General features: G+C 40.5%; 3 protein-coding genes across 7 annotated transcripts; all 3 read right to left on the bottom strand.

The window, feature by feature from the left end:
- Positions 1-67,630: 67,630 nt before the first annotated feature.
- Positions 67,631-93,793, bottom strand: ubap2a (ubiquitin associated protein 2a). Of its 4 annotated transcripts, XM_083771531.1 has the most exons (28): positions 93,703-93,793; positions 90,160-90,299; positions 89,631-89,708; positions 89,255-89,365; positions 86,784-86,946; positions 86,588-86,671; positions 86,421-86,484; positions 85,849-85,902; positions 85,208-85,308; positions 83,691-83,749; positions 82,859-82,929; positions 81,840-82,014; positions 81,438-81,696; positions 80,773-81,113; positions 79,843-80,060; positions 79,285-79,537; positions 78,970-79,009; positions 78,604-78,769; positions 77,781-77,832; positions 76,464-76,845; positions 75,638-75,729; positions 74,414-74,464; positions 74,224-74,314; positions 73,477-73,908; positions 72,451-72,555; positions 71,158-71,225; positions 69,937-70,128; positions 67,631-68,474 (listed from the first exon to the last, which is right to left on the bottom strand). In XM_083771531.1, exons 2-28 carry the CDS (start codon positions 90,253-90,255, stop codon positions 68,364-68,366), a joined length of 3,909 nt encoding a protein of 1,302 aa, XP_083627657.1. In that variant the 5' UTR covers positions 90,256-90,299; positions 93,703-93,793; the 3' UTR covers positions 67,631-68,363. The 4 variants fall into 4 exon arrangements, with proteins under 4 accessions (XP_083627657.1, XP_083627658.1, XP_083627659.1 ...); XM_083771532.1 differs by lacking the exon at positions 85,849-85,902; XM_083771533.1 differs by lacking the exon at positions 85,849-85,902 and having other exon boundaries at positions 78,604-78,766.
- A 1,311-nt stretch (positions 93,794-95,104) lies between these two features.
- On the bottom strand, positions 95,105-108,308 carry dcaf12 (DDB1 and CUL4 associated factor 12). 2 transcript variants are annotated; one of them, XM_083771501.1, is made up of 9 exons: positions 107,726-108,308; positions 101,842-102,132; positions 100,549-100,824; positions 100,092-100,152; positions 99,413-99,606; positions 99,024-99,089; positions 98,718-98,895; positions 97,372-97,550; positions 95,105-97,131 (listed from the first exon to the last, which is right to left on the bottom strand). In XM_083771501.1, exons 1-9 carry the CDS (start codon positions 107,792-107,794, stop codon positions 96,973-96,975), a joined length of 1,473 nt encoding a protein of 490 aa, XP_083627627.1. In that variant the 5' UTR covers positions 107,795-108,308; the 3' UTR covers positions 95,105-96,972. The 2 variants fall into 2 exon arrangements, with proteins under 2 accessions (XP_083627627.1, XP_083627628.1); XM_083771502.1 differs by having other exon boundaries at positions 98,733-98,895.
- A 2,183-nt stretch (positions 108,309-110,491) lies between these two features.
- ubap1 (ubiquitin associated protein 1) lies at positions 110,492-124,156 on the bottom strand. Its single transcript, XM_083772135.1, has 7 exons — positions 124,001-124,156; positions 119,192-119,240; positions 118,894-119,018; positions 117,305-118,114; positions 115,981-116,133; positions 114,619-114,720; positions 110,492-113,502 (listed from the first exon to the last, which is right to left on the bottom strand). Exons 2-7 carry the CDS (start codon positions 119,229-119,231, stop codon positions 113,362-113,364), a joined length of 1,371 nt encoding a protein of 456 aa, XP_083628261.1. The 5' UTR covers positions 119,232-119,240; positions 124,001-124,156; the 3' UTR covers positions 110,492-113,361.
- Between the last annotated feature and the right edge of the window lie 20,023 nt (positions 124,157-144,179).

Below are 144,179 nucleotides of genomic sequence, written 5' to 3'. Positions count from 1 at the left end.
TTAAAAAAATCAAAGCAAATACCGGTGATTCGAAAATGTTATTTTTGTGCTTTTGTGTTTCTCTTCTTTATATATTACTACTATTACTGTTGAAATGTTAAATTTACATTTCAATGAAAGGACCTGTAAATGAACACAAAAACTAAGGCACTGGTGTCGTACTTCTGGTTTACCGGAACAGGGTTCAACTCCCTGCGGTGCCCTGCTCAATGTGTTGTATTTACATGGTTCATTGGTCCATGGTCTCAGAGGTCATTGTTGAGGATTTAAAAAAAGGTGAAAATCGCGGAAAAGCGAAAGGCTATAGTCCATGGTCACGGACCTCATACTGGTCAAGGTCGGGTGAAGGTAATTTATACTGGTCAAGGTCATTTATACTTGTCAAGGTCATTAGTCCATGGTCTCGGAGGGCATACAATAGTATGTTGTTTTTTACTATTTATACTGGTGAAGGTAATTTATACTGGTCAAGGTCATTTATACTTGTCAAGGTAATTTATACTGGTCGAGGTCATTTATACTTGTCAAGGTCCTTTATACTGGTCAATGTATTTTACTTGTCTTATGAAGGTCATTTATACTGCTCAAGGTCATTGATATTGTTCAAGGTCATTGAGAGGCGCGCTATAGTGCACGATTCTTCATCATTGTTGAGGATTTGAAAAAAGGTGAAAATCAAGGAAAAGCAAAAGGCTATAGTCCATGGTCACAGTAAGCTGAATAATAAAAAGTGTGAATGGAGTTTCTAGGTGAAAGTGATTTTTGACGTGCCAATGTCTGCCATTGAGCCCCATTGTAAATTTGAAAGCACTATATTTCTAAAACTATGAAACATTTCAAAGATTCCTTTTCAGGCAAACATGTCCACCGTAAGATGAACCTAAGTAGGCTAGAATGGGGTTGCTAGGTGTAAGTATGTAGGACTAGTAACATGCCAAATTCTGTGCTATTGCCATAGAGAATGCATTGGGCGTTTAAGTTAAATAACTCATAAACTACAAAACATAAAAATAAAAAAAAGTTCCAGCATGTGTCTCCACAGTAAGCTGAATAATAAAAAGTGTGAATGGAGTTTCTAGGTGAAAGTGACTTTTGACGTGCCTATAGAGCTGTCATAGAGCCCCATGTTAAATTTCTCAAATTTGACAGCACTATATTTCTAAAACTATGAAACATTTCAAAGATTCCTTTTCAGGCAAACATGTCCACCGTAAGATGAACCTAAGTAGGCTAGAATGGGGTTGCTAGGTGTAAGTATGTAGGACTAGTAACATGCCAAATTCTGTGCTATTGCCATAGAGAATGCATTGGGCGTTTAAGTTAAATAACTCATAAACTACAAAACATAAAAATAAAAAAAAGTTCCAGCATGTGTCTCCACAGTAAGCTGAATAATAAAAAGTGTGAATGGAGTTTCTAGGTGAAAGTGACTTTTGACGTGCCTATAGAGCTGCCATTGAGCCCCATGTTAAATGTCTCAAATTTGAAAGCACTATATTTCTAAAACTATGAAACATTTCAAAGATTCCTTTTCAGGCAAACATGTCCACCGTAAGATGAACCTAAGTAGGCTAGAATGGGGTTGCTAGGTGTAAGTATGTAGGACTAGTAGCATGCAAAAGTTTGTGCTATTGCCATAGAGAATGCATTGGGCGTTTAAGTTAAATAACTCATAAACTACAAAACATAAAAATAAAAAAAAGTTCCAGCATGTGTCTCCACAGTAAGCTGAATAATAAAAAGTGTGAATGGAGTTTCTAGGTGAAAGTGACTTTTGACGTGCCTATAGAGCTGTCATAGAGCCCCATGTTAAATTTCTCAAATTTGACAGCACTATATTTCTAAAACTATGAAACATTTCAAAGATTCCTTTTCAGGCAAACATGTCCACCGTAAGATGAACCTAAGTAGGCTAGAATGGGGTTGCTAGGTGTAAGTATGTAGGACTAGTAACATGCCAAATTCTGTGCTATTGCCATAGAGAATGCATTGGGCGTTTAAGTTAAATAACTCATAAACTACAAAACATAAAAATAAAAAAAAGTTCCAGCATGTGTCTCCACAGTAAGCTGAATAATAAAAAGTGTGAATGGAGTTTCTAGGTGAAAGTGACTTTTGACGTGGCTATAGAGCTGCCATTGAGCCCCATGTTAAATGTCTCAAATTTGAAAGCACTATATTTCTAAAACTATGAAACATTTCAAAGATTCCTTTTCAGGCAAACATGTCCACCGTAAGATGAACCTAAGTAGGCTAGAATGGGGTTGCTAGGTGTAAGTATGTAGGACTAGTAGCATGCAAAAGTTTGTGCTATTGCCATAGAGAATGCATTGGGCGTTTAAGTTAAATAACTCATAAACTACAAAACATAAAAAAAAAAAAAGTTCCAGCATGTGTCTCCACAGTAAGCTGAATAATAAAAAGTGTGAATGGAGTTTCTAGGTGAAAGTGACTTTTGACGTGCCTATAGAGCTGCCATTGAGCCCCATGTTAAATGTCTCAAATTTGAAAGCACTATATTTCTAAAACTATGAAACATTTCAAAGATTCCTTTTCAGGCAAACATGTCCACCGTAAGATGAACCTAAGTAGGCTAGAATGGGGTTGCTAGGTGTAAGTATGTAGGACTAGTAGCATGCCAAATTTTGTGCTATTGCCATAGAGATTGCATTGGGCGTTTAAGTTAAATAACTCATAAACTACAAAACATAAAAATAAAAAAAAGTTCCAGCATGTGTCTCCACAGTAAGCTGAATAATAAAAAGTGTGAATGGAGTTTCTAGGTGAAAGTGACTTTTGACGTGCCTATAGAGCTGCCATTGAGCCCCATGTTAAATGTCTCAAATTTGAAAGCACTATATTTCTAAAACTATGAAACATTTCAAAGATTCCTTTTCAGGCAAACATGTCCACCGTAAGATGAACCTAAGTAGGCTAGAATGGGGTTGCTAGGTGTAAGTATGTAGGACTAGTAGCATGCCAAATTTTGTGCTATTGCCATAGAGATTGCATTGGGCGTTTAAGTTAAATAACTCATAAACTACAAAACATAAAAATAAAAAAAAGTTCCAGCATGTGTCTCCACAGTAAGCTGAATAATAAAAAGTGTGAATGGAGTTTCTAGGTGAAAGTGACTTTTGACGTGCCTATAGAGCTGTCATAGAGCCCCATGTTAAATTTCTCAAATTTGAAAGCACTATATTTCTAAAACTATGAAACATTTCAAAGATTCCTTTTCAGGCAAACATGTCCACCGTAAGATGAACCTAAGTAGGCTAGAATGGGGTTGCTAGGTGTAAGTATGTAGGACTAGTAGCATGCCAAATTTTGTGCTATTGCCATAGAGAATGCATTGGGCGTTTAAGTTAAATAACTCATAAACTACAAAACATAAAAATAAAAAAAAGTTCCAGCATGTGTCTCCACAGTAAGCTAAATAATAAAAAGTGTGAATGGAGTTTCTAGGTGAAAGTGACTTTTGACCTGCCTATAGAGCTGTCATAGAGCCCCATGTTAAATTTCTCAAATTTGAAAGCACTATATTTCTAAAACTATGAAACATTTCAAAGATTCCTTTTCAGGCAAACATGTCCACCGTAAGATGAACCTAAGTAGGCTAGAATGGGGTTGCTAGGTGTAAGTATGTAGGACTAGTAGCATGCCAAATTTTGTGCTATTGCCATAGAGAATGCATTGGGCGTTTAAGTTAAATAACTCATAAACTACAAAACATAAAAATAAAAAAAAGTTCCAGCATGTGTCTCCACAGTAAGCTAAATAATAAAAAGTGTGAATGGAGTTTCTAGGTGAAAGTGACTTTTGACGTGCCTATAGAGCTGTCATAGAGCCCCATGTTAAATGTCTCAAATTTGAAAGCACTATATTTCTAAAACTATGAAACATTTCAAAGATTCCTTTTCAGGCAAACATGTCCACCGTAAGATGAACCTAAGTAGGCTAGAATGGGGTTGCTAGGTGTAAGTATGTAGGACTAGTAGCATGCCAAATGTTGTGCTATTGCCATAGAGAATGCATTGGGCGTTTAAGTTAAATAACTCATAAACTACAAAACATAAAAATAAAAAAAAGTTCCAGCATGTGTCTCCATAGTAAGCTGAATAATAAAAAGTGTGAATGGAGTTTCTAGGTGAAAGTGACTTTTGACGTGCCTATAGAGCTGTCATAGAGCCCCATGTTAAATTTCTCAAATTTGAAAGCACTATATTTCTAAAACTATGAAACATTTCAAAGATTCCTTTTCAGGCAAACATGTCCACCGTAAGATGAACCTAAGTAGGCTAGAATGGGGTTGCTAGGTGTAAGTATGTAGGACTAGTAGCATGCCAAATTTTGTGCTATTGCCATAGAGAATGCATTGGGCGTTTAAGTTAAATAACTCATAAACTACAAAACATAAAAATAAAAAAAAGTTCCAGCATGTGTCTCCACAGTAAGCTGAATAATAAAAAGTGTGAATGGAGTTTCTAGGTGAAAGTGACTTTTGACGTGCCTATAGAGCTGTCATAGAGCCCCATGTTAAATGTCTCAAATTTGAAAGCACTATATTTCTAAAACTATGAAACATTTCAAAGATTCCTTTTCAGGCAAACATGTCCACCGTAAGATGAACCTAAGTAGGCTAGAATGGGGTTGCTAGGTGTAAGTATGTAGGACTAGTAGCATTCCAAATTCTGTGCTATTGCCATAGAGAATGCATTGGGCGTTTAAGTTAAATAACTCATAAACTACAAAACATAAGAAAAAAAAAAGTTCCAGCATGTGTCTCCACAGTAAGCTGAATAATAAAAAGTGTGAATGGAGTTTCTAGGTGAAAGTGACTTTTGACGTGCCTATAGAGCTGCCATTGAGCCCCATGTTAAATGTCTCAAATTTGAAAGTGTCGTGGAAGTTTAGAGATAAACATTGTAAGAATACTCCAAGTGTTTTATGACGTCACTGCCCATGTGGTGAATGCCTTGTGGCTATTGTTGGGGGTTGTCGTGTGGGAGAAGAGAAGAGCTATAAAAGCTGTCGTTGGTTGTCATTCTGGGAGCTAGACTGGGTTTCCAATACATGAGGAGGTTCATGTAAGTCTCGTCTCCTTACTCGAGTAAATCTCTATACTCTATAACTCCGAATTCTTGTGTTGTCTCATTATTCATTATTATGATTTGTCTTTTGAGCATATGTCCGCAGATTCCAGTACAATTTGGAGGTTCCACCGAGATGTGCTGTGCTTGGCGGGTTGGCCCGGTGGGGTAAAGTTCTGTCTTTCGGCTGGGCCGACGTCGCGCAAGTGAGTATATGGGTCTGTTTGGATGTTCAGAAAATGAGGTATTGCTTTTATTCAGAGTTTTAAAGTATAGTGATGAAGTTGGTTGTGATCACAATTGTTTTTTTTGGATGGCCTATACTAAAGAGGGAAACTGTGAAGTTTTGCCTTTCATATGTGCATATGAGAGACGGAGGAATAGTGTTTGGTTGGTTGAATGGCTAGGAAAAAGTAGTCTATTCAATAAACCATTCATTAAGTTGCCTGCTGTCTAATAGGGGGACAAGAGATCCTGCCTAGGGGTATCCTGTTGTTTTAAGAAACAACGAAAGTTGGCTAGCCAGTGTGTGAATGTAGGCCTACGGTGTGTGAGTGTTTGAGTGTGTTTGCCTATCTGCCTGTGTGTGTGTGACTGTGAGTGAGGCAGGGTGTCAGGATGACAGGGGGAGAATATGTGGAAATGGGAGATTTTGATGATCTAAAATGGAGATATGGTAATACATTTTAGTCACATGATATGACATAATTCTCGAGTCGAGAAAATGGAAATGGTTCCATAATATGGATGAAAGTAAGGATGTGAAACGAAGGAGAGTGTGAGAGTGGTATGGTTTCATTTTTTCTTGGCATATTATATTTGGTGTGTTGAAATTATAAGATATTCTATTTTAGATATTGTTACTGTGTAATTTGTGGAGTTAAAAGTACATCTTGATGAAATAGTGAGCCTATGGTAGTTTAATCTATCAACTACATTTTATATGTGGGGTCAAAGTATTCTTGATGGAAATGGTAACTGCGGAAATACCTCAAATGTGCAGTGGAATGTCTGAATTAGGACTATTTATTTTTCTTCCTCCTTAACCTGGCATGATGGCAGTCTATATGGCTCCCTGCAAGGGGAGTTGTCATAAAATTTAGGATTGTTTTATGTAGAAAAACAAAATGTAATCTAAATTCCCCAGGCAGGCCCTGCCCTGATTAATATTGTAAGTTAGTTTAAGAGAAAATACGTGACGTGTTGTATGAGTATGTTATGGGTATTCTTGTAAATCGCTCCGGTTTGAGAGCGTATGTGCTAGAGCCTCAGGGAGGTTTAAAATTAGAAGGTCCAAGCTAGGTAGATGAGATATATTTCTCATTGTAAATGATCACATTTAGGACATTTCATATCCTTTGTAAAATTAGGTATAGGTTAATGTGGGTTGTTAAGCCTACAAGTTTTATCTTAGTCAAAAACAATATAGCTGCATGGGTAATTTGATTCTGTGACAAAGCAGTTGCTTAAAATGTAAATTAGGGAGTGATTGAGTGCATTTGACAGCTGTGGAGTGCATGCAGGAAGTCAGTGACTGACTTGCTAGTGTGGAGCAGTTTGAGTAAAATAGAACACATAGCCTAAATTTAAGGAAATTGTTAGGACAGTGACTTTTAAGATGATACATTTGTGCATACCGATAGGAAAGAGTTAAAAAAAATGGCAGTTCTACAAGCATGTTGTTAAAAAGTAAAGTAATGAAACGGTGAGAATTAGTGTTGATGCTAGCCTGGGGTCATGCTGTGAGATAATTACCCCTGTAATTGGTGTATTGTTTATTTGCTATTCCGAGGGCTCCTCTGCCCCTGTGTGACGGCTCATGTTACAGACAGGAGAGTAAGTACATTATGAAGCCATTGTAGAAATTAACCAAAGCTAGGTGGTCCCCTATTATGAATGTAAAGGATTACTTCCCAGGATAGTTACCTTGTAGCATTTCTATGGTTGTTTGTTTTTTTATTTTACACTTTCCTGTGTGGATGGTGTGAGAGAGACAGTATTGAATGTTGTCCTTGAAGTGAGTTGATTGAGAAAAGGAAAAGCAATAGTGACAGATAATAGTATGTTGTTAATGTCAAACTGGTTGAGGTTTAAGATAAAAGCATGTGGGCCGAATTATAAATACCTCTTGCCTTGGTAAAAATAGGAGGTTAACGAAGTGCGGATGGAAGGATAAGGTTAGGCTATAGTGCTGTATTGTTACAGCAACAGGGTGACAGATGACCAGTTGCATACTACTCAAAGCAGCTTTCAGCTGCTACAGCTGGTCAAAGTTTCTTCATCTTTGGTGGCATATAGACAAGAACTGTCTTGGTTCCACATGCAGTCTCGTCCAAAAGTAACTATGGTTCAAATCGACATGCACCGGTATGTGCCCCAGGTGTCGGCCTCGGCCATATCTCCCAGCTGGTGATTGTCCCAGTGACCCCAGAGGGGGGGTAGTAGTGGTTAGTTGAAATAGTCAACAGGGAGAAACAGCTGGTGGTCTATATAGGAAGAAAATCAGTGCTCACAGCGTCTCTCTCACTGTCAACCCCACTGTCACAGAGACGGAGCAGTTGGGTGTTGCCATGTCCGCTTATTATAAGCGTTTTTGGGCTTGTATTATAATAGCCTAGTCAGGCTTCTTTTGGGCTTGTTTCCATAGACATGGCTGCTTGTTTCTCTTCCAAAATCTGGCAACACTGCCAGTCGGGAGGGTCTTGTTGTTGTAGAAAGCATGTGCCCTCTCAGAGTCACAATCACTAGTTAGTGAATGCAGAGATGAATAAACCAGATATGCCGACATGAAAAACTACATTTAATGAGCATGTAATAGTATTATGAGATTATTTGAAGGACAGGAACCCAAAAGTTAAAATACGGGAGGGGACATAACAGCTACAACTACAAATTGCAAAATTTAGTATGCAAAGGATTGCAATATTATGGAAAGATAAATGTACAACTGTCAACAAAGCTTCATCCTGTTCCGTTGAGAAGAGGATACCACGATCAAATCCAACCTACTGGTTTTGTTTTTTTTCCAGTATGAGGAGGGTTGATACAGCATAAACGTACTGAACATTGAACATTGGTCACTAAATGGACATTGATGAACTGACATTGTGAGATGGAAAACACTGGCGGACTGGGAATCGCTGAAAAACTGGGAGTACGATTCGAACCAACCTGCTTGTGACAGCTGAGTGCAAAGGAAGCTATTTTTGTGACTGATTGTGTTTCTCTGCAGTGATGGAGGGATGAGGTGAAGCCGACAGGTGTACATTGGGATCAAAATGATAGTGAGTGAGTAGAGTTGCGTTTGTGTAGTTGTAGCTGCTATGGAAAACAGTAGGTTGTGGTTGCTGTGAGTGACAGGACGTAAACTTGTCTTAACAGGGAACTAAGGTTCCAGCTGTCGGCACTTATCTGAGGTCATCTGACATGGTTAATAGTGGAGACAATAAAACCCCTCCTCCTGAATGTTAATGATTTTACAACATGGTCAAGCCACAATACTATAATCAGCTGCTTAGAGCTAGCCTTGCTGAGCCATGAGGCCAGAGGGGCGGGAGCCTAACTCCTTCTGTAGCGTGAGGCATCTGATGTACAAGTACACCCCCTGGACATGACGCTAGTGTGTCGCGGGAACTTGCCCAGTCCAATTATTGATGCTGAGTGTCAAGCAGGGAGTCCCAGTCTTTGGTATGTCCCGGCCGGGGATTGAACCCAACCTCCCAGTCTCAGGGCGGACACTCTAACCACAAGGCCACTGAACTGAATTGGTCAGAGTTTAGATATTACAATACTAATATAAATTAGTGCAGTTCAATAGTACAGTATTACATGAGAAATAGGTATGCGTGTGCACTCAAATAAGAAGTTGAACAGTTAGAATTCTACTGCAGTCATATAGGTCACGTCGAGGTAAAATAATCAGTCACTATCCATACAGTATCAGAGGGAAATTGGTTTGCAGACTCTATGGAAAAAAGGCAGCTGAGTCTAAGACAGGGGCGCTGCAGATGTTTCTTGATTCCGCTGGGAAAGCGGCGGTGTACCATTTTGCGGAAATGTTGGATCAAAATCCGTCACATAATCACAAAATGGGGTTGTATAGTGATCCGTCCCTGTTATGTCATCAACAATGGAACAGAATAAAATCAGTCAAACTCTACATAGTATTGGATCGGTTAGAGAAGTAATTAGGATAAGTACAGTATATTGAGGCATAGTTTTGTTAAATAACAAGTGATTTGAATAGTATTAGTGTAATGTGTGTCACAGAAGCGGAACTTCAATACAGTTCAGTCAGACAACTCAAGGAGGATGTAATATATATATTTATTGATGTAAGATAATCAATGCAATATATCTGTTATGGTTTGGCGATGTATTGGATCTGTTTTTTTAGGTACTCAGGTCAAGCGCATCAGTCCCGACCATAGGGACTCTGAAACCCCCGTACCTAAACAGTAGATCCAAAACGAAAGCAGAATTGAGTGCAGGTTGTGTGACAGCAGCACGCTGATACAACAACAGTAAGCGAGCAAGAAGGAGGATGAATGCAAAACCTTTGGTTAAAATAGCCGGTATGAGAGATTGGGTGAGCTGTGATTGGCTGAGTGAATCATGTGGATGAGAGCCTGATGCTGCAGTGGTCCAATTAACGGCCAGCGCGCTGACTGAGGTTCCCTGACTGAACTTGCTCTGTGCATGTCTATGACAGGCAAATGCTCATTAGTAAGAGCGATGCAATTTAAATAAGTAAAATAAATAAGGGAAAGACACTGACATCAGGACAAGAAAATAATAGTGATTATGACTACTATTGTGTGAGTTAAATGTAAAACATACTGTACTAGGATAACCTGTTTACATGGTCAGAATATGATCAAGCCGGAATAAGCTAGGCTTATTAAAAATAGGCTAGGCTTATATTTATGAGTTATACATTGTTCGATTATTCAAAAAGTCCGATAAGGGGCTGTATACCACAGATTAGATAGAACTAAGTTAGGGAAGGGTTTTAGCAGTACATGGACCTCTGTTGATCTGACTACATATGGCCGGTGTGAACATTTTTAAAATAATGGTTGATGCTCTGTAAGCTGTTTTGTGTCATCATAGGGAAATATCCGGGAAAATAATAAAAACAGGGAATAATAGTGGATCACGGTCGTGATGCTCTAATAGGAAGGCAGTAAAATTGAGTCCGTGATGAGGCCTGTGAGTAAGATTCTGATGTGTGGGGGACGCCCCGGAAATAAAGACAAAGTATGGAAATACATGTGTGTTTCCTGTACAAATGTTATGTTTTGATTCAGTTTATGATTAGGTCCAAGAAGGAGGAGGCGAGCAGATGCGTGTTGTGTCATGAGATTGATTTATTGATCCCTCACATGTGTGTAGCATGGTTACTAATGGAATGACTAACCTAATTGTGCATGCGCGTCGAAAGTGTATATATCGCTGTAATTACAGGGAAAAGTATCATTGGATTGTGGAAATCGGATCTGTGAGTATTAAATGCAACATTTTGATGTTCTGAAGAGATTTCCTTGATACTGCTGTATGTTATATTGTAGTTATATTGTCATGGCTGGCTCTTGTTATGAAAAAATTAGGAGCGGAAAGGTGAACAATATGTGTGTATTAAATGATAGGCCTATACAAAGAAACTAAAGCAGTACATAGACATAACAAATGCTGTGTGTACTAAGGAGACGGGATAATGTATTTTAGGAGATGGTCAGAATGTCAGATGGTAGACAGCTGTATCAACAGTCTATAAAGTAACAGCTGACTGGTATATATATATGTGTCCATGTTAAAAGTATTATCATATTCCCGTCATATTACAAAGTGTTGAGTCCACCGTCAACACTCTAGGTAGACTAGATAGAGTAGGGCTTTTAAAAAAATTGGTTTGTAGTATGTTTTTTCCAGCTCCATATGATCCTATGAAGACGACAACATGAATGATGATGATGATGAAGGATGATGATGATGATGATGTGCGATCATGTCTGCTACTATGACACTGAGGGTCCTAAATGAGAGTGCTGTTAGCACTCTGAACTCTGAATCCGGCGATCATGTGCGGTCATGTGCCCCAGGAATGTCACCTGTGGGGTGACAATTTCTGGTCTTTCGGGAAGCCGGGACGTGTGCTGTTCTGTTGAAAATGGCCAATCTGCAAATTCGCAACATGTCTGGGCCCTGCACATTGTGAAAGAACTAAAAAGACTTGGCTTGCTCCTCAAAGTGGGCTGATGGACAATTCTGAATGGACACACTATGGTGCTGAGATGTTTCCTTGGGTCCAATGTCGGCAACGGTTATTGTATGTTTAATTTTGGCGTTGCCTTATTTGTTTGTTGTTATAAAACCATTGTGTCACTGTATATTGATTTATGTTTGTGCCTGAATACCTGTGTATTCTGATGTGTTTTGTTGTATATACTATGTTGTTGATTTTATGTTTTTATCATGTCGTAAGCCATGTGGTGGTCGTTTTCTCTTATGAGATAGGCCGGTGTAGGAATTTTCCCAGAACGTTACGAGATAATGTTGTATGAAAAGGGGTTTTTCGCCTGCCCGTACGATATGAGTGAGTGTTTATTTTGTGTTCCAGGTTTTTGCCTGCATCTGCAATGTACTGATAAAATGGTGTTTATGAGTTTTTAAATGTTTAAAAGTGGGGTAATGTCGTGGAAGTTTAGAGATAAACATTGTAAGAATACTCCAAGTGTTTTATGACGTCACTGCCCATGTGGTGAATGCCTTGTGGCTATTGTTGGGGGTTGTCGTGTGGGAGAAGAGAAGAGCTATAAAAGCTGTCGTTGGTTGTCATTCTGGGAGCTAGACTGGGTTTCCAATACATGAGGAGGTTCATGTAAGTCTCGTCTCCTTACTCGAGTAAATCTCTATACTCTATAACTCCGAATTCTTGTGTTGTCTCATTATTCATTATTATGATTTGTCTTTTGAGCATATGTCCGCAGATTCCAGTACAATTGCACTATATTTCTAAAACTATGAAACATTTCAAAGATTCCTTTTCAGGCAAACATGTCCACCGTAAGATGAACCTAAGTAGGCTAGAATGGGGTTGCTAGGTGTAAGTATGTAGGACTAGTAGCATGCCAAATTTTGTGCTATTGCCATAGAGAATGCATTGGGCGTTTAAGTTAAATAACTCATAAACTACAAAACATAAAAATAAAAAAAAGTTCCAGCATGTGTCTCCACAGTAAGCTGAATAATAAAAAGTGTGAATGGAGTTTCTAGGTGAAAGTGACTTTTGACGTGCCTATAGAGCTGCCATTGAGCCCCATGTTAAATTTCTCAAATTTGAAAGCACTATATTTCTAAAACTATGAAACATTTCAAAGATTCCTTTTCAGGCAAACATGTCCACCGTAAGATGAACCTAATTAGGCTAGAATGGGGTTGCTAGGTGTAAGTATGTAGGACTAGTAGCATGCCAAATTCTGTGCTATTGCCATAGAGAATGCATTGGGCGTTTAAGTTAAATAACTCATAAACTACAAAACATAAAAAATAAAAAAAAGTTCCAGCATGTGTCTCCACAGTAAGCTGAATAATAAAAAGTGTGAATGGAGTTTCTAGGTGAAAGTGACTTTTGACGTGCCTATAGAGCTGCCATTGAGCCCCATGTTAAATGTCTCAAATTTGAAAGCACTATATTTCTAAAACTATGAAACATTTCAAAGATTCCTTTTCAGGCAAACATGTCCACCGTAAGATGAACCTAAGTAGGCTAGAATGGGGTTGCTAGGTGTAAGTATGTAGGACTAGTAGCATGCCAAATTCTGTGCTATTGCCATAGAGAATGCATTGGGCGTTTAAGTTAAATAACTCATAAACTACAAAACATAAAAAATAAAAAAAAGTTCCAGCATGTGTCTCCACAGTAAGCTGAATAATAAAAAGTGTGAATGGAGTTTCTAGGTGAAAGTGACTTTTGACGTGCCTATAGAGCTGCCATTGAGCCCCATGTTAAATTTCTCAAATTTGAAAGCACTATATTTCTAAAACTATGAAACATTTCAAAGATTCCTTTTCAGGCAAACATGTCCACCGTAAGATGAACCTAAGTAGGCTAGAATGGGGTTGCTAGGTGTAAGTATGTAGGACTAGTAGCATTCCAAATTCTGTGCTATTGCCATAGAGAATGCATTGGGCGTTTAAGTTAAATAACTCATAAACTACAAAACATAAGAAAAAAAAAAGTTCCAGCATGTGTCTCCACAGTAAGCTGAATAATAAAAAGTGTGAATGGAGTTTCTAGGTGAAAGTGACTTTTGACGTGCCTATAGAGCTGCCATTGAGCCCCATGTTAAATGTCTCAAATTTGAAAGCACTATATTTCTAAAACTATGAAACATTTCAAAGATTCCTTTTCAGGCAAACATGTCCACCGTAAGATGAACCTAAGTAGGCTAGAATGGGGTTGCTAGGTGTAAGTATGTAGGACTAGTAGCATGCCAAATTTTGTGCTATTGCCATAGAGAATGCATTGGGCGTTTAAGTTAAATAACTCATAAACTACAAAACATAAAAATAAAAAAAAGTTCCAGCATGTGTCTCCACAGTAAGCTGAATAATAAAAAGTGTGAATGGAGTTTCTAGGTGAAAGTGACTTTTGACGTGCCTATAGAGCTGCCATTGAGCCCCATGTTAAATTTCTCAAATTTGAAAGCACTATATTTCTAAAACTATGAAACATTTCAAAGATTCCTTTTCAGGCAAACATGTCCACCGTAAGATGAACCTAATTAGGCTAGAATGGGGTTGCTAGGTGTAAGTATGTAGGACTAGTAGCATGCCAAATTCTGTGCTATTGGCATAGAGAATGCATTGGGCGTTTAAGTTAAATAACTCATAAACTACAAAACATAAAAAATAAAAAAAAGTTCCAGCATGTGTCTCCACAGTAAGCTGAATAATAAAAAGTGTGAATGGAGTTTCTAGGTGAAAGTGACTTTTGACGTGCCTATAGAGCTGCCATTGAGCCCCATGTTAAATGTCTCAAATTTGAAAGCACTATATTTCTAAAACTATGAAACATTTCAAAGATTCCTTTTCAGGCAAACATGTCCACCGTAAGATGAACCTAAGTAGGCTAGAATGGGGTTGCTAGGTGTAAGTATGTAGGACTAGTAGCATGCCAAATTCTGTGCTATTGCCATAGAGAATGCATTGGGCGTTTAAGTTAAATAACTCATAAACTACAAAACATAAAAAATAAAAAAAAGTTCCAGCATGTGTCTCCACAGTAAGCTGAATAATAAAAAGTGTGAATGGAGTTTCTAGGTGAAAGTGACTTTTGACGTGCCTATAGAGCTGCCATTGAGCCCCATGTTAAATGTCTCAAATTTGAAAGCACTATATTTCTAAAACTATGAAACATTTCAAAGATTCCTTTTCAGGCAAACATGTCCACCGTAAGATGAACCTAAGTAGGCTAGAATGGGGTTGCTAGGTGTAAGTATGTAGGACTAGTAGCATTCCAAATTCTGTGCTATTGCCATAGAGAATGCATTGGGCGTTTAAGTTAAATAACTCATAAACTACAAAACATAAGAAAAAAAAAAGTTCCAGCATGTGTCTCCACAGTAAGCTGAATAATAAAAAGTGTGAATGGAGTTTCTAGGTGAAAGTGACTTTTGACGTGCCTATAGAGCTGCCATTGAGCCCCATGTTAAATGTCTCAAATTTGAAAGCACTATATTTCTAAAACTATGAAACATTTCAAAGATTCCTTTTCAGGCAAACATGTCCACCGTAAGATGAACCTAAGTAGGCTAGAATGGGGTTGCTAGGTGTAAGTATGTAGGACTAGTAGCATGCCAAATCTTGTGCTATTGCCATAGAGAATGCATTGGGCGTTTAAGTTAAATAACTCATAAACTACAAAACATAAAAATAAAAAAAAGTTCCAGCATGTGTCTCCACAGTAAGCTGAATAATAAAAAGTGTGAATGGAGTTTCTAGGTGAAAGTGACTTTTGACGTGCCTATAGAGCTGCCATTGAGCCCCATGTTAAATTTCTCAAATTTGAAAGCACTATATTTCTAAAACTATGAAACATTTCAAAGATTCCTTTTCAGGCAAACATGTCCACCGTAAGATGAACCTAATTAGGCTAGAATGGGGTTGCTAGGTGTAAGTATGTAGGACTAGTAGCATGCCAAATTCTGTGCTATTGCCATAGAGAATGCATTGGGCGTTTAAGTTAAATAACTCATAAACTACAAAACATAAAAAATAAAAAAAAGTTCCAGCATGTGTCTCCACAGTAAGCTGAATAATAAAAAGTGTGAATGGAGTTTCTAGGTGAAAGTGACTTTTGACGTGCCTATAGAGCTGCCATTGAGCCCCATGTTAAATGTCTCAAATTTGAAAGCACTATATTTCTAAAACTATGAAACATTTCAAAGATTCCTTTTCAGGCAAACATGTCCACCGTAAGATGAACCTAAGTAGGCTAGAATGGGGTTGCTAGGTGTAAGTATGTAGGACTAGTAGCATGCCAAATTCTGTGCTATTGCCATAGAGAATGCATTGGGCGTTTAAGTTAAATAACTCATAAACTACAAAACATAAAAAATAAAAAAAAGTTCCAGCATGTGTCTCCACAGTAAGCTGAATAATAAAAAGTGTGAATGGAGTTTCTAGGTGAAAGTGACTTTTGACGTGCCTATAGAGCTGCCATTGAGCCCCATGTTAAATGTCTCAAATTTGAAAGCACTATATTTCTAAAACTATGAAACATTTCAAAGATTCCTTTTCAGGCAAACATGTCCACCGTAAGATGAACCTAAGTAGGCTAGAATGGGGTTGCTAGGTGTAAGTATGTAGGACTAGTAGCATGCCAAAGTTTGTGCTATTGCCATAGAGAATGCATTGGGCGTTTATGTTAAATAACTCATAAACTACAAAACATAAGAAAAGAAAAAAAGTTCCAGCATGTGTCTCCACAGTAAGCTGAATAATAAAAAGTGTGAATGGAGTTTCTAGGTGAAAGTGACTTTTGACGTGCCTATAGAGCTGCCATTGAGCCCCATGTTAAATGTCTCAAATTTGAAAGCACTATATTTCTAAAACTATGAAACATTTCAAAGATTCCTTTTCAGGCAAACATGTCCACCGTAAGATGAACCTAAGTAGGCTAGAATGGGGTTGCTAGGTGTAAGTATGTAGGACTAGTAGCATGCCAAATTTTGTGCTATTGCCATAGAGAATGCATTGGGCGTTTACGTTAAATAACTCATAAACTACAAAACATAAAAATAAAAAAAAGTTCCAGCATGTGTCTCCACAGTAAGCTGAATAATAAAAAGTGTGAATGGAGTTTCTAGGTGAAAGTGACTTTTGACGTGCCTATAGAGCTGCCATTGAGCCCCATGTTAAATTTCTCAAATTTGAAAGCACTATATTTCTAAAACTATGAAACATTTCAAAGATTCCTTTTCAGGCAAACATGTCCACCGTAAGATGAACCTAAGTAGGCTAGAATGGGGTTGCTAGGTGTAAGTATGTAGGACTAGTAGCATGCCAAATTCTGTGCTATTGCCATAGAGAATGCATTGGGCGTTTAAGTTAAATAACTCATAAACTACAAAACATAAAAAATAAAAAAAAGTTCCAGCATGTGTCTCCACAGTAAGCTGAATAATAAAAAGTGTGAATGGAGTTTCTAGGTGAAAGTGACTTTTGACGTGCCTATAGAGCTGCCATTGAGCCCCATGTTAAATGTCTCAAATTTGAAAGCACTATATTTCTAAAACTATGAAACATTTCAAAGATTCCTTTTCAGGCAAACATGTCCACCGTAAGATGAACCTAAGTAGGCTAGAATGGGGTTGCTAGGTGTAAGTATGTAGGACTAGTAGCATGCCAAATTTTGTGCTATTGCCATAGAGAATGCATTGGGAGTTTAAGTTAAATAACTCATAAACTACAAAACATAAAAATAAAAAAAAGTTCCAGCATGTGTCTCCACAGTAAGCTAAATAATAAAAAGTGTGAATGGAGTTTCTAGGTGAAAGTGACTTTTGACGTGCCTATAGAGCTGTCATAGAGCCCCATGTTAAATGTCTCAAATTTGAAAGCACTATATTTCTAAAACTATGAAACATTTCAAAGATTCATTTTCAGGCAAACATGTCCACCGTAAGATGAACCTAAGTAGGCTAGAATGGGGTTGCTAGGTGTAAGTATGTAGGACTAGTAGCATGCCAAATTTTGTGCTATTGCCATAGAGAATGCATTGGGCGTTTAAGTTAAATAACTCATAAACTACAAAACATAAAAATAAAAAAAAGTTCCAGCATGTGTCTCCACAGTAAGCTGAATAATAAAAAGTGTGAATGGAGTTTCTAGGTGAAAGTGACTTTTGACGTGCCTATAGAGCTGTCATAGAGCCCCATGTTAAATTTCTCAAATTTGAAAGCACTATATTTCTAAAACTATGAAACATTTCAAAGATTCCTTTTCAGGCAAACATGTCCACCGTAAGATGAACCTAAGTAGGCTAGAATGGGGTTGCTAGGTGTAAGTATGTAGGACTAGTAGCATGCCAAATTTTGTGCTATTGCCATAGAGAATGCATTGGGCGTTTAAGTTAAATAACTCATAAACTACAAAACATAAAAATAAAAAAAAGTTCCAGCATGTGTCTCCACAGTAAGCTAAATAATAAAAAGTGTGAATGGAGTTTCTAGGTGAAAGTGACTTTTGACGTGCCTATAGAGCTGTCATAGAGCCCCATGTTAAATGTCTCAAATTTGAAAGCACTATATTTCTAAAACTATGAAACATTTCAAAGATTCCTTTTCAGGCAAACATGTCCACCGTAAGATGAACCTAAGTAGGCTAGAATGGGGTTGCTAGGTGTAAGTATGTAGGACTAGTAGCATGCCAAATTTTGTGCTATTGCCATAGAGAATGCATTGGGCGTTTAAGTTAAATAACTCATAAACTACAAAACATAAAAATAAAAAAAAGTTCCAGCATGTGTCTCCACAGTAAGCTGAATAATAAAAAGTGTGAATGGAGTTTCTAGGTGAAAGTGACTTTTGACGTGCCTATAGAGCTGCCATTGAGCCCCATGTTAAATGTCTCAAATTTGAAAGCACTATATTTCTAAAACTATGAAACATTTCAAAGATTCCTTTTCAGGCAAACATGTCCACCGTAAGATGAACCTAAGTAGGCTAGAATGGGGTTGCTAGGTGTAAGTATGTAGGACTAGTAGCATGCCAAATTCTGTGCTATTGCCATAGAGAATGCATTGGGCGTTTAAGTTAAATAACTCATAAACTACAAAACATAAGAAAAAAAAAAGTTCCAGCATGTGTCTCCACAGTAAGCTGAATAATAAAAAGTGTGAATGGAGTTTCTAGGTGAAAGTGACTTTTGACGTGCCTATAGAGCTGCCATTGATGTTAAATGTCTCAAATTTGAAAGCACTATATTTCTAAAACTATGAAACATTTCAAAGATTCCTTTTCAGGCAAACATGTCCACCGTAAGATGAACCTAAGTAGGCTAGAATGGGGTTGCTAGGTGTAAGTATGTAGGACTAGTAGCATGCCAAATTTTGTGCTATTGCCATAGAGAATGCATTGGGCGTTTAAGTTAAATAACTCATAAACTACAAAACATAAAAATAAAAAAAAGTTCCAGCATGTGTCTCCACAGTAAGCTGAATAATAAAAAGTGTGAATGGAGTTTCTAGGTGAAAGTGACTTTTGACGTGCCTATAGAGCTGCCATTGAGCCCCATGTTAAATTTCTCAAATTTGAAAGCACTATATTTCTAAAACTATGAAACATTTCAAAGATTCCTTTTCAGGCAAACATGTCCACCGTAAGATGAACCTAATTAGGCTAGAATGGGGTTGCTAGGTGTAAGTATGTAGGACTAGTAGCATGCCAAATTCTGTGCTATTGCCATAGAGAATGCATTGGGCGTTTAAGTTAAATAACTCATAAACTACAAAACATAAAAAATAAAAAAAAGTTCCAGCATGTGTCTCCACAGTAAGCTGAATAATAAAAAGTGTGAATGGAGTTTCTAGGTGAAAGTGACTTTTGACGTGCCTATAGAGCTGCCATTGAGCCCCATGTTAAATGTCTCAAATTTGAAAGCACTATATTTCTAAAACTATGAAACATTTCAAAGATTCCTTTTCAGGCAAACATGTCCACCGTAAGATGAACCTAAGTAGGCTAGAATGGGGTTGCTAGGTGTAAGTATGTAGGACTAGTAGCATGCCAAATTCTGTGCTATTGCCATAGAGAATGCATTGGGCGTTTAAGTTAAATAACTCATAAACTACAAAACATAAAAAATAAAAAAAAGTTCCAGCATGTGTCTCCACAGTAAGCTGAATAATAAAAAGTGTGAATGGAGTTTCTAGGTGAAAGTGACTTTTGACGTGCCTATAGAGCTGCCATTGAGCCCCATGTTAAATGTCTCAAATTTGAAAGCACTATATTTCTAAAACTATGAAACATTTCAAAGATTCCTTTTCAGGCAAACATGTCCACCGTAAGATGAACCTAAGTAGGCTAGAATGGGGTTGCTAGGTGTAAGTATGTAGGACTAGTAGCATTCCAAATTCTGTGCTATTGCCATAGAGAATGCATTGGGCGTTTAAGTTAAATAACTCATAAACTACAAAACATAAGAAAAAAAAAAGTTCCAGCATGTGTCTCCACAGTAAGCTGAATAATAAAAAGTGTGAATGGAGTTTCTAGGTGAAAGTGACTTTTGACGTGCCTATAGAGCTGCCATTGAGCCCCATGTTAAATGTCTCAAATTTGAAAGCACTATATTTCTAAAACTATGAAACATTTCAAAGATTCCTTTTCAGGCAAACATGTCCACCGTAAGATGAACCTAAGTAGGCTAGAATGGGGTTGCTAGGTGTAAGTATGTAGGACTAGTAGCATGCCAAATTTTGTGCTATTGCCATAGAGAATGCATTGGGCGTTTAAGTTAAATAACTCATAAACTACAAAACATAAAAATAAAAAAAAGTTCCAGCATGTGTCTCCACAGTAAGCTGAATAATAAAAAGTGTGAATGGAGTTTCTAGGTGAAAGTGACTTTTGACGTGCCTATAGAGCTGCCATTGAGCCCCATGTTAAATTTCTCAAATTTGAAAGCACTATATTTCTAAAACTATGAAACATTTCAAAGATTCCTTTTCAGGCAAACATGTCCACCGTAAGATGAACCTAATTAGGCTAGAATGGGGTTGCTAGGTGTAAGTATGTAGGACTAGTAGCATGCCAAATTCTGTGCTATTGCCATAGAGAATGCATTGGGCGTTTAAGTTAAATAACTCATAAACTACAAAACATAAAAAATAAAAAAAAGTTCCAGCATGTGTCTCCACAGTAAGCTGAATAATAAAAAGTGTGAATGGAGTTTCTAGGTGAAAGTGACTTTTGACGTGCCTATAGAGCTGCCATTGAGCCCCATGTTAAATGTCTCAAATTTGAAAGCACTATATTTCTAAAACTATGAAACATTTCAAAGATTCCTTTTCAGGCAAACATGTCCACCGTAAGATGAACCTAAGTAGGCTAGAATGGGGTTGCTAGGTGTAAGTATGTAGGACTAGTAGCATGCCAAATTCTGTGCTATTGCCATAGAGAATGCATTGGGCGTTTAAGTTAAATAACTCATAAACTACAAAACATAAAAAATAAAAAAAAGTTCCAGCATGTGTCTCCACAGTAAGCTGAATAATAAAAAGTGTGAATGGAGTTTCTAGGTGAAAGTGACTTTTGACGTGCCTATAGAGCTGCCATTGAGCCCCATGTTAAATGTCTCAAATTTGAAAGCACTATATTTCTAAAACTATGAAACATTTCAAAGATTCCTTTTCAGGCAAACATGTCCACCGTAAGATGAACCTAAGTAGGCTAGAATGGGGTTGCTAGGTGTAAGTATGTAGGACTAGTAGCATGCCAAAGTTTGTGCTATTGCCATAGAGAATGCATTGGGCGTTTATGTTAAATAACTCATAAACTACAAAACATAAGAAAAGAAAAAAAGTTCCAGCATGTGTCTCCACAGTAAGCTGAATAATAAAAAGTGTGAATGGAGTTTCTAGGTGAAAGTGACTTTTGACGTGCCTATAGAGCTGCCATTGAGCCCCATGTTAAATGTCTCAAATTTGAAAGCACTATATTTCTAAAACTATGAAACATTTCAAAGATTCCTTTTCAGGCAAACATGTCCACCGTAAGATGAACCTAAGTAGGCTAGAATGGGGTTGCTAGGTGTAAGTATGTAGGACTAGTAGCATGCCAAATTTTGTGCTATTGCCATAGAGAATGCATTGGGCGTTTACGTTAAATAACTCATAAACTACAAAACATAAAAATAAAAAAAAGTTCCAGCATGTGTCTCCACAGTAAGCTGAATAATAAAAAGTGTGAATGGAGTTTCTAGGTGAAAGTGACTTTTGACGTGCCTATAGAGCTGCCATTGAGCCCCATGTTAAATTTCTCAAATTTGAAAGCACTATATTTCTAAAACTATGAAACATTTCAAAGATTCCTTTTCAGGCAAACATGTCCACCGTAAGATGAACCTAAGTAGGCTAGAATGGGGTTGCTAGGTGTAAGTATGTAGGACTAGTAGCATGCCAAATTCTGTGCTATTGCCATAGAGAATGCATTGGGCGTTTAAGTTAAATAACTCATAAACTACAAAACATAAAAAATAAAAAAAAGTTCCAGCATGTGTCTCCACAGTAAGCTGAATAATAAAAAGTGTGAATGGAGTTTCTAGGTGAAAGTGACTTTTGACGTGCCTATAGAGCTGCCATTGAGCCCCATGTTAAATGTCTCAAATTTGAAAGCACTATATTTCTAAAACTATGAAACATTTCAAAGATTCCTTTTCAGGCAAACATGTCCACCGTAAGATGAACCTAAGTAGGCTAGAATGGGGTTGCTAGGTGTAAGTATGTAGGACTAGTAGCATGCCAAATTTTGTGCTATTGCCATAGAGAATGCATTGGGAGTTTAAGTTAAATAACTCATAAACTACAAAACATAAAAATAAAAAAAAGTTCCAGCATGTGTCTCCACAGTAAGCTAAATAATAAAAAGTGTGAATGGAGTTTCTAGGTGAAAGTGACTTTTGACGTGCCTATAGAGCTGTCATAGAGCCCCATGTTAAATGTCTCAAATTTGAAAGCACTATATTTCTAAAACTATGAAACATTTCAAAGATTCATTTTCAGGCAAACATGTCCACCGTAAGATGAACCTAAGTAGGCTAGAATGGGGTTGCTAGGTGTAAGTATGTAGGACTAGTAGCATGCCAAATTTTGTGCTATTGCCATAGAGAATGCATTGGGCGTTTAAGTTAAATAACTCATAAACTACAAAACATAAAAATAAAAAAAAGTTCCAGCATGTGTCTCCACAGTAAGCTGAATAATAAAAAGTGTGAATGGAGTTTCTAGGTGAAAGTGACTTTTGACGTGCCTATAGAGCTGTCATAGAGCCCCATGTTAAATTTCTCAAATTTGAAAGCACTATATTTCTAAAACTATGAAACATTTCAAAGATTCCTTTTCAGGCAAACATGTCCACCGTAAGATGAACCTAAGTAGGCTAGAATGGGGTTGCTAGGTGTAAGTATGTAGGACTAGTAGCATGCCAAATTTTGTGCTATTGCCATAGAGAATGCATTGGGCGTTTAAGTTAAATAACTCATAAACTACAAAACATAAAAATAAAAAAAAGTTCCAGCATGTGTCTCCACAGTAAGCTAAATAATAAAAAGTGTGAATGGAGTTTCTAGGTGAAAGTGACTTTTGACGTGCCTATAGAGCTGTCATAGAGCCCCATGTTAAATGTCTCAAATTTGAAAGCACTATATTTCTAAAACTATGAAACATTTCAAAGATTCCTTTTCAGGCAAACATGTCCACCGTAAGATGAACCTAAGTAGGCTAGAATGGGGTTGCTAGGTGTAAGTATGTAGGACTAGTAGCATGCCAAATTTTGTGCTATTGCCATAGAGAATGCATTGGGGCGTTTAAGTTAAATAACTCATAAACTACAAAACATAAAAATAAAAAAAAGTTCCAGCATGTGTCTCCACAGTAAGCTGAATAATAAAAAGTGTGAATGGAGTTTCTAGGTGAAAGTGACTTTTGACGTGCCTATAGAGCTGTCATAGAGCCCCATGTTAAATTTCTCAAATTTGAAAGCACTATATTTCTAAAACTATGAAACATTTCAAAGATTCCTTTTCAGGCAAACATGTCCACCGTAAGATGAACCTAAGTAGGCTAGAATGGGGTTGCTAGGTGTAAGTATGTAGGACTAGTAGCATGCCAAATTTTGTGCTATTGCCATAGAGAATGCATTGGGCGTTTAAGTTAAATAACTCATAAACTACAAAACATAAAAATAAAAAAAAGTTCCAGCATGTGTCTCCACAGTAAGCTGAATAATAAAAAGTGTGAATGGAGTTTCTAGGTGAAAGTGACTTTTGACGTGCCTATAGAGCTGTCATAGAGCCCCATGTTAAATGTCTCAAATTTGAAAGCACTATATTTCTAAAACTATGAAACATTTCAAAGATTCCTTTTCAGGCAAACATGTCCACCGTAAGATGAACCTAAGTAGGCTAGAATGGGGTTGCTAGGTGTAAGTATGTAGGACTAGTAGCATTCCAAATTCTGTGCTATTGCCATAGAGAATGCATTGGGCGTTTAAGTTAAATAACTCATAAACTACAAAACATAAGAAAAGAAAAAAAGTTCCAGCATGTGTCTCCACAGTAAGCTGAATAATAAAAAGTGTGAATGGAGTTTCTAGGTGAAAGTGACTTTTGACGTGCCTATAGAGCTGCCATTGAGCCCCATGTTAAATTTCTCAAATTTGAAAGCACTATATTTCTAAAACTATGAAACATTTCAAAGATTCCTTTTCAGGCAAACATGTCCACCGTAAGATGAACCTAAGTAGGCTAGAATGGGGTTGCTAGGTGTAAGTATGTAGGACTAGTAGCATGCCAAATTCTGTGCTATTGCCATAGAGAATGCATTGGGCGTTTAAGTTAAATAACTCATAAACTACAAAACATAAAAAATAAAAAAAAGTTCCAGCATGTGTCTCCACAGTAAGCTGAATAATAAAAAGTGTGAATGGAGTTTCTAGGTGAAAGTGACTTTTGACGTGCCTATAGAGCTGTCATAGAGCCCCATGTTAAATTTCTCAAATTTGAAAGCACTATATTTCTAAAACTATGAAACATTTCAAAGATTCCTTTTCAGGCAAACATGTCCACCGTAAGATGAACCTAAGTAGGCTAGAATGGGGTTGCTAGGTGTAAGTATGTAGGACTAGTAGCATGCCAAATTTTGTGCTATTGCCATAGAGAATGCATTGGGCGTTTAAGTTAAATAACTCATAAACTACAAAACATAAAAAATAAAAAAAAGTTCCAGCATGTGTCTCCACAGTAAGCTGAATAATAAAAAGTGTGAATGGAGTTTCTAGGTGAAAGTGACTTTTGACGTGCCTATAGAGCTGTCATAGAGCCCCATGTTAAATTTCTCAAATTTGAAAGCACTATATTTCTAAAACTATGAAACATTTCAAAGATTCCTTTTCAGGCAAACATGTCCACCGTAAGATGAACCTAAGTAGGCTAGAATGGGGTTGCTAGGTGTAAGTATGTAGGACTAGTAGCATGCCAAATTTTGTGCTATTGCCATAGAGATTGCATTGGGCGTTTAAGTTAAATAACTCATAAACTACAAAACATAAAAATAAAAAAAAGTTCCAGCATGTGTCTCCACAGTAAGCTGAATAATAAAAAGTGTGAATGGAGTTTCTAGGTGAAAGTGACTTTTGACGTGCCTATAGAGCTGTCATAGAGCCCCATGTTAAATTTCTCAAATTTGAAAGCACTATATTTCTAAAACTATGAAACATTTCAAAGATTCCTTTTCAGGCAAACATGTCCACCGTAAGATGAACCTAAGTAGGCTAGAATGGGGTTGCTAGGTGTAAGTATGTAGGACTAGTAGCATGCAAAAGTTTGTGCTATTGCCATAGAGAATGCATTGGGCGTTTAAGTTAAATAACTCATAAACTACAAAACATAAAAAAAAAAAAAAGTTCCAGCATGTGTCTCCACAGTAAGCTGAATAATAAAAAGTGTGAATGGAGTTTCTAGGTGAAAGTGACTTTTGACGTGCCTATAGAGCTGCCATTGAGCCCCATGTTAAATGTCTCAAATTTGAAAGCACTATATTTCTAAAACTATGAAACATTTCAAAGATTCCTTTTCAGGCAAACATGTCCACCGTAAGATGAACCTAAGTAGGCTAGAATGGGGTTGCTAGGTGTAAGTATGTAGGACTAGTAGCATGCCAAATTTTGTGCTATTGCCATAGAGATTGCATTGGGCGTTTAAGTTAAATAACTCATAAACTACAAAACATAAAAATAAAAAAAAGTTCCAGCATGTGTCTCCACAGTAAGCTGAATAATAAAAAGTGTGAATGGAGTTTCTAGGTGAAAGTGACTTTTGACGTGCCTATAGAGCTGTCATAGAGCCCCATGTTAAATTTCTCAAATTTGAAAGCACTATATTTCTAAAACTATGAAACATTTCAAAGATTCCTTTTCAGGCAAACATGTCCACCGTAAGATGAACCTAAGTAGGCTAGAATGGGGTTGCTAGGTGTAAGTATGTAGGACTAGTAGCATGCCAAATTTTGTGCTATTGCCATAGAGAATGCATTGGGCGTTTAAGTTAAATAACTCATAAACTACAAAACATAAAAATAAAAAAAAGTTCCAGCATGTGTCTCCACAGTAAGCTGAATAATAAAAAGTGTGAATGGAGTTTCTAGGTGAAAGTGACTTTTGACGTGCCTATAGAGCTGTCATAGAGCCCCATGTTAAATGTCTCAAATTTGAAAGCACTATATTTCTAAAACTATGAAACATTTCAAAGATTCCTTTTCAGGCAAACATGTCCACCGTAAGATGAACCTAAGTAGGCTAGAATGGGGTTGCTAGGTGTAAGTATGTAGGACTAGTAGCATTCCAAATTCTGTGCTATTGCCATAGAGAATGCATTGGGCGTTTAAGTTAAATAACTCATAAACTACAAAACATAAGAAAAGAAAAAAAGTTCCAGCATGTGTCTCCACAGTAAGCTGAATAATAAAAAGTGTGAATGGAGTTTCTAGGTGAAAGTGACTTTTGACGTGCCTATAGAGCTGCCATTGAGCCCCATGTTAAATTTCTCAAATTTGAAAGCACTATATTTCTAAAACTATGAAACATTTCAAAGATTCCTTTTCAGGCAAACATGTCCACCGTAAGATGAACCTAAGTAGGCTAGAATGGGGTTGCTAGGTGTAAGTATGTAGGACTAGTAGCATGCCAAATTCTGTGCTATTGCCATAGAGAATGCATTGGGCGTTTAAGTTAAATAACTCATAAACTACAAAACATAAAAAATAAAAAAAAGTTCCAGCATGTGTCTCCACAGTAAGCTGAATAATAAAAAGTGTGAATGGAGTTTCTAGGTGAAAGTGACTTTTGACGTGCCTATAGAGCTGCCATTGAGCCCCATGTTAAATGTCTCAAATTTGAAAGCACTATATTTCTAAAACTATGAAACATTTCAAAGATTCCTTTTCAGGCAAACATGTCCACCGTAAGATGAACCTAAGTAGGCTAGAATGGGGTTGCTAGGTGTAAGTATGTAGGACTAGTAGCATGCCAAATTCTGTGCTATTGCCATAGAGAATGCATTGGGCGTTTAAGTTAAATAACTCATAAACTACAAAACATAAAAAATAAAAAAAAGTTCCAGCATGTGTCTCCACAGTAAGCTGAATAATAAAAAGTGTGAATGGAGTTTCTAGGTGAAAGTGACTTTTGACGTGCCTATAGAGCTGCCATTGAGCCCCATGTTAAATGTCTCAAATTTGAAAGCACTATATTTCTAAAACTATGAAACATTTCAAAGATTCCTTTTCAGGCAAACATGTCCACCGTAAGATGAACCTAAGTAGGCTAGAATGGGGTTGCTAGGTGTAAGTATGTAGGACTAGTAGCATGCCAAATTTTGTGCTATTGCCATAGAGAATGCATTGGGCGTTTAAGTTAAATAACTCATAAACTACAAAACATAAAAATAAAAAAAAGTTCCAGCATGTGTCTCCACAGTAAGCTGAATAATAAAAAGTGTGAATGGAGTTTCTAGGTGAAAGTGACTTTTGACGTGCCTATAGAGCTGTCATAGAGCCCCATGTTAAATGTCTCAAATTTGAAAGCACTATATTTCTAAAACTATGAAACATTTCAAAGATTCCTTTTCAGGCAAACATGTCCACCGTAAGATGAACCTAAGTAGGCTAGAATGGGGTTGCTAGGTGTAAGTATGTAGGACTAGTAGCATTCCAAATTCTGTGCTATTGCCATAGAGAATGCATTGGGCGTTTAAGTTAAATAACTCATAAACTACAAAACATAAGAAAAAAAAAAAGTTCCAGCATGTGTCTCCACAGTAAGCTGAATAATAAAAAGTGTGAATGGAGTTTCTAGGTGAAAGTGACTTTTGACGTGCCTATAGAGCTGTCATAGAGCCCCATGTTAAATGTCTCAAATTTGAAAGCACTATATTTCTAAAACTATGAAACATTTCAAAGATTCCTTTTCAGGCAAACATGTCCACCGTAAGATGAACCTAAGTAGGCTAGAATGGGGTTGCTAGGTGTAAGTATGTAGGACTAGTAGCATTCCAAATTCTGTGCTATTGCCATAGAGAATGCATTGGGCGTTTAAGTTAAATAACTCATAAACTACAAAACATAAGAAAAAAAAAAAGTTCCAGCATGTGTCTCCACAGTAAGCTGAATAATAAAAAGTGTGAATGGAGTTTCTAGGTGAAAGTGACTTTTGACGTGCCTATAGAGCTGCCATTGAGCCCCATGTTAAATGTCTCAAATTTGAAAGCACTATATTTCTAAAACTATGAAACATTTCAAAGATTCCTTTTCAGGCAAACATGTCCACCGTAAGATGAACCTAAGTAGGCTAGAATGGGGTTGCTAGGTGTAAGTATGTAGGACTAGTAGCATGCCAAATGTTGTGCTATTGCCATAGAGAATGCATTGGGCGTTTAAGTTAAATAACTCATAAACTACAAAACATAAAAATAAAAAAAAGTTCCAGCATGTGTCTCCACAGTAAGCTGAATAATAAAAAGTGTGAATGGAGTTTCTAGGTGAAAGTGACTTTTGACGTGCCTATAGAGCTGCCATTGAGCCCCATGTTAAATTTCTCAAATTTGAAAGCACTATATTTCTAAAACTATGAAACATTTCAAAGATTCCTTTTCAGGCAAACATGTCCACCGTAAGATGAACCTAAGTAGGCTAGAATGGGGTTGCTAGGTGTAAGTATGTAGGACTAGTAGCATGCCAAATTCTGTGCTATTGCCATAGAGAATGCATTGGGCGTTTAAGTTAAATAACTCATAAACTACAAAACATAAAAAATAAAAAAAAGTTCCAGCATGTGTCTCCACAGTAAGCTGAATAATAAAAAGTGTGAATGGAGTTTCTAGGTGAAAGTGACTTTTGACGTGCCTATAGAGCTGCCATTGAGCCCCATGTTAAATGTCTCAAATTTGAAAGCACTATATTTCTAAAACTATGAAACATTTCAAAGATTCCTTTTCAGGCAAACATGTCCACCGTAAGATGAACCTAAGTAGGCTAGAATGGGGTTGCTAGGTGTAAGTATGTAGGACTAGTAGCATGCCAAATTCTGTGCTATTGCCATAGAGAATGCATTGGGCGTTTAAGTTAAATAACTCATAAACTACAAAACATAAAAAATAAAAAAAAGTTCCAGCATGTGTCTCCACAGTAAGCTGAATAATAAAAAGTGTGAATGGAGTTTCTAGGTGAAAGTGACTTTTGACGTGCCTATAGAGCTGCCATTGAGCCCCATGTTAAATGTCTCAAATTTGAAAGCACTATATTTCTAAAACTATGAAACATTTCAAAGATTCCTTTTCAGGCAAACATGTCCACCGTAAGATGAACCTAAGTAGGCTAGAATGGGGTTGCTAGGTGTAAGTATGTAGGACTAGTAGCATGCCAAAGTTTGTGCTATTGCCAAAGAGAATGCATTGGGCGTTTATGTTAAATAACTCATAAACTACAAAACATAAGAAAAGAAAAAAAGTTCCAGCATGTGTCTCCACAGTAAGCTGAATAATAAAAAGTGTGAATGGAGTTTCTAGGTGTAAGTGACTTTTGACGTGCCTATAGAGCTGCCATTGAGCCCCATGTTAAATGTCTCAAATTTGAAAGCACTATATTTCTAAAACTATGAAACATTTCAAAGATTCCTTTTCAGGCAAACATGTCCACCGTAAGATGAACCTAAGTAGGCTAGAATGGGGTTGCTAGGTGTAAGTATGTAGGACTAGTAGCATGCCAAATTTTGTGCTATTGCCATAGAGAATGCATTGGGCGTTTAAGTTAAATAACTCATAAACTACAAAACATAAAAATAAAAAAAAGTTCCAGCATGTGTCTCCACAGTAAGCTGAATAATAAAAAGTGTGAATGGAGTTTCTAGGTGAAAGTGACTTTTGACGTGCCTATAGAGCTGTCATAGAGCCCCATGTTAAATTTCTCAAATTTGAAAGCACTATATTTCTAAAACTATGAAACATTTCAAAGATTCCTTTTCAGGCAAACATGTCCACCGTAAGATGAACCTAAGTAGGCTAGAATGGGGTTGCTAGGTGTAAGTATGTAGGACTAGTAGCATGCCAAATTCTGTGCTATTGCCATAGAGAATGCATTGGGCGTTTAAGTTAAATAACTCATAAACTACAAAACATAAAAAATAAAAAAAAGTTCCAGCATGTGTCTCCACAGTAAGCTGAATAATAAAAAGTGTGAATGGAGTTTCTAGGTGAAAGTGACTTTTGACGTGCCTATAGAGCTGTCATAGAGCCCCATGTTAAATGTCTCAAATTTGAAAGCACTATATTTCTAAAACTATGAAACATTTCAAAGATTCCTTTTCAGGCAAACATGTCCACCGTAAGATGAACCTAAGTAGGCTAGAATGGGGTTGCTAGGTGTAAGTATGTAGGACTAGTAGCATGCCAAATTCTGTGCTATTGCCATAGAGAATGCATTGGGCGTTTAAGTTAAATAACTCATAAACTACAAAACATAAAAAAAAAAAAAAGTTCCAGCATGTGTCTCCACAGTAAGCTGAATAATAAAAAGTGTGAATGGAGTTTCTAGGTGAAAGTGACTTTTGACGTGCCTATAGAGCTGCCATTGAGCCCCATGTTAAATGTCTCAAATTTGAAAGCACTATATTTCTAAAACTATGAAACATTTCAAAGATTCCTTTTCAGGCAAACATGTCCACCGTAAGATGAACCTAAGTAGGCTAGAATGGGGTTGCTAGGTGTAAGTATGTAGGACTAGTAGCATGCCAAATTTTGTGCTATTGCCATAGAGAATGCATTGGGCGTTTAAGTTAAATAACTCATAAACTACAAAACATAAAAATAAAAAAAAGTTCCAGCATGTGTCTCCACAGTAAGCTGAATAATAAAAAGTGTGAATGGAGTTTCTAGGTGAAAGTGACCTTTGACGTGCCTATAGAGCTGTCATAGAGCCCCATGTTAAATTTCTCAAATTTGACAGCACTATATTTCTAAAACTATGAAACATTTCAAAGATTCCTTTTCAGGCAAACATGTCCACCGTAAGATGAACCTAAGTAGGCTAGAATGGGGTTGCTAGGTGTAAGTATGTAGGACTAGTAACATGCCAAATTCTGTGCTATTGCCATAGAGAATGCATTGGGCGTTTAAGTTAAATAACTCATAAACTACAAAACATAAAAATAAAAAAAAGTTCCAGCATGTGTTTCCACAGTAAGCTGAATAATAAAAAGTGTGAATGGAGTTTCTAGGTGAAAGTGACTTTTGACGTGCCTATAGAGCTGCCATTGAGCCCCATGTTAAATGTCTCAAATTTGAAAGCACTATATTTCTAAAACTATGAAACATTTCAAAGATTCCTTTTCAGGCAAACATGTCCACCGTAAGATGAACCTAAGTAGGCTAGAATGGGGTTGCTAGGTGTAAGTATGTAGGACTAGTAGCATGCAAAAGTTTGTGCTATTGCCATAGAGAATGCATTGGGCGTTTAAGTTAAATAACTCATAAACTACAAAACATTAAAAAAAAAAAAGTTCCAGCATGTGTCTCCACAGTAAGCTGAATAATAAAAAGTGTGAATGGAGTTTCTAGGTGAAAGTGACTTTTGACGTGCCTATAGAGCTGCCATTGAGCCCCATGTTAAATGTCTCAAATTTGAAAGCACTATATTTCTAAAACTATGAAACATTTCAAAGATTCCTTTTCAGGCAAACATGTCCACCGTAAGATGAACCTAAGTAGGCTAGAATGGGGTTGCTAGGTGTAAGTATGTAGGACTAGTAGCATGCCAAATTTTGTGCTATTGCCATAGAGATTGCATTGGGCGTTTAAGTTAAATAACTCATAAACTACAAAACATAAAAATAAAAAAAAGTTCCAGCATGTGTCTCCACAGTAAGCTGAATAATAAAAAGTGTGAATGGAGTTTCTAGGTGAAAGTGACTTTTGACGTGCCTATAGAGCTGTCATAGAGCCCCATGTTAAATTTCTCAAATTTGAAAGCACTATATTTCTAAAACTATGAAACATTTCAAAGATTCCTTTTCAGGCAAACATGTCCACCGTAAGATGAACCTAAGTAGGCTAGAATGGGGTTGCTAGGTGTAAGTATGTAGGACTAGTAGCATGCCAAATTTTGTGCTATTGCCATAGAGAATGCATTGGGCGTTTAAGTTAAATAACTCATAAACTACAAAACATAAAAAATTAAAAAAAGTTCCAGCATGTGTCTCCACAGTAAGCTGAATAATAAAAAGTGTGAATGGAGTTTCTAGGTGAAAGTGACTTTTGACGTGCCTATAGAGCTGTCATAGAGCCCCATGTTAAATTTCTCAAATTTGAAAGCACTATATTTCTAAAACTATGAAACATTTCAAAGATTCCTTTTCAGGCAAACATGTCCACCGTAAGATGAACCTAAGTAGGCTAGAATGGGGTTGCTAGGTGTAAGTATGTAGGACTAGTAGCATGCCAAATTTTGTGCTATTGCCATAGAGAATGCATTGGGCGTTTAAGTTAAATAACTCATAAACTACAAAACATAAAAATAAAAAAAAGTTCCAGCATGTGTCTCCACAGTAAGCTAAATAATAAAAAGTGTGAATGGAGTTTCTAGGTGAAAGTGACTTTTGACGTGCCTATAGAGCTGTCATAGAGCCCCATGTTAAATGTCTCAAATTTGAAAGCACTATATTTCTAAAACTATGAAACATTTCAAAGATTCCTTTTCAGGCAAACATGTCCACCGTAAGATGAACCTAAGTAGGCTAGAATGGGGTTGCTAGGTGTAAGTATGTAGGACTAGTAGCATGCCAAATTCTGTGCTATTGCCATAGAGAATGCATTGGGCGTTTAAGTTAAATAACTCATAAACTACAAAACATAAAAAAAAAAAAAAGTTCCAGCATGTGTCTCCACAGTAAGCTGAATAATAAAAAGTGTGAATGGAGTTTCTAGGTGAAAGTGACTTTTGACGTGCCTATAGAGCTGCCATTGAGCCCCATGTTAAATGTCTCAAATTTGAAAGCACTATATTTCTAAAACTATGAAACATTTCAAAGATTCCTTTTCAGGCAAACATGTCCACCGTAAGATGAACCTAAGTAGGCTAGAATGGGGTTGCTAGGTGTAAGTATGTAGGACTAGTAGCATGCCAAATTTTGTGCTATTGCCATAGAGAATGCATTGGGCGTTTAAGTTAAATAACTCATAAACTACAAAACATAAAAATAAAAAAAAGTTCCAGCATGTGTCTCCACAGTAAGCTGAATAATAAAAAGTGTGAATGGAGTTTCTAGGTGAAAGTGACTTTTGACGTGCCTATAGAGCTGTCATAGAGCCCCATGTTAAATTTCTCAAATTTGACAGCACTATATTTCTAAAACTATGAAACATTTCAAAGATTCCTTTTCAGGCAAACATGTCCACCGTAAGATGAACCTAAGTAGGCTAGAATGGGGTTGCTAGGTGTAAGTATGTAGGACTAGTAACATGCCAAATTCTGTGCTATTGCCATAGAGAATGCATTGGGCGTTTAAGTTAAATAACTCATAAACTACAAAACATAAAAATAAAAAAAAGTTCCAGCATGTGTCTCCACAGTAAGCTGAATAATAAAAAGTGTGAATGGAGTTTCTAGGTGAAAGTGACTTTTGACGTGCCTATAGAGCTGCCATTGAGCCCCATGTTAAATGTCTCAAATTTGAAAGCACTATATTTCTAAAACTATGAAACATTTCAAAGATTCCTTTTCAGGCAAACATGTCCACCGTAAGATGAACCTAAGTAGGCTAGAATGGGGTTGCTAGGTGTAAGTATGTAGGACTAGTAGCATGCAAAAGTTTGTGCTATTGCCATAGAGAATGCATTGGGCGTTTAAGTTAAATAACTCATAAACTACAAAACATAAAAAAAAAAAAAAGTTCCAGCATGTGTCTCCACAGTAAGCTGAATAATAAAAAGTGTGAATGGAGTTTCTAGGTGAAAGTGACTTTTGACGTGCCTATAGAGCTGCCATTGAGCCCCATGTTAAATGTCTCAAATTTGAAAGCACTATATTTCTAAAACTATGAAACATTTCAAAGATTCCTTTTCAGGCAAACATGTCCACCGTAAGATGAACCTAAGTAGGCTAGAATGGGGTTGCTAGGTGTAAGTATGTAGGACTAGTAGCATGCCAAATTTTGTGCTATTGCCATAGAGATTGCATTGGGCGTTTAAGTTAAATAACTCATAAACTACAAAACATAAAAATAAAAAAAAGTTCCAGCATGTGTCTCCACAGTAAGCTGAATAATAAAAAGTGTGAATGGAGTTTCTAGGTGAAAGTGACTTTTGACGTGCCTATAGAGCTGTCATAGAGCCCCATGTTAAATTTCTCAAATTTGAAAGCACTATATTTCTAAAACTATGAAACATTTCAAAGATTCCTTTTCAGGCAAACATGTCCACCGTAAGATGAACCTAAGTAGGCTAGAATGGGGTTGATAGGTGTAAGTATGTAGGACTAGTAGCATGCCAAATTTTGTGCTATTGCCATAGAGAATGCATTGGGCGTTTAAGTTAAATAACTCATAAACTACAAAACATAAAAAATTAAAAAAAGTTCCAGCATGTGTCTCCACAGTAAGCTGAATAATAAAAAGTGTGAATGGAGTTTCTAGGTGAAAGTGACTTTTGACGTGCCTATAGAGCTGCCATTGAGCCCCATGTTAAATGTCTCAAATTTGAAAGCACTATATTTCTAAAACTATGAAACATTTCAAAGATTCCTTTTCAGGCAAACATGTCCACCGTAAGATGAACCTAAGTAGGCTAGAATGGGGTTGCTAGGTGTAAGTATGTAGGACTAGTAGCATGCAAAAGTTTGTGCTATTGCCATAGAGAATGCATTGGGCGTTTAAGTTAAATAACTCATAAACTACAAAACATAAAAAAAAAAAAAAGTTCCAGCATGTGTCTCCACAGTAAGCTGAATAATAAAAAGTGTGAATGGAGTTTCTAGGTGAAAGTGACTTTTGACGTGCCTATAGAGCTGCCATTGAGCCCCATGTTAAATGTCTCAAATTTGAAAGCACTATATTTCTAAAACTATGAAACATTTCAAAGATTCCTTTTCAGGCAAACATGTCCACCGTAAGATGAACCTAAGTAGGCTAGAATGGGGTTGCTAGGTGTAAGTATGTAGGACTAGTAGCATGCCAAATTTTGTGCTATTGCCATAGAGATTGCATTGGGCGTTTAAGTTAAATAACTCATAAACTACAAAACATAAAAATAAAAAAAAGTTCCAGCATGTGTCTCCACAGTAAGCTGAATAATAAAAAGTGTGAATGGAGTTTCTAGGTGAAAGTGACTTTTGACGTGCCTATAGAGCTGTCATAGAGCCCCATGTTAAATTTCTCAAATTTGAAAGCACTATATTTCTAAAACTATGAAACATTTCAAAGATTCCTTTTCAGGCAAACATGTCCACCGTAAGATGAACCTAAGTAGGCTAGAATGGGGTTGCTAGGTGTAAGTATGTAGGACTAGTAGCATGCCAAATTTTGTGCTATTGCCATAGAGAATGCATTGGGCGTTTAAGTTAAATAACTCATAAACTACAAAACATAAAAAATTAAAAAAAGTTCCAGCATGTGTCTCCACAGTAAGCTGAATAATAAAAAGTGTGAATGGAGTTTCTAGGTGAAAGTGACTTTTGACGTGCCTATAGAGCTGTCATAGAGCCCCATGTTAAATTTCTCAAATTTGAAAGCACTATATTTCTAAAACTATGAAACATTTCAAAGATTCCTTTTCAGGCAAACATGTCCACCGTAAGATGAACCTAAGTAGGCTAGAATGGGGTTGCTAGGTGTAAGTATGTAGGACTAGTAGCATGCCAAATTTTGTGCTATTGCCATAGAGAATGCATTGGGCGTTTAAGTTAAATAACTCATAAACTACAAAACATAAAAATAAAAAAAAGTTCCAGCATGTGTCTCCACAGTAAGCTAAATAATAAAAAGTGTGAATGGAGTTTCTAGGTGAAAGTGACTTTTGACGTGCCTATAGAGCTGTCATAGAGCCCCATGTTAAATGTCTCAAATTTGAAAGCACTATATTTCTAAAACTATGAAACATTTCAAAGATTCCTTTTCAGGCAAACATGTCCACCGTAAGATGAACCTAAGTAGGCTAGAATGGGGTTGCTAGGTGTAAGTATGTAGGACTAGTAGCATGCCAAATTTTGTGCTATTGCCATAGAGAATGCATTGGGCGTTTAAGTTAAATAACTCATAAACTACAAAACATAAAAATAAAAAAAAGTTCCAGCATGTGTCTCCACAGTAAGCTGAATAATAAAAAGTGTGAATGGAGTTTCTAGGTGAAAGTGACTTTTGACGTGCCTATAGAGCTGTCATAGAGCCCCATGTTAAATTTCTCAAATTTGAAAGCACTATATTTCTAAAACTATGAAACATTTCAAAGATTCCTTTTCAGGCAAACATGTCCACCGTAAGATGAACCTAAGTAGGCTAGAATGGGGTTGCTAGGTGTAAGTATGTAGGACTAGTAGCATGCCAAATTTTGTGCTATTGCCATAGAGAATACATTGGGCGTTTAAGTTAAATAACTCATAAACTACAAAACATAAAAATAAAAAAAAGTTCCAGCATGTGTCTCCACAGTAAGCTGAATAATAAAAAGTGTGAATGGAGTTTCTAGGTGAAAGTGACTTTTGACGTGCCTATAGAGCTGCCATTGAGCCCCATGTTAAATGTCTCAAATTTGAAAGCACTATATTTCTAAAACTATGAAACATTTCAAAGATTCCTTTTCAGGCAAACATGTCCACCGTAAGATGAACCTAAGTAGGCTAGAATGGGGTTGCTAGGTGTAAGTATGTAGGACTAGTAGCATGCCAAATTTTGTGCTATTGCCATAGAGAATGCATTGGGCGTTTAAGTTAAATAACTCATAAACTACAAAACATAAAAATAAAAAAAAGTTCCAGCATGTGTCTCCACAGTAAGCTGAATAATAAAAAGTGTGAATGGAGTTTCTAGGTGAAAGTGACTTTTGACGTGCCTATAGAGCTGCCATTGAGCCCCATGTTAAATTTCTCAAATTTGAAAGCACTATATTTCTAAAACTATGAAACATTTCAAAGATTCCTTTTCAGGCAAACATGTCCACCGTAAGATGAACCTAAGTAGGCTAGAATGGGGTTGCTAGGTGTAAGTATGTAGGACTAGTAGCATGCCAAATTCTGTGCTATTGCCATAGAGAATGCATTGGGCGTTTAAGTTAAATAACTCATAAACTACAAAACATAAAAATAAAAAAAAGTTCCAGCATGTGTCTCCACAGTAAGCTGAATAATAAAAAGTGTGAATGGAGTTTCTAGGTGAAAGTGACTTTTGACGTGCCTATAGAGCTGCCATTGAGCCCCATGTTAAATGTCTCAAATTTGAAAGCACTATATTTCTAAAACTATGAAACATTTCAAAGATTCCTTTTCAGGCAAACATGTCCACCGTAAGATGAACCTAAGTAGGCTAGAATGGGGTTGCTAGGTGTAAGTATGTAGGACTATAGTAGCATGCCAAATTCTGTGCTATTGCCATAGAGAATGCATTGGGCGTTTAAGTTAAATAACTCATAAACTACAAAACATAAAAAATTAAAAAAAGTTCCAGCATGTGTCTCCACAGTAAGCTGAATAATAAAAAGTGTGAATGGAGTTTCTAGGTGAAAGTGACTTTTGACGTGCCTATAGAGCTGCCATTGAGCCCCATGTTAAATGTCTCAAATTTGAAAGCACTATATTTCTAAAACTATGAAACATTTCAAAGATTCCTTTTCAGGCAAACATGTCCACCGTAAGATGAACCTAAGTAGGCTAGAATGGGGTTGCTAGGTGTAAGTATGTAGGACTAGTAGCATGCCAAAGTTTGTGCTATTGCCATAGAGAATGCATTGGGCGTTTATGTTAAATAACTCATAAACTACAAAACATAAGAAAAGAAAAAAAGTTCCAGCATGTGTCTCCACAGTAAGCTGAATAATAAAAAGTGTGAATGGAGTTTCTAGGTGAAAGTGACTTTTGACGTGCCTATAGAGCTGCCATTGAGCCCCATGTTAAATGTCTCAAATTTGAAAGCACTATATTTCTAAAACTATGAAACATTTCAAAGATTCCTTTTCAGGCAAACATGTCCACCGTAAGATGAACCTAAGTAGGCTAGAATGGGGTTGCTAGGTGTAAGTATGTAGGACTAGTAGCATGCCAAATTTTGTGCTATTGCCATAGAGAATGCATTGGGCGTTTAAGTTAAATAACTCATAAACTACAAAACATAAAAATAAAAAAAAGTTCCAGCATGTGTCTCCACAGTAAGCTGAATAATAAAAAGTGTGAATGGAGTTTCTAGGTGAAAGTGACTTTTGACGTGCCTATAGAGCTGTCATAGAGCCCCATGTTAAATTTCTCAAATTTGAAAGCACTATATTTCTAAAACTATGAAACATTTCAAAGATTCCTTTTCAGGCAAACATGTCCACCGTAAGATGAACCTAAGTAGGCTAGAATGGGGTTGCTAGGTGTAAGTATGTAGGACTAGTAACATGGCAAATTCTGTGCTATTGCCATAGAGAATGCATTGGGCGTTTAAGTTAAATAACTCATAAACTACAAAACATAAAAATAAAAAAAAGTTCCAGCATGTGTTTCCACAGTAAGCTGAATAATAAAAAGTGTGAATGGAGTTTCTAGGTGAAAGTGACTTTTGACGTGCCTATAGAGCTGCCATTGAGCCCCATGTTAAATGTCTCAAATTTGAAAGCACTATATTTCTAAAACTATGAAACATTTCAAAGATTCCTTTTCAGGCAAACATGTCCACCGTAAGATGAACCTAAGTAGGCTAGAATGGGGTTGCTAGGTGTAAGTATGTAGGACTAGTAGCATGCAAAAGTTTGTGCTATTGCCATAGAGAATGCATTGGGCGTTTAAGTTAAATAACTCATAAACTACAAAACATTAAAAAAAAAAAAGTTCCAGCATGTGTCTCCACAGTAAGCTGAATAATAAAAAGTGTGAATGGAGTTTCTAGGTGAAAGTGACTTTTGACGTGCCTATAGAGCTGCCATTGAGCCCCATGTTAAATGTCTCAAATTTGAAAGCACTATATTTCTAAAACTATGAAACATTTCAAAGATTCCTTTTCAGGCAAACATGTCCACCGTAAGATGAACCTAAGTAGGCTAGAATGGGGTTGCTAGGTGTAAGTATGTAGGACTAGTAGCATGCCAAATTTTGTGCTATTGCCATAGAGATTGCATTGGGCGTTTAAGTTAAATAACTCATAAACTACAAAACATAAAAATAAAAAAAAGTTCCAGCATGTGTCTCCACAGTAAGCTGAATAATAAAAAGTGTGAATGGAGTTTCTAGGTGAAAGTGACTTTTGACGTGCCTATAGAGCTGTCATAGAGCCCCATGTTAAATTTCTCAAATTTGAAAGCACTATATTTCTAAAACTATGAAACATTTCAAAGATTCCTTTTCAGGCAAACATGTCCACCGTAAGATGAACCTAAGTAGGCTAGAATGGGGTTGCTAGGTGTAAGTATGTAGGACTAGTAGCATGCCAAATTTTGTGCTATTGCCATAGAGAATGCATTGGGCGTTTAAGTTAAATAACTCATAAACTACAAAACATAAAAAATTAAAAAAAGTTCCAGCATGTGTCTCCACAGTAAGCTGAATAATAAAAAGTGTGAATGGAGTTTCTAGGTGAAAGTGACTTTTGACGTGCCTATAGAGCTGTCATAGAGCCCCATGTTAAATTTCTCAAATTTGAAAGCACTATATTTCTAAAACTATGAAACATTTCAAAGATTCCTTTTCAGGCAAACATGTCCACCGTAAGATGAACCTAAGTAGGCTAGAATGGGGTTGCTAGGTGTAAGTATGTAGGACTAGTAGCATGCCAAATTTTGTGCTATTGCCATAGAGAATGCATTGGGCGTTTAAGTTAAATAACTCATAAACTACAAAACATAAAAATAAAAAAAGGTTCCAGCATGTGTCTCCACAGTAAGCTAAATAATAAAAAGTGTGAATGGAGTTTCTAGGTGAAAGTGACTTTTGACGTGCCTATAGAGCTGTCATAGAGCCCCATGTTAAATGTCTCAAATTTGAAAGCACTATATTTCTAAAACTATGAAACATTTCAAAGATTCCTTTTCAGGCAAACATGTCCACCGTAAGATGAACCTAAGTAGGCTAGAATGGGGTTGCTAGGTGTAAGTATGTAGGACTAGTAGCATGCCAAATTCTGTGCTATTGCCATAGAGAATGCATTGGGCGTTTAAGTTAAATAACTCATAAACTACAAAACATAAAAAAAAAAAAAAGTTCCAGCATGTGTCTCCACAGTAAGCTGAATAATAAAAAGTGTGAATGGAGTTTCTAGGTGAAAGTGACTTTTGACGTGCCTATAGAGCTGCCATTGAGCCCCATGTTAAATGTCTCAAATTTGAAAGCACTATATTTCTAAAACTATGAAACATTTCAAAGATTCCTTTTCAGGCAAACATGTCCACCGTAAGATGAACCTAAGTAGGCTAGAATGGGGTTGCTAGGTGTAAGTATGTAGGACTAGTAGCATGCCAAATTTTGTGCTATTGCCATAGAGAATGCATTGGGCGTTTAAGTTAAATAACTCATAAACTACAAAACATAAAAATAAAAAAAAGTTCCAGCATGTGTCTCCACAGTAAGCTGAATAATAAAAAGTGTGAATGGAGTTTCTAGGTGAAAGTGACTTTTGACGTGCCTATAGAGCTGTCATAGAGCCCCATGTTAAATTTCTCAAATTTGACAGCACTATATTTCTAAAACTATGAAACATTTCAAAGATTCCTTTTCAGGCAAACATGTCCACCGTAAGATGAACCTAAGTAGGCTAGAATGGGGTTGCTAGGTGTAAGTATGTAGGACTAGTAACATGCCAAATTCTGTGCTATTGCCATAGAGAATGCATTGGGCGTTTAAGTTAAATAACTCATAAACTACAAAACATAAAAATAAAAAAAAGTTCCAGCATGTGTCTCCACAGTAAGCTGAATAATAAAAAGTGTGAATGGAGTTTCTAGGTGAAAGTGACTTTTGACGTGCCTATAGAGCTGCCATTGAGCCCCATGTTAAATGTCTCAAATTTGAAAGCACTATATTTCTAAAACTATGAAACATTTCAAAGATTCCTTTTCAGGCAAACATGTCCACCGTAAGATGAACCTAAGTAGGCTAGAATGGGGTTGCTAGGTGTAAGTATGTAGGACTAGTAGCATGCAAAAGTTTGTGCTATTGCCATAGAGAATGCATTGGGCGTTTAAGTTAAATAACTCATAAACTACAAAACATAAAAAAAAAAAAAAGTTCCAGCATGTGTCTCCACAGTAAGCTGAATAATAAAAAGTGTGAATGGAGTTTCTAGGTGAAAGTGACTTTTGACGTGCCTATAGAGCTGCCATTGAGCCCCATGTTAAATGTCTCAAATTTGAAAGCACTATATTTCTAAAACTATGAAACATTTCAAAGATTCCTTTTCAGGCAAACATGTCCACCGTAAGATGAACCTAAGTAGGCTAGAATGGGGTTGCTAGGTGTAAGTATGTAGGACTAGTAGCATGCCAAATTTTGTGCTATTGCCATAGAGATTGCATTGGGCGTTTAAGTTAAATAACTCATAAACTACAAAACATAAAAATAAAAAAAAGTTCCAGCATGTGTCTCCACAGTAAGCTGAATAATAAAAAGTGTGAATGGAGTTTCTAGGTGAAAGTGACTTTTGACGTGCCTATAGAGCTGTCATAGAGCCCCATGTTAAATTTCTCAAATTTGAAAGCACTATATTTCTAAAACTATGAAACATTTCAAAGATTCCTTTTCAGGCAAACATGTCCACCGTAAGATGAACCTAAGTAGGCTAGAATGGGGTTGCTAGGTGTAAGTATGTAGGACTAGTAGCATGCCAAATTTTGTGCTATTGCCATAGAGAATGCATTGGGCGTTTAAGTTAAATAACTCATAAACTACAAAACATAAAAAATTAAAAAAAGTTCCAGCATGTGTCTCCACAGTAAGCTGAATAATAAAAAGTGTGAATGGAGTTTCTAGGTGAAAGTGACTTTTGACGTGCCTATAGAGCTGCCATTGAGCCCCATGTTAAATGTCTCAAATTTGAAAGCACTATATTTCTAAAACTATGAAACATTTCAAAGATTCCTTTTCAGGCAAACATGTCCACCGTAAGATGAACCTAAGTAGGCTAGAATGGGGTTGCTAGGTGTAAGTATGTAGGACTAGTAGCATGCAAAAGTTTGTGCTATTGCCATAGAGAATGCATTGGGCGTTTAAGTTAAATAACTCATAAACTACAAAACATAAAAAAAAAAAAAAGTTCCAGCATGTGTCTCCACAGTAAGCTGAATAATAAAAAGTGTGAATGGAGTTTCTAGGTGAAAGTGACTTTTGACGTGCCTATAGAGCTGCCATTGAGCCCCATGTTAAATGTCTCAAATTTGAAAGCACTATATTTCTAAAACTATGAAACATTTCAAAGATTCCTTTTCAGGCAAACATGTCCACCGTAAGATGAACCTAAGTAGGCTAGAATGGGGTTGCTAGGTGTAAGTATGTAGGACTAGTAGCATGCCAAATTTTGTGCTATTGCCATAGAGATTGCATTGGGCGTTTAAGTTAAATAACTCATAAACTACAAAACATAAAAATAAAAAAAAGTTCCAGCATGTGTCTCCACAGTAAGCTGAATAATAAAAAGTGTGAATGGAGTTTCTAGGTGAAAGTGACTTTTGACGTGCCTATAGAGCTGTCATAGAGCCCCATGTTAAATTTCTCAAATTTGAAAGCACTATATTTCTAAAACTATGAAACATTTCAAAGATTCCTTTTCAGGCAAACATGTCCACCGTAAGATGAACCTAAGTAGGCTAGAATGGGGTTGCTAGGTGTAAGTATGTAGGACTAGTAGCATGCCAAATTTTGTGCTATTGCCATAGAGAATGCATTGGGCGTTTAAGTTAAATAACTCATAAACTACAAAACATAAAAAATTAAAAAAAGTTCCAGCATGTGTCTCCACAGTAAGCTGAATAATAAAAAGTGTGAATGGAGTTTCTAGGTGAAAGTGACTTTTGACGTGCCTATAGAGCTGTCATAGAGCCCCATGTTAAATTTCTCAAATTTGAAAGCACTATATTTCTAAAACTATGAAACATTTCAAAGATTCCTTTTCAGGCAAACATGTCCACCGTAAGATGAACCTAAGTAGGCTAGAATGGGGTTGCTAGGTGTAAGTATGTAGGACTAGTAGCATGCCAAATTTTGTGCTATTGCCATAGAGAATGCATTGGGCGTTTAAGTTAAATAACTCATAAACTACAAAACATAAAAATAAAAAAAAGTTCCAGCATGTGTCTCCACAGTAAGCTAAATAATAAAAAGTGTGAATGGAGATTCTAGGCGAAAGTGACTTTTGACGTGCCTATAGAGCTGTCATAGAGCCCCATGTTAAATGTCTCAAATTTGAAAGCACTATATTTCTAAAACTATGAAACATTTCAAAGATTCCTTTTCAGGCAAACATGTCCACCGTAAGATGAACCTAAGTAGGCTAGAATGGGGTTGCTAGGTGTAAGTATGTAGGACTAGTAGCATGCCAAATTTTGTGCTATTGCCATAGAGAATGCATTGGGCGTTTAAGTTAAATAACTCATAAACTACAAAACATAAAAATAAAAAAAAGTTCCAGCATGTGTCTCCACAGTAAGCTGAATAATAAAAAGTGTGAATGGAGTTTCTAGGTGAAAGTGACTTTTGACGTGCCTATAGAGCTGTCATAGAGCCCCATGTTAAATTTCTCAAATTTGAAAGCACTATATTTCTAAAACTATGAAACATTTCAAAGATTCCTTTTCAGGCAAACATGTCCACCGTAAGATGAACCTAAGTAGGCTAGAATGGGGTTGCTAGGTGTAAGTATGTAGGACTAGTAGCATGCCAAATTTTGTGCTATTGCCATAGAGAATACATTGGGCGTTTAAGTTAAATAACTCATAAACTACAAAACATAAAAATAAAAAAAAGTTCCAGCATGTGTCTCCACAGTAAGCTGAATAATAAAAAGTGTGAATGGAGTTTCTAGGTGAAAGTGACTTTTGACGTGCCTATAGAGCTGCCATTGAGCCCCATGTTAAATATCTCAAATTTGAAAGCACTATATTTCTAAAACTATGAAACATTTCAAAGATTCCTTTTCAGGCAAACATGTCCACCGTAAGATGAACCTAAGTAGGCTAGAATGGGGTTGCTAGGTGTAAGTATGTAGGACTAGTAGCATGCCAAATTTTGTGCTATTGCCATAGAGAATGCATTGGGCGTTTAAGTTAAATAACTCATAAACTACAAAACATAAAAATAAAAAAAAGTTCCAGCATGTGTCTCCACAGTAAGCTGAATAATAAAAAGTGTGAATGGAGTTTCTAGGTGAAAGTGACTTTTGACGTGCCTATAGAGCTGCCATTGAGCCCCATGTTAAATGTCTCAAATTTGAAAGCACTATATTTCTAAAACTATGAAACATTTCAAAGATTCCTTTTCAGGCAAACATGTCCACCGTAAGATGAACCTAAGTAGGCTAGAATGGGGTTGCTAGGTGTAAGTATGTAGGACTATAGTAGCATGCCAAATTCTGTGCTATTGCCATAGAGAATGCATTGGGCGTTTAAGTTAAATAACTCATAAACTACAAAACATAAAAAATTAAAAAAAGTTCCAGCATGTGTCTCCACAGTAAGCTGAATAATAAAAAGTGTGAATGGAGTTTCTAGGTGAAAGTGACTTTTGACGTGCCTATAGAGCTGCCATTGAGCCCCATGTTAAATGTCTCAAATTTGAAAGCACTATATTTCTAAAACTATGAAACATTTCAAAGATTCCTTTTCAGGCAAACATGTCCACCGTAAGATGAACCTAAGTAGGCTAGAATGGGGTTGCTAGGTGTAAGTATGTAGGACTAGTAGCATGCCAAAGTTTGTGCTATTGCCATAGAGAATGCATTGGGCGTTTATGTTAAATAACTCATAAACTACAAAACATAAGAAAAGAAAAAAAGTTCCAGCATGTGTCTCCACAGTAAGCTGAATAATAAAAAGTGTGAATGGAGTTTCTAGGTGAAAGTGACTTTTGACGTGCCTATAGAGCTGCCATTGAGCCCCATGTTAAATGTCTCAAATTTGAAAGCACTATATTTCTAAAACTATGAAACATTTCAAAGATTCCTTTTCAGGCAAACATGTCCACCGTAAGATGAACCTAAGTAGGCTAGAATGGGGTTGCTAGGTGTAAGTATGTAGGACTAGTAGCATGCCAAATTTTGTGCTATTGCCATAGAGAATGCATTGGGCGTTTAAGTTAAATAACTCATAAACTACAAAACATAAAAATAAAAAAAAGTTCCAGCATGTGTCTCCACAGTAAGCTGAATAATAAAAAGTGTGAATGGAGTTTCTAGGTGAAAGTGACTTTTGACGTGCCTATAGAGCTGTCATAGAGCCCCATGTTAAATTTCTCAAATTTGAAAGCACTATATTTCTAAAACTATGAAACATTTCAAAGATTCCTTTTCAGGCAAACATGTCCACCGTAAGATGAACCTAAGTAGGCTAGAATGGGGTTGCTAGGTGTAAGTATGTAGGACTAGTAGCATGCCAAATTCTGTGCTATTGCCATAGAGAATGCATTGGGCGTTTAAGTTAAATAACTCATAAACTACAAAACATAAAAAATAAAAAAAAGTTCCAGCATGTGTCTCCACAGTAAGCTGAATAATAAAAAGTGTGAATGGAGTTTCTAGGTGAAAGTGACTTTTGACGTGCCTATAGAGCTGCCATTGAGCCCCATGTTAAATGTCTCAAATTTGAAAGCACTATATTTCTAAAACTATGAAACATTTCAAAGATTCCTTTTCAGGCAAACATGTCCACCGTAAGATGAACCTAAGTAGGCTAGAATGGGGTTGCTAGGTGTAAGTATGTAGGACTAGTAGCATGCCAAATTTTGTGCTATTGCCATAGAGAATGCATTGGGCGTTTAAGTTAAATAACTCATAAACTACAAAACATAAAAATAAAAAAAAGTTCCAGCATGTGTCTCCACAGTAAGCTGAATAATAAAAAGTGTGAATGGAGTTTCTAGGTGAAAGTGACTTTTGACGTGCCTATAGAGCTGCCATTGAGCCCCATGTTAAATTTCTCAAATTTGAAAGCACTATATTTCTAAAACTATGAAACATTTCAAAGATTCCTTTTCAGGCAAACATGTCCACCGTAAGATGAACCTAAGTAGGCTAGAATGGGGTTGCTAGGTGTAAGTATGTAGGACTAGTAGCATGCCAAATTCTGTGCTATTGCCATAGAGAATGCATTGGGCGTTTAAGTTAAATAACTCATAAACTACAAAACATAAAAAATAAAAAAAAGTTCCAGCATGTGTCTCCACAGTAAGCTGAATAATAAAAAGTGTGAATGGAGTTTCTAGGTGAAAGTGACTTTTGACGTGCCTATAGAGCTGCCATTGAGCCCCATGTTAAATGTCTCAAATTTGAAAGCACTATATTTCTAAAACTATGAAACATTTCAAAGATTCCTTTTCAGGCAAACATGTCCACCGTAAGATGAACCTAAGTAGGCTAGAATGGGGTTGCTAGGTGTAAGTATGTAGGACTATAGTAGCATGCCAAATTCTGTGCTATTGCCATAGAGAATGCATTGGGCGTTTAAGTTAAATAACTCATAAACTACAAAACATAAAAAATTAAAAAAAGTTCCAGCATGTGTCTCCACAGTAAGCTGAATAATAAAAAGTGTGAATGGAGTTTCTAGGTGAAAGTGACTTTTGACGTGCCTATAGAGCTGCCATTGAGCCCCATGTTAAATGTCTCAAATTTGAAAGCACTATATTTCTAAAACTATGAAACATTTCAAAGATTCCTTTTCAGGCAAACATGTCCACCGTAAGATGAACCTAAGTAGGCTAGAATGGGGTTGCTAGGTGTAAGTATGTAGGACTAGTAGCATGCCAAAGTTTGTGCTATTGCCATAGAGAATGCATTGGGCGTTTATGTTAAATAACTCATAAACTACAAAACATAAGAAAAGAAAAAAAGTTCCAGCATGTGTCTCCACAGTAAGCTGAATAATAAAAAGTGTGAATGGAGTTTCTAGGTGAAAGTGACTTTTGACGTGCCTATAGTGCTGCCATTGAGCCCCATGTTAAATGTCTCAAATTTGAAAGCACTATATTTCTAAAACTATGAAACATTTCAAAGATTCCTTTTCAGGCAAACATGTCCACCGTAAGATGAACCTAAGTAGGCTAGAATGGGGTTGCTAGGTGTAAGTATGTAGGACTAGTAGCATGCCAAATTCTGTGCTATTGCCATAGAGAATGCATTGGGCGTTTAAGTTAAATAACTCATAAACTACAAAACATAAAAAATAAAAAAAAGTTCCAGCATGTGTCTCCACAGTAAGCTGAATAATAAAAAGTGTGAATGGAGTTTCTAGGTGAAAGTGACTTTTGACGTGCCTATAGAGCTGCCATTGAGCCCCATGTTAAATGTCTCAAATTTGAAAGCACTATATTTCTAAAACTATGAAACATTTCAAAGATTCCTTTTCAGGCAAACATGTCCACCGTAAGATGAACCTAAGTAGGCTAGAATGGGGTTGCTAGGTGTAAGTATGTAGGACTAGTAGCATGCCAAATTCTGTGCTATTGCCATAGAGAATGCATTGGGCGTTTAAGTTAAATAACTCATAAACTACAAAACATAAAAAATAAAAAAAAGTTCCAGCATGTGTCTCCACAGTAAGCTGAATAATAAAAAGTGTGAATGGAGTTTCTAGGTGAAAGTGACTTTTGACGTGCCTATAGAGCTGCCATTGAGCCCCATGTTAAATGTCTCAAATTTGAAAGCACTATATTTCTAAAACTATGAAACATTTCAAAGATTCCTTTTCAGGCAAACATGTCCACCGTAAGATGAACCTAAGTAGGCTAGAATGGGGTTGCTAGGTGTAAGTATGTAGGACTATAGTAGCATGCCAAATTCTGTGCTATTGCCTTAGAGAATGCATTGGGCGTTTAAGTTAAATAACTCATAAACTACAAAACATAAAAAATTAAAAAAAGTTCCAGCATGTGTCTCCACAGTAAGCTGAATAATAAAAAGTGTGAATGGAGTTTCTAGGTGAAAGTGACTTTTGACGTGCCTATAGAGCTGCCATTGAGCCCCATGTTAAATGTCTCAAATTTGAAAGCACTATATTTCTAAAACTATGAAACATTTCAAAGATTCCTTTTCAGGCAAACATGTCCACCGTAAGATGAACCTAAGTAGGCTAGAATGGGGTTGCTAGGTGTAAGTATGTAGGACTAGTAGCATGCCAAAGTTTGTGCTATTGCCATAGAGAATGCATTGGGCGTTTATGTTAAATAACTCATAAACTACAAAACATAAGAAAAGAAAAAAAGTTCCAGCATGTGTCTCCACAGTAAGCTGAATAATAAAAAGTGTGAATGGAGTTTCTAGGTGAAAGTGACTTTTGACGTGCCTATAGAGCTGCCATTGAGCCCCATGTTAAATGTCTCAAATTTGAAAGCACTATATTTCTAAAACTATGAAACATTTCAAAGATTCCTTTTCAGGCAAACATGTCCACCGTAAGATGAACCTAAGTAGGCTAGAATGGGGTTGCTAGGTGTAAGTATGTAGGACTAGTAGCATGCCAAATTTTGTGCTATTGCCATAGAGAATGCATTGGGCGTTTAAGTTAAATAACTCATAAACTACAAAACATAAAAAATAAAAAAAAGTTCCAGCATGTGTCTCCACAGTAAGCTGAATAATAAAAAGTGTGAATGGAGTTTCTAGGTGAAAGTGACTTTTGACGTGCCTATAGAGCTGTCATAGAGCCCCATGTTAAATTTCTCAAATTTGAAAGCACTATATTTCTAAAACTATGAAACATTTCAAAGATTCCTTTTCAGGCAAACATGTCCACCGTAAGATGAACCTAAGTAGGCTAGAATGGGGTTGCTAGGTGTAAGTATGTAGGACTAGTAGCATGCCAAATTTTGTGCTATTGCCATAGAGAATGCATTGGGCGTTTAAGTTAAATAACTCATAAACTACAAAACATAAAAAATAAAAAAAAGTTCCAGCATGTGTCTCCACAGTAAGCTGAATAATAAAAAGTGTGAATGGAGTTTCTAGGTGAAAGTGACTTTTGACGTGCCTATAGAGCTGTCATAGAGCCCCATGTTAAATTTCTCAAATTTGAAAGCACTATATTTCTAAAACTATGAAACATTTCAAAGATTCCTTTTCAGGCAAACATGTCCACCGTAAGATGAACCTAAGTAGGCTAGAATGGGGTTGCTAGGTGTAAGTATGTAGGACTAGTAGCATGCCAAATTCTGTGCTATTGCCATAGAGAATGCATTGGGCGTTTAAGTTAAATAACTCATAAACTACAAAACATAAAAAATAAAAAAAAGTTCCAGCATGTGTCTCCACAGTAAGCTGAATAATAAAAAGTGTGAATGGAGTTTCTAGGTGAAAGTAACTTTTGACGTGCCTATAGAGCTGCCATTGAGCCCCATGTTAAATGTCTCAAATTTGAAAGCACTATATTTCTAAAACTATGAAACATTTCAAAGATTCCTTTTCAGGCAAACATGTCCACCGTAAGATGAACCTAAGTAGGCTAGAATGGGGTTGCTAGGTGTAAGTATGTAGGACTAGTAGCATGCCAAATTTTGTGCTATTGCCATAGAGAATGCATTGGGCGTTTAAGTTAAATAACTCATAAACTACAAAACATAAAAATAAAAAAAAGTTCCAGCATGTGTCTCCACAGTAAGCTGAATAATAAAAAGTGTGAATGGAGTTTCTAGGTGAAAGTGACTTTTGACGTGCCTATAGAGCTGTCATAGAGCCCCATGTTAAATTTCTCAAATTTGAAAGCACTATATTTCTAAAACTATGAAACATTTCAAAGATTCCTTTTCAGGCAAACATGTCCACCGTAAGATGAACCTAAGTAGGCTAGAATGGGGTTGCTAGGTGTAAGTATGTAGGACTAGTAGCATGCCAAATTCTGTGCTATTGCCATAGAGAATGCATTGGGCGTTTAAGTTAAATAACTCATAAACTACAAAACATAAAAAAAAAAAAAAAGTTCCAGCATGTGTCTCCACAGTAAGCTGAATAATAAAAAGTGTGAATGGAGTTTCTAGGTGAAAGTGACTTTTGACGTGCCTATAGAGCTGTCATAGAGCCCCATGTTAAATTTCTCAAATTTGAAAGCACTATATTTCTAAAACTATGAAACATTTCAAAGATTCCTTTTCAGGCAAACATGTCCACCGTAAGATGAACCTAAGTAGGCTAGAATGGGGTTGCTAGGTGTAAGTATGTAGGACTAGTAGCATGCCAAAGTTTGTGCTATTGCCATAGAGAATGCATTGGGCGTTTAAGTTAAATAACTCATAAACTACAAAACATAAAAATAAAAAAAAAGTTCCAGCATGTGTCTCCACAGTAAGCTGAATAATAAAAAGTGTGAATGGAGTTTCTAGGTGAAAGTGACTTTTGACGTGCCTATAGAGCTGTCATAGAGCCCCATGTTAGATTTCTCAAATTTGACAGCATTATATTTCTAAAACTATGAAACATTTCAAAGATTCCTTTTCAGGCAAACATGTCCACCGTAAGATGAACCTAAGTAGGCTAGAATGGGGTTGCTAGGTGTAAGTATGTAGGACTAGTAACATGCCAAATTCTGTGCTATTGCCATAGAGAATGCATTGGGCGTTTAAGTTAAATAACTCATAAACTACAAAACATAAAAATAAAAAAAAGTTCCAGCATGTGTCTCCACAGTAAGCTGAATAATAAAAAGTGTGAATGGAGTTTCTAGGTGAAAGTGACTTTTGACGTGCCTATAGAGCTGCCATTGAGCCCCATGTTAAATGTCTCAAATTTGAAAGCACTATATTTCTAAAACTATGAAACATTTCAAAGATTCCTTTTCAGGCAAACATGTCCACCGTAAGATGAACCTAAGTAGGCTAGAATGGGGTTGCTAGGTGTAAGTATGTAGGACTAGTAGCATGCCAAATTTTGTGCTATTGCCATAGAGAATGCATTGGGCGTTTAAGTTAAATAACTCATAAACTACAAAACATAAAAAATAAAAAAAAAGTTCCAGCATGTGTCTCCACAGTAAGCTGAATAATAAAAAGTGTGAATGGAGTTTCTAGGTGAAAGTGACTTTTGACGTGCCTATAGAGCTGTCATAGAGCCCCATGTTACATTTCTCAAATTTGAAAGCACTATATTTCTAAAACTATGAAACATTTCAAAGATTCCTTTTCAGGCAAACATGTCCACCGTAAGATGAACCTAAGTAGGCTAGAATGGGGTTGCTAGGTGTAAGTATGTAGGACTAGTAGCATGCCAAATTTTGTGCTATTGCCATAGAGAATGCATTGGGCGTTTAAGTTAAATAACTCATAAACTACAAAACATAAAAATAAAAAAAAGTTCCAGCATGTGTCTCCACAGTAAGCTAAATAATAAAAAGTGTGAATGGCGTTTCTAGGTGAAAGTGACTTTTGACGTGCCTATAGAGCTGTCATAGAGCCCCATGTTAAATGTCTCAAATTTGAAAGCACTATATTTCTAAAACTATGAAACATTTCAAAGATTCCTTTTCAGGCAAACATGTCCACCGTAAGATGAACCTAAGTAGGCTAGAATGGGGTTGCTAGGTGTAAGTATGTAGGACTAGTAGCATGCCAAATTTTGTGCTATTGCCATAGAGAATGCATTGGGCGTTTAAGTTAAATAACTCATAAACTACAAAACATAAAAAAAAAAAAAAGTTCCAGCATGTGTCTCCACAGTAAGCTGAATAATAAAAAGTGTGAATGGAGTTTCTAGGTGAAAGTGACTTTTGACGTGCCTATAGAGCTGTCATAGAGCCCCATGTTAAATTTCTCAAATTTGAAAGCACTATATTTCTAAAACTATGAAACATTTCAAAGATTCCTTTTCAGGCAAACATGTCCACCGTAAGATGAACCTAAGTAGGCTAGAATGGGGTTGCTAGGTGTAGGTATGTAGGACTAGTAGCATGCCAAATTTTGTGCTATTGCCATAGAGAATGCATTGGGCGTTTAAGTTAAATAACTCATAAACTACAAAACATAAAAATAAAAAAAAGTTCCAGCATGTGTCTCCACAGTAAGCTGAATAATAAAAAGTGTGAATGGAGTTTCTAGGTGAAAGTGACTTTTGACGTGCCTATAGAGCTGTCATAGAGCCCCATGTTAAATGTCTCAAATTTGAAAGCACTATATTTCTAAAACTATGAAACATTTCAAAGATTCCTTTTCAGGCAAACATGTCCACCGTAAGATGAACCTAAGTAGGCTAGAATGGGGTTGCTAGGTGTAAGTATGTAGGACTAGTAGCATGCCAAATTCTGTGCTATTGCCATAGAGAATGCATTGGGCGTTTAAGTTAAATAACTCATAAACTACAAAACATAAGAAAAAAAAAAAGTTCCAGCATGTGTCTCCACAGTAAGCTGAATAATAAAAAGTGTGAATGGAGTTTCTAGGTGAAAGTGACTTTTGACGTGCCTATAGAGCTGCCATTGAGCCCCATGTTAAATGTCTCAAATTTGAAAGCACTATATTTCTAAAACTATGAAACATTTCAAAGATTCCTTTTCAGGCAAACATGTCCACCGTAAGATGAACCTAAGTAGGCTAGAATGGGGTTGCTAGGTGTAAGTATGTAGGACTAGTAGCATGCCAAATTTTGTGCTATTGCCATAGAGAATGCATTGGGCGTTTAAGTTAAATAACTCATAAACTACAAAACATAAAAATAAAAAAAAGTTCCAGCATGTGTCTCCACAGTAAGCTGAATAATAAAAAGTGTGAATGGAGTTTCTAGGTGAAAGTGACTTTTGACGTGCCTATAGAGCTGCCATTGAGCCCCATGTTAAATTTCTCAAATTTGAAAGCACTATATTTCTAAAACTATGAAACATTTCAAAGATTCCTTTTCAGGCAAACATGTCCACCGTAAGATGAACCTAAGTAGGCTAGAATGGGGTTGCTAGGTGTAAGTATGTAGGACTAGTAGCATGCCAAATTTTGTGCTATTGCCATAGAGAATGCATTGGGCGTTTAAGTTAAATAACTCATAAACTACAAAACATAAAAATAAAAAAAAGTTCCAGCATGTGTCTCCACAGTAAGCTGAATAATAAAAAGTGTGAATGGAGTTTCTAGGTGAAAGTGACTTTTGACGTGCCTATAGAGCTGCCATTGAGCCCCATGTTAAATTTCTCAAATTTGAAAGCACTATATTTCTAAAACTATGAAACATTTCAAAGATTCCTTTTCAGGCAAACATGTCCACCGTAAGATGAACCTAAGTAGGCTAGAATGGGGTTGCTAGGTGTAAGTATGTAGGACTAGTAGCATGCCAAATTCTGTGCTATTGCCATAGAGAATGCATTGGGCGTTTAAGTTAAATAACTCATAAACTACAAAACATAAAAAAAAAAAAAAGTTCCAGCATGTGTCTCCACAGTAAGCTGAATAATAAAAAGTGTGAATGGAGTTTCTAGGTGAAAGTGACTTTTGACGTGCCTATAGAGCTGCCATTGAGCCCCATGTTAAATGTCTCAAATTTGAAAGCACTATATTTCTAAAACTATGAAACATTTCAAAGATTCCTTTTCAGGCAAACATGTCCACCGTAAGATGAACCTAAGTAGGCTAGAATGGGGTTGCTAGGTGTAAGTATGTAGGACTAGTAGCATGCCAAATTTTGTGCTATTGCCATAGAGAATGCATTGGGCGTTTAAGTTAAATAACTCATAAACTACAAAACATAAAAATAAAAAAAAGTTCCAGCATGTGTCTCCACAGTAAGCTGAATAATAAAAAGTGTGAATGGAGTTTCTAGGTGAAAGTGACTTTTGACGTGCCTATAGAGCTGTCATAGAGCCCCATGTTAAATTTCTCAAATTTGACAGCACTATATTTCTAAAACTATGAAACATTTCAAAGATTCCTTTTCAGGCAAACATGTCCACCGTAAGATGAACCTAAGTAGGCTAGAATGGGGTTGCTAGGTGTAAGTATGTAGGACTAGTAACATGCCAAATTCTGTGCTATTGCCATAGAGAATGCATTGGGCGTTTAAGTTAAATAACTCATAAACTACAAAACATAAAAATAAAAAAAAGTTCCAGCATGTGTCTCCACAGTAAGCTGAATAATAAAAAGTGTGAATGGAGTTTCTAGGTGAAAGTGACTTTTGACGTGCCTATAGAGCTGCCATTGAGCCCCATGTTAAATGTCTCAAATTTGAAAGCACTATATTTCTAAAACTATGAAACATTTCAAAGATTCCTTTTCAGGCAAACATGTCCACCGTAAGATGAACCTAAGTAGGCTAGAATGGGGTTGCTAGGTGTAAGTATGTAGGACTAGTAGCATGCAAAAGTTTGTGCTATTGCCATAGAGAATGCATTGGGCGTTTAAGTTAAATAACTCATAAACTACAAAACATAAAAAAAAAAAAAAGTTCCAGCATGTGTCTCCACAGTAAGCTGAATAATAAAAAGTGTGAATGGAGTTTCTAGGTGAAAGTGACTTTTGACGTGCCTATAGAGCTGCCATTGAGCCCCATGTTAAATGTCTCAAATTTGAAAGCACTATATTTCTAAAACTATGAAACATTTCAAAGATTCCTTTTCAGGCAAACATGTCCACCGTAAGATGAACCTAAGTAGGCTAGAATGGGGTTGCTAGGTGTAAGTATGTAGGACTAGTAGCATGCCAAATTTTGTGCTATTGCCATAGAGATTGCATTGGGCGTTTAAGTTAAATAACTCATAAACTACAAAACATAAAAATAAAAAAAAGTTCCAGCATGTGTCTCCACAGTAAGCTGAATAATAAAAAGTGTGAATGGAGTTTCTAGGTGAAAGTGACTTTTGACGTGCCTATAGAGCTGTCATAGAGCCCCATGTTAAATTTCTCAAATTTGAAAGCACTATATTTCTAAAACTATGAAACATTTCAAAGATTCCTTTTCAGGCAAACATGTCCACCGTAAGATGAACCTAAGTAGGCTAGAATGGGGTTGCTAGGTGTAAGTATGTAGGACTAGTAGCATGCCAAATTTTGTGCTATTGCCATAGAGAATGCATTGGGCGTTTAAGTTAAATAACTCATAAACTACAAAACATAAAAAATAAAAAAAAGTTCCAGCATGTGTCTCCACAGTAAGCTGAATAATAAAAAGTGTGAATGGAGTTTCTAGGTGAAAGTGACTTTTGACGTGCCTATAGAGCTGTCATAGAGCCCCATGTTAAATTTCTCAAATTTGAAAGCACTATATTTCTAAAACTATGAAACATTTCAAAGATTCCTTTTCAGGCAAACATGTCCACCGTAAGATGAACCTAAGTAGGCTAGAATGGGGTTGCTAGGTGTAAGTATGTAGGACTAGTAGCATGCCAAATTTTGTGCTATTGCCATAGAGATTGCATTGGGCGTTTAAGTTAAATAACTCATAAACTACAAAACATAAAAATAAAAAAAAGTTCCAGCATGTGTCTCCACAGTAAGCTGAATAATAAAAAGTGTGAATGGAGTTTCTAGGTGAAAGTGACTTTTGACGTGCCTATAGAGCTGTCATAGAGCCCCATGTTAAATTTCTCAAATTTGAAAGCACTATATTTCTAAAACTATGAAACATTTCAAAGATTCCTTTTCAGGCAAACATGTCCACCGTAAGATGAACCTAAGTAGGCTAGAATGGGGTTGCTAGGTGTAAGTATGTAGGACTAGTAGCATGCCAAATTTTGTGCTATTGCCATAGAGAATGCATTGGGCGTTTAAGTTAAATAACTCATAAACTACAAAACATAAAAAATAAAAAAAAGTTCCAGCATGTGTCTCCACAGTAAGCTGAATAATAAAAAGTGTGAATGGAGTTTCTAGGTGAAAGTGACTTTTGACGTGCCTATAGAGCTGTCATAGAGCCCCATGTTAAATTTCTCAAATTTGAAAGCACTATATTTCTAAAACTATGAAACATTTCAAAGATTCCTTTTCAGGCAAACATGTCCACCGTAAGATGAACCTAAGTAGGCTAGAATGGGGTTGCTAGGTGTAAGTATGTAGGACTAGTAGCATGCCAAATTTTGTGCTATTGCCATAGAGAATGCATTGGGCGTTTAAGTTAAATAACTCATAAACTACAAAACATAAAAATAAAAAAAAGTTCCAGCATGTGTCTCCACAGTAAGCTAAATAATAAAAAGTGTGAATGGAGTTTCTAGGTGAAAGTGACTTTTGACGTGCCTATAGAGCTGTCATAGAGCCCCATGTTAAATGTCTCAAATTTGAAAGCACTATATTTCTAAAACTATGAAACATTTCAAAGATTCCTTTTCAGGCAAACATGTCCACCGTAAGATGAACCTAAGTAGGCTAGAATGGGGTTGCTAGGTGTAAGTATGTAGGACTAGTAGCATGCCAAATTTTGTGCTATTGCCATAGAGAATGCATTGGGCGTTTAAGTTAAATAACTCATAAACTACAAAACATAAAAATAAAAAAAAGTTCCAGCATGTGTCTCCACAGTAAGCTGAATAATAAAAAGTGTGAATGGAGTTTCTAGGTGAAAGTGACTTTTGACGTGCCTATAGAGCTGTCATAGAGCCCCATGTTAAATTTCTCAAATTTGAAAGCACTATATTTCTAAAACTATGAAACATTTCAAAGATTCCTTTTCAGGCAAACATGTCCACCGTAAGATGAACCTAAGTAGGCTAGAATGGGGTTGCTAGGTGTAAGTATGTAGGACTAGTAGCATGCCAAATGTTGTGCTATTGCCATAGAGAATGCATTGGGCGTTTAAGTTAAATAACTCATAAACTACAAAACATAAAAATAAAATAAAGTTCCAGCATGTGTCTCCACAGTAAGCTGAATAATAAAAAGTGTGAATGGAGTTTCTAGGTGAAAGTGACTTTTGACGTGCCTATAGAGCTGCCATTGAGCCCCATGTTAAATGTCTCAAATTTGAAAGCACTATATTTCTAAAACTATGAAACATTTCAAAGATTCCTTTTCAGGCAAACATGTCCACCGTAAGATGAACCTAAGTAGGCTAGAATGGGGTTGCTAGGTGTAAGTATGTAGGACTAGTAGCATGCCAAATTTTGTGCTATTGCCATAGAGAATGCATTGGGCGTTTAAGTTAAATAACTCATAAACTACAAAACATAAAAATAAAAAAAAGTTCCAGCATGTGTCTCCACAGTAAGCTGAATAATAAAAAGTGTGAATGGAGTTTCTAGGTGAAAGTGACTTTTGACGTGCCTATAGAGCTGTCATAGAGCCCCATGTTAAATTTCTCAAATTTGACAGCACTATATTTCTAAAACTATGAAACATTTCAAAGATTCCTTTTCAGGCAAACATGTCCACCGTAAGATGAACCTAAGTAGGCTAGAATGGGGTTGCTAGGTGTAAGTATGTAGGACTAGTAACATGCCAAATTCTGTGCTATTGCCATAGAGAATGCATTGGGCGTTTAAGTTAAATAACTCATAAACTACAAAACATAAAAATAAAAAAAAGTTCCAGCATGTGTCTCCACAGTAAGCTGAATAATAAAAAGTGTGAATGGAGTTTCTAGGTGAAAGTGACTTTTGACGTGCCTATAGAGCTGCCATTGAGCCCCATGTTAAATGTCTCAAATTTGAAAGCACTATATTTCTAAAACTATGAAACATTTCAAAGATTCCTTTTCAGGCAAACATGTCCACCGTAAGATGAACCTAAGTAGGCTAGAATGGGGTTGCTAGGTGTAAGTATGTAGGACTAGTAGCATGCAAAAGTTTGTGCTATTGCCATAGAGAATGCATTGGGCGTTTAAGTTAAATAACTCATAAACTACAAAACATAAAAAAAATAAAAAGTTCCAGCATGTGTCTCCACAGTAAGCTGAATAATAAAAAGTGTGAATGGAGTTTCTAGGTGAAAGTGACTTTTGACGTGCCTATAGAGCTGCCATTGAGCCCCATGTTAAATGTCTCAAATTTGAAAGCACTATATTTCTAAAACTATGAAACATTTCAAAGATTCCTTTTCAGGCAAACATGTCCACCGTAAGATGAACCTAAGTAGGCTAGAATGGGGTTGCTAGGTGTAAGTATGTAGGACTAGTAGCATGCCAAATTTTGTGCTATTGCCATAGAGATTGCATTGGGCGTTTAAGTTAAATAACTCATAAACTACAAAACATAAAAATAAAAAAAAGTTCCAGCATGTGTCTCCACAGTAAGCTGAATAATAAAAAGTGTGAATGGAGTTTCTAGGTGAAAGTGACTTTTGACGTGCCTATAGAGCTGTCATAGAGCCCCATGTTAAATTTCTCAAATTTGAAAGCACTATATTTCTAAAACTATGAAACATTTCAAAGATTCCTTTTCAGGCAAACATGTCCACCGTAAGATGAACCTAAGTAGGCTAGAATGGGGTTGCTAGGTGTAAGTATGTAGGACTAGTAGCATGCCAAATTTTGTGCTATTGCCATAGAGATTGCATTGGGCGTTTAAGTTAAATAACTCATAAACTACAAAACATAAAAATAAAAAAAAGTTCCAGCATGTGTCTCCACAGTAAGCTGAATAATAAAAAGTGTGAATGGAGTTTCTAGGTGAAAGTGACTTTTGACGTGCCTATAGAGCTGTCATAGAGCCCCATGTTAAATTTCTCAAATTTGAAAGCACTATATTTCTAAAACTATGAAACATTTCAAAGATTCCTTTTCAGGCAAACATGTCCACCGTAAGATGAACCTAAGTAGGCTAGAATGGGGTTGCTAGGTGTAAGTATGTAGGACTAGTAGCATGCCAAATTTTGTGCTATTGCCATAGAGATTGCATTGGGCGTTTAAGTTAAATAACTCATAAACTACAAAACATAAAAATAAAAAAAAGTTCCAGCATGTGTCTCCACAGTAAGCTGAATAATAAAAAGTGTGAATGGAGTTTCTAGGTGAAAGTGACTTTTGACGTGCCTATAGAGCTGCCATTGAGCCCCATGTTAAATGTCTCAAATTTGAAAGCACTATATTTCTAAAACTATGAAACATTTCAAAGATTCCTTTTCAGGCAAACATGTCCACCGTAAGATGAACCTAAGTAGGCTAGAATGGGGTTGCTAGGTGTAAGTATGTAGGACTAGTAGCATGCCAAATTTTGTGCTATTGCCATAGAGATTGCATTGGGCGTTTAAGTTAAATAACTCATAAACTACAAAACATAAAAATAAAAAAAAGTTCCAGCATGTGTCTCCACAGTAAGCTGAATAATAAAAAGTGTGAATGGAGTTTCTAGGTGAAAGTGACTTTTGACGTGCCTATAGAGCTGTCATAGAGCCCCATGTTAAATTTCTCAAATTTGAAAGCACTATATTTCTAAAACTATGAAACATTTCAAAGATTCCTTTTCAGGCAAACATGTCCACCGTAAGATGAACCTAAGTAGGCTAGAATGGGGTTGCTAGGTGTAAGTATGTAGGACTAGTAGCATGCCAAATTTTGTGCTATTGCCATAGAGAATGCATTGGGCGTTTAAGTTAAATAACTCATAAACTACAAAACATAAAAAATAAAAAAAAGTTCCAGCATGTGTCTCCACAGTAAGCTGAATAATAAAAAGTGTGAATGGAGTTTCTAGGTGAAAGTGACTTTTGACGTGCCTATAGAGCTGTCATAGAGCCCCATGTTAAATTTCTCAAATTTGAAAGCACTATATTTCTAAAACTATGAAACATTTCAAAGATTCCTTTTCAGGCAAACATGTCCACCGTAAGATGAACCTAAGTAGGCTAGAATGGGGTTGCTAGGTGTAAGTATGTAGGACTAGTAGCATGCCAAATTTTGTGCTATTGCCATAGAGATTGCATTGGGCGTTTAAGTTAAATAACTCATAAACTACAAAACATAAAAATAAAAAAAAGTTCCAGCATGTGTCTCCACAGTAAGCTGAATAATAAAAAGTGTGAATGGAGTTTCTAGGTGAAAGTGACTTTTGACGTGCCTATAGAGCTGTCATAGAGCCCCATGTTAAATTTCTCAAATTTGAAAGCACTATATTTCTAAAACTATGAAACATTTCAAAGATTCCTTTTCAGGCAAACATGTCCACCGTAAGATGAACCTAAGTAGGCTAGAATGGGGTTGCTAGGTGTAAGTATGTAGGACTAGTAGCATGCCAAATTTTGTGCTATTGCCATAGAGAATGCATTGGGCGTTTAAGTTAAATAACTCATAAACTACAAAACATAAAAAATAAAAAAAAGTTCCAGCATGTGTCTCCACAGTAAGCTGAATAATAAAAAGTGTGAATGGAGTTTCTAGGTGAAAGTGACTTTTGACGTGCCTATAGAGCTGTCATAGAGCCCCATGTTAAATTTCTCAAATTTGAAAGCACTATATTTCTAAAACTATGAAACATTTCAAAGATTCCTTTTCAGGCAAACATGTCCACCGTAAGATGAACCTAAGTAGGCTAGAATGGGGTTGCTAGGTGTAAGTATGTAGGACTAGTAGCATGCCAAATTTTGTGCTATTGCCATAGAGAATGCATTGGGCGTTTAAGTTAAATAACTCATAAACTACAAAACATAAAAATAAAAAAAAGTTCCAGCATGTGTCTCCACAGTAAGCTAAATAATAAAAAGTGTGAATGGAGTTTCTAGGTGAAAGTGACTTTTGACGTGCCTATAGAGCTGTCATAGAGCCCCATGTTAAATGTCTCAAATTTGAAAGCACTATATTTCTAAAACTATGAAACATTTCAAAGATTCCTTTTCAGGCAAACATGTCCACCGTAAGATGAACCTAAGTAGGCTAGAATGGGGTTGCTAGGTGTAAGTATGTAGGACTAGTAGCATGCCAAATTTTGTGCTATTGCCATAGAGAATGCATTGGGCGTTTAAGTTAAATAACTCATAAACTACAAAACATAAAAATAAAAAAAAGTTCCAGCATGTGTCTCCACAGTAAGCTGAATAATAAAAAGTGTGAATGGAGTTTCTAGGTGAAAGTGACTTTTGACGTGCCTATAGAGCTGTCATAGAGCCCCATGTTAAATTTCTCAAATTTGAAAGCACTATATTTCTAAAACTATGAAACATTTCAAAGATTCCTTTTCAGGCAAACATGTCCACCGTAAGATGAACCTAAGTAGGCTAGAATGGGGTTGCTAGGTGTAAGTATGTAGGACTAGTAGCATGCCAAATGTTGTGCTATTGCCATAGAGAATGCATTGGGCGTTTAAGTTAAATATTAATAACTCATAAACTACAAAACATAAAAATAAAAAAAAGTTCCAGCATGTGTCTCCACAGTAAGCTGAATAATAAAAAGTGTGAATGGAGTTTCTAGGTGAAAGTGACTTTTGACGTGCCTATAGAGCTGTCATAGAGCCCCATGTTAAATTTCTCAAATTTGAAAGCACTATATTTCTAAAACTATGAAACATTTCAAAGATTCCTTTTCAGGCAAACATGTCCACCGTAAGATGAACCTAAGTAGGCTAGAATGGGGTTGCTAGGTGTAAGTATGTAGGACTAGTAGCATGCCAAAGTTTGTGCTATTGCCATAGAGAATGCATTGGGCGTTTAAGTTAAATAACTCATAAACTACAAAACATAAAAATAAAAAAAAAGTTCCAGCATGTGTCTCCACAGTAAGCTGAATAATAAAAAGTGTGAATGGAGTTTCTAGGTGAAAGTGACTTTTGACGTGCCTATAGAGCTGCCATTGAGCCCCATGTTAAATGTCTCAAATTTGAAAGCACTATATTTCTAAAACTATGAAACATTTCAAAGATTCCTTTTCAGGCAAACATGTCCACCGTAAGATGAACCTAAGTAGGCTAGAATGGGGTTGCTAGGTGTAAGTATGTAGGACTAGTAGCATGCCAAATTTTGTGCTATTGCCATAGAGAATGCATTGGGCGTTTAAGTTAAATAACTCATAAACTACAAAACATAAAAATAAAAAAAAGTTCCAGCATGTGTCTCCACAGTAAGCTGAATAATAAAAAGTGTGAATGGAGTTTCTAGGTGAAAGTGACTTTTGACGTGCCTATAGAGCTGCCATTGAGCCCCATGTTAAATGTCTCAAATTTGAAAGCACTATATTTCTAAAACTATGAAACATTTCAAAGATTCCTTTTCAGGCAAACATGTCCACCGTAAGATGAACCTAAGTAGGCTAGAATGGGGTTGCTAGGTGTAAGTATGTAGGACTAGTAGCATGCCAAAGTTTGTGCTATTGCCATAGAGAATGCATTGGGCGTTTAAGTTAAATAACTCATAAACTACAAAACATAAAAATAAAAAAAAGTTCCAGCATGTGTCTCCACAGTAAGCTGAATAATAAAAAGTGTGAATGGAGTTTCTAGGTGAAAGTGACTTTTGACGTGCCTATAGAGCTGTCATAGAGCCCCATGTTAAATTTCTCAAATTTGAAAGCACTATATTTCTAAAACTATGAAACATTTCAAATATTCCTTTTCAGGCAAACATGTCCACCGTAAGATGAACCTAAGTAGGCTAGAATGGGGTTGCTAGGTGTAAGTATGTAGGACTAGTAGCATGCCAAAGTTTGTGCTATTGCCATAGAGAATGCATTGGGCGTTTAAGTTAAATAACTCATAAACTACAAAACATAAAAATAAAAAAAAAGTTCCAGCATGTGTCTCCACAGTAAGCTGAATAATAAAAAGTGTGAATGGAGTTTCTAGGTGAAAGTGACTTTTGACGTGCCTATAGAGCTGCCATTGAGCCCCATGTTAAATGTCTCAAATTTGAAAGCACTATATTTCTAAAACTATGAAACATTTCAAAGATTCCTTTTCAGGCAAACATGTCCACCGTAAGATGAACCTAAGTAGGCTAGAATGGGGTTGCTAGGTGTAAGTATGTAGGACTAGTAGCATGCCAAATTTTGTGCTATTGCCATAGAGAATGCATTGGGCGTTTAAGTTAAATAACTCATAAACTACAAAACATAAAAATAAAAAAAAGTTCCAGCATGTGTCTCCACAGTAAGCTGAATAATAAAAAGTGTGAATGGAGTTTCTAGGTGAAAGTGACTTTTGACGTGCCTATAGAGCTGCCATTGAGCCCCATGTTAAATGTCTCAAATTTGAAAGCACTATATTTCTAAAACTATGAAACATTTCAAAGATTCCTTTTCAGGCAAACATGTCCACCGTAAGATGAACCTAAGTAGGCTAGAATGGGGTTGCTAGGTGTAAGTATGTAGGACTAGTAGCATGCCAAAGTTTGTGCTATTGCCATAGAGAATGCATTGGGCGTTTAAGTTAAATAACTCATAAACTACAAAACATAAAAATAAAAAAAAGTTCCAGCATGTGTCTCCACAGTAAGCTGAATAATAAAAAGTGTGAATGGAGTTTCTAGGTGAAAGTGACTTTTGACGTGCCTATAGAGCTGTCATAGAGCCCGATGTTAAATTTCTCAAATTTGAAAGCACTATATTTCTAAAACTATGAAACATTTCAAAGATTCCTTTTCAGGCAAACATGTCCACCGTAAGATGAACCTAAGTAGGCTAGAATGGGGTTGCTAGGTGTAAGTATGTAGGACTAGTAGCATGCCAAAGTTTGTGCTATTGCCATAGAGAATGCATAATGTTTCTCATCCTCCGCAACACCCATTCTCATACACCGCTATACTTTTAAGTATGTTGCGGTAGAGAGAACGTCTGTTTCGGTAATGATAATTGAATAATGTCAGATTGAATCCTCGTTCTTCATCATTTTGGACCATGGGCTATAGCCCATATCGTACGGCATACTATAGCACGCAGTTTTTCATCATTTTTGAGGATTTGAAAAAAAAAAAAAAAAAAAAAAAAACGATGGGTTAAAGTCCATCGTTTTTTTAATTTTTGATTATTTTTTTTGTCCTCCTTTTTCATCATTTTGGACCATGGGCTATAGCCCATATCGTACGGCATACTATAGCACGCCGTTTTTCATCATTTTTGAGGATTTGAAAAAAGGAAAAAATGAAAAAAACGATGGGTGCCCATCGTTTTTTGAAATTTTGAAATTTTTGTTTTTGTCCTCGTTTTTCATCATTTTGGACCATGGGCTATAGCCCATATCGTACGGCATACTATAGCACGCCGTTTTTCATCATTTTTGAGGATTTGAAAAAAAGGAAAAAAGGAAAAAAACGATGGGTGCCCATCGTTTTTTGAATTTTTGATTATTTTTTTTGTCCTCGTTTTTCATCATTTTGGACCATGGGCTATAGCCCATATCGTACGGCATACTATAGCACACCGTTTTTCATCATTTTTGAGGATTTGAAAAAAATCAAAAAATTAAAAAAACGATGGGTTATAGCCCATCGTTTTTTTAATTTTTTAATTTCTTTTTTATCCTTGTTTTTCATCATTTTGGACCATGGGCTATAGCCCATATCGTACGGCATACTATAGCACGCCGTTTTTCATCATTTTTGAGGATTTGAAAAAAATGAAAAAAACGATGGGTTATATCCCATCGTTTTTTGAATTTTTGAAAAAGAATATTGTCCTCGTTTTTCATCATTTTGGACCATGGGCTATAGCCCATATCGTACGGCATACTATAGCACGCCGTTTTTCATCATTTTTGAGGATTTGAAAAAAATGAAAAAAATGATGGGTTATAGTCCATCATTTTTTGAATTTTTGATTATTTTTTTTGTCCTCGTTTTTCATCATTTTGGACCATGGGCTATAGCCCATATCGTACGGCATACTATAGCACGCCGTTTTTCATCATTTTTGAGGATTTGAAAAAAATGAAAAAATGAAAAAATAATGATAGTTTTTTTTAATTTAATTTATCCTCGTTTTTCATCATTTTGTATGTAGGACTAGTAAGCATGTCAAAGTTTGTGCTATTGCCATAGAGAATGCATTGGGCGTTTAAGTTAAATAACTCAGAAACTATAAAACATTTCAAAGTTCCAGCATGTGTCTCCACAGTAAGCTGAATAATAAAAAGTGTGAATGGAGTTTCTAGGTGAAAGTGATTTTTGACGTGCCAATGTCTGCCATTGAGACCCATTGTAAATTTGAAAGCACTATATTTCTAAAACTATGAAACATTTCAAATATTCCTTTTCATGCAAACATGTCCACCGTAAGATGAACCTAAGTAGGCTAGAATGGGGTTGCTAGGTGTAAGAATGTAGGCTTCTATGTTGTTAGCAAAACATCATCATGGGTGTTTTGCGGAGGATGAGAAACAGTTTCTCATCCTCCGCAACACCCATTCTCATACACCGGTAGAGAACGTCATCATTTTGGACCATGGGCTATAGCCCATATCGTACGGCATACTATAGCACGCCGTTTTTCATCATTTTTGAGGATTTGAAAAAAATGAAAAAATGAAAAAAACGATGGGTTATAGCCCATCGTTTTTTGAATTTTTGAATTTCTTTTTTGTCCTCGTTTTTCATCATTTTGGACCATGGGCTATAGCCGGCTAGAATGGGGTTGGTAGGTTTAAGTATGTAGGACTAGTAGCATGCCAAAGTTTGTGCTATTGCCATAGAGAATGCATTGGGAGTTTAAGTTAAATAACTCAGAAACTACAAAACATTTCAAAGTAAAACGTTCCAGCATGTGTCTCCACAGTAAGCTGAATAATAAAAAGTGTGAAAAAAAAAAAGTATTGAGTTTTTGTCATGCAATTAAACTTAAACTGTAGCCTATACCTTCAATACCTACAGTAGTAACATTACACCAGATTGAACTAAAGTCCAATAACTTGGCTACAATAACTTTGCTTTGTTGGCTATTTGTAAAGTAAAACATGTATGTCTGCACTGTTTAACAAATAATTATAAATAAGTTAACTAACTGAACGGGTCCTATACCTATACTCATATCATATCCCCTTTAACGGATTGGAAAAAACAATATTGTTCTCCCCATGAATCTCTTTTCTAAATAAGAAGCCTTATTAACAGCTAGTGTCCATGGACATGACGATGAACGCAGCCGAACAATCATGGTTTTCAAGAAAAGAGATTGATTTGGTGGGGGATGTGTGGATTTGGTGAAGTTATTATAAGTCAATTGTCTGAAACAACACTTTTTCTACACTTGTTTTTCTTTTTTTAAATATATCTTTTATCCCACGATTTTGTAACCCATTTTTCACCCCTGCGTCAATCATCTAATGTGATCCTGGACTCTACACACCCTCCACCAACCTAGTCCCCATATATGGGGGACAAGGGGAGAGCAACGGACTTGAACTCATGCTTCCTTCATGCCTGAGTGTCCAAGTTGCTCCTTTACACCTGACAGGGGGGAGTTTCCCTGGACACTTGTTTTTCTTATTTCCATTCTTACCCAATTCAATTCAATACTTGTAGGAATCCAGAGTGTTGTGTCCTGGTCTTGTTGCAACAGACAACCTCCGTCAGGCGACCCAACCGAGGCTGATCAGACCCCTGCCTGTATCCATGTGGCATGCTACTGCCCCCCACCGTCTCTGAGAGCTTGGGTGGCAGGTGAGCTGTTGGCGCCACTAGGACACTCTGGGCACTGTGGGTTGCCTCCAGGCCTGGCCCCTTCTGCGTCTGACCAGAAGTGACTTCTGTGCATTCTGCGTTGTCATTATAATCATAGCAGGCTTTTTCCCCTCTCCCTGGGAAGCAGGCTAATAACTAGGTAACAATCACATAGTTGTTAGTATGTGAGGGACAGTCATATTGCACTGGCACAAATTTTTTTTTTTTTTAACAATTGGTCTTATAGGTCTTAACTGTTCAACATGTAGGTTAACCGCTGACATGTGGGCATGTTTTCCAAAAACGACTAAAACAGGCATATTTCCCAAAATGACTAAAAGAGCAGATATTTAAGGTAGTGGTCCATCTAAGATTATAAAAACCTGCATTTGTGTGGCATAGACGTTCTCATCCAGTTAACAGACTTTTGTGCTGCTTGAGTGAGAGCATCCTACTGTGGTGTAAAAAATAAAATGTCTTCTAAAGCCTGACAGTCTTCTGAAAAAAAAAAAAGTTTCTATGTCAGTGGTGAAGATTCTGACCTTCAAATGTACATCATTTTTGTTTTGATTGTATTGCTGTATTGTTGTATTGTTCTTTCTGCTTTGGCAATGTAAACATATGTTTTCTCATGCCAATAAAGCCCTTAGAATTGAATTGGTTCTCAACATGTCAAGGACCCCCAGAATTATCTGTAATTTACCCCCATCTGAAAATATGTAGTTCCAGGGACCTCCCAAACATTTGAGTTAAAAATGTTTGCTGTGAAAGAATATATATATATTCAAAGATTTGTGCCACATTTTCACAATTCTTCAAAAATAGCAGATCTACAAGCTCAGCGTGGCACTAAGTGCCATGCTATGAGCTTGTAGATCTCCAACACCAAAAGGGATTCCCGTCCTGAATGTGATAACAAAGAAAGACCAACCAGAACTGTTCAGAACTTTTTAATTTGCAGGACAACGAGGATTAAACCAATGTTAAAATGACATCAAATCCAAGGCCTGGCTGATCATTGCAGCCAAATATTAATGTGGGAGACACATGGAGGGATGTGGGGCAAAAAGAAACAGTCAAGCTATAAACTCAAGTCACCCTCAATATAAGAATTCACAGATGGGGGAGACCAAAGTTACAAAATGTTTATTCCTAAAAATTAAAAAACAAAAAAAGGCTTTGCCTTGAAAATGATGCGCAGCCTTTATGAACATCATTCTCAGGGTTCATGTATGCATACAAAAACAAAAAAAGTTATCGACGTCACATCATGATGCTTGTTCGTGTTCAAGTATATTCACCATCAAACTTCATTAATTCTCCATGATTTAGCATTCTGAAATAAAACATCCTTCAAAATAAAAAAACAAATGCAGAAAACCACATTTCATGTCCTACCAATACATATATACTGTATAAATACATACATAAATATATTTTACATACAACAGCCATAAATTTGAAAAGGGGGGGGGGGATATATAGAGCAAAGGGGGTGGGGGTAGTGTGTGTTATAGCTTGGTGCTGTAAAATGGTTTGTCCCTCAAAGGTCTGGTCAGTCAGATGGGGCAGGTGTGGTATGCGTGTGTGTGTATGTGTGTGTGTGTGAGTATGGGCATCCTTTCGCACGCACGCGCACACACACCTCAACGGAGCACCTTGCCACCTCAGTTAGCCCAGTAGGGAGAGTTGCCATAGCTGGACTTGTTGACCTGGGTCTTCTGCTGCATGCTGCTGGACTGGCCTCGTTGGCTCGGACCGCCCTGGACACGCACAAACTGTCAACGTTAGCAAGGCACCATGTTTTAGATCTGAAACATGGACATTGCTCTCTGCCCTTATGTTTTTATGTATGTAACTGTATTTAAAAAAAAATGTCCTGTGTTATGTCAAATGTATGTATGCATACAAGGCCGCTAGTACAGCGGCTAACAGCCATATTGTGAGAGAACCTTTCACTTGGTGATACAAGCGTGAAATTTGGCATGAACATGCCTCTGGGTCACCTCTTTAACTTTTTTAACCAAGTCAAAATCCAATATGGCGGTCATTTTTCAAGATGGCCACCAAATAAAAAAGGCCTTTTGTGGCGGTTCTGGACAACCATGGGTGCGGCCGACTCGAGACCAGGCACTGCACTCCCTGTGGGTGTGTGGAACGTGTGTGTCGAATTTGAACGGTTGTTCGCTTGGTGATACAAGCGTGAAATTTGGCATGAACATGCCTCTAGGTCACGTCTTTCACTTTTTTAACCGAGCCATCCAAGAATCCAATATGGCGGTGCTATTTCAAGATGGCCGCCACATCTAAATGTTAGCCTATGTCTACATTTCTTACAAATTTTAGGAAAAATTTCACCATTATAAATAGATAGATAGATTTATTTATTTATTTAAAAAAAAATTATATATATTTTTTGTGCAGTGCCCGGTCTCGAGTCGGCCGCACCCATGGTTGTCCAGAACCGCCACAAAAGGCCTTTTTTATTTGGCGGCCATCTTGAAAAATGACCGCCATATTGGATTTTTCGTTGGCTCGGTTAAAAAAGTTAAAGAGGTGACCCAGAGGCATGTTCATGCCAAATTTCACGCTTGTATCACCAAGTGAAAGATCGTTCATATCTGCTGTACTATGGGTCGCAAAACCAATTTCAGTGCAAACTGACAATAAAGTACTATATCATATCATATCAAAGCCTGTGTTTCTGCAGAGTAGGGCTTTCACTTCTACTGATCTTTACTAGTTGCCTAGTTTACTAGGCCTACCTATTATGTAAAACATTATAATACAATAGGTGTACATTGGTGACTACCTATAATCTAGCTGATCTTGAGGCCTACAAATACAGGAAAATAATAATAATATCAACTAGTCAACTAGTACCAACAAGGTGGACTAGTGTATTTACTAGTCGACTAGTTGAATAGTCGACTAGTTGCTTAAAGCCCTACTGCAGAGCATGTTCTTCTTCTGTACCACCACCACCACCGTGTACGACATTCATTAACCACTAAAGCACATGCTGTTTTGCAAACAAGTAAAGATTATTGTGTGCACTGTGCACTTATATTACTATACAGTATTTGTGAGGACTCAAATGTCCACAAAAGTGCCAGTAGAATGAGCTTGTAGATCAGCCTGAGGAGTGGAACATGGTCATTTTAACCCAAAGCCTACAGCCTGGGGGGAAAAAAGAAGGTCCCTCTGTGTGCGTGTGTGTGTGTGCGCGCACACTAGTACCTGTCCATCCTGGGCCAGGTGGTGGTGCAGCAGCTGTGAGTGTGGTTGCTGGTGAGGCAGGATGTGGAGGAAGGGGGCGGGGGCGTAGCCCCCTGGAGCTCCTCCAGGGTTGAGGGGTCCAGGGCCACCCAGCGCTGAGGGCAGGCTGAAGGGAGGTGGGGTCCCCGCATGGAAACCCTGCTTATCAAAGGACTGTGGAGGACAGGAGGACAGAACTGACATCAGACTGATGACAAATGACTGAATTATTAGCCCATTTTGACCTGAGATCAGATTAAAAAACAATGACAGTTTTCTGAAAAAGCTATGTTTCTATGTCAGTCGTTCTTCGATTTTTCAAAAATAGCAGACCTACAAGCGTACGTACGTAGCGCGCCACTGGGTGGCAGTGTTAGGAACATTAAAATGGACTATGAGTGATATTGCATCTTTGGCGCATTGATTACAAGTCACTGTGGAATGTATCTACGTTACTGCAGTTACATTACTACCATTATATATTTTTCTCAGATTCACCCAATCGATTTCAGACTTTCAGGTGATAAATCCACCTTCAAATTCTCTTACCATGAATAAATCATTGACATTAATTTTTTTGTTTGGAATACAATCTTTTCTCAAGGGAGGGACTAATGTTTTTGTCTATACTTAGCAAATCAATTTGCACAATAAAATAACGTTGAGATGGTCCTTTAACATCATCTATAGTATAATATTTATATTTGTAACTCGAATAGTAAAATGTGTTAACCCATTCTGGGCGGAAACCCCTTTTGGTGACCATTATGTCACACTTTAGGTATTGAAAAATAGCAGATCTACAAGCTCATAGCGCGCCACCGAGTGACGCTACGAGCTTGTAGGTCTGCTATTTTAGAAAAATCGAAGAACGACTGACATAGAAACAGCTTTTTCAGAAAACTGTCAGGATGTTAGAAGACATTTTTAGAATCTGATCTCAGGTCAGAATGGGATAGAAGGAGGGGAACTGTGTTGTAGTTAGCCAACAGCCTGACTAACTTCAGGGACCATGCGCTCTACTTTTGTACGTTCATCGATTGCTTTGTATGGCAATCCTTTCTTGCTTTTATGCACGTATGTTCAATAAATTACCTTTATAGACTTAGCCGTTTCTGCCTCCATCTACGGGTGAATCAAATTGTCGACAGACAATAGCATATGTATATCAGGCCTATATGTGTTAACGAATTAATGCCTCACCTGGGTCTTATTGTAAACACTTCCACTGATGTCTGGCACACCGGAGTTACTGGAGGTCACCGACACACCTGAGAGCAGGACGGAGCCAGTGTTAGTACATGGGAGGTCTCTTATATCCTCACTGTCGGGTGGAAACCCTGTATGTCCTTGGCTTGTAAACCCTTATTTATCCAAAACATTATCTGAAATGGTGAAAATGGCAGATCTGCAAGCTCACACTGAGCTTGTCATTTTCACAACTTTAGCTCGACACGCTTTTATGACGAAGTAGGGCATGAAGTGACGGGTGGGGAAAAATAGTTGAAATATGGAGATAAGGTTTCTGCCCGACAGCCACACTATGGGACAGTGATGTTTGAGAAGAGGGACCAGGGCGACTGTGGCTCAAGTGGTAGAGCAGGTCGTCCAATGATCGGCGGTTCGAATCCCGGCTGCTCCCGTCTACATGTAGAAGTGTCCTTGGGCAAGACACTGAACCCCAAATTGCTCCCGATGTGCTGGTTGATACCTTGCATGGCTTCCGCCGCAATCGGTGTATGAATGTGTGTGTGAATGGGTGAATGTAATGCACAATCTATGTAAAGCGCCTTGGATAAAGGCGCTATATAAATGCACCATTTAACATTTAGGTACCACGCTATGGGACAGTGATGGTTGAGAAGAGGGACCAGTACCACGCTATGGGACAGTGATGTTTGAGAAGAGGGACCAGTACCACGCTATGGGACAATGATGTTTGAGAAGAGGGACCAGTACCACGCTATGGGACAGTGATGTTTGAGAAGAGGGACCAGTACCACGCTATGGGACAGTGATGTTTGAGAAGAGGGACCAGTACCACGCTATAGGACAATGATGTTTGAGAAGAGGGACCAGGTACCACGCTATGGGACAGTGATGTTTGAGAAGAGGGACCAGTACCACGCTATGGGACAGTGATGTTTGAGAAGAGGGACCAGGTACCACGCTATGGGACAGTGATGTTTGAGAAGAGGGACCAGTACCACGCTATGGGACAGTGATGTTTGAGAAGAGGGACCAGGTACCACGCTATGGGACAGTGATGTTTGAGAAGAGGGACCAGTACCACGCTATGGGACAGTGATGTTTGAGAAGAGGGACCAGTACCACGCTATGGGACAGTGATGGTTGAGAAGAGGGACCAGTACCACGCTATGGGACAGTGATGTTTGAGAAGAGGGACCAGGTACCACGCTATGGGACAGTGATGTTTGAGAAGAGGGACCAGTACCACGCTATGGGACAGTGATGTTTGAGAAGAGGGACCAGTACCTTTCCCAGGGCCAGTAGCAGCAGATTTGGCCTGTGCCTGTGAGGAGTTACTGTAGCCTTTAGTGTAGTCCACTCCTGTAGGCCCCGCGCTCAGCTCCTCGTACCCTGGGATAGCAAGACATTCACACACAACTCTTTATTTACAATACCTAGTGAATAATACAAATAATGATTATACTAAATGTTAGTTAAAACCATGTTAAAACTAGGAATGTCCAGATAAAAAAAATTCGTCTACGATCCGATCCCGATGAGTTAGCCGATACCAGTGTTGTGATCTCGTGTTGTGTTTTATAGCAGACTCCTCACTAAAATGTGCACTTGCTGTTTGGGCAACTCCAAAGTATACTCCACATGCCCCAAACATTTTATTTACTTGTCAACCCCTTACCCCTGTGTCGGATCGGTGGTTAGACTGGCATATTTGCCGATACCAATATGACCCGATATGACAAATAAGTGCCGATACCGATTTTTTTTCCCCGATACAGTATCGGGACATCTCTAGTTAAAACCATTCATTCAAATCCCCAAGGTTAAGATTTAGTGTATAAACGGTAAAATCCTCGCTGTTAATTTAACCAGGTCAAAAGCATGTTGAATTGCCTTGTGCCGTTCAATATGCCCTTGCAAGGTGGTTGGAATTGACATAACGATACGAGGACGGTATTCATGAAATTCTGGATTTGATGGAAATCTTAAAGGATCCAATGGAAAGGTGGAATTCAGAGCTCTCCAAAAAAGGTGGGATTCAGAGCTCTCCAAAAAAGGTGGGATTCAGAGCTCAGGAGAACAGTGTTATTCTACAGATGAATCCTCCATCTGCATATAGGAAAAGTGACATTTTAAAAGGTGCCATTTCTGGAGTCTTTAAAATGACGAAGCATCTTGCCGTGTTTCCAGGGTGGTGGCACCGATTTGATAAACAACATGCATGATTCTAGGTGCAGAGTGCATCCAAAACGAGACACCAGTGAATACTTGAATGTGTCATTTAATTTGCACCAAGTGACAGCTCAGACTGACCTGAGCTGAAGGTGTGCTGGCCATAGCCGCTGGGCTGCTGCTGTGTCTGCTGTTGGAAGGGGCTGGCTGAGGGGTTTCCCAGACCCAGGCCCATGCTGTGCTGCTTGGCGGAGGCGGGCCCCGGCCCCCCGGGAGGTACGAACATGGTATGGCCATACTGGAAGGCAGCAGCGTTGGGCACAGCACCGGGGTAGTAGGGCAGGCCTGTGTAGCTGTAGCCTGGAGGCAGGAAGGCCTGCTGACTGCTGTGGTGCTGCGGTTGACCCTGGGGCTGTGGCTGGGCCTGGGGAGGCTGAGGCTGGGCTTGGTTCTGGCCTTGGTTCTGGCCCTGGGCATTCTGAGCGGCCGAGAGGCTGGTGGGGGGTGCAGGGGAGGTGGAGTCATTCCTGCCAAACTTTGTGACTTCACCTAAGAGAGAAGAGGGGAGTAGGGCTGTCACATCATAAAAGTTTAGTTGTCTTTTTATGTCATTATTACAGTATAAGCTGAATACACATACAACGTAAGAGACATTCATTGGCATTGAAATGTGCAAGTCTATTTCTTACATAATAAAAATAGGCCAATCCACAGCCAGTATGACAACAAGTAGCAGGGTGGGGCATCCATTCCCAACATGCATTATTCTGGACTTGTGTGGTGCCCGAGTAGGCCCAGTTTAGTATGTAAAAATTGTGACAGCCTTAGAGTGGAGCCAAATTAATTTACAGCATCATTCAGGACAACAAAAGAACTGGAGAGGATTACCTGAGTATGGGTTGTTGGCTAGGCCACCATCTCTACCAGAGAGAGCCGTGGGCCCGGGGAATGTTATTCCATAGTAATCCTGCAAAGAGGGCTGAAAGAATGGGAGAAGATGATCAGAGTCCAGCATCCAACCAAACGGCTCATCATTGAGGATCCAACGTCACTACGGTGCGTTTGAGGAAGGGCTCACCATTTGCAGTCTGGACTGGAGCATGTGAAGGTCCTCGTAGCCATAGATTTGCTGTGAAACACAGAAGGACTGCTACGGTCATTCTGGTCATTTCCGCAAACAGAAATGGTGAAAAAAAAAAAGATGGGCTGGGTCTTTATCTGACCACAAAGCCATTTATAACAGGGGTTTTAAACCAGTGGTCCGGGGGTCCTTGAGGTTCCAGGTGGTCCCCAGCTAAATGGAGAGTTGGTAACCAAGTGGACCATTATAGATCTTGGACCCTTACAGGTCCATTTGGTTTCATTTTACACTCTCAAGAGTCTCTCCTAATGGTACCAACATCAATACAGCATGGATACTGGACAGAATATTATTCAACGACAACAAAATATTCTTTAGTTTTGGGTCTGAGGCTAAATCTCATCAGATGGTGGTCCGTGGCTCAAATTCCCAATAAATAATGGGCCTCGATATGAAAATGGTTGAAAACCACTGACTTATAACAAAAGCAAAAGTCATGACTCGTTCACTCAGGAATAGTTTTGTGTATGGCACGAATTCCACAGGGTCATGTGCAAAATATGCTTGATCACTAGGATATTATCGCCCACGAGATGATAATAATTACCAGACAATATCTAAGGATGTCATCTGTGAATTACGTGTTGCGTTGTTACTCTTAATACATCGATTTGATAGTACACTAAAGCAGGCATTTCAGTGTTAGATATAGAATGGCCTCTATTCTGTGAACACTTGGAATAGATATGACTGAAAGGCATTCAGTGGGTGTTTGCCGTCATGTTCCCTAAACCATTGAGACAAGATTCTATAAATGTCTTCTAACGGTTTTCCGAAAAACCTATGTTTCTATGTCAGTGGTTCTCAAACCTTTTCATGTCAAGGACCCCATTAATTATATGATATTGGCCACCGAGCCCCATCTGAAAATATGTTGTTCATCCGCCCCCCCCCCAGAAGCAAAGATACGAGTTAAAAACGTTTGCAGTGAACAATATTAAAAGATTTGCACACGTTTTCACAATTTAAAATAATATATATCTACAAGCTTGTAGCGTGTTACCTAGTGCCACACTATGAGCTTATAGATCTGCTATTTGTCCAACAGCTAAAGTTTAAAATAATCTAAGTGGTTAAAAGCTAAGGTGACATAGTTGCATTCCAGGTCTTAGTGGGTTAAGAGGACAAACAAGGTGCTCCAGTCTCCTCATAGATACTTACTGGATATGCAGGCAGCAAGCCCCCTGGTCCCATGATGTACTGGTTGGGCAAGAGAGGAGGGACGCCCTGGGACAGGTTGGGAGGAGCTTTACCTGTCACCACAGAGACGACACAACCACCAATCAAACACCGCCATGTCATTTGTAAATTCAAATGGCTCGGCATGTTGAACTAATAAACGAACAGTCTTTAGTTTGAAATTCCAAGCTGGTCATAAAAAAAAAGAAAACGCAACTTGTTGCCCTGTGACCAGTGAGAGTAGCTGTGTGGTCCTGGGTGAGACTGTGACTGTGTGTGTACATGTACTGGTGGAGGATGACAGTAGCCATTTGGTCCTGGGTGAGAGCGAGTGTGACTGTGTAACCCTACGTTTTAACAGCGGCGACTCTGGGTGATAAAAATATCCTAGTGGTCGAAGAGGCATTAGGGCGTAGAGGCATTAGGGCGTAGAGGCATTAGGGCGTAGAGGCGATAGGGCGTAGAGGCGATAGGCGTAGAGGCGATAGGGCGTAGAGGCGATAGGGCGTAGAGGCCTCAAAAGTGTTGCTTTGTTTAGCCTCCACAAATGGCAGCAGGAACGCTGCCATTTGTGCAGGGTAAACAAAGCAACACAACGATGTTGTCCAAAAGATACAATATTTTCATCTGTTCGGGCAACGTTCCTCCAGCCCACTTTTCGACTATCACCTCTTCGCCTGCTATCGCCAGTAGTTGCCGGCTCCCATAGACAAATAACGCACTTCGGTAAAATACGCCAGGCTGTCGCCCGCTGTTAAAACGTACCGTCAGTCTGTGTGGTGTTTCGTGCGTGCGTGCATATACGTACTGGTGGAGTTTGACATTAGCTGTGTGGTCCTGGGCGCAGAGAGGTGGTTGTTGGCGGTAGCTCCATTGGAGCCGAGCCCCAGCGCTGTACTGCTGGCTGCAGCAGAGTGGAGTCCACTGGTCCCAGACATGCTGCTGATTGCACTGCTCATGTTGACCCCCATGCTGTGGGCCATGTTATGGGCCACGTTGTGGTTCATGCTGTGGGTCATGTTGGTCATGTTGGCCATGTTAGCCAGGTGGCTGATGCTACTGCTGCTGCTGTGGGAGGAGTGGTGGTGCGATGGGGGCGCGGAGGCTTGTTGTTGTTGTTGTTGTTGTTGTTGCTGTGACGAGGTGTACGAGGCGGATGAGGGCGCCAGAGAGCTCTCCACACTGGTGTACTGTGGGGACAAAAGTGGAAATTAACCCATTTTGACCTGAGATCAGATTCTAAAAATGTCTTCTACATCCTGACAGTTTTCTGAAAAAGCTATGTTTCTATGTCAGTCGTTCTTTGATTTTTCCAAAATAGCAGACCTACAAGCTCGTAGCGCGCCACTCTGTGGCACTCTATGAGCTTGGAGATCTGCTATTTTTCAATAGCTAACACCAAAAGGGGTTAACCAGAAAACATATCAAAACCAACATTTGGAACACTAAGGTTTCTTCAATGAGCAATTCTTTTTTTAATATAGAAATTGTTCAATGAATCAACACTAAGAAATTCTTAGGATCATTTTTTTTATATTTTTGATTAAATCGATTAGTCCGATTGTACCACTACAAAATAGCCAAGATAGCAGTTCACATCATGTTCACTACATGAGCTTGTACAGTAGATTGGCTATTTTCACAATGTAAAAAATATATAATCGTTCATTAATCGTAATCGAGGCATAAGTTGAATTATTGATGATTGTTGATTGGGAGTAATATCGGCCAGCCCTAGCGGGGCTCATGCAAAATAGCTTTTTGTTCAAATGTTATAGTGTGTGACTTTGCGCGTCTGCAGTGAGAGAGAACATGTGGCAGAGAGACATTGACTTACAGTGAGAGCACGTGTGGCAGAGAGACATTGACTTACAGTGAGAGCACGTGTGGCAGAGAGACATTGACTTACAGTGAGAGAACGTGTGGCAGAGAGACATTGACTTGCAGTGAGAGAGAACATGTGGCAGAGACATTGACTTACAGTGAGAGAACATGTGGCAGAGAGACATTGACTTGCAGTGAGAGAACATGTGGCAGAGAGACATTGACTTACAGTGAGAGAACGTGTGGCAGAGAGACATTGACTTACAGTGAGAGAACATGTGGCAGAGAGACATTGACTTACAGTGAGAGAGCTGGAGCCCATAGCTGACACTGAGGAATGACTGCTGCCGTGGGTAGAGGGGAAGAGGAGGGGGGGGGGGAATAAAAACAACAATGATCAGTTTCACCTAGCCTACACACCATGGTGAGCACCACTATACTGAAGTATTCAATGATCAGTTTCACCTAGCCTACACACCATGGTGAGCGCCGCTATACTGAAGTATTCAATGATCAGTTTCGCCTAGCCTACACACCATGGTGAGCGCCGCTATACTGAAGTATTCAATGATCAGTTTCACCTAGCCTACACACCATGGTGAGCGCCGCTATACTGAAGTATTCAATGATCAGTTTCACCTAGCCTACACACCATGGTGAGCGCCGCTATACTGAAGTATTCAATGATCAGTTTCACCTAGCCTACACACCATGGTGAGCGCCGCTATACTGAAGTATTCAAAAGTACAAATGATGACCTACTTTTTAGGTCATTATTTTTTATAAATCTGAAATGTTCAATAGTGGAAAAAGAAAACAGCAGTGTGAGCTTGTACATAGGCTATTTGTTCACTACGGACCATGGTATATTTGAAATAGGTTAAGTAGCTAATTCATTCTATATTTTAACAGGGTCGAGTGTCATTTGGGAGATCTAAATGTCACCTCTACCATATTGCCGAATTTCGTGGAAAACGACAGCCCAGAACTGCCAAAAACGGCGGAATCTGTAGGAAAACAACAAGTAAATAAAGAAGTGCCCACACATATCTCAGCTCGCTGTGGAACGTCCACAACATTTCCCCTTCAGCTGGAGGTCAACGTGATGAGTGTCAGTGTGTCACCTGTTGAGTGTGTTTAGCTGGCTGGCAGAGGGCAGCTCTGCGGCCAGGCTGGAGAGTGTGCTGGAGCTGTGTGCAGGCAGAGGAGAGGACAGGTGGGAGGAGACCGGGGGGGCGCTCAGAGACGGAGGAGACTCTGGCTTCGGTGTGGAGGATGCGGATGAAGCTGCTTATGAGTGGAGAGAGAGAGAGAGAGAGATATACACACACCTTTTAAAACTTCTTTTGTATGGATTGCACTGCAGTACTTTGTGTACCAGGAAACAAGCAGTGAGTTCAGTTGCTTGACTGTATGAATGTAAATGACATTGTATTCATAGTGCTTTTCAGGGCACTTCACATTAAATAAATAAATGTCAGATAACTTACAGTCTAGTGCAGCCGAGGTCCTCAGTCCATTCAGACCGTTCTAGTGAAACAACAAAACAGTGAAAAAAATAAAACGCTCACATTTATATGGCAGTTGTTTCTGTTAAACTGTATTAGAAGGGGATTTTAATTTTAAAGAGGGGGATTGTTCTTTTTGAAAGAATACAACAGGAAATGTATTCGCGTTATCGTCTTGGACCAAAAGTCTCTTCTGAGGCAAGGCTCTCCAGACAACAAGTTGCCTGGTGTGATTTTACAAGGGCTTGGTTCAATGATGTTTTTTTGTTGTTTTTTTGGTGTGGATATAATGCTCACCATGACTGGCCCGGAGGCCTCTTTGCTCTGCGAGAACGCCAGCCGCGAGTGAGGGGGCATGCCCGCGTCATAGCCCACTCCCACAGAGGAGAAATGTGAGGAGGGGACAGAGGATGAGGTGGTGGAAGAGGAGGCGGGGTTGGCAGGGCCCGCCGTGCCCAGTGAGGAAGTGGTGAGGCTGGGCATGGCCACCGAGGGAGATGCGTAGACTGGCTCTGACAGAGGGACGGAGAGAGGGCTGCCCCGGGACTCACTGTGGGAACAAAAGGAGGAACACAAGTGATACATGAGTGAGCCTAAATGTCAAAATAGGTAGCGTTCACATCAAGCGCCTAGGAAAAAGATAATTTGGCCTGTACAATTATAACAAACATTATAAGATTATGTTGGGCCCGGGTATCGCTGGAGACTCGAGGCCAACTTCACTCTCCCAATAACTAATTGTGGGGGTTAGCACTAGAGATGGAGCACTCGTAGAGAGGCACTGGGAATTGGTCCTTTCATTATTTCTTTCTGTGATTTGGAAAAAGAAACAGACATCATTGGACGGTTCAGTACCTGATAGGTTTGGAGTACAGGCTGTTCTGGCTCTGCACTCCTCCTGGTCCCTGTGCAGGTGGGGGTGCTGGGGGGGCGGGGGCCGGCGTGGACTCCATGGACGGAGTCGTGCCGAAATCTGGCAACGGCGATTCTGAGCCAAAGTCCAGCGCTCCGAACTGGAGGTTGAGACCGGGGATGTCAGCGGAGCCGGGCATCTCCACCGCCGTGGAAGGGATCTGACGGAGGGGGGGATCACCATGTACCTTTTATTACCACTTTTTAATCAATATTAGGGCTCCATCAGACCGATTGGACAATGTTTTGGAGTTACATATTGTTCCCCCAATCGGGGCATTCAGGGCTCCTCCTAAAGCCCAGGGTGCCCAGAAACAAAACCAATGAGCAAAAAAAATATTCACTCATGTTGAAAGAAAAAGAAAAAAAAAGAATAAAGCCCCACAAAGACTCTAAAACATGGCCTGTGTGATTAGGCCAATTAGCAGTGTCCTTAATCATTTATAAACTATGACCTGAATCATTTAAAAACCTGGTTGTGCTTTCTTCTAACCAGCCTAGAGCTAGCTAGAGCTAACTAGCTGTTACCCTAGTTAGTAGTAACTAGGGCTGAGCTGGCTTACAACAAAATGTCAAATTGGTTCGATATTTAACCAAATACCGGATCATACCAGTCCAGTTATACCACTTTGTTTTACCACTAGGTGGCGAGTGCATGTGATCCAGCTGCTCCTGATTGAAACACATTGAAGGGAACATACAGGCCCTATAAGATGAGATGAGATAAAATAGACCTTTTATTGATTACTGTGAGTAAATTCAGGTTTTAACTACAGTAGGTTGTTTTCCAGTTTTGACTCCCATCTACCCAAAACCTCACACTGAAAACCACTCAGTCAAAAGCCACTGTCTGCGTCAGTGTCAGACCTTTACCTTAGACGTAGGAGGCATCCTTCGTTTCTGGCCTTTGAGCTGTGCCCTTTGCTGCTGCTGCTGCTGCGTGCTGCTGCCCTGAGGGTCCAGCCCTGCGGTGGGGGCAGGAGGCTTGGCGTTGCTGCCAGCAGCCATCAGAGAGCCACCCTGGTGGACCGCCGCTGTGACGGCGTGGAGGACAGAGGAGGCTGACGTAGGGCTCGTTTGTTGTCGTTGTTGTTGCAGTGGCTGTTGTTGCGTTGGGGGGCTGGGCTGGCGCACCAGGGGCAGAGAGGGTCCAGCGTGCCTCTGGACCAGTTGGCTCAGCACCAGGGAAGGCTCTGGCTGCAGACTAAACTCACCTGGACACAGTATTAGATAAACAGAGTCTTTGAAATTTAGTATATATAATTAAGTATAAAAAGGCATGTTTTGGCCTTAGTACATTCTTTATTTTGACTGCTGGTACGGTACAGGTCATTGAACTTTTCTTTGTATATTCAAGTTATTTGTCATATCTACCCTATGCAATGTTTGTTTACAAATTCTAAATGCGACTTTGTTTTATATATGAAAAACCCATTGGCAATTATTTGTATGACAATTTATAATCGAGTAAAATGTCACGATCGTGACAGCCCTAAAAATGGCTTCATGTAAAAACACAAAGAGAATCAAACACATACGGCTGAACTGTGAAGACAGAGGAGAGACGCTGGGTTCTGAAGTCTTCATGTCCCAGCTAGAGGAGGCGGGCGGAGGTAAGGAGGCTCCCAGGCCTGACAGCCTGCTGATGGAGGAGCTGGCAGGAGGGGCGGCCTGGGACGAGGGCAAAGGGCCCAGGCCGGGTCCCTTTAGCTGCTCCAGGATCTGAGCTCCGGCGATATTAGGCTGACTCCTCTTAGACTGGCCGAGGTCCCCAAAACCTGCACCCAGCACAGACGACTAGCACAGAAAAGGGAGGAGAAACAAAACAGACAAGGGACGCAACGTTATACAAGTCATAAGAGATGATGGAATCTGGAGAATACCAGGGTGAATTGAAGCAACAGCAAGCGCCACCAGTGCATGACAATAACGGTCTTTACCAGGGCAGCGTGTGCGTAGCTTGTGCTGCCCGTGCCGTTGCGGCTAGGAGGAGTTTGCTGCGACGGCTGATGGTGGTGGGAGTTGGTGAAGACCAGACCCTGAGAGGTGGAGGAGGATGAGGCTGTCTCTCTTCCTCCACCCACAGGCTTCTGCAGCAAAGAGGCCAGGTCCAGGCTGGTGGGGGAAACCACACACAGTCAAATAAACTCAGAACACAGAAATGATTCTCCGCACAACGAGATAGAAATCAAAGATGGATGTACAAGATATAAATGAGTCACTAAGTGCGATGTTTTGAGTGCAATGTTATGAGGAAATGTCCTGTGAATAATATATTAGTATCTGCCTCACAGTCTCTCAGTGAAGTTAACCTTGTGTCACCCAGCTTACCCGTGGAAAGCCTAGCCTAAGTTGTGTTTCTAAGGTTCAGTGCTCAGATCCGGTCTAGATGCCTACTCCATCTTCCCGTGTACTGTTCATTTTCTCAGATCCGATCTAAAGCCTGTATACTGTATCCGGTAATTTGCACACAGACAAACGTACACACGTTTTCTGCATCCACTCTAGACCAACAGCAATGCTAATTGCAGACTAGAATTCTAGTCTAGACCAAGTAGATCATAGCCTACAATTAAAAACAACGGTAAAACTCTGCCTGTGAGAAGTATCTCAGAGTGTGCTCAACAAGTGTCTCTATTGAGGAAGAGCAAGGAGGGTCAGGCATGTACCACAAACTAACCAAAGCAAGCATACATTTGTAATAGGGAGATTTGTAAAATGTAACACATCTGGCAGTGCAATCGTTCTCAGTTAGGTACTAGGGTCCGAAAAGTCTCAGTTATGGGATGGGCTCAGACTTCAATTTCATTTCCATGCAAACCTAGTCTACACAGTATCTGGAGAGATCGTGCCTTGTGTAATGTACTGTACAAGCTAGTTACAAGCATTCTTTAAAGGACTTTATACGGAAAAGGCTGATCTACACACTCACAAAGCATCACATCGTGAGCTTTGTTACCTTTGCCCAGGAGTGATGTGGTTCTCAGCAGCAGGCGCACATGATGAAGTGAACACTTTGGTCTCAGAGAGCTGAAAAAGACACAGGAACAAATCACACTTTTAATACGGTTAGCAGCCATTAAAAATAAAATGTGTAATTATCTCTATCTAGCCATCTCTCTCTCTCTCTCTCTCTCTCTCTCTCTCTCTCTCTCAAGGTTTTATTTGTCACCGACTCATACGGGTATAACTTGCTCAATGTTATCCAGACAAGAGATTCCCGGGTGTTTAAAGGAACAAGTCCATCAAACAAAAGCGTGAGAACCATATCTCTCCATGGATAATTAATTATAATTATTTCCGTCATAAAGCAAACCCCACTCGCTGAAAAACAAAGAGAGCTGTTCTGCTTCAAGTGGTTTCCAGTTTGATCTCATGTTATCTCACAGAGATTATGATCCCACATTCTGTGCCCACAAATCCATCATTGGACCGATTCTGGTATTGACCACGGAGTTACCCCCACCGATCAGATCACAAGATGCGAGAAGGAGATAAGAAGCCCGCTTTGTCCAACATTAATCTTATACCGTATATATATTGTACCACGGACATAATGTAATAATTTCCAGTTGGGGGGGGGGGGGGGGGGAAGCATGAACAAAAAAAGAAGCACAGCTTTGTGAACCACTGTTCAACAGCAGCAATGTTAGCCACGCCGGAAGTGTAAGAGTATTCTTGCAGAACACATATCAATCATATTCACACACAAACACACACCTATGCTGAGCTCCAGTGTTCTCTTATCCAAGCCTATAATAGAACAATCCGAACCCCCTTGTTGAACTCACACTGACGTCTTCGCTCCAGTCCTCAGCAGACCAGTCTTCCAAAGTATTCCTCCAGGGAACTAGGACGGAAGCAGGAGATGGTCCAAGGTCAAATAAATATGTAGGTGGGAACATGTTTTACACGCTTTATAGCACATACACCCGCTTCAAATGTTATCAACCCATACAATTTACAATTTAGGCATTTAGCAGACGCTCTTAATCCAGAGCGATTTACAATAAGCAAGAACAAAAAGCATGGGAATACATCACATAAAAGCATTTATCATGAAACATGCGTAAGCTAAGAAAGTAACAGTGGAATATCTATATAATGAAACTATACATATAAACTATATACTATATACTACTATGCTATACATATGTACTATGGCGTGCTATGACATACAATGCAATTATAGTGCTGTTACATGACATGCTATAAGTCTGTATCAAATGCTATCTAAGTCTACATAAATGCTATCTAAGGGGGTAGGGTAAGTGCTATGGGCCATGATGGAGTCTGAAAAGGTGGGTTTTCAGACTACGGCGGAAGATTGGGAGTGATGCTGCAGTTCTGACTGCAATGGGAAGTGCATTCCACAGTTTTGGAGCCAGAAGGGAGAAGAGTTTGGGACGTGTGGAGCGTTGTCCCGGCGTTTTTAGTGAGGGTACTTCCAGCTTCCCTGCATTGGCTGATCTGAGTGCGCGGGAGGGTTTGTAGGGTTCAATCATACTTGCAAGATATGGGGGAGCCATACCTTTGGTTGCTTTGAATGCCAGCATCAGAGTTTTGTATTCTGTGCGGGCAGCGACTGGGAGCCAGTGGAGGGAGCGTAGCAGGGGGGAGACATGTGAGAATTTTGGCTGGTTGAAGACCAAGCGAGCTGCGGCATTTTGGATCAGCTGGAGAGGCTTAAGTGCACATGCTGGTAGGCAAGCCCATAATGGCTGGTAGGCCAACCCATAATCACCAGCATATTCTTATTACGCCAGTATGGACATTTCCTACATACTGCCTACTGTGAGTAGGCGACTACTCCGACTAGGGAATGCGGAAGTGAAAACATTGTGAAACTGCGCTATACAACAAATTTTACTTACGTGGCCAGGTTAAGACTGAGGTTAGGGTTCCTAATAGGGTTAGTAGTCAGACAACTCGATGCACTAGCCTGGTTGCACTTTATATTTAATGTAACATCTGTATCTTGTGATAATGTATACGTATGTCTGTTGTTATGTATGTTGTACTGTTTGTAATGTCTCTGAGAGCTTTTATTATCAGCTGTAAAATGAAGTACCCAGTTTGGGACATATGAATGAATAAACTTGACAACTCGCCGTCGAAACAATGGCTGACAACAACAAACAACGTCAATATGTAAGACGTTGTTTGTACTGGCTCCATTGCATGGTTTCGATAAGAACATACTGCCGATTATGGGTCCTTCGAATCCGCTGGCACATACACTAGGCGTCCAAATCTGTTGGAATCTACACAGTAATAAAGACTTTGGTCTTTTACTGCTGGTGCCAACCTGTTCCATCTGTGCCGTTGTTGGCATCCGTTTCCCAGACCTCCGTTTGTGTGGTCCCCGTCCCGCCCTCTGCAGTGCTGTAGTCCGCTGGGTTGAAGGTGCTGGAGAGGAGCGGAGACAAACGGTTTGAGTCAGAGACATGCACGAGATGCCAGGGCCACGTGGGAGACAGAACTTAAATACAGCTCTGGGAGCACGGATGTGATGGAACAATAAGTGAATCCGGTTCCTAAATAAACAGCATGTTAGTGGGTTTCTTTAACAAATGAGATATGAACTAGTATGGTGGTCCATGTGGTCTACGGGGGCTGTATTGGCAGAACAGAAAAACAAATATCATTGTCGGATTTCTAGGGTCCAAGCATCATCAGTAATCTGTACATTGAAACTATAGAAAAAGGATGCCAGGTAAACAAGTGAACCTAGCATCTGTCTAGTAAATATTAAATAACATGCGATCAAATTTACATTTTAACCTTTGCATAAGACCTTTTGCATGGTTGTCAAGGCTAGGTCAAGTGCTGTGGTCTAAGGTGGAGTCTGACGAGCTGAGTATTCAGAGATTACATCAGGAAATTGGGAGTGAATCTGCATAGCTTCCCTGGTTTGGATCAAGCTTTGAAGGTATGGGGATGCCATACCTTTGGTTGCTTTGTAGGCCAACATCAGTGTTTTGTACTCTGTGCGCCCAGTAACTAGGAGCCAATGGAGGGAGCAGAGAAGGGGGGAGACATGTGAAAATGTTGGTTGGTTGAAGACCAAGCGTGTTGTGGCATTGTGGATAATTTGGAGGGGCTTAAGTGCACATGCTGGGAGGCATGTGCACAATGTCAGTAACGTTCTGAGAAAGTGTGATATGTTGGATGTCAGCAGTTGGGATTCCAATATAAATGTGTTTAACATGCGAGGTCCATGTTAGCTAGCAAGCTGGGAGAAAATGTCAAAACGGAAATAGAGATGAGATGTAGTGTACAGAGATTGTTTTACAGTTAAAAAAAATCTACAATACCACATTTTCATAGATCAAAATGGAGAAGACGGACCCCAACGGGTCGATTTGGTTACATTTGTATACTTTCAGAGTTAAATCAACAATTCAGGATTTTTGATTGCAAAATGACATCATGATGGCTTAAACTTATTATATCACCATCAATCCAGAGATGAATATGGATCAGTGGTGAGTGCATGTCTTTCTGTTCCACTGACGTACCCCATTCCCTGGGCAGAGAACCTGGTCCCGGCTGCTGCTCTGCCCCTCCCTCGACCTCCAGATCCTACACACACACACACACACACACACACACACACACACACAAAGTCAACCACAACTCAAGTGTTGGTTCTCCCACAGGGTACAATAAGAATGAAATGTCTCACCTCGTCCTCCTCTGCCCCGGCCCCGGCCTCGTTCTGCACCTCTGTCCACCGGTGTCACCTCCACGCCGTTCTCTTCTGGGCGCGCTGAGCACACATGTACAGTATACACAAATCAAAACAGGAACAGGAACTACAATGAGCAACAAACAATTGCATCAGCGACAGATTCAGAGCTCATGGGTTGAGCATATCGTACCTGGTCGGCTCCGACTGGGCCCCTTGCCCCTGCGATTGTTGGAGCCACGGGCCTTGCTTCCCTCCCTCTCTCCTTTTTTCTCCCGGTTCTCCTTGTTCTCCTTGCTCTCCGATGGTCCATCCTTCACCAAGGGCTTCTTCTTCCCAACTGTCTCCCATGAGGTCTAGAAATCAAATCAATGAATAGCAAACAGGGAGGGAGAGCAAGACAAGATGGAGAGGGGGGGAGGGGGAAGAGAGAGAGAGAGAGAGAGAGAGAGAGAGAGAGAGAGAACGGAAAATCTCAATTCAAGCTCCATCAGTTGAAAACGATTTGAATCTATGTAGGTGGCATAGTTTGTTCTGTTGCTCCAAAAGTCAAAAATATTTAAAAAAAAAAGACATTAGTGGGTTCATGTGATTTTTTGTGACAGCCACTGGCCACATTCAGTGCCACACCTTTTGGCCAGTAAGTATGAAAAAGTGAATTGGTCATTTGTTTTATTTGTTCATAACTGCTCGAGCTATCCTGCTGACAGAACGACAGATGGACAGACAGAAGGGTTGATGACATTAGCTCCTTCTTGGTGGAGGCAACAACAGATGCTCAACCACCTCCATGTATTTTAATTTTGGCTAAGGAAAAACAATATGTGACAGAAATAGCACAGCGTTGTTGATAATAATTAAGCAGCTATTACGGCCATGCCATCCCACTGACGTTCTCAATATGCCTGTGGCATAACAAACATTTCTGTGGTTCTCAACCATCACTGCAGATTACGCTGCTACCGGGATTACATACAGCCACAGCAGTGACTCTACAGGGCAAACGATGCACAGCTCGCTATTTTGGGACTTCCACAAAGCCAAAAACAACAACAACGGGTAACAGACTGGCTGGCAAGGTCCGGACACTGCTTGCCATCTATGCTGGCTGATCTTCCTCAGGACACAATCATGACATCCAAGCTGAGCACCCAAGTTTTTGCTGGATGTTTGTTTTAGTGACCAAATGTGACATACAGTACTGACATTGGTCTTGTGCAACAAGCACAAAGACACCATGGTATTTTCCCCACTATCTGGCATAGTGCTGGGGGGCACTGGGGCAAGAGAAGTCTCACGTAGCCAGGGAATCAGAGATCTCTGCCTGAAGGCGATAAAACTCTGGAAGCAATGACTTGACTTTGGGCCAGTCCTTCATATGGGATGGCATCAGGATTGGTTTTCAAAGCATGTTTGTTACCACAGTTTTTTTCCCCCCGGGCACACTAGCGCATTCATTGAATCTAGAGTTCAAACGTTTAAGTAGACAGAGATCTCTGATTGTCTGGCTGGCTACGCGAGACTAGGGCAAGAGTGACATGGCACATTTATTGCATTCCATTTATATTTGCCCTTTAATCTGCCGTTTCAGCAATAAGTACCCTTTTATATAGCATGGAGTGATCTGTGCTAAATTGCAGCCTGGATAACATTTTAAAAATGCATTTTAAAAATGCACTACAGTCATCCACCAACGCACCCCGATCCAATGTACTGCAACTCCAGTGGGCAGAAGAGTGTTAATTTCCACTTGACCAATTCCCTTTCCCACTCAACCACCACATCAGATCCCCTTCCCGCTCTAAGCACCAATGTCCAAAATAAGCTCCTCACAAAACAAGCCCACAGGTCGGGATATGCAGTAGAAGCGATAACCAACCAATGTGTCAATCGTGTAAAAAGATGACGTGTCACTTGTGCAGACATGTCATCTGTCAAGTCACAGTGAGTCTACCAACCCCATTACGCAGATGAACAATGTAATCCTTCACTTGATCCCTTAATTGTCACTCTGGTTAAGGGTGAAGCCTGGGAGACTGACTAGACACCCTGTTATGGGCTTACATTACAGCATCAATATCCACTATATCAGTGATCAAAGCGGTAAGCAGTTCATACATCAGTGGTCAAAGCAGTTCATTAGTTCTGTACGTTTATCATTTAGTACAGTTCATAACAAGCCGTCCGTCCTCTGGCTGGACTAATAACATTGTTTATTTTAATGCAGCCGGCTGTGAGACCAGTGCGCTGGGACAACGATCAGAAATGAAAATTGGGTAGTATAGCTTATTATCCATCATACTAAAGGTATTTTGCTTTCGTAGCTGGATTTATGCATGTCAAATAATTCCTATGCAGTATTTCCAGTGTGAGAACACATCTGCCATGGACATGGACGTGAATATGCTCCCCGTTCTCAGGTACTGCATTATTAAAGTCAACAGCTATGCTCCTAACCTAGAATTGTGCAAATTGTGGCACACAGGTAAATAGATTATATTATTTTTTTACAGATAATGTTACCATAGCCGTCTTCTATCCCCTATCTGGCCATCAAAAGACATGTTTTCAGAACATCTAAATAATATAAAAGCTCCTTCATATTGTAGATAGAAAAACATTAAGTAATCATAGCATTAGCATTGTAGGACAATGGAGGCTTACCGTGTCCGAGGTGCTCTCCAGGAGGAAGTTGATGGCTCTGTTGACGTCCTCATTGCAGTCATGGAGCGCTACCATGCATTCGTCCTGGTTCTTCCCCGTCACCTCCATCAGCTGCGAGAGAGCAGAGCACACAAACACACACAGGAAACAAAATGTCAGGAAACAAAATGTGTGACCCACTATTAAAGCATCAAGTGTGGAAGGTAACTCCAAATCTGTGTTCCACAGTACACAGTCAAAGCCTCACCCATACCATCACATAGCTATGCAAAGAACCCCACACCCTGACTCAGCTTTGTATCCAGACAATAAGCCTTGTGTCCTCACTGTCCTGGGAGGACGTTGGTATGTAGTTGAGTGTTCTCCACTTCCTCACCTGGTTGACTTTGTCCTCAAAGTCTGCATCGCTCTTGTCATAAATCATCTGGGCAAGTCGGATCTGCTCGGCAGTAGCCTGTGATACAAAACAATACACAAGCCTAAGTGGATGGCAAAACAAAATGAATAAAAGTGAGAGGAACAACTAAATGTTTTCTACTAGAGCGTTTAATTTAGGCAAATGAACAACCATTTAAGCCCTATACAGTATACACACTGTCATAGCAGAAATAGACTATCTACAAATTAATAACGTATTTCTGCCATTTTTGAAAAGCTTTGAATGCCAGGCTGACAGTGTGGCAACTGGCAAACAAGAACAACTATAAAGTGCTACCCAAGGCACGCAAGGTCTTGTGCACTCCCAGCGAAGCAATCCGGCGCTGATTAGGCAGATTTATTCTACAAGCAGGTGTTTTCTACTACACGCATGCCTCACATGGTCTCCTAACAGTTATGGTTATCATCATAACATGACAATCATCCCTTATTTCTGACTGTTTGTGTGTATTCGTTGAGTTTCTCACCTGTATCTGTTTCTGTGGTTGTGAGGTGTGTGTGGCAGTGGGCAGCGCTTTTTCCCGAGAGCCCCGGGCCTTTTCGCCGCCCAGTGAGCTCATCATATACAGTATATACAAAACTCTGTATGTACAAAATAGAAAAAAATCTGAAAAAGACAAACAAGAAATGACAGGAGGAAGAGTTAACAGAAACAAATGGATAACTTGTCCACACATGGATAAATTCCTTAAAGTGGTGCCGCTATCTGGAGTTCTGGCACATTACCTCTGCTGACATACAGGCCAGTGTGTGTAACAGACACGACACATCTCTCCTTGAACTACGCAAACAAATTACACTCCTCCTTACGAGCCCCGCTAATTCATTCATCCACTCACTCACACACACACGCGCGCGTACGTACATGCATACTATATGCCTGGTGGTGATGTAACCGCTTTAAGGAAAATCTAGGTCAAGAAAGGGGAGAGTGACCCAGTGTCTTCTTACTCTCCATGGGCCTCTCAAAGAGCATACCACACTGTTTGATTGTGAAATATAGCGGCTATAATAATGCTTCCAGCATTTGGAGTTCAATGTAGTCTGAAGTTATGCTGAGTATGAAAAAAATATATCTTTTAGATCCATGTATCTTTTCTATCCTACTGGTCATGGACATAAATACACACACATGTAATGAGTTAGGGTAGTCTGTAGGGCTGTCACGATTACACAATACACATTTTAAGTTGACGATTAAATTGTTGCACAAATAACTGTGATTAAAGATTAATTGTAGTTTTGGCATTGAACATGTGAATAGAAATTGCATTTCCGTTTGCCTTTTAGGCTTCGAAGACACAGGAAACGACAAAGTCTTATGCACACCTGATGACGAGCTCAGAGATGGATGTGTAGGCAGGGAGCACACGTATAGAATTAAATAAAATTAACCGCACAGCATCTACAATTTGCACAATAGACAACTTAATTTATTTAGGCCAATATTTGGTCAATAGACCTTCAAGAATCGACCAAAAAATTGCCTAGGAAATGTATATTCCTATTGTGCAAGAGTAGACGTAGGCTAATCAGAAATTGCATGGGCAGATATGACAAATAACTTAAATGTACAAAGAAATTACTGACATATGTATTTATTACATATGCCAACTAACTTTCTTTGTATATTTGTTATACCGTAAAAAAAGACCTGATCTACACGCTTAAAAGTACTAATTGTAGATCAGCTATTTTGGTTTCTTTTTCATATTTGAAAATTGGAAACAATGACAAATAATTGTGATTTTAAAATAATTGCAATTAAACGATTATGTAATTGAGACAGGCCTAGTAGTCTGCACAGTGAGTGCACATATTCAAACTGTTCAGTAGTAGTAAGTTATAAATACTTCCGATACTGATACATATGTTGTTTTTCATTTTTGTTCTTTTTATTTCCCCCTTTTGTGCCAGGGAAAGAAATACATATTTTTTTTTTTTTACACCATTTTATCCAACAATTTTGTAACCCATTTGTTTCCACCCAGTGTCAATTATCTAATGTAATCCTGGGCTCTATACTCCCTCTGCCAACATGGGGAGAGGCTACTTCCTTCAATGTATGAGGAGTCCAAGCCGCTTGTTTTCACCTAAGAGGGGGGGGGGGGGGGGGGTTCCCTGGTTGGACGTAGCGCATGGAAGGAACACGTTATTCCAATTTCCAACCAGTTCCTTGTTCCCCCTCCATCAGGCGCCCCGGCTGGGCAGTTTTATTTGCCAATACAGATATTGGCCAATAACGGCGATGTGGCCAATAAATACATCAGTGCATCCCTACTTGAGACTGTACAAATGTAACCAAAATGGACCTGTGCTCTCGTAGGCTCATTTGTAGATCTATCTCAAGAGTTAAATGAACACTGACTAGTATCATACCGTTTACAAAGGCATCTATGCATTGTCCTGTATTTACACATGGAATGTGCACAGTGTGCTGATGGGAGCCATTACTAGAATAAAGCTATTGTTATTAAGTGCAGATATCCCCACTGACCCACTGGTTTTAATGCCTCAGAACAATAGCAATGCAGCTCACAGTAGTGGATGAATGACGTTTGTTAATACACTGTTGCCATTGGCTGATGGACTGAACAAAGCTAAAGCAAAAAAAACAAAAAAACACAGCAAGCAAAAACGCTTCAGATGAAAACACTAGACATTATTTAGCCCATCCATACCTTTTTTCCCCCAAAAAATAAATATGCATGGACGCCCGTCAATGTCACAAAACCATGATAAGGAGTCAAACTGGTGGCTTTCATATATTCAATAAGATTAATATTATTAATCACTCGGGTTAGTAAAATAGAGAGGGGGAACAACCTACAGCAGCCACAGCCCACATGTACTCAAATCACTAGTCGCTCTCTGGTTGTCCGGGTAGATAAACCGTTATAAGCGGTGTGTGAATGATGAACACAGCCCCAACAGTTTGCTTTGAACCCATCAACTAAAACCTGGGCATTAATTGTTCGCTTACTGCTTGTTTTTACCAATGCGACTGTCCTGGTCACAGTTGCGCAATATCCAGCCATAATAAAACGAATGCGATCCCCGTGCTGTTCTTCTCAGTGTATACACCTATGTTGTTGTTGGGACTGTGTCTGTATGACTGTGTGGGAGCTCTTTGTCCTCCTCTCCGTCCGTCTACTATAGCATTAGCGTCAACATTAGCATGCTGCTAACGCTCCAGCAGCAGCATGCTAGTAGTAGTAGCAGGCTAATGTTGTTAATACACGCATAGCATAGTAGGGTTCGGTTACACGGCGCGAGACATGTATGTAGCGTCAACATTAGCATGTTAGCTTAGCTAGCATGTTGCTAATTCCCCTCCTCCGCTGTACACGGCGACAAGAACACACAACACAATGTCCTCAAAATGTACAGTCAGTCGGGGTGGCGTCAACATATAAGCCTGCTAGCGATGCATGCTAACGCGGACGCACAATGCCGTCGATGCGGCGGTGAGATGGGTGAATCTGGAGGAGGAGGAGGAGGAGGAGGATGAAGCTAACGGTGCTAACTCAATCTTGTCGATAGAAAGACAGTCACGTTAGAGCTGGATAAGTGGCCAACTCGTTTTACGCTTGGGGGATAATATAAAAAACATGATAATGTGAGTTTTCACGTTGGTTGTGATGTCGTCCCACCTCCTACCCACCCGGTGAAAACAAGATGCCAAAACACCAACCAGCTTCTTTTTTTGGTCAATATTCTGGTGAAAATGGCCTCAACAACAGCCACCCTCCTCCTCCTCATCCCGACCGACAGACATGACTTATGTCGGGGGGGAACAAACCAGACCACAACACTCTGCTGAAGAAAAAAAGACCCTCTCCTAGTCTTATGTCCTTGCACAAAAAAAAGGAACGACGCGACGGTTTAATCACACAACACAGTCGACTAATCTCCGTGAAACTTTAACATAAAATAGCACGAGTTAAGACAAACACAAATTACATTTGTTTTGTTTTGTTGTTTTATCCCCCCCTGTGTGTCGTTATTACCTGCTAACACGCTTCAGTCGGGCCAGCAGAGCAGCAGCACTGAGTGGAGTAGACAGGGCTCGGAATGGTCACGTGACCTGGTGCGACACCACACGCCGGTTGATGATGTCTTGACGTTACCAGAAACCACCACCAGTGGTGGAAGAAGTAGCCTACTACTCACATTTTTGTTTATTTCCCTGCTGGCCATTGCAGGTTGCAGGTCTTTCTGCACGTCAAAGTTCCCAGGAGCTCTTAATTAATGACCCCCCCCCCCTTTGAACTTTTATGTGTCAAATGCGTTCTGTGCTCGTTAGTGCATCAAAGGCAGAAATCACTTTTGGTAGCTGTCAGAGGGATCTGCAGATTCTAACCAGCTGCCAGTATGCCTTAAGAGCTCCAGCGAGTTCCTCCGCCCCCCGTGCAGGCCTACAGTTCAATTAAAAACACATTTTAACATATTTAGAAAAGGCTTCCGGGGGTGAAATTCATGGAGTGGGTGTTGTGGAACTTTTGCCAGTCAATAATTATATCGAATTGAAGTTGTTATTGAAAATGTTGTACTTAAGTAAAAGTATCAATACTACAAATGTAGACATAATACTGTTACAAGTAAAAGTCCGGAATTTAGCATTTACTCGAGTAAAGGTACCAATGTATTGGTATCAGAATGTACTTAAAGTACAAAGATCCGTCTGAACTGAGTGGTGCTATAGGCCTACTACATACATAAGGACTGTACACATTGCACGTATAAGAGTGGCTAGCACCACTCAAAAAACAAGTAGAAAGTACTCTCATTATGCAGAATATGCCATTTCACAAGTTTTCAAATGTATAAAACCTTTTGAATGCGTCGTTGTGAGCTGTAGATCAGCTATTTTTAAATGGGCGAAATGTATTCGGGCTAAGTGGGTAATGCATTGTAGCAACTAGTTTTCCACTAATTGTAGTTGAGTAAAAGTCAAATATTTGCCTCCGAGATGAAGGCCTAGTGGAGTAAAAATAAAAGTACTGAAAATACTCTCAAAATTGTACTTATTTACTTTCCACCACTGGAGGTTACAGTGGCGTTGCTTGCCCACAACTTAAGAGCAGATCTACAAGCTTCTGTCAACAGCAGATGGATCTTGCCTTGTAGATCTGTTCCTTGTATGTTGGCAAGAGACACTGCTGTACTACGACTGAAGCCCAGATTCTACTTACTAAACACGTGAAGGTGTATCACGCCAAGAATAGCCGTTGTGAGCCATATTAGATCAGAGAGCTGTTTAGATCTATTCTAGGCGTGCGACACCATCACGTGGGAAAGCATACAATACGCTTAAATTAGGCTCGTCATCTTTAAAGTGGGGTTTAACGATGTGCATAAAAACAAAGGAGAAATGTTACATCAATATACTTTATTTTATCATTATTAACATTTCCTTTTTTTAATAGGTTGGTTTTTGGATGTTGGTATTATACAATATCCTCATACTCAGTAATTTTGTAAAAACATTCATGAGGCATGTATAAAAAAGAGGGCACCACCGAACACAAGGTCAGTCCACACACTTCCTCAAACATATACATAAAAATGTATGCATCTGTCCCTATGCATTATTACACATACATATACATACACATTTATATATAAAACACACCCTAAAATTGATGGTAATTTGTTCCAATTTGGTGGTTGTTAATGGGTTTTCCTTTCGAGGATTGATGTTAAAATTGTGGATAAAAGTTCCATGTAGAAAAGCAAAACTATGTTAGCCTGTGGCAGCCTTTCACAGAAAGACTTGAGGAAGGCAAAAACAACACAGGTCTCTCACACCTCTGCCAACCCCAGGACACTGGCTCTACCACTCAACTCTTGATACAAATGAAGGAAAATGTGTGTTAAGAACTAACAATCACAAGTACTTGCAATGGAAACCAGCTCCAAGGTGGAGCCCAAAAAGCTTGTGTTCACCTCCCTTGTATCTGTCTGAAAATGGCAGAAGATTTATCGGGCAAGGCAAGGTGACTAAGATTTAATTGTATAGAAGGGGTCAAGGAGTGGAGGAAGACTTTGGGTATTCTACCCATTACCCAAAGGCCACAATGTTAGTTCAAATCCGTGATATATTACATAAAAACAGAACTTCTCTGGCAATGTTTAACAATCACAAATGTCAGGACTTGAGCCCAAGATCTGCGCTTGGAATAAACAGAAATAAACAAGTCCTATGAGTGAAGAACAAGGACATCAAAGGACAAGGAGGAAATGCATCCATTAGTGAAGTTGTGGGCCACAATAAGAGGGGGAAAATAAATAATAAAACATATGAATATCATCAAACATGGGGCAAGTTAATCAAATCACACAATCAGAATCAAGAAAATAAAAAAATACATTTGTCAGGATTATTTGCAGGAGAATACCTACATTGCATTCAGCAAACCTAAGTAGTTATTCTTTTACATAGTTTCAGTGAGAAGAAAAAAAAAAGAACACACGGTCGCCTTTTGATTGGGTAGGCATTCCTCCTCGCCTTGCTTCTGATTAGAGAGAAGTTCTCTCTGCAGTCACTCTTCATGACCAGCATAGCACATTACAGCCAATGATCAGGTGTCTTACAGGAGGGGTCTGACTGCACTCCCATTACAGCCAATGATCAGGTGTCTTACAGGAGGGGTCTGACTGCACTCCCATCGAGTGCTTCAAAACAAATCAACTCAACTGTTCATTCCAACTCCTCTCTCGTTTTCCCTTTCTCGTTTTGCCGTCCATTGTGGTGCGTGAAAATTAAAGGGGAACTGTCAGGAGAGGTTTTACATAAGTTTATAACAAAGACACCATGTCAGTCATCGTGGATGAAATCTGCAGGAAAACCCTCACATACAAAGGAAAAACATCAATCATAGTTCAGTCCCTGCAAGCTCAGCATAATTATTGAACCTCCCCCAACCCCCAAAAAAAGTATTAACTTTATTTGTCTGTGTTTTAGAAACCATTTTTGTAGTTTCTCAGTGGCAGATCGTGCAGCTTCTTAGCTGCACTTGTTAATTATCTATACAACTATACAGAGGAAATGAACAGCAGAGGTGAGGGAAACAAAGGGCTTAATGTGTACAAGGACAAGAGAAACAATGCAATCTGTGATCAGGTGGGGCCGGTGGGCGAGTGGGTGCAATATCATGCGCCTGAGTCCACGACTGGGGAATTGATGCAGGAGAGATGACACGACAGTCAATATACACAAACAATGAAGTCGAAGCCAAGTGAGAAGGAGGTGACAGCGAGACAGAGGAGAGACAAGGCTAGCTCCAGAGTCCTGCGTAGTTGCCATGCAGGCCGGAGCAGAGCGGCCCGCCAGCCACGAATAGCTTGGTGCCGGAGTCATCATAACAGTGAGTGTACACCGCGTTGGGGAAGGAGTGGATGTCTGAGAAGTAACTCCTCCACGTCTCATCGTGATTCTGAAAGGCAGTGGAGTGGATAGGAGGGAATGGGAAAGGGAATGAAAGAGAAAAAATTACATCCGTTTTCCTGAATATAACATACATTTATGTCAGGCTGTGATAAATTGCACACATTGAAATGAAAGCAATACAGATAATTTATGACTAAGTGTTTTTATACTGTTCTTGAGTCATTTGTATGCCCAATGCCGTTTTCTCATAAAGTTTCTCACACACCAAGGAAGAAGTTCTACATACCAGCCAGCCCTTGCCTGTAGTGAGCTTGAGGATGCCCTCTCCTGGACGTTGCCTGTACCCACCGGCTGGACTCAAAGGGTTCTCCAGGAATCTATGGGCTCGGATGTCATAGAAGAGTAGGGAGCCTTGACCTGTCCCTACTGTCACTATGTGTTCATAGAAGCTGACAGAGCGGATCCCTGGAAAAACAGAGGTAAAAGCAAAAGTTATAGAGACCTTTGTACAACATTTTCAGATGAAATTGTCTGCCTGCAAATTGTTAAGAGTCAATAGAAAATGTGATCTCTCAATAGAAAATTTCTCCACAGAGCTACAGCCTGCCACAGTGGGAAGACAGTCGCAAATTGTGGTCAAGAAAAGTTGTCCGTCTATCTGGACAGATATGCCCAAATATGGCGATAAGCTCCCCAAAGTCTGGTTCAGCCTGCCAGCCAACTGGCGACTTCATGTTACATGTATTTGAAAAATCACACCCGTGTGAACCGAGTGGTGCAACTCCCCTCTCTCTCTCCCTCTCTCATCTCTGTTTCTGGCACAACAGCGCCCCTACTGGTACTAATAGTCATACTGGTGCTCACAGTCACATGCATGGGTGGGTTAACGTCACATAGGCGGACACAGGTGAACACGGACATTGCTGTTCCTTGGAGTGGTTGCACCACTAAAAAAAAGGAAAGAGGAAAAAACTAACAAAAACTATTATGTATAGTCACTATCAACCATTTTCAAAAAAGATATGAATTGTTTTGTCAACAAGCTCATATGGGCTTGTGGGCCTGCATGTTGTATGGTGAAACGAATCATTATTTTGATATTATTTGCATGCAATAACTTTTGCGCTCTCCAAGCAGCCGGTAGTCTTTTGGGCTTTCTGCACTGTTGTGTAAAACTGAGTAAGTCACAGTAGAGGAAATGGTATCCCGATGGCTGAAACCTTTTAGACAGTTCTTATGGGGAAGAAAACCGTTTATATCAATTTAAATATCACAAGTACACAAACATTTACTTTTAAATTTAGAGAGACAAACATGCTGGTGATTAAAGTGCCAACAAATTAGCTAGGGCTACAATCTATGAATGTGCACATGTGCTGCATGCCTGCCCAGTCTCTTGTAGCCATCAATTCAGGCTGCATTTTGAGAAAACAAGATTTCTATTAAAGTGTTTTAGATCAAAGTACAGGAATTTCCACATGTGATTAAATGTGAGATTAATCATGAACAATTAGAGATACTATGAGAGTTATTGATGACAATTGAATTCCCCTCGGAAGTCAGGGTCTATCTATTTAAGCCAGTTGTGATGTAAAATACAGTATCATGTGAAGTGCACGTTCTAGTGAATACCTGTAGAATACTCACCGCTACCCCTCTCTCTGGAGTTGACGGACTTAATATTTTGTGTGGGCTGCCGTGGATCGAGGAAGGAGACGTGGGCTTGTGAGCCCACAGCATAAACCGACCAGTCCTGTCCATAAGCCAGACACACATTCTCTTTGCAGTGAGGCAGCTTGGTGGACAGCAGCTATCGACGACAAAATGTGAAGAGTAAAACAGTACAGATTGCTGAGATTAGTGCATATGAATAAAGAGAGGACACTTTCACACAACCTCAACACATGGGTCTACTGTTGAATTTCTGCGCTGACATACCTTGCACAGGTTCAGCTCAGCCTTCCAGAGATGGAAATAGCCATCCAAGGAAACAGCACCAAGCTCCTGAGAAGGAACAAAATATGGAAGGCTTCCATTAATTCCATTAGATGCCAATAATTACTAATTACAATACTGAGTATTTTATTTATTACAGACAATACGTCTGTAATACAGACGTATTATGGATGCACTGTATGTGTACAGTATGTTAGTCTGTCCATAAGTTTATCAGACGATGCTGAAAATGGCACAATAAACTTGGACTTTCATGGGGCTCACTAAGCGGCTCACAAAGCGGTTACACTGCAATGCATTGTGAGCTTATAGGTTTGCCATTTTCGTTGCACGACACAATGTGAAAGTATAAATGGGGCATGAAGCCTCACCTTGTGGTTGTTGTTGAAGGCCAGAGCGCGGACCTTACAGTTGTATGGGTTGGTGTACTCCTTGGGGATGTCCTTGAGGGCACGGTGCGAGATGTGGGAGTAGCAGGGAACTCCCTCCTCACTCTGACTCTGCTCTGCCTTGCTCAGTACCTCGTCCGTCACCTCCCACAGGCCCATGGAGCCATCCCTGGACCCTAGATCACACAAACAAGACACCAGATTATTACCTAGGAAAATGAATCCATCTGCTGTGCTAATGTTCTGCCACAATCAGGCTTTGTGACAGGCGACGTGGGGCAGCGCATGACATTTGGATGAGGCAATATGCTTGTGAGAACAACAACATCTGCTGCGTGAGCAAAATGTTTAACATGATCGCATTAAAGGTTTACTAGCCATCATGGATTTTGTTTACCCTTGCTGCTGTAAGGAAATAACTGCACTTATAAAGTCGAGATAACATGGACGACAAAGAACCTGGCTACAGAGGTTAGTGGGATTTAAAAATGAACTGCCCAATGCAGTATTGCTATGATAATTTATTACTCCTGTGGTCTATCTATCAATGTTGAAACCCGCCAGGTTCAGCTTTTTTCACCCCAGTAATACAAATTCCATACCATCACAGAACCCTATCACAACAAAGTATCTTAGGATCAATCGTTTCCAAGTTACTTACCCGACACAGCCATACTGTCACTGATCCATGCAATAGAGAAGATCCAGTCATTGTGGCCTTCCTGAAAGAAGAGACACAACCCTGGTAAAGAGATAACTGGTTGAAAAAAAATAAAAATAAAGAGATGGAGAGAGAGAAGATTTCCAGCGGCACTGGAAGCATCTCCAGAACAATAGTTCATGCTACCGTTCCACTTCAGCATTGCTTTCACTGGCCCAATTATTTTCCCCTCTGCATGATACTAGTTCTGTACGTGAAATTATTGCTAATAATCTCCTCTGAAACGAACTAAACAATTCAACTGGAATTCAAGATCTTTTTGTGGATCTGAATTTAAACGCTTAGTGAAATGCAAACTTAAAACATATGATTGCCAATCCAGAGAGCTATATAAAAGTCAACACAAGAGATTCTTTACTGAAACCTCAGAAAAAAGAAAAAGAAAAGCTAAACTTACATCCCCGACACACACAGGGTCCAGTGTAGGCAGCCTGTAGACAGCCAGACTGTTAGGGTTGTCTCCTCCAGTGGCCAGTAGTGTTCTGGAGGGGTTGAGCTCAATGGCATGGATCCCACAGCCCTGCTGGTCCATCCTGGCGCGAGGGCTCCCTGTGGTGAGAAAATGACCTCCTGCCATCGCACCCACATGTCCAGAAGCTCCACCACGGGACTCTCTGTCCTTCAGCATGGGAATGCACGTTATATCCCCCGACAGGACGTCTGCAAAGAAAAGCTGCAGACACGAGAAAGGAGGACATTAGTTGACGTTTAACTATTTAAAAAAAACTGTTCGCAACAAAAGTTTCACATTTTCAGCTTGAAAATAGCGATTCGAAAGCGGTTGAATGTTACAGAAGAAAATCTACGGACAATCTTGCCTCTAACAATTACAAGCCATTACCTGTACAGCTTCTAATCTAAACTCCCTGATTTAAATCCAGTTCAATCTTTTCTTCTGCCTGAAGCAAAATGCCAGAGACCAGTGGGCCTATTTTCGCTGGTGGCTTATCCCTTATGGCCAAACTTCTTTGCCTTTTTTTTCTTTTTACCATTTCACCAAAACATTTAAATAGCCAATCTACAAGCTCACAACGTGTCAATGTAGATCGACTAATTGAACAATTTTAAAAATGTTTTTCAAAAAAACATAATAATAATAAATAAAAAAGCAAAGAAGTTTAGGTATAAGGGGTAAGGCACTGACAGAAATAGGGCCTCAGGTGTACTACACTGTGCTACTATGCTTATGCTATGTGGCCATTATGTAATGTTTACAATTGAGATCCATGAATCATGGCTCCTAAACAAACTGGGACAATAACCTGGCATACCAGCCACATCAGCATACTCTAGTCTGAAGGGTTGCAAACAGCCTTAGGGGCATCTATCTGAGAATAGCTTGTGTAGAATCTCTCCTTAGCAGAACGATATGACTTCAAATTAATATCACGATTATTACAAACTTTTGCTTCAATCATGATTAATGAACGATTATTTAAAAAATGAAATACAAAGTATAATACAGGGTTATACAGGGCTGATACAGTGGTTATCAGACTAATTGATTTAGTTGATAACAAAATAGATTTGTATTTTTTTTCTTTCATTTTTATTCATTGATGAGAACGAAATATATCCACCCCCCCATCAATCAATCAATTAACCTACATGAGCAAGATTGAGTTGGATATTAGTCCTAAATGTCGGTTTTCGATAGGTTTGAGGTTAATTGCCCAGTCCTACTCCTCACCGTGTTGCATTTGGTCCCACAGACCACATGTCGGTGGTTGAGCCACTGTGAGGCGAACACTTTGTTGAGTCTCCCCAGGGAGAACTCCCTCTCCTTGAGGATGCCGGGGAGTCTGCCTGCGGCGAACCCCCGCAGGCTCTGCTGGAGGCACAGCTCGTGCTGCTGCTGAGGCCGGAACTCGCGGCCACGGAGGGCACACACCACAGAGCGCCGACTGCGCCACCACTGCTGGGCATGACGGGACGATGAAGAGACGCGGCTCCGCTTGTGAGGCGCTTGACACCAGCCCAACTGAGAGAAAAGAAAAAGACAAAAGGTGAGGGGATATCGAGCCGAGGTCTTCTTGGTCGTTTTGTGCAGGCAAAGCGCAGAACTAGAATGCCAAATCCAGGAGCAAAACATTTTCTAATACAAAATGGCCTAATATTTGATTTGTGCCATTACTGTAAAGCTAAAATTAGGGATACACAATATTGACATTCTGGCCGATATTAGAGTACTTTCAAGTTTCAACAGTTAATCAGACTTCAATTCAATTTGTTAATAAACAAATCTACTCCAATTGGGACATTTTTTGTTTAACTTTGAATCCGTTTGTGACCGGCCTTGTAAATTAATCGTCCACACCGAATTTCCAGACTAATATCTAAGCAGTGATATTAGTCTGGCCATGGCTAGCTACAGTTGCTCATATGACCATTCATCCTCACATTATGCACATCTATAAACCCCTTCTTGAGATTCCCATAGCTCATCCAATTCCAAACACTATGACGCATGATCCCTTGACTTCAAAGTAGAGAGGCTGACATTAGTTTGGGATTCCCGCGGGATGGGATTAAAATGTGTATTAATCCCAGGATTCATTTGGACGGGGTGGGAATGAAAAGTCAACGGAAGCGGGCAGGAGCGAGAATGACACCAATTAGCCTCAATATTAATATATTACCACAGATTAACTGGTACCAGATATTTTGAATTAAAACTGCATGAAACAGTATTAAGAACACAAAATACATTGCCTTTCCTAATGAAGCTGTATAATGTATATTACTTAATTAAAACAAAACAAGAAAACAACAGGAGTGGGATGGGAGTCAATCTACCAGGAGTGAATGTCATGAATTCTCTGTCTCTAGTGCCCTGTTCTTAGGTGTTAGTCCGTTTGTTGTGTTTTTGTTTTGTTTTGTTTACTATTATCTGTCTGCAAACCAATTTCCCGCAAGGGACAATAAAGCTAACCTTGAACCTTGAAGGAGTGGGACGGGATGGGATTTTTTTTACTGGGTTGGTATTTTTTGGGTGTGGGATGGGACAGGAGTGAAAATCCAATCCCGTGTCAGTCTCTACTACACACACAACAAATACATTATGTCAAGTCTCATCATTTCCATCTTTGAAATTTTACCCTCCCTCACCTTTAATGTTCTGAACTCTTTACGAGCCAGGCCCATCCCCCAGAGCCCGTCCTCCCAGTTCAGTGACCCAGATTCAAGGAGCCAAATAGGTCAAAGAAGGATCACAGCTTACACACACACACACACACACCTTCACAGACCCTTCCTCAGGAAAGGATCTCAACTATCTCAAGAATTGCGTGACTGGGTATATGAAGGAGGAGGACACAGGACATGTTGACATAGAAGATTGGACAGCTGCGGGTAAACAACACAATGTCCCTCAATTACCATTTAACAATCTTACGTAAAAACCAGCGCAGATCCCACAGACTGCAGAAATAATCTCACTGCAGGGTTCACGTACGATAAATGAAACGGGTGTGTCTCGTCAATCACAGGGTAAAAATGATCGGGTGCTTAAATGACAGCTGAAAATGATGCTCATAATAATGTTGCACACTTTCTCTGGTGTGTAACAGTATGCAGCGCACCACATGATCTATCGCTACGTACGTATCTGGGCACAATTGAACTCTGCTGCAGGGTTTGCCCCAAGAGTTAGCAGGTATTCAATAACCTACACAAATCACGCCAAAAATGTTCATCATGATTGGAATACTTTTTTGGATATTAATTTAACACAGACGAAATGACTGTCCCTGCAATGTTCCCTCCTAGTGGCGTGGCCCTATATGAAGGGTTTGTATGTCCCCCCCAGGCCACCAATGACCATTTGTAAATTGTGGGTGGCAGCTTCAGATGCACATGGACACAATAAATGTCAACAATCACATTAGGGGGGAAAAAAGGGAAAGAAATCTACAATCATGGTTTGCCAACCATCTATGTATTGAAATGGAATATGTTGCAGAGAAAGGCACTGGATAGCTGCCAAGTTCAACACTCTCTGTTGGCATCATTATATTAATGGTTGGCTGTGTCATACCGGACATATCCCTGGCCTGATCTGATCTCCCACTGAGGTCTTGTTGGACAAAAACTCCCCAATGTGTCATAGAGCACCGGCACAGGTATGACATTTCTGAAGCCCAATAATGAGACACAGAGTGGGTAAGCAGAAATTATTCTGTCTCATAATGAGCATTATTGAGGACTAATTATTATATTAAAAATGAACATGGTCGAAGTGCTCCTTTAAGCATCTAACCTATAACATTGTAATATGTTTTAAGTTGGCAGCATAAGCTTAAATGCCTGTCAGATTTGCAGAGGGCGCTGCACTGCTCATCCACGCTGACTCACAAATGTAAAAACCCCTTTGATAAGGGGGTGATAAGAATGCCAACTGTATACCTACCTACACAGTAAAATCACAAGTGCTCATTGAATCACAAAGGCCCCATGAGTTCCATTTGTACGGTGTATGGCGCACAATCAAATGCTGTAAAAATAGCAATATTTTATATGAAAGCGATTACTGAACTCTAAATGGGTCTATTGGATTGACTCACCACACCACCAAACATCTTGAAACAGCCAAAGCTTTTTGGGTAACAGCTGCACTCCTATCACCAACAGCCAAAGGTCAAAGCCTTGGCCCATAATCATTTGTCACATCCCACAGTGTAGCTCTCCCATCTATATTTCTGAACTGGCAAGAGTTCCTATCTGTTGATAGGAACTCTTGCACAGCATTCTGTGTGCCAGCTGTGAGAAAGACTGTAGGTGTAATGGGAAAACCAAGGCAAAGGATATTATGCATTATTGTAATAATACCTCAAATATAGTACGAGTATATTTGCTGTACGATTTGCTGCAGTGTTGGGTCAGACTTGCTCCCGTTGGGTCAGAGTATCGGGGCCGGTTCCGAGTACTTGAGGGTGGTATCTGACAGAGTACCCAATAACTGGGGGGGGGGGGGGGGGGGGGGATTGAGGGCGGTTTTGAAGGATTGATAGTATTGGGCAGTGCATTCCACAGGGGCAGCCTAACAACGGGGCTCCACCAGGCGCGTCAGCGTCGCGTCTCCGTCACCGCCAGGGAATGTTCCCTTTTTAATCAATAAAGGGTGGCTCCACTGCCCGCATTGCATGACTGCATTAAAACTGCCCCGGTTCGTTTGTTGACGCACGCACGCACGCGTGAGGCGCCCGGTGGAGCCCCGGCGTAAGAGAAACCTCCTGAAGGAGGTTGGAGTGGGAGGGGACTGGACGTTGGAGGAGGTGGAAGAAACAATTTTCTCAGCCACTCTATGACATTGTTGTAATGTCAATTCACAACTAATGACCATGCTGTCCTACAACATATAAATAAGTAAAATCTTGAATAGAATGGTAGTCCTGTCCAATGTGCCTCACCTTATCTTAACAGCGTCAGTATCAATTGACCTTGGCTTTGATGACTGACAGTGAGTGACTTTTATTCGGCTCTAAAATAGGAATATGAATCGCGCCTAACTGCTTCCGATGATCAGGCTGGCGGCTTCCTTGCATGCTTTCCTGCATTTCCTGTGTGCGTGTGCAGCACTTGCACTAACCTCGACGACCTTACAGGCATATGCAACGGCTAAACTTATGTAATTTAGATAGCATTGTATGTAGACATACATAGCATAGCACTCTATAATGTATACTCATAGCTTCACTGTACAGATATTCTACTGTTACGGCTCATACATAGTCTGTATTTTCGGTCGTTAGGTGACCACCGAACTACAACATGACGTCACGAGCTGCGGTGAAGAGCAAACCACCGCCACCGCTCCAGCCCTTCTCTCTGTTTTTACTCACCACCGCTCAACGTTATTTCAGCTCCGGTGGTGAGAGCGGTGGTCACCTCACCACTGAAAATCCAGACTATGAATAGGACTTTAGACAGATGTTAGGATATTAGATTTCTCATGATTCTTGATGGCTATTTATGTATTTGACGTATTACCATGTGTTGTTCTTGCTTACTGTAAATCTCTCTGGATTTGGTCTGCTAAATGCCTAAATTGTAAATTGTGTGTGTGGCATGTGGGTTAATGTATCCATTTGTAACAATGTTACTGTAACATTGTTACAGTTAGTTGTACACAGAGTAAATTCAACAGTGAGGATTTTACTGGAAATACTAACTGTGAATGCAGTCCATTTGCGGCCAGGTCACCTGTCAGGGCATTTATTATCATCGCCGTAGTTTGGCGTCAGAATTGAGGCCTCATGCTTTCAACCACATTCACTCACTCCTCCATTCAAATGAAAACACCACACTTAAAATTCGTTCCTTTCAGTTGTACCAAACTACATTTCTGCACTTAAAAATGTCCATGTTATTTTTTTTCACGTCAACAAAATATACAGGCAAGCTAATAGCGTTAACCGCCGTTTTAATCCAATACAAAATGCACGTTTAACGGTCAAAACGATCGCATCGTGTTGACCGACTATAGGTGCACTTTTAGTACAACTTCCAGTTAACGCATTTAGAATGAGATGTATTTCGAAATAATAACGATAAAACTGGGTGTTTATTATTAATGTTACTTCGCGTTAGCCTAGCTATAAGCTAAGAACCAGTGTGAGCCAGCTGTCCGTTGGTCGACCGACCCACCAACGTCCACTCCACAACGGACCATTTTGCGTTCGTGCCGACGGTGCCGTGGAGGACGGCTCGGTTTCCGAACGCAAAACAATATACGTTGATATTGTCGTTATTGTTACATTAACGTTATTTGAACGCTATCTTATTCCACGTCGGCATAGTTAGTTACCCGTGGTTAGCTTAGCATGCTCCACCAGCAGTGGTGGAAAATGTACTCACATTTACACATACTTAAGTAAAAGTATCAATACTGCATTGCAGAAATACTGTCTTACAAGTAAGACATTACAAACTGTACTTAACTACAAAGGTATTGCAAACAATTGGCACATAAATGTACTTTAAGAACCGAAAGTACTCATTATGCAGAAAGTCCTATTTCAGAAGTTAATCAAATGTTTTGAAAATAGCAGATGTTTTCAAATAGAAGATCTACAAGCTTTGCTCCCCCCCCCCCCCCCCCCAATTGGCCGGAAAGGTCAGAAGTGGCTAATAATGTACGTTTTGTAATGCCGTAATAATAATCAAAATATACATAGTTAACTAGTAGTAGTTTTCAAATAACTGTAGTGGAGACGTTGTAAAATGTGGTGGAGAAAGTGCAATCAATATTTGCCTCTGAGGTGTAGTGGAGTAGAAGTAAAACTACAGAATATTGGAAATAAAAATACTGTCCAAGAAAGCTATAAAAAATAAAACAAATCAAGTGTACTCAAGTGCAGTACTTGAGTATATACTTAGTTACTTTACACCACTGGCTGTAGCCTAAGATTTTAGACTCTCGTAGATGTTTTTTTTTTTTAATCGATACTGAAATTTCATGTCAGAATCGATCAAAACATCTACGAGAGTCTAAAATATTCTTAGCCCTACTGACTGCCTGACTAGCTGCTAGTGCTAACACATTGGATGGATTGCATGGTGGTGTAACCGCCTACCTGTTGTTGTGGCTCCTTGTTGCTGGTGGGATCTGCCTTCCTTTTCCTGCTAACTGTTTTTCTCGCCATGGTGGTGGTGGTGGTGTGACAACACAACAGCAGCCAGTCTGCTCACCCACATGGAGGACAACAACGGTGACACCACTACTACTACTGCTGCTGGACCGAGGATCATAAAATAAAATAAACGATAAATGTGCTTGCTAAAACGGTTTAGCTTTAGCTTCAGAAAATGTTGGTTCGTCCGGGGGTTCGTGGCCTACCTCCCTCCGCCGGCCACCAGGAGAACACAACAGGAAGGAAGGAAGTACTGGGGCGATCTAACGTACGACGCGCTAAATGTAAAGCTAAAAACGGCTAACGTTAGCTTCTATGATCAACAAGAAAAAAAATACAAAGTTTATAATTAAATGACAAAAGTAAAAGTAAAAAAAAAAAGATTATTTTATCTTATCCTTTATTCTGTTTCTTCTCTGTCTAATTCTTCTCGTCTATTTTTTCTTTACCCTCCATTCGAGTCAAGTCAGCAGAGGTAAAAAACATTGCAAGGCCCACCTCTCTCTCTCCTCCGCTCCGCTGGGCGCCGCGCAGACGCACACAAATAATACATCAACAACAAGGAGGAGGAGGACGGTCGGTGTTGCCAGATTGCGTGAGAGAAATAAGCAACCAGTTGTCTGAAAACAATCGACTACTAAATCACCCCAAGATTAAAATTAATAATATTGGGGGGGAAAAGTGACTATGTGGAATTTAAAATGTTTTAACAACCCAAATCTTGTTTGGATGTTTTTGGCATATTAAATTAAACATGTTTTCAGATGGCAGTCCTCAAACAAATATATTAATATCAATAATTTGGGGGTTCCTTGACTTGACTTTTGATGAATTGAACAATGTGGACCCTGTTGTAAACAAGTGTAATGCTTAATTGGGTCGTCCACTCACAGTTAACAGTCTTTGTATTGAGTTTGTGCTTAAAATGTACTGTAAATTCTACAAACTGTTAATAAATATTTCAATCAATCAATCAATCAATGAAAATGTAACATCATTAGGAAACAAGCCCCAAAAAACCGCACCGGCAACTACAAATTATTTACACAAGCAATTTAGAGGAACAAGTCCAAAGTCGCTTATAAAAAGCCAACATGGCAACCGGCGTAACCCGAGTCAAGATGAACAAGGATTGTACATTGACGTCACAGCTACGATACGGAAGTGCTTGATAATTTTGTTAAAAAAAGGAAAAAAAGATAATCTAAAATAGGGCTTATTTCTACCCTTTTTTAAAACAGTTAATAAAATATTCAATCAATAAGTCTAAAGCGCTGAAAAGAAGTAGGCCTATAGGCCTACTTATTTTACCCTGGCCTTTTCTAATATTGTATGATTGTAATTGCATGTAACAACATGCACATAAACATGTGCCTGATATGCAAATATATTACGGATGATTTGCACCTAGGCCTATATTTAGCAATTTGCATTTAATTAAATGTAGGCTATTTTAATTATATGAAAATATATGCACATGTAATGCTGTGCAAATAAACATGCATATGTAATTATATAGTGACATGCATATAATGACATCTCAAATGTGCATGTAATTGATATAAATGATTTAAATGATATACACGTTTAATTGCATGTGGTTATTTGAGCACAAATTGTGTCATCGGTCTACACCAGGGGTCCTCAATATGTCCGTACATGGACAAATGTGTCCGTGGCAAGACATGGCATTGTCCGTGCCAAATTCTAGATTCAGGGCTCTATTTCCGTCCATGCTAAACCCCCTTATCCCTAAACTACTTGTCTTTTTTACTATTTTGAAAAACATTTTTGAATAGTTAAAATAGCCAATCTACATCAACACGTTGTGAGCTGGCTATTTTAACAATTCAAAAATGTTTTTCAAAATAGTAGTTAAGGGATAAGGGGTTTAGCATTGACAAAAATAGAGCCCTCAGTCTCCAGGAGTCCAGGTTTTCTTCAGAATATGTATGACACTGATTTACCTTGAAACTATGTATGGCACATTAGGAGTCCACTAGGACAGCGGTTTTTATTTATTTTCATGGACACCCATAACTCTGAGAGTACTCCTCAGGAGTTACAGTCCTGTAATGCCTAGCGCTCAGGGATAATTTAGGGGTCAAGAGTCTTGCTCAGGGACACACATCGAACACATTGCTGGCCTGGCTGACACAAGATGAAATTGCATCTCAGCAGCATTAAGAGTAAAAGGCATGGTCACAGAAAACAGCTAGTTGTGCACTACGGCTGAAAAATCAACATGATTATTGGATGATGCAAATGTAGGGTCATGTGAGTTACTTAAGCTATGTTGACGCCATTACTTTTGTAGTTTTTTCCCCTTTTTTCTGCTGACTGACTCACTCAGTTCAATGTTTCTGGCTGTAGCTGCCACTGACAATGCCTGGTGGTAGAACTATGGTCCCTCTGCATTGTTCTCAACATTTATACAACTAAAGCAATACCCATTGCTGTAGAGGTGGGAAGGGAAGAGTGTGTGAAGGTAATTATTTTACAGGCCACAGAGAATGATGAATCCATATACGGCATTTTCAGCAACTTAAAATTTGAATATCAGTTGACCGATTGTTGATGCTGTTCAAGGCGAAACATCCACCCTCAAAAACAAAAGACAAACCATTTAGCACTGGCAAAATGATACGCCACACCACTGAAAAAGATGTGTATTTAATCATGTGGAAGCTCCAAATGATTCACAACAAGGAAACTGAACATTTTAAGTCACATTTCAGGAGCCTGTGGGAACAACAGTCACACCCCTTGTAACATACCATTAAGACAGCTAAAGGTTCCTTTCATTAGATGCCCGAGTCTCAGAGTATGGACATGTTAGACAGAGGATCGGCGATACAGTACACCACAAAACCCTGAGTGTAAACACTCAGGATTTTATGGTTTTGTACGACTTGTGGATTACATGGAAAAATGGATAGAAGGCATTCCAATTAAATCACTAATCTGCATTTCTCAGATGTGTTTCACGTTGATTCTATTTCAGCTTCAGGTGTCCAAGGGGAAGCAGCAAGGAGCAGCAATGTTTTGTGCAGTCACAGTTGCTGTATGAACAATTTAAAATGTATGGAATCCTATTCAATCTTTAACTCATCCTTTTTAGACCATTAGTCAGATTACAAGCCTAATGGTAAAACACAGTGGGATCAGTGCTTGCTTCTGAACATTAAATTGTATGGGTGGCATGAATGTTCTGCACCACCTCAAACAAAAAGACGTATTAGTTGAGTCTGCTGCTTTGCAAAGCTATTGTAGAGGCTTGTCTGTTTGTCATCAGGTGCTGGAAAAAAAACCCTGACTCAACTATGCATTACCTGCTTTCACCAGGGAGACAGATGGCCATTCATTTGCAAATGCCTTAGCACAGTCATGATTCTAAAACATGTCAAGGACCCCAAATGTATAGTATGTATTTGACCACAGACCCCCATTTGAAAATATTTTGTGCCAAGAGTGCCTAATAGTCTAGTCAAAAAGCCAAAAAGGAAAAACATGTTTAAAGCGTTACAATGTCGTAGGAATCCAGTTATGTGAGTGATTGGATCACGCCATTATGATATATTTATATATATGTGCCTCCGTCTCTGGTGGAGGGATATATCATGGAGTCATCCAATATGGCACTACATAGCTATAAGTCTGTGCCCACTACCTCTGGTGGGAGTGGTACACCAACAATCAAAATGTGATCTGCGAATAGTGCTCAATAAACATTATGATCATTCATCCCATGTTCTCATCCAACTGGCTGCTTGAATGTAGAATTTCTGGTTTTGGACATTTGAACAAGGTACTGCATGCTTTTCAAACAGAATGCCTGTTCTCTTAAGTCACGTTTACCCCTGCGGTGAAATAACTGTAAAGCATTGAACTAGTACCGTCTGACACAATCCTTGTTGATAGTATAGTATACCACACTGAGATAAAACACTGTGGGATTTTATCTATCCTTCATTTTCACAGAATTAGTAATTACATCATTATATATCGTCACTGTCCGGCAGAAACTAGCAAACTCCATTTTTCAGGTTTTTGATGGTGTTGGTTTAAAAAGAATACTGAAATGAAACCAATGAAAAGTATTAAAAAGTGCCTCGGCCAAAACCTGTTTTTTTAATCATTTTCCTGAAAAATGAACATTTTGGTGGTTTCTGCCCGACAGCAGACAGATATACGTTTTGGGTTCTTTTGAATGTTATATTATCCATTATTTAATGCAGACTGTTGGACAAAAGGGACCACAAGGTCATATAAGCCCCAACTAAGAATATTTGACAAATCAACAAACAAAAGTTAATATTGTTAAATTAGTTTGTGTTGTATGAAGTCCAATAACTACAGTAAAAGGGAATAAATGACAGCAGTAAGGGAAATCAATGTATTTTTTCACATATCCAGCAAGGCCTGAAAACAATATCTTACCTCCCAACATTTACTGTCACTCATGTTATGTAATGTCTCTATTGCACTGTAGGGCTGTCACAAAACAACTGCCAATCCCCCCCCCCCCCCCCCCCCACACACACACACACACTCACACTCACACTCACGTTTACAATTTAAAAACCCATGACAATCCAAACTGATTCTGTTATTTTGCTTATCATACAGGTTTGTACTTTAATCAAGCACTCCAATTTTAAATGAAAATGTTAGCGTAGTATTTTAAATAAACTATAAAACTTAGCTCGACTGTGCAGTACTTGATCCAGTGAAGTGTTTGTATGTGTTGGGACATATGTCCAGTGAAGGTTTAAGATCCTACCGGGGCAGCAGTAACATATAGGCTACAAGTTCACAATTATAATGATTTTATGGATCGATTATGCAGTTCCTCAAACCGAAAGCAAAAGGAAAATAATCTCTAAAGTGACATGAAAAAAGGGCCCCTCGGTACAGACAGGCAAAGTGAATGAAAGCAGTGGAACAGTGAGTCAGGGAGAGAGGACTAGAAATAGCTGGTCGCCACGACAGAGAGGGCACTTCTTGGGAGTTGGTTCTCTGTCTGTTGATGGTGCCCTTTTTGAGATTTGTATATTCTGGTATTAGCCCATCCATTGTTAAGGGAACCATCCATCCCGGGGTTCCCCTGTCCTGTTCAACATTTATTTTGCGGATCTGCACTGGGCAGTGGAAGATGGCAGCTTTTAGTTGGCTTGGGAGTATCAGTGTTCAAACTGTTCCCTATTATGGGCCTGCCTGGCTCCAAGATCCTCACACATCAGCCCCGCAGCCCGTTGACTCCTTCATGGAGTTCGCCGATAAGCACATGCTCTAAAATGTCACAGTCTCGAGTCCCTTTTTCACGAGTCCTTGAACCCATCCTTGGATCTCCTGCGTACCAAATCTAGAACTGAATCCCAGTATTTTTATACAAAAAAATTAATACCACAAGTACTGTTAATTTTGACACCCTCCACTGAAGGCACACGGTCCTTCAGAAGTGCAGATATATAATTTCTTTAAGCACAGAGGGAGGGGGGGGGGTCTCTTAGTTCCTCTGGCAGGACAAAGTGTGATAGGGTGGGCAGAAGGAGGGGGCTGGACTCAGCTGGCTGGACTCAGCTGGCTGCAGCGCGGGCCATCAGGTCCTCCAGAGCCTTGTCCTGGTCATTGTTGTGGACCAGCAGCACTTCCTTAATGGCTTCTCGCTCAAAGCCCATTTCACCGAACCTTGACATAAGCTCAAGGAACTCCAAGGCCTGGAGAGAAAGGAAAAGAAAACTCCTAAATAAGTAAGAGTTGTCATACACCAGTTCAAATGACTTCTACTGGTGCACAAAAATACCACATAATCCAATTTGTGAATTGTCTATATATAATCTTATTTATTATTTTTATCCCACGATTTTGCAACCCATTATTTCCACCCAGTGTCAATTTTCTAATGTAATCCTGGGCATTACACTTCCTCTGGGGGGGACGAACTGACCACATGCTTCCTTTTATGCATGAGGAGTCCAAGCTGCTTCATTTTACCTGATAGGGGGGAGTTTCCTGTCTGGACCAGGAGAAGGGAGTTTAGAGACCAGGATCACTGCATGTTTTTTGTGAGGTACCCGGGGAGAACATGCACACTCCACACAGAAAGGCCCTTTCACCAACCCCGCCTCGAGTACGGGCACTGATGACGCAGAGGAGAGAACACGCCCACAGCGTCCCCAGCGGGAATCGAACCCAGGACATTCTAGCTGTGAGGCGACAGCACTACAGACTGTGCCACCGTGCCCCCTACCCTATATATCAGGGGTACCCAACTGGCGGACCGCGGTCCGGTCCACCTCTTTGCGGACCACCAAAAAAAAAAAAAGTTAATAATATAAATAACATCAGATGGTACATTTCTCATGTGAAATTGCTGCAAAGGCCCCCAAAATGTCCCCCAAGGGCCCCCAAAATTCTGGCGCGCGCTATGCGCGCGCGCAGTGTGGCCTGCCAGGGCGTATAACTCCCGGCCTGATTTGGAGTTCCACTCCGGGCCTGCATTCTGCACCCCATTATTGGTTGGGTGGAAGGCGATCTGATTTGTATAAGCTTGGCTTGACCATACTAAACGGGCATAGAGCCCCGCTCTCCGATGGACGCCGCGCATGGGACCGGACCTCGGTCTTATTCAAAAAAATATTTGTGGACCTTCATCATTTCTAGTTGAGGACCCCTGCTATATATAATTTAATTTGAAAGTCGTGTGGTCTAGGTACAGTATGACGAAAACAGTAGCAACCCAGGCTATGCAGACACTTGATTTCAGTTTTAAGTTTGTGTATATCTTCTTAAAACTTTACTTTCTTTTTCAGCCAAAGATCAAGTGGACAAACCTTTTCCTCCGAGCACTGGTACCTCTCCAGACACTCCTCAACGGCACTGGAATCAAAGCCCCGCTCACACAGACGGCTGTGGACAAACAGATAGTCCAGCACCTGGGACACAACATGCATGCAGGTTAAACCATGTGACAGAGCAGAAATCGTCTCACACACGTGTCGTTATGTAATCTTAAAATCATTATCTGTGTGAGATAAAGTATTTTAGTGGTAAGGAGTTTTATGGTGTGGCTCTATGGTGCTAGCCGTCTGTCTTTAAGAGTATAAGAGGGCATTTGTTTGTCTGTATGTGAGATTGACTGCCTGTCCAATGTGTCCATCTGGAGGTAATCTCTCACACCACAGTAGAGATACAGTAAGTGGCAATGTGGCATACACTGATCCACATTAGACCCAGTATTCATTTAAGAGAACTCATAACAAATTTATAAGCTGATAACATGTACAGAACATTTGCATGTCAATATTCAAAGTTATTGTTGTGAATGGCATAGGTCATAAATTGCCTTTGCCTGAAGTCTTATGATCTAGCTGGATAATTTAAGGTCATAATTTAAATCCATGTATTTGACATGAACCTGTCCCCACCAGAGCATGTCTGTCTCTGCTAGTTTGCCATCAGAATAAATAGTTTGCTTTATTTCACATCTACAAAGTCCTATATGAACATATCTGTACACCTGACATGGTAATTATATAAGTTACCATATGGTCTTAGAAGTGGTGTCATGGTGTTTTTTTTACTGGTACCACAGCGTTTGAATGACGTCACGCGTCATAGGCTACGTGCACTCAGGTATAAACACAGTTAAAGCTGTCCTGTTGTTATGCAAAGTAGTAGCCATTCGACACGGCGTAAACCTAGACCACTGGGTACTTGGTGAGTGTTGGAAAGTCTGGTGATGCGAGGTTGATTAGGTGCGTCGGGACACGTTCTTCTAGCGTGCACACACATGCACCGCTCTGTTCTGATCCTGCACATGCACGTCAAAATTACTGGTACCACGGTGTGGTACTGCATTTTACGAGCATGACACCACTGCTTAGTAGTACAGTACAGACTTTGGTCGATTCCCATAGCCCATACTCAGTCAACGCTTAAAACTGCAGTGCATGCAGTACATTTATTCAATTGGACTGGGAATAAGATATAACTTTTTTTTGGTTTTCACTACAGCAGCCCCATATGCAACACATAATACACACAGTTGACATGACAATTTTTTGTTTGTTTTTGTGTGTGATTTTGTTGTGCCCTATACGCAGAATGGATTATTTAAATACCACAAATATGACATGAATTATTAGCAACAAGGTTGTTAGCACTCAAGATTTCGGTGCTGTGTGGAGTCCCACCTGCTCCACATTCTGCCCTTGTCTCTGCATGGCCCGAAGGACTCCCTCATAAGAATAGCCCATGGCCACAATGGTTTCCACACACTGGCGCTCGCTGGGTGTCATGCTGAGCAAAGCATCACCACATGGAAGATCAGCAGGGCCTGGGATGGTCTGTGGTTGTAAAAGAATCATCCATGAGTAACTATGATTTATACACAGCTGATTTATACACTGTAATCAAAGACTAACCACCTGAATACTTGGCTAAATTTAAAAAAATCTATAAAAAAAAAGATTAAAAAAATAGCAGCTCACACACACAGCTCAAGCTTATAGATCTGCTATTTCAGCATTAAAAGAGAACGAATAAAATAAAAAAAATATATTTTTAAAAAATTTGCCCAAAATAGGGACTTCAGGGTTAATGTGGTTATAACTTGCTTTATTTGATTGGTCATCACTGAATTGAGTAAATTCATCTGTCTGTTAGTTTTGAATAATGACAGCTGAACTCAAGACTCAGAGCACCTGGCACAAAAAATCTGCACGGCTAGATTTTTTTTGCCGTATCCAACATTGCCGGCATGTAAACAAACACAAAATGTATTTTTCAGCTAAACAGTACACGGTTTGAAAACATTTGAAGCGAGAAATAGACTTAATAGATTTAATCAACACTTCCCCTTGTTTTTCGAGTTGACCACGTTGTACTACTGGATGCACCTGGCATAATGACAACTGTCATTAACGTAATCAATGAAATCCTTTTAACTTAAATTGTTTTGTTGTTACTTTTGGGTCAATTTGATTGGATTAATTAAAGTAGCCGTGTAACAAGTGTGATAATCAATGGAGAGCAGGTCATGATTGAGTAATAAAAACCTTCAGGGTGTCTAATCACCCTGTCAGGATTTAGCTACCAATAATTACCTGTTCCCCATTAGCCTGGGCACCATTTCATTTCGGTATATGATCCGAGAGGGAGCGGATGATATGGTTACGTCATGTTGTAGTATTGTTTTGTAGTCGCCAGACAGGACACCTTGGCAGCGGCAACTTCCTTTTCCCTCTTAATAAAAGCTCTCGTAGCCTGTAGCTTTTATTGAGAGGGAAAAAGGAAGTTGCCTCTGCCTGGTGTCCTGTCTGGCGACTACAAAACAATACTACAACATGACGTAACCACATCATCCGCTCAAGCCCGGATCATACAGACTTTTGAAACAGAGACCAGGCTTTCCTCCGAGGCGGTGGAAAGCCTGGTGATGCGAGGTTAGTTCCCCATTGAATTATCTCTTGTATAAAATCCCATCTGTGAGACATGTGGTACAGGCTCATTGTTCACCTGCTTTTGTGCTCCATTGTTGATGTGGGTTTGAATCTCCGGGGCAACAATGACCCGGGTCTTGGTCAGGGCTGGTGGGCTGTTCGGTAGGTTTCGTCGATGGGAAGGGACAGGAACTTGTAGTGGGCTGTACCCTAAAGGAGCAGGGTCACAGTCGCCGGGATCCGAAAGCTTGGGAAAGGTCAGAGAACGGATATTGCAAGGCCGATCGTCTGACTCCTGCCCCGCTCTGTCCATGTCCAGCAAGGCAACAATCCCATTTGATTTGTGTTTGAAGCCTGTTTTGGCTGGGAGGCTGGTGTTGGTGCTGCTGGGAGGAGAGGGGCTGTCACCACGTGACGTTGGCCCAAGCTGGGTGGCTTCAGGTGGGGACGCAGCAGGAGGAGGCGGCGGGGGTGGCAGCTGTGGTTGACTTTGGAGGATGCAGCGGAGCTCCTCCCTGTCGTCTAGAGTCTTGAGCTCCAGCTTGTCGAACGGGTCCTCCTCCCGCTCGAAGTCGGCCAGGTTGAGGCTGTGCAACTGGGGAGTGCTGGGTTGCGCGTTCCTGGGGCCAAGGCTTGGGGCGGGCAGGGGAGTGAGAATGGCATTATGGCTGAGAACCCCTGCGAGAACGGGGTTCATCGCTGGGGGTGGGGGGTCATGGTCCTCTGCAGCAGGCTGTGGTCTCTTTTCTGTGTCCTGGGCCAGACATTCCCTGTTCTCTGACTCCTGTCTGGCCTGTCTGGCCTCTTCTGCTCTGGCCTCTGCTGCCCTGGCGTGTGCCAGCTCCATGCCCCAGCGCACACTTCGCCTCTCCAGAGAGAAGTCATACTGTAGAGTGGATAAATCATTACACATAATAACCCAGATATACGTGTCATTTTTATCTACGGCCATGCCAGACCAAAGTATAATTTATTTCATACACTGGCAGAATACACTTTGTTTGCGTTTCTTTGTGTGCTATAATAAGTGTGACCGTGTATTTTTCAGACATTTTAATTTGATATTTGATAAATGAAATACAGATAACAGTCCGTTTCAGATGTGAAATTATTAGAAATAGGTATTATAAACCAGATCTCTGTTGGTGTGGTTGTAAACAGAATTAAAAATGTAAAACAACCTGCATGTGTGCAAAGTGGTACTGAATTCTCATTGTTCAGAGGCCGATCTCCAGGCGCCGAGGGGCAGAGGTGCTGCGCCGCTCGTGCCCCAGAGGTCTCTCACAGACACCTGATCGTGTATTTGGAGTTACATCATGGCAAGGTAACAACCCCAACCTTTACCAAAGTTTAGTTGCGCTTTAGGCAAATTTCTATGACTTGAAAAACTATCAATAGTATGTAAAATAATCAAAAGTCATGAACCACTTAAGCCCTATTGTTTTACTTTGTCAAACAATGAATAGCAGATCTACAAGCTTGTAGATCCATTATTGTTTAGAAAAATGTGTGATACCAGGTTGAAACTGTTTAAAGACTGGCTTGTGCATCAGTAATTTGGGGTGTAGTTCCTGTCAAGCAGTTAATCAAACATTCCAAACTTTAGACAGGTGCACCTGCACCTGGCATCCCATGACATGACAGTATGACAGTCCAGAGACTAACCTGCATGCCAGCAAGCAGAGAGTCACAGTCTGGTAAGCAGAAGCCAACAGGCAATCCCACTTTGGCTGGGCAGCGGAATTTGTCATTGATCTTAAAGGGAACTTCATCAAGGTAGCTGATGGGTCCTGTGAGGTCAAATACATGTAATGGTAAGGTTGGGCAGGTAGGGGGCAAGAACGTTGTAGTTGTATTGTTTCAACAAATGTTAGAAGAATGTAAGTTATCAAGTCATACCAGTGTTAGCAGATATGTGTAAGTTGGCATAAATCAGAGAGGGAAGTAAAAGGCAGGCACTCACCATTGTTGTGGGTATCTGATCCAGACTTCCTCGCAGCCATTTAGAGACGCTGAAAAGATTATAGACACACAGTCACACAGTGGTAGACTAGACGTAGAAAAACACCAACATTTATATTTTGCTCCCAAATGTCACGTATTGAAAGCAGGGGGGCAGTCAGCCAGATATTTCGTGAAGCCTCATTTGAAATCGGTAGTTCATATAATGGCCTGTTGTGGCGCTGGACCGGACCCAAAAAGCCCCATAGCTCCATAGAGGCCCATGTATTTTGGCCCAACTTCACCTAGACTGTATTACCTTAATAAACATGGTCATGAATACTTTCTTCTTCCAGTCACTAGTTTAAAGTCTCATTTCTAATGTCATAATATTCTTTTTGGAAAATTATGGTCCCATTAATTAAAAAAATGACCATAAAGAAAAAAAACCATCGCGTATGTTCTGAGGGGCGTGGCTACCATTACAGTCTATGATCGGGATTCCCCTCCCACTCGAGTCAAAATAAAAACCAACGGAGAAGAAGGGGGGAAGTCCCGCCTCGTTGTCTGGGCAGCCAATGACCAGCTGGTATACAAAACGGAGCCAGCCAATGGCCAGCTGGTACCAAAGATGGCGACTTACATCAGGAATTAGCATATCATTACAGGCTTCATTTTACGTTCATGTTAGACCCGGGGAACGCTTTGTCCATATTTTTTACAGTCTATGATTGAAAGGCAACAATGAACAAAAGAAAGGTTTTTGACATCACATTTTCACTTCTTAAAATGTGTCTTTCTCATTTAGGAATTCTAAATATATTGGCCAGTATTTAGACAGACATATTAAATGTATCAAATAAGTCTTCCTGGCTGCCACCCATTCAACATGAAGTGTCAGAATTAATCTACTAATGCCAATGCCATATTACTTAAAACTCGCCCAATGAAAACAACATGACATGAGGTTCAACAATTCAATGTCACAGGGCAAGATTAAGAACTTTAGACAGAGATTTGGTGACATGGCATCTTGTGACATTTGAGGTCCAAAACAGATCCATAACAGTGGAAGCATTCTCTGTGCTCAACAATCTGAACTGATCTGGCTTAACAATCCAAGTCAAAGTATAAGATGGTATACTTCAATTGTCACAGAGTCATGTAGATTATGGAAAAGGAACATTGCAAAGTGCCTTTTCTTTTTACTTCTTCTTCATGCCATTATCTCTTTGGTTATTAACACCACACCAGTTTGAATCAACTAAGGTGTTATAATATGGTTATTATTTCATGATCGTCACACCATGTCCCGTTATTACTGGACATTACAATACAGAGACACCACTGTTCCTAAATGGTCCGCATTTCATTTTACAGGGGCCAACACAACCATTGGGTCAGAGTTAGCTACAGCATATATTTACCATATTTATCTCAACTCTTTCAGCCACACATCCCAGCCAGAGCCCTGTGGTTCAGCTGACCAGTCGCTTCTGGTTGTGTCCGGAACTAAATACAAGACCAGAGGTGACCAAGCCTCTGTGGTGGCCAGCCCCAGAATATGGAACACTCTGCCCCTTCACATTTCAGTCCTTGGAGGTTTATAAAATCTTTACTAAAGACAAATTTCTTTCTCCATGGCATTTAATGCTCCGTTCTGTACACTCTTGATATCCTGCTCTATAGTTTGATATGCTGTTTTTATATTACTGTTATATTGTGTTATATTTGTTGATACTTTTAAATATTTTCTCCTGTTCTTGTGGTAAATGGTAAATGGTGCATTTATATAGCGCCTTTATCCAAGGCGCTTTACAGAGATTGTGCATTACATTCACCCATTCACACACACATTCATACACCGATGGCAGCGGAAACCATGCAAGGCACCAACTAGCACATCGGGAGCAATTAGGGGTTCAGTGTCTTGCTCAAGGACACTTCGACAGTAACTCTGGGGGAGCCCGGGTTCGAACTGGCAACCTTACGGTTACCATTCAGGCACTCTACCCCTGAGCCACCGCCACCCTAATGTGCAACCATTTCCAGCATCACTCACAGAGAAACCACTTTCCACAGAAAATCATACATGTCTCATCCATCATGAAATGAAGGGCTGTCCACTCCACACCAAGATGGTGACCATGATGCGAGTATCCACTGATTATAAACACCAAATGTTCAGTAAACAAACATGTTGAACTTGAGTAATATGTTGAATATGTGACACACTGTAGTGTACATTAGGGTGGATTTTGATTGGCCATCAGTGTTTGTCATTCATAAAACCACTCTTTAAGCAATCTACAGTATCCCATCAACCCAACAATATGTTTCAATGTTGTTAATGGCCGTGTTAACATGCACTTCAGTTGAAACTATTTTTTAAAGCATATATTTAATAGTTCACCATTATAGTTAACATTTTTTGTTATGTGGACTGTGTGAAATAGTGCATTGTGTAACCCGTCATATATTGTATTGTGTATGTAGTACAAAGTACATGCTCATAACCAAAGCAACTACTATAAGGCTAACAACTTAAGCTCATTTTAACTAGCAATTTAACAATGGCCTGTTAAGATTCTTAAGAATGACTGAGATGATGAAGTGAATGTTATAACACTGAGAATGATTGAGAAGATGAAGTAAATGTGATATAATAGTCAAACGCCACACTAATTTCTATTGTGTCAAACTGGTTCAAACATTTTAATTTATTTTAAACGCGGTGTTTGGAGGACCCTTATGTAAACAAGTCTTACTGTCTTAGTGCTTTTTTCCTGTTTTATCGTCTTAGTAGCCCTCCAAGCAGAACCCAAATGCTACTGAAGTTTCTGACATTTGTTCGACCCAGTGCATTGGGTCCTGTTCCACGTCGTCCATGCCACCTGATTAAAACATTTACTGGCTCATGTTTACATGTTAAAACGCCTCCCCGCGCTGTTTGACGATATTCTTCAGTATGAGGCTTTCTGAATATGTAAAGTATAAGTACACATACATACCTTTGCGAATATCTCCTGTGGCGCGGAAGCCGTATTTTTAATATATGTTTGCCCGATTTGGAAGCTTGGATTCTTCTTTTCCTTCCTTGTTTATTGACACCTCATTGTACCGCCTATCTGGCTAGCTAGTGGCGCTATAGCTATGACACAGCAGATCAGAGGCAGGGACGTAGCCTCACAAGCCAACCGCACACCGGGAGGCGGTACAATAAACGGTAAACAAACAAGAAGAAATAAAGCGACCAAATCGGTCAAACAAAGATTAAAAATACTTAACGGCTTCCGCGCCACAGGAGATATTCGCAGCTGGATGTATAGCTACTTAAAGTTACCGAATTCAGAATAACTCAAGGAAAATAATGGCGTCACATGCCGCGGGTCCTATTTTAGAGAGAATCTCCATTTCCGCAAATAGGAATTTCCATACGAAAGTACAGTAGCGAGCAGGGACCCAACGTAAAACTCAACAAAATATCAAAAAAGTTTTACGTAGGGTCCCGAAAGGGGCTATCGTCTTAGCAGATTTTGTATTGAGTAATTGACCTGTACTTTCCTTGAACTGCACCCATTCTACAAACTGTTAATACAATTTTCAATCAATCAATTGTAATTGTGTCTTATAATAACTGAATAAGTCTACTGGCTAATGAAAGTGCTTACGTAAGCCTAGCCCTGGAACATGACTGCCATGATAATTATCATGACAGTCATGCAGTAACTTTGCCCTGTTTTTTGCAGCCGCTGCATTTACAAGATTTCCGTATATTTAAACATTCAGATTTCAAATATAAAGTACTCACAAAGTTTCCCACGGGTGTTAGTTAGTAGCAGCGCGAGCGATTAGAATTGCTGCGTCCCGCGTTCTTTAATAAAATGCATTTTTGTCCGAGCTCTCCGGCTACTTTTTTCAAACGGGGTTCGTTTGGGAAATCCACAGTTGCACACCGAGAGCGCACTCGCCTATTAGTCTGTATTGGCAGGGCGGTCAGCGTACCTATATCGAACACACCGAGTGCCACCATCCTCCCGACCGATAGGGGCGCGTAGTTGAAAGCCAATGGCAAAATAACACCTCGGATAAAAATGCTTTTTATTAAACAACGCGGGATGCAGAAATTCTAATCGCTCGCGCTGCTACTAACTAACACCCGTGGGAAACTTTGTGAGTACTTTATATTTGAAATGCGAATGTTTATATATTTTAATTATTTGTAAATGTAGCGTCTGCAAAGACCAGGGTGAAGTTACGTCATGACCCTCGTATGAATACGAGGGTCATGTTTACAGGGCTAACGTAAGCCACACAGTCATACACACAGGCTCTGCTGCTGTGAGTCACTCACAGCAACAACAAATAATGCAGATCCATATAAGTTCACAGTCACAGTCCAGTCCACACAAACACACCAGTATCATAATTAATATTGACTATTTAATAAAAGATCACGATCACGCATCATCGCACAGGAAGAATGTGTGCACGTCAATCAGCAACTAGCTAAAACAGCAGTATATAGTATATGATAAGCTAACATAGCAAACTAGCTTGCATATGAACATGATGAATATGAAGCGATTCGATGGCGAAAAGAGCACTGCCACTTCTACAAGATCTAGCTTGTGGAATAGAGATCTATCTAGGCTTGGAATATTATGACGTTATTTTAAAACAACTGCTCTGTTTGGCAAGCCGACACACCGACCGCGGTACCAACGGATCATATATGGGGCAGCTTTTTTAGCTGTGCTGTCTGTGCCACCGCCCCTGTTTAAAATCAAACTGAGTGGACGTCTGGTGATATTGAGAGCCTCTCTTTTACCTGAACCTGCACCCGTCCTTATCCCGCAGAAATTCGGTTGACGACGTCTCGTCCGGATGACACCCTCGCTACAACGACCGCCGTAGTTCCAAATGTGTTTTTATTTGTGTCGAAATCTCTTTCCTGCTTCATCGTGGGACGCCATCTTGTTTAGCTAAAAAAAAAAAAACTCCTCCTTTCCCAGTTCCTGTCTGACGTCACCTTGTCGTTTGAATGACGCCTACTGTTGGCGGATATAGTGTCTGTAGGAGACGGTTTCCTAGCGAGCGCTCGTTTATGAAATCGTCTCCTACGGACACAATATTCGAGTCTCACTGAGTCACTGGGATCTGTTGCCTCTGTAGGTATTTTGGGATCCGGTCTGGGGCGGATCAGGAAACGGGTTGCGTGCGTGCATGTTTGTTGTTGCACGTAATGCCGCTGCGTGTGCGTATGCGTGCGTGTGTGTGTGTGTGTGTGTGTGTGTGTGTGTGTGTGTGTGTGTGTGTGTGTGTGTGTGTGTGTGTGTGTGTGTGTGTGTGTGTGTGTGTGTGTGTGTGCGTGCGTGTGCGTGTGTGTGCGTGCGTGTGTGTGTGTGTGTGTGTGTGTGTGTGTGTGTGTGTGTGTGTGTGTGTGTGTGTGTGTGTGTGTGTGTGTGTGTGTGTGCGTGCACCCACTGCACACAAAATGAAGTGGAAACCGAGCTACACGTTAACCATCTGTCCATTGTACCAAGACATCAGAGACACATACTTCCCACAGATTACAACCACACAGAGATTTTGAAAACATGACCAATGACAAAAAACTCCCATATCTGCTGGGCGAAGTACAACAATGTGCAAACACAGCAGCAAGATCTGTGAGTTGCTGTGATAGGAGAAGGATATCAAATGGAACACAACCACCCTAAAGACTAATCATTGTGTATATTCCTGCACTATACCTGCATCGAGTGATCTTCATCTTGGTACATAGAATTTGATCTATTGAAGATTCTGACCTTCAAATGTACATCATTTTTGTTTTGATTGTATTGTTCTTTCTGCTTTGGCAATGTAAACGACATATGTTTTCTAATAAAGCCCTTTGAATTGAATTGCGTGCGTGCGTGCGTTAGTGTGTAAATAATTGGTGCTATTGCTATGTGTTTCAAAAAGCTTTATATATCCTGTAGCTTGTAGTGTAGCCTATATAATATAGATGATGCAATGTGACATAGTTCTGTTTACTCAATGCTGTACCGGTGTACCACCTCCAACTTATACTTATACCTCCATTTTCAACTGTTTTATTATATTTTGACACTTGCTTTGGCTTTGTGTTTTAGACATTATGTCATGCCATAAATAGAATAAATGGATGGATGTCTTTTCTGAAGTCACAAAACAAATGTATTCCTTGTTAAGCACAGCAGTACGGAGATAAGACTAAACTAGAAAATTCGCAATTTAAAAAAATTGCAGAGTGTGGTTGCCGCAGTGGCTTACATATGCCCCTCCCACTAGTATTGCCAGCCAATTACAATTTCAAGTCACGCCTTAGATCATGCGTAAGTAATTCGGAGGGGATTTAACCCCCGAAATTCATGTTTTTGCGACAAACGGTTACATTTCTCGCATTTGCGGCGCCCCCTATGGATGAAAATGGAATTGCTTTTAGAACTTGGTTGATTGAACCACCCCGGACATGTGATTCAAATTTGGGATGGATTGGACATTCCGTTCGTGATTTATGGCATTTTTTGTGATATAGGCCCCTCCTACTAACTTCGGAAGACGATTACGGCCGAACGATACGCACTTTCAAAATTCTGCAGTTCAGTTTTAATTGGATGGGTCCAGAGATCACGTGTGCCGAATTCTGTGAGATTTGGACAAAATCTGTAGGAGGAAAAGCAAAAAGTGTGTTTTGGACAAAATTCAAAATGGCGGAAAATCTATCATGGCGGAAATGGGCGTGGCCTATATGGGGAGATGCGTCATGACCCAAGGAATCCAGGGAAAAAATATTTTTTGTTTTACGACCTACGGTTCAAGAGTTATAAGCCAAAAGGTAAAGTGGGCTGTTATAGCGCCACCATGAGGCCGACCGATAAAATTTTAGGGTTAAATAATTTTAGGTATAATTTTGAATTATCCCTAAAAGTTTTGTAACTATAGTGATTACAGTCTCCGAGGAACAAATACTTGAATGTGAATTTTTGCCTTTTCCCATTCATGTCAATTAGGCCGTGTGGTGAGGTCCCTTTTCGTTCAGGTCCGTTCCCACGGAAGGGGGACTACACAATTTTTTCTCCATAAAAGAGATTTATAGGTAGAAAGTACTAAAAAAAAAGTTCTACTCGTCCCGCCCTGCAGTTATTTTATAATCCGCGAATTAAAACGGGACTATCTCTTACAAGGCGTAATAATATGTGCAAGGGGAGTGGTGTTGTTTTGGTCACGTGGACCAATCGCGTAGCAGCTTTATTCCCTTCCCATAATAATATTAGAGCAATGGCGGCCACCAGTTCAACCAGCCAAGAGGGGAAAAATAAACCAAAACAGCGGGGAAAAGTGCGTAAAAGGGAATCAAAGGACTCTAACGAGGACGCTGTGTTTCACGCCACGTGTTACTGTCACTTTATTTGTAAAAGACGATTGTGTTTGGCCGAGAAACGCTGCACACAGACGGTGCAGGGGGAAGAGAGAAAGCTGCCTCGGACAGTCACGTCTGAAACCCCCCGAAAGAAACGTCGTTCTCGGACAGGTTTGCCCGTCCCTTCTGCTGGCCATGTCCTTCCAGCCATCTGCATCATTTGTGGACAAATATATTACTGTTTTGGAAAACGGAAGAAGCTTTCACAAGCAGAAACAGTGTCTGTCAGGTAAGCGACCACCCTCCCTCTCTCTCTCTCTCACACACACACACACACACACACACACACACACACACACACACACACACACACACACACACACACACACACACACACACACACGTTAACATTGGACTGGAAAATGCATTGCCAGTTTTGGACTGTGAAATATTGATTATGACGATAACTGTGCTACCGGTATTTACATACAGACCTATCATTTTCCCATTAGATCAGAGGTCTTTGATGTGCTGTGTTTGAGGCCAAGGCTTTGTGGGATCACTCTGTTGAATATCATGTCTTTTTGGGTAAGGAAGTTTGCAGATAGAAAGGCGGTGGTCTTGTGATGTAGTGCATTTATATATTATTATATTATATTATACTTATCATTGATAAAAGTGTTTATCTACAGAACAGAGACTGAAACACTGCTGATTGAATTACTACATTATTAGGAATGCATGGAGGTCAAGGGGGCAGGTCACTGTTAATTTTATATTACATAACCATATAATGGATAGAAGATACAAAAACAAATTTCACCTACATTTTGAATTGTAAATGTGTGATACTATATATATACTCTGTATTTTGGCTGTCTTTAGATACAATGTTGACAGCAGACACCTTTGCACATGTTAAGTATTTTTTTGTCTGTGTGTGTGTGTGTGTGTGTGTGTGTGTGTGTGTGTGTGTGTGTGTGTGTGTGTGTGTGTGTGTGTGTGTGTGTGTGTTTTCAGAAATTAACAACCCTTTGCTGCCAGCTACAACATATTCTGCGAACGAGTCATCCTGAAAATGAACCAACTAAGGAAGAAGTTCATAGACATTGTTAAGAAGAATGAGGATATTGATGCTTCAGACTACAGGTAACTGTGTCCTTGACAGTTCAGTAAACAAAAAAGAACCTCTTTCATACTGAAAAGTTTCAATTTTATTGATTTATTCGCTCACAAGAAAGGCTATGACACTATGTTTAAATTAATTTGTTTCTCATTGTGAAAAAATCCCTTTATTTATACATTTGTGCCCGTCTTTTTCTATATTTTCATTTTGCAGGCAGGATAAACTGAAAAGGCGGTTGGCCCGTGATTTCCCCCAGCTGCAACACGCAACATCTCTGAACTAGTTTTTGTTGAAACATTATCAGCAGATACACTGTTAGACAGGCTATCCATCAGACACGACCACAACTGAGTCAACGAGGTAAGCCAAGCTGAAAGTGACAATGAACACACATCTGGACAAACTACAGAGCACACAAGGACACTGTATAGTGCAGGACTGATATTGAACTTGTAAATGAAACTCCCGGTATGAAATGCCCTTGGCCTCCCACAGCAGAGGATTTGAATGTTTCTGAAGCAAAATCTGTTGTGCCAGTTGAACTATTCAATGTAATTTCCTGGATTATAGGTGCAACAGAGGAACCAACACTAGACTGTTATGTTGATATTCCTGAAGATGTAAACCTAAAAGTTTTATCTGTTTGTCAATACATTGTGCATCTAAAGGTCGGAAGCAGACGCCTAAGTCACTGTGTCTTGGTCTAACTGTTCGCCATTTAACAGGTTCATCCAATGTTCTGTCACTACTGAATAGATTAGGACACTGTGCTTCATGGAACACAGTTGTCAGTCTAGACACTAGCCTAGCTCAACTACAACTTCTAGAGGGCAGAGACAAAATTCCTAAGGGGTTCTCAAAGAAGGCACCTACCATACTGGTGTGGGATAACATTGATTTTGGGGAGGAGACACTGTCAGGTTGTGGAACTACTCACCATACAAATGGCATTATGCTACAAAGTTCTGTTGTTGAAACAATGTCTAGACCAGACAGACAGCCACTGCCGAAGTCAGTTTACACATTGAAAGCACCTCCTACATTCAACACAATCCACAGTCTAAAAGACAAGGGCCACAGAACTTGTTTCAGGATGCAAGGTACAAATCATTCTGTACGGCATCATCAGCTTTGCCAGAACTGTCCATTCCCCCAACAAGTGATGCTCTCCACCAACATTGCAAAAGGGCAAACTACCAAGCAGCAGTGATGAGACGTTCTCTGACTAGTAGGATGTGTGCTCCTTCACCCATTGGCAGTGGATGGGGCATGGAGGATGGGGAGTTAAAAGTAACATGGCTGACTAGAAATCCTGCCCCTGATAGTGTGTTGCAGGTAGTCCACTGTAATTGTAAAAAAGCAAATGTGAGACTGAAAGATGTTCATGTATGTCTGCAAAACTGTCTTGCACTGATTTATGTCACTGCCAGGACTGTGAAAATGTGTCAAAGGAAACAGAAGAAAGAGGTACATGGGATGATGACATTTGTATGCTATTTTGTATTTTCATATATTTCCTGGGGGGGGGGGGTTGGATGTACAAATGACAGATGCTGTGACACTTTGCGGAACTTGTAAATAAATAAATGTTTCATACCATATGTTGTAATAATTCTGACCTCTAGTACTTTAATTTTTAGTCTTGTCCATTTCTTTGCATTATTCCAATTTAGGGGGCGTGGTAACATTTTGATAGATTTTCTGCCATGTTGGTCCAAGGTGCCCTGATTTTCTTTTCTACCTTTCATTACACATTAGGTTGAGACATTTTCTATGTATGAAACATAAGCTCTTGGCACAATTTACTGTGTAGGTTTCATTGTACTGTGTGGCAAACACTTAAGTTGAAGCATATTCTTTAACAAATATGCTACATTTCATGATATAAATTCACATATGAGTAAACTAAAGGCACCAATACTTATGTCAGATGTTATGTATATGCATTTGACATTTGAGAAAAAAAATGTGTTGCCAAAAACACATTTTACAAGCAAAAACAGCAGCACACGATTTTCGTTTTTTGGTTATAAACTGTTTATACATTTATGGCTATAAAAAAAAAACAGCAGGTTTTTATGAGTAGAACTTTTTACCCAAAGTCTAGAAGGGTATTATCTATGAAAAAATGCATTGAATGCGTAGTTCGCTTGACATGGGAACGAAACTCATTTTCTAAGCACTTTTTCATGGGTCCCAACACGGCCTAAATGGGGAAATTTAAAAATCACTTTCACCTAGAAACTACATTCACACTTTGTTATTCAGCTTACTGTGGAGACACATGCTGGAACTTTTTAGTATTGAGTTTGTGCTTGAAATGTACTGTAATTCGACAATCAATCAATCAATCACTGACCTTGAGCAGTATAAATGACCTTCATAAGATTAGTAAATGACCTTCACCAGTATATATGACCTTCACCAGTATATATGACCTTGACCAGTATAAATGACCTTGACCAGTATAAATGACCTTGACCAGTATGCGGTCCGTGACCATGGACTATAGCCTTTCTCTTTTCCGCGATTTTCACCTTATTTTTTTCAAATCCTCCGAAATCGAAAAAAAAACGACATACTATTGTATGACCTCCGAGACCATGGATTAATGACCTTGACATGTATAAATGACCTTCACCAGTATAAATGACCTTGATCAGTATAAATGACCTTGACCAGTATAAATGACCTTGATCAGTGTAAATTACCTTGACCAGTATAAATTACCTTGACCAGTATGCAGTCCGACACCATAGACTATAGCCCTTAACTTTTCCGCGATTTTCACCTTTTTTAAAATCCTCAACAATGATGAAGAATCGCGCACTATAGCGCGCCGCTCTAATGACCTCTGAGACCATGGACCAATGAACCATGTAAATACAACACATTGAGCAGGGCACTGCAGGGAGTTGAACCCCGTTCAATGAACCATGTAAATACAACACATTGAGCAGGGCACTGCAGGGAGTTGAACCCCGTTCAATGAACCATGTAAATACAACACATTGAGCAGGGCACTGCAGGGAGTTGAACCCCGTTCAATGAACCATGTAAATACAACACATTGAGCAGGGCACTGCAGGGAGTTGAACCCCGTTCCGGTAAACCAGAAGTACGACACCAGTGCCTTAGGTTTTGTGTTGTCCTTTACAGGTCCTTTCGTTGAAATGTAAATTTTACATTTCAAACAGTAAAGTAATGTATAAAGAAGAGAAACACAAAAGCACAAAAATAACATTTTCGAATTACCTTTGCTTTGATTTTTTAAACTTTCTCTTTTGCCGACCTCCCACATTTCATTCGATGATTAACAAAAAACAGTGTTGGATCTGTAAGGATCCATTTGGTTACACGTGCGTGCGTGTGTACATGCTTCGATAACCAGTGTTGGACCTGTAAGGGTCAATTTGGTTACATGTGTTACACTCTCAGAGTTAAAGACCTGTAAGGGTCTATTTGGTTACATGTGTTACACTCTCAGAATGACAGACCTGTAAGGGTCCATTTGGTTACATGTGTTACACTCTCAGACTTACAGACATGGACCAAATGGTCCATTTGGTTACACTAGACCTGTACGTGCCCGTCGGCCACCATATATACTCTCAGAGTTAGAGCTGTAAGGGTCCATTTGGTTACATGTGTTACACTCTCAGAGTTACATTTGGTTAGCGTGTGCATGCACATGTGCGCCCGTGCGTGTGTAGGTGCATGTGTGTGTGCGTGCGTGTGTGCACGCTTCAATGACCACTGTTGGACCCCATGGGGATCAAGGACCTCAGGGAGCCACCCATAATTCACGATCACAGCGAACTCTGTTGCGTCACAACTGGTGGCCAACAGTCATAACCAACACCGCCGCCGACCCACAGGAGAATACCATCGCACAGTGGTATCAGACCAACCACAATCAGCCAGCCCTCAAACCAAACCCTTCGACCTAGAAGAACTCGAAACTGCAATGGGAAAGTTGAGCACCTGGGACCTAACGCAAAGACCTGGCTCGTGGGGATACTGAATAAATGCATGGCACAGAAAACCATCCCTTCTGTCTGGAGAAAGGCCAAAGTGGTTGCAATCCCCAAACCTGGCAAAGACCCATCATCCCCAAAGAGCTACCGACCCATTTCCCTCCTCTGCATCACCTACAAGAGAGGCTGCTACTCCAACGCCTCATGCCACTCATAGACACCAAGCTGACTAAAGACCAAGCTGGTTTCCGTCCCGGCCGCTCCTGTGCTGGACAGAGCTCAACCTCACCCAACCTCTGGCTTGCTCAGCTCGCATTCTGAGCTGGCTGGCTTGCCAGAAAGGCTGGTTCTGTTGCTGCAAGGCAGGGCGGAGCAGACTGGGCCAGGCAGACAGAGAGCCAGGCCTCGAGAGAGGCCTGGCTGAGCTGACTGAGCAAGGCTAGTATGGCTGCAGTGGCTGACTGCAAGGGCTGATATGCTCTGGCTTGGCAGCCTGACTTTCTACACTGGCTGACTGGCGGAGCTGACTGGCTGCGTTCGCTGACTGGGCAGGCTTGCTGGCTAGCTGGCTTGCTGAGCTCCCTGAGGGAAGCTTTGGGATGGATCTCTAGGGGCATCGGCTTGTGTTGAGCCTTCCAACGGCGTCTACCTTGATCTCCGTCCTAAGAAAGAAAGACAGAAAAAGAAAGACACGGTTTTCACAAAGACACAAACCCAACTATGCAGCTTCCACCTGAGGAACCGAGACGCAAAAAAAGAACTGAGCGTCACTTGGGATGGTCACAAACTCTCCAACCATACCCACCCCATGTATCTTGGAGTTACACTGGACAGGACCCTCTTCTTCAAAAAACACCTGGAGAACACAAAAGCCACGGTCAACACCCACAATAACATCCTGTGAAAACTAGTGAACTCCAAGAGGGGCGCAGACCCACAAACAATCCGTGCAACTGCCATGGCCCTGTCTTTCTCTACAGCAGAGTATGCCTGCTCAAGCTGGAGCCGATCACGTCACACCAAATTGGTCGACACAGCCCTAAATGACACCTGTCGCATCAACACGGGATGCGTCAAGACAACACCTGTCCCGTGCCTTTATGCACTAGCCGGCACCTCCCCCCGCACATCAGACAACTGTGTATCGCTCAAGATGAATGGAGAACACAGGAGATAGACAGTGAAGTTGGGAATGAACGAAGGAAAGTCTGGAATTAAATGATAGAGAACACCTCACACACACATAGTTTCCTTTCGTGGCTGTTTACATTCGAGGGTTGCCGGTCCTCTCGAACGGAACAGTTTAACGTCATGCCCAGGACGAAAAGATATAGAGAACACCAACATGACAAATAACAGCAGGAAGGCATGGGCCACAATCCACCGTCTTGGCAAAGACCACACCACCCATAATTCACAACGGTCACAGCAAACTCTATTGCATCACAACTGGTGTAGTTATTGGATGGAGCCCGCACACCACCAAAAATAGAAAAACAACATACTATAGTATGCCCTCCGTGACAATGGACTTTAGCCTTTCGCTTTTCTGCGATTTAACCTTTTTTCAAATCCTCAACAATGATGAAGAATCGTGCACTATAGCGTGCCACTTAATGACCTTGACCAATATCAATGACCTTGAGCAGTATAAATTACCTTCAATAAGACTAGTAAATGACCTTGACCAGTATAAATGACCTTGACAAGTACAAATGACCTTGACCAGTATAAATGACCTTCACCAGTAGAAATGACCGTGACCAGTATATGACTGTGACCAGTATACATGACCTTCATGAGACTAGTAAATGACCTTGACCAGTATAAATGACCTTTATAAGACTAGTAAATGATCTTCACCAGTATAAATGACCTTGACCAGTATGCGGTCCGTGACCATGGACTATAGCCTTTTGCTTTTCCTTGATTTTCACCTTTAAAAAATCCTCAACAATGATGAAGAATCGCGCACTATAGCGCGCCGCTCAATGACCTGAGACCATGGACCAATGAATGAAATACAACACATTGAGCAGGGCACTGCAGGGAGTTGAACCCCGTTCCGGTAAACCAGAAGTCCGACACCAGTGCCTTAGTTTTTGTGTTGTTGTTCATTTAAAGGTCCAGGTGTGCATACGCATGTGCGCCTGTGCGTGTGTAGGTGCATGTGTGCATGTGTGTGTGCACGCTTCAATGACCACTGTTGGACCCAATGGCGATCAAGGACCTCAGGGAGCCACCCATAATTCACAACGGTCACAGCAAACTCTGTTGCATCACAACTGGTGGCCAACAGTCGTAACCAACACCGCCGCCGACCCACAGGAGAATACCATCGCACAGTGGTATCAGACCAACCACAATCAGCCAGCCCTCAAACCAAACCATTCGACCTAGAAGAACTCGAAACCCGGAAAAGCAGCAGGGATTGATGACATACTGGCAGAAATTATACAGCACCTGGAACCTAACGCAAAGACCTGGCTCGTGGGGATGCTGAACACATGCATGGCACAGAAAACCATCCCTTCTGTCTGGAGAAAGGTCAAAGTGGTTGCAATCCCCAAACCTGGCAAAGACCCATCATCCTCAAAGAGCTACCGACCCATTTCCCTCCTCTGCATCACCTACAAGAGAGGCTGCTACTCCAACGCCTCATACCACTCAGACACCAAGCTGACTAAAGACCAAGCTGGTTTCCGTCCCGTCCTGTGCTGGACAGAGCTCAACCTCACCCAACACATTGAGGATGGGTTTGAGGGAAAACAAATAACTGGAGCAGCAACTGGAGGGCGAAGCAAGCACGCAGGCAGCTTGTGCCTGCCTGCGTGCCTGCCTGCCTGCCTGCCTGCCTTCCTGCCTGCCTTCCTCATGTGGAAACTGCATAGTTGACTTTGTGTGTGTCTTTCTTTTTCTGTCTGTCTTTCTTAGGATGAAGATCAAGGTAGACGCCGTTGGAAGGCTCAACACAAGCCGATGCCCCTAGAGATCCATCCCAAAGCTTCCCTCAGGGAGCCCAGCAAGCCAGCTAGCCAGCAAGCCCGCCCAGTCAGCCAACGCAGCCAGCCAGCTCCGCCAGTCAGCCAGTGTAGAAAGTCAGGCTGACAAGCCAGAGCATATCAGCCCTTGCAGTCCGCCATTGCAGCCATACCAGCCTTGCTCAGTCAGCTCAGCCAGGCCTCTCTCGAGGCCTGGCTCTCTGTCTGCCTGGCCCGGTCTGCCCTGCCCTGCCTTGCAGCAACAGAACCAGCCTTGCTAGCAAGCCAGCCAGCTCAGAATACGAGCTCAGCAAGCCAACTCAGCTGGCAAGCACGCAGTTAGTCTAAACCAGTTTCAGACAGGCAGGCCAAGGCAGACAGACAGGAAGACCGAGGCGCCTAGGCAGGCAGACAGGCCAGGAAGGCAACAAAGTGCAGGCAGGGGGACTATCCGGCCTAAGGCTGCGCTGCAAGGGTTGGAGCCTGGCCAGCTCCTGCTGGTCTTGGCTGAGTGGCTGTGGCTGCACAGTAAGGCTGCGGTAACCTAGTCTGGGCTTGCTGCTGCACTGGCTTGCTCAGCTCGCATTCTGAGCTGGCTGGCTTGCCAGAAAGGCTGGTTCTGTTGCTGCAAGGCAGGGCAGGGCAGACCGGGCCAGGCAGACAGAGAGCCAGGCCTCGAGAGAGGCCTGGCTGAGCTGACTGAGCAAGGCTGGTATGGCTGCAGTGGCTGACTGCAACGGCTGATATGCTCTGGCTTGGCAGCCTGACTTTCTACACTGGCTGACTGGCGGAGCCGACTGGCTGCGTTCGCTGTCTGGGCAGGCTTGCTGGCTAGCTGGCTTGCTGAACTCCCTGAGGGAAGCTTTGGGATGGATCTCTAGGGGCATCGGCTTGTGTTGAGCCTTCCAACGGCGTCTACCTTGATCTCCGTCCTAAGAAAGAAAGACAGAAAAAGAAAGACACACACAAACCCAACTATGCAGCTTGCACCTGAGGAACCGAGACGCGAAAAACCGCCACCGACCCACAGGAGAATACCATCGCACAGTGGTATCAGACCAACCTCAATCAGCCAGCCCTCAAACCAAACCCTTCGACCTAGAAGAACTCGAAACTGCAATGGGAAAGTTGAAACCCGGAAAAGCAGCAGGGATTGATGACATACTGGCAGAAATGATACAGCACCTGGGACCTAACGCAAAGACCTGGCTCGTGGGGATACTGAATACATGCATGGCACAGAAAACCATCCCTTCTGTCTGGAGAAAGGCCAAAGTGGTTGCAATCCCCAAACCTGGCAAAGACCCATCATCCCCAAAGAGCTACCGACCCATTTCCCTCCTCTGCATCACCTACAAGAGAGGCTGCTACTCCTGTTTACATTCAAGGGTTGCCGGTCCTCTCGAACGGAACAGTTTAACGTCATGCCCAGGACGAAAAGATATAGAGAACACCAACATGACAAATAACAGCAGGAAGGCATGAGCCACAATCCACCGTCTTGGCAAAGACCACACCACCCATAATTCACAACGGTCACAGCAAACTCTGTTGCATCACAACTGGTGTAGGTATTGGATGGAGCCCGCACATCACAGGTGTAAAAAAAACGTTCTGTATTGAAATACTGACAACGTTTCGATCTATTTGATCTTCATCAGGTCATGTGTACACAAAACATACACTTTTATACTAAGGGAGTGCCCCCATCAACCAATCAAAACACCACATTTTGGTGCCCCTCCCATCACTGCAGGTGTGACACGTCAACCCTGAGTGAGTATGTGGGGACCCAGACATATTGATGTAAATATAGTCTGTTCAGAAATGTTAGTGCCTCTCATAGAGCTTGTAGGTGATGCAGAGGAAGGAAATGGGTCGGTAGCTCTTCGGGGATAATGGGTCTTTGCCAGGTTTAGGGATTGCAACCACTTTGGCCTTTCTCCAGACAGAAGGGATGGTTTTCTGTGCCATGCACGTGTTCAGCATCCCCACAAGCCAGGTCTTTGCGCTAGGTCCCAGGTGCTGTATCATTTCTTCCAGCATGTCATCAATCCCTGCTGCTTTTCCGGGTTTCAACTTTCCCATTGCAGTTTCAAGTTCTTCTAGGTCGAAGGGTTTGGTTTGAGGACTGGCTGATTGTGGTTGGTCTGATACCACTGTGCGATGGTATTCTATGTGGGTCGGTGGCGGTGTTGGTTACGACTGTTGGCCACCAGTTGTGACCAACACCGCCACCGACCCACAGGAGAATACCATCACACAGTGGTATCAGACCAACCTCAATCAGCCAGCCCTCAAACCAAACCCTTCGACCTAGAAGAACTCGAAACTGCAATGGGAAAGTTGAAACCCGGAAAAGCAGCAGGGATTGATGACATACTGGCAGAAATGATACAGCACCTGGGACCTAACGCAAAGACCTGGCTCGTGGGGATACTGAATAAATGCATGGCACAGAAAACCATCCCTTCTGTCTGGAGAAAGGCCAAAGTGGTTGCAATCCCCAAACCTGGCAAAGACCCATCACCCCCAAAGAGCTACCGACCCATTTCCCTCCTCTGCATCACCTACAAGAGAGGCTGCTACTCCAACGCCTCATACCACTCACAGACACCAAGCTGACTAAAGACCAAGCTGGTTTCCGTCCTGGCCGCTCCTGTGCTGGACAGAGCTCAACCTCACCCAACACATGGAGGATGGGTTTGAGGGAAAACAAATAACTGGAGCAGCATTCAGAGATCTCTCTGCTGCCTACGACACTGTCCAACACCGCACAATGGTCGGGAAAAGCCTCCTCAACAACAGGCGCTTCTATGTCCAGTTAAATGACCAGAGGAGTAAATGGAAAGCCCAAAAGAACGGCCTACCACAAGGTAGCCTGCTCGTCCCCTCCTTTTCAATATCTACACAAACGTCCAGCCACTACCCAAAGTAGTAGTACTGGAATGAAATGATAGAACACCTCACACACACATAGTTTCCTTTCGTGGCTGTTTACATTCGAGGGTCGCCGGTCCTCTCGAACGGAACAGTTTAACGTCATGCCCAGGACGAAAAGATATAGAGAACACCAACATGACAAATAACAGCAGGAAGGCATGGGCCACAATCCACCGTCTTGGCAAAGACCACACCACCCATAATTCACAACGGTCACAGCAAACTCTATTGCATCACAACTGGTGTAGTTATTGGATGGAGCCCGCACACCACCAAAAATAGAAAAACAACATACTATAGTATGCCCTCCGTGACAATGGACTTTAGCCTTTCGCTTTTCTGCGATTTAACCTTTTTTCAAATCCTCAACAATGATGAAGAATCGTGCACTATAGCGTGCCACTTAATGACCTTGACCAATATCAATGACCTTGAGCAGTATAAATTACCTTCAATAAGACTAGTAAATGACCTTGACCAGTATAAATGACCTTGACAAGTACAAATGACCTTGACCAGTATAAATGACCTTCACCAGTAGAAATGACCGTGACCAGTATATGACTGTGACCAGTATACATGACCTTCATGAGACTAGTAAATGACCTTGACCAGTATAAATGACCTTTATAAGACTAGTAAATGATCTTCACCAGTATAAATGACCTTGACCAGTATGCGGTCCGTGACCATGGACTATAGCCTTTTGCTTTTCCTTGATTTTCACCTTTAAAAAATCCTCAACAATGATGAAGAATCGCGCACTATAGCGCGCCGCTCAATGACCTGAGACCATGGGCCAATGAATGAAATACAACACATTGAGCAGGGCACTGCAGGGAGTTGAGCCCCGTTCCGGTAAACCAGAAGTCCGACACCAGTGCCTTAGTTTTTGTGTTGTTGTTCATTTAAAGGTCCAGGTGTGCATACGCATGTGCGCCTGTGCGTGTGTAGGTGCATGTGTGCATGTGTGTGTGCACGCTTCAATGACCACTGTTGGACCCAATGGCGATCAAGGACCTCAGGGAGCCACCCATAATTCACAACGGTCACAGCAAACTCTGTTGCATCACAACTGGTGGCCAACAGTCGTAACCAACACCGCCGCCGACCCACAGGAGAATACCATCGCACAGTGGTATCAGACCAACCACAATCAGCCAGCCCTCAAACCAAACCATTCGACCTAGAAGAACTCGAAACCCGGAAAAGCAGCAGGGATTGATGACATACTGGCAGAAATTATACAGCACCTGGAACCTAACGCAAAGACCTGGCTCGTGGGGATGCTGAACACATGCATGGCACAGAAAACCATCCCTTCTGTCTGGAGAAAGGCCAAATTGGTTGCAATCCCCAAACCTGGCAAAGACCCATCATCCTCAAAGAGCTACCGACCCATTTCCCTCCTCTGCATCACCTACAAGAGAGGCTGCTACTCCAACGCCTCATACCACTCAGACACCAAGCTGACTAAAGACCAAGCTGGTTTCCGTCCCGTCCTGTGCTGGACAGAGCTCAACCTCACCCAACACATTGAGGATGGGTTTGAGGGAAAACAAATAACTGGAGCAGCAACTGGAGGGCGAAGCAAGCACACAGGCAGCTTGTGCCTGCCTGCGTGCCTGCCTGCCTTCCTGCCTGCCTTCCTCATGTGGAAACTGCATAGTTGACTTTGTGTGTGTCTTTCTTTTTCTGTCTGTCTTTCTTAGGATGAAGATCAAGGTAGACGCCGTTGGAAGGCTCAACACAAGCCGATGCCCCTAGAGATCCATCCCAAAGCTTCCCTCAGGGAGCCCAGCAAGCCAGCTAGCCAGCAAGCCCGCCCAGTCAGCCAACGCAGCCAGCCAGCTCCGCCAGTCAGCCAGTGTAGAAAGTCAGGCTGACAAGCCAGAGCATATCAGCCCTTGCAGTCCGCCATTGCAGCCATACCAGCCTTGCTCAGTCAGCTCAGCCAGGCCTCTCTCGAGGCCTGGCTCTCTGTCTGCCTGGCCCGGTCTGCCCTGCCCTGCCTTGCAGCAACAGAACCAGCCTTGCTAGCAAGCCAGCCAGCTCAGAATACGAGCTCAGCAAGCCAACGCAGCTGGCAAGCACGCAGTTAGTCTAAACCAGTTTCAGACAGGCAGGCCAAGGCAGACAGACAGGAAGACCGAGGCGCCTAGGCAGGCAGACAGGCCAGGAAGGCAACAAAGTGCAGGCAGGGGGACTATCCGGCCTAAGGCTGCGCTGCAAGGGTTGGAGCCTGGCCAGCTCCTGCTGGTCTTGGCTGAGTGGCTGTGGCTGCACAGTAAGGCTGCGGTAACCTAGTCTGGGCTTGCTGCTGCACTGGCTTGCTCAGCTCGCATTCTGAGCTGGCTGGCTTGCCAGAAAGGCTGGTTCTGTTGCTGCAAGGCAGGGCAGGGCAGACCGGGCCAGGCAGACAGAGAGCCAGGCCTCGAGAGAGGCCTGGCTGAGCTGACTGAGCAAGGCTGGTATGGCTGCAGTGGCTGACTGCAACGGCTGATATGCTCTGGCTTGGCAGCCTGACTTTCTACACTGGCTGACTGGCGGAGCCGACTGGCTGCGTTCGCTGACTGGGCAGGCTTGCTGGCTAGCTGGCTTGCTGAACTCCCTGAGGGAAGCTTTGGGATGGATCTCTAGGGGCATCGGCTTGTGTTGAGCCTTCCAACGGCGTCTACCTTGATCTCCGTCCTAAGAAAGAAAGACAGAAAAAGAAAGACACACACAAACCCAACTATGCAGCTTGCACCTGAGGAACCGAGACGCGAAAAACCGCCACCGACCCACAGGAGAATACCATCGCACAGTGGTATCAGACCAACCTCAATCAGCCAGCCCTCAAACCAAACCCTTCGACCTAGAAGAACTCGAAACTGCAATGGGAAAGTTGAAACCCGGAAAAGCAGCAGGGATTGATGACATACTGGCAGAAATGATACAGCACCTGGGACCTAACGCAAAGACCTGGCTCGTGGGGATACTGAATACATGCATGGCACAGAAAACCATCCCTTCTGTCTGGAGAAAGGCCAAAGTGGTTGCAATCCCCAAACCTGGCAAAGACCCATCATCCCCAAAGAGCTACCGACCCATTTCCCTCCTCTGCATCACCTACAAGAGAGGCTGCTACTCCTGTTTACATTCGAGGGTTGCCGGTCCTCTCGAACGGAACAGTTTAACGCCATGCCCAGGACGAAAAGATATAGAGAACACCAACATGACAAATAACAGCAGGAAGGCATGAGCCACAATCCACCGTCTTGGCAAAGACCACACCACCCATAATTCACAACGGTCACAGCAAACTCTGTTGCATCACAACTGGTGTAGGTATTGGATGGAGCCCGCACATCACAGGTGTAAAAAAAACGTTCTGTATTGAAATACTGACAACGTTTCGATCTATTTGATCTTCATCAGGTCATGTGTACACAAAACATACACTTTTATACTAAGGGAGTGCCCCCATCAACCAATCAAAACACCACATTTTGGTGCCCCTCCCATCACTGCAGGTGTGACACGTCAACCCTGAGTGAGTATGTGGGGACCCAGACATATTGATGTAAATATAGTCTGTTCAGAAATGTTAGTGCCTCTCATAGAGCTTGTAGGTGATGCAGAGGAAGGAAATGGGTCGGTAGCTCTTCGGGGATAATGGGTCTTTGCCAGGTTTAGGGATTGCAACCACTTTGGCCTTTCTCCAGACAGAAGGGATGGTTTTCTGTGCCATGCACGTGTTCAGCATCCCCACAAGCCAGGTCTTTGCGCTAGGTCCCAGGTGCTGTATCATTTCTTCCAGCATGTCATCAATCCCTGCTGCTTTTCCGGGTTTCAACTTTCCCATTGCAGTTTCAAGTTCTTCTAGGTCGAAGGGTTTGGTTTGAGGACTGGCTGATTGTGGTTGGTCTGATACCACTGTGCGATGGTATTCAATGTGGGTCGGTGGCGGTGTTGGTTACGACTGTTGGCCACCAGTTGTGACCAACACCGCCACCGACCCACAGGAGAATACCATCACACAGTGGTATCAGACCAACCTCAATCAGCCAGCCCTCAAACCAAACCCTTCGACCTAGAAGAACTCGAAACTGCAATGGGAAAGTTGAAACCCGGAAAAGCAGCAGGGATTGATGACATACTGGCAGAAATGATACAGCACCTGGGACCTAACGCAAAGACCTGGCTCGTGGGGATACTGAATAAATGCATGGCACAGAAAACCATCCCTTCTGTCTGGAGAAAGGCCAAAGTGGTTGCAATCCCCAAACCTGGCAAAGACCCATCACCCCCAAAGAGCTACCGACCCATTTCCCTCCTCTGCATCACCTACAAGAGAGGCTGCTACTCCAACGCCTCATACCACTCACAGACACCAAGCTGACTAAAGACCAAGCTGGTTTCCGTCCTGGCCGCTCCTGTGCTGGACAGAGCTCAACCTCACCCAACACATGGAGGATGGGTTTGAGGGAAAACAAATAACTGGAGCAGCATTCAGAGATCTCTCTGCTGCCTACGACACTGTCCAACACCGCACAATGGTCGGGAAAAGCCTCCTCAACAACAGGCGCTTCTATGTCCAGTTAAATGACCAGAGGAGTAAATGGAAAGCCCAAAAGAACGGCCTACCACAAGGTAGCCTGCTCGTCCCCTCCTTTTCAATATCTACACAAACGTCCAGCCACTACCCAAAGTAGTAGTACTGGAATGAAATGATAGAACACCTCACACACACATAGTTTCCTTTCGTGGCTGTTTACATTCGAGGGTCGCCGGTCCTCTCGAACGGAACAGTTTAACGTCATGCCCAGGACGAAAAGAAATAGAGAACACCAACATGACAAATAACAGCAGGAAGGCATGGGCCACAATCCACCGTCTTGGGGGGAAAAAAATAGCTGATCAATAAGCCCCAAACGCGTTGCACTGTGACCCGTTTTGAGCTTGTACATCGGCTATTTTTGCTACAACAGCAATATGCAACGTGGCCCTCTGGAGTGAGAGTGGAAATATAGTGGAAATATAGTCTCCATCGTCAAAGTTGCCCACCCCCATTCTAAACACTACAACATGCAGAGGAGAAGTCATAACAGAACCATCTAAACACTACAACATGCAGAGGAGAAGTCATAACAGAACCATCTAAACACTACAGCATGCTGAAGAGAAGTCATAACAGAACCATCTAAACACTACAACATGCAGAGGATAAGTCATAACAGAATCATCTAAACACTACAGCATGCAGAGGAGAAGTCATAACAGAACCATCTAAACACTACAACATGCAGAGGAGAAGTCATAACAGAACCATCTAAACACTACAACATGTAGAGGAGAAGTCATAACAGAACCATCTAAACACTACAGCATGCAGAGGAGAAGTCATAACAGAACCATCTAAACACTACAACATGCAGAGGAGAAGTCATAACAGAACCATCTAAACACTACAGCATGCAGAAGAGAAGTCATAACAGAACCATCTAAACACTACAACATGCAGAGGAGAAGTCATAACAGAATCATCTAAACACTACAGCATGCAGAGGAGAAGTCATAACAGAACCATCTAAACACTACAACATGCAGAGGAGAAGTCATAACAGAACCATCTAAACACTACAACATGTAGAGGAGAAGTCATAACAGAACCATCTAAACACTACAGCATGCAGAGGAGAAGTCATAACAGAACCATCTAAACACTACAGCATGCAGAGGAGAAGTCATAACAGAACCATCTAAACACTACAACATGCAGAGGAGAAGTCATAACAGAACCATCTAAATACTACAACATGCAGAGGAGAAGTCATAACAGAACCATCAAAATACTACAGCATGCAGAGGAGAAGTCATAACAGAACCATCTAAACACTACAGCATGCAGAGGGGAAGTCATAACAGAACCATCTAAATACTACAGCATGCAGAGGAGAAGTCATAACAGAACCATCTAAACACTATAACATGCAGAGGGGAAGTCATAACAGAACCATCTAAATACTACGACATGCAGTCATAACAGAACCATCTAAACACTACAGCATGCAGAGGAGAAGTCATAACAGAACCATCTAAACAATACAACATGCAGAGGGGAAGTCATAACAGAACCATCTAAATACTACAACATGCAGTCATAACAGAACCATCTAAACACTACAGCATGCAGAGGAGAAGTCATAACAGAACCATCTAAACACTACAGCATGCAGAGGAGAAGTCATAACAGAACCATCTAAACACTACAGCATGCAGAGGAGAAGTCATAACAGAACCATCTAAACACTACAGCATGCAGAGGAGAAGTCATAACAGAACCATCTAATCACTACAGCATGAAGAGGGGAAGTCATAACAGAACTATCTAAACACTACAGCATGCAGAGGAGAAGTCATAACAGAACCATCTAAACACTACAGCATGCAGAGGAGAAGTCATAACAGAACCATCTAAACACTACAGCATGCAGAGGAGAAGTCATAACAGAACCATCTAAACAATACAACATGCAGAGGGGAAGTCATAACAGAACCATCTAAATACTACAACATGCAGTCATAACAGAACCATCTAAACACTACAG

This window comes from Protomyctophum parallelum, assembly GCF_964188405.1.
Source record: "Protomyctophum parallelum genome assembly, chromosome: 8".
Classification (NCBI taxonomy): Eukaryota; Metazoa; Chordata; class Actinopteri; order Myctophiformes; family Myctophidae; genus Protomyctophum; species Protomyctophum parallelum.
This window is presented reverse-complemented; position numbering and strand designations above follow the sequence as displayed.

What these genes read in the sequence shown, in the direction of transcription:
- dcaf12 (XM_083771501.1), bottom strand. Translation starts at nt 107,794, where the DNA reads ATGGCGAGAAAAACAGTTAGCAGGAAAAGGAAGGCAGATCCCACCAGC. An exon ending in GTGGGACCAAATGCAACACG is followed by an intron (nt 100,825 to 101,841) that starts GTGAGGAGTAGG and finishes TCGTGTCTGCAG; the next exon opens with CTTTTCTTTGCAGACGTCCT. An exon ending in CCTTCAACAACAACCACAAG is followed by an intron (nt 99,090 to 99,412) that starts GTGAGGCTTCAT and finishes GTTCCTTCTCAG; the next exon opens with GAGCTTGGTGCTGTTTCCTT.
- ubap2a (XM_083771531.1), bottom strand. Translation starts at nt 90,255, where the DNA reads ATGATGAGCTCACTGGGCGGCGAAAAGGCCCGGGGCTCTCGGGAAAAA. An exon ending in TGGAGAGCACCTCGGACACG is followed by an intron (nt 86,947 to 89,254) that starts GTAAGCCTCCAT and finishes TTTGATTTCTAG; the next exon opens with ACCTCATGGGAGACAGTTGG. An exon ending in GGCCTACAAAGCAACCAAAG is followed by an intron (nt 85,309 to 85,848) that starts GTATGGCATCCC and finishes GCTCCTCTCCAG; the next exon opens with CACCTTCAACCCAGCGGACT.
- ubap1 (XM_083772135.1), bottom strand. Translation starts at nt 119,231, where the DNA reads ATGGCTGCGAGGAAGTCTGGATCAGATACCCACAACAATG. An exon ending in CTCTGCTTGCTGGCATGCAG is followed by an intron (nt 118,115 to 118,893) that starts GTTAGTCTCTGG and finishes TCCACTCTACAG; the next exon opens with TATGACTTCTCTCTGGAGAG. An exon ending in ACAATGGAGCACAAAAGCAG is followed by an intron (nt 116,134 to 117,304) that starts GTGAACAATGAG and finishes TTACAACCACAG; the next exon opens with ACCATCCCAGGCCCTGCTGA.